The sequence below is a fragment of the Python bivittatus genome, unplaced genomic scaffold, assembly GCF_059951505.1.
Source record: "Python bivittatus isolate LINGU-HERP-01145 unplaced genomic scaffold, Pbiv_v1 ctg000410_np1212, whole genome shotgun sequence".
Taxonomy (NCBI): Eukaryota; Metazoa; Chordata; class Lepidosauria; order Squamata; family Pythonidae; genus Python; species Python bivittatus.
This window is the reverse complement of record NW_028277067.1, coordinates 12,714,817-12,834,897: the sequence shown is the minus strand read 5'-3', so window position 1 is coordinate 12,834,897 and position 120,081 is coordinate 12,714,817. Positions and strand designations below refer to the sequence as shown.

Here is a 120,081-nt window from a genome sequence, read left to right as displayed (position 1 = left end):
GATACGCATCATTATTCATTCATTGGTAGATGTACCAGGCCAAGCCAGTCTGTCATTAGACAGAGTGAAGCAGTTGCCTTGAGATTCTAGATTCCATCATGCTCACACTGTTTCCTCAGTCCCCTGACCATTCAATCCTCTTGGTGCTTCACCTAATCTGTCCAGAATTCTGTAATGTAAGTTATGGTCCTAGATATGGTGGAAAATTCCTTTTTGCTGTCTATGTTCAAGTAAGCTCAATTGCTGATCCAGCTCTTTCAAATATGGATGGCGTATACCATTTTACCCTTTGCCTCAGGCAAAGGTAAGAGAACAGGGTCTTTCAGTGACCTTGAACTAGCCTGCTAACATGCTAAACCATGGTTAATTAACATGAACAAGTGCCACCACTTTCGCTCCCTTTGCCTACCACATTACAAATAAGTTTTGATCTGACAGTGGTGCATAAACCTAGAAACAGCCACCATTCAGCCTTGTAAAATCTGACTTTGTAAGCAAGTTTGCAGTAAAGGTCACCAAGTCTACTTGGTACAATCCCCAAATGGCAGCTGTTCCAGGTTCCAATTACTAGGCAAGCATGAACTCTTGGTTAAATGCCATGGAAGGTACAATCAGAGATCATCTGAGATTTTGGCTTAGTGCATCACATCAACCCAATCATAGTACTGATGTAGGCATTGTCAGAAATTTTAATGACGGGCAGACCTGGTTAGTCAAAGCTGAATATTAAGTAGAAACCCAAGGCAGGTATTAGCGGTGGGAACTAGAGAGAATCGTGGTCCTGACAGGTGGCCCAAGTATCCTAGCTGCTGAGATAGGGTTGGCCTTGAGCTAGAATTACGATCCACTGGAAACAGGTTTCCTTCAGAATTGTTCTTAGGACAGCTTTAAGCATTGTTTATTGTCAAAAATGTGGATGTCAGTCTCTGTGTCCTCCAACATGTTTGTAGCACTGAATTAGTGTTGCCAATTCTTTTTCTTGAAAAGCTCAGCTGATAGATAAGAATAGCTATCTCTGTCCATTTTTGTTTGCTCTCATTTTCTCATCTTATTAATGGCAAATTTTGTTTGGCCTTATTTATCAAGTTGGCAGATGTTTGCATGAACACTTTTTCATGCCTACTTCTAATATACATTATAATTACCTTTTATGGTAGGTTTAAATGTTATGTGTGTCATTTTTCCATAGAGCTTTTAATGAACTTTTCATGTCACACATGTATTTTTTATAAAGGCTTTCTCCAGTAAATGCATCTTTAGACATATTTTTCCTAATGTGCATATTTTTGAGACATTAATTGTATTGCAGTTTTTTAAAGTGTGGGTTCTACAATGCATGCTTATTGCCAAGTCCAACATCAGTTTAGTCATCTAAACATTCTGGTAGATCTAACACCTCTTCCATCTCTATGAATGATTGAGAGCAGGGACTAAACAATCTTCATAATAGTAGGAAGAGCACTGAATTTGGCTGGTGCAGTAGAAAAATTTGATTTTTTTTTTTTAATAAGAACTTACCAAAATTTGCAAAATGCAAAGACCGAGAGATTTTTCCAATATACTAATGCAGGGAAAAATGAGCTGACATATTCATGCCTTCTTTCAAAGCAAGTTTGAGGAATGTGGAGGAAGATATGTTTAGAAACATGGATTCATACAGGTATTTTATCTAAGTGTCTGTGTTCCAGGCATGACACTTCCTTTAACTCAAACCTGCATTTTACTGCATTTTAACATGAGGACAATGCAAATGTAAATATTCACAATTATTTCTTATGTATAATTAATCACTACCTATACCCAGCCTCCACCCCCGTCCCCCCAAAAAAGAGTGGAGACTGAAAATCCTTCCCATGCTCTATCAGTTGTTCAGTTGCTTGGTGCTGGCAAGTTAGCATGACCATAGCAACAACAACCACACTTCAAAATGCTCATCACACCATGCCTTATTTATCTTCAATCAATAACCTTTCTATTTACATGCCTGAAACTGATTTCATTGCTTATACCAGTGTTGTGCATGGCTGGCTGGGGAAATCTGGGAGTTGAAGTCCACTCATCTTAAAGTGGCCAAGTTTGGACAACACTGGCTTATATGGTACCTATTCCTTGTTATTATCATATTTAATGCTCTTATTTTTAATTTATTATCTTTTAAATGATCGTTTTAACACAGTAACTTAAGACCATACAGTATAAGAGCAGAATGTACATCCAGATCAAGATAAGGTCGTAGACTTATAAATATAAATCTACTGTAACAACCATCACACTTCAAAGGTTTCATAAAAAGAACCCGAACTGACATAAATGGATTGATGACTCTTTTGCTTTGCTACCAAGCAATTTGCACATTAATTTTTTTTTCCAATATAGCAATTCTCCACACATTATTGTGCCAAGGTTCTAGTGAAATACTTTGTAATGATCCCTAGGAGCTAGGAATTATACTTTTAGTAATTTATCTGTATTTAAAAATATCCACTAAAATCAGTTGAGGGATTTAAGAATGTTTTGATTTCTTATAACATTTCTACAGATAGTTCAACCCAAAAGTGAACTACCATCTCATGAGAATATTTTTATACATACGTCCACATATAGATATATGATCCTAGAGTGTTACACCTTCCCCAATAAAGGACATTCGTATTTTCATAAATTTGAGAGCTTCAAATCGGGATGGTGCACCATGTATGGATCAATTTTAAGTTAATTTTGACCAGAATAGTTTAAAGTGATTTAGGTAACCATATTTGATTCCACAGATTTCTATATTTTAAGGATGGAATCCAATAAGGCACCTTAGAAAAAAGTAAGCTGGGGAGATCTACATTTTTATTTCAGCCATCCTATCAGTCAGAGTAAATTGTGAACTGACCACGTTCTTCAAATCCATCTTAATATTATACCATGTAGATTTAAAATTAGCAATAAATAATCTATTTAAAAATGTTCAAATAAAAATTGGGTTTTAAATATCATTTGACTTACAGTTAAAAAGAATAGTTCCATAATAGGACCTGCAATATTTCTTGTAGGTATAAAACTTGTTTGACATTTTTGAAAAAGTTTCTATAAAAGTACTTTTACTCTATCAGCTAACAACTTTGTAAAAAAAAAAAAGAAATCATAATCTTGATCTAATAATGCTATAGGTTTAAAGGACTCAATTACTTTTTTTACTCTGCCCTATTTGGTTTTACTTGGTTTTGTTTTCCAGAAAATATTGCAGGAATTGTTTTAAAAAATCTATTTGCATTATCTGATTAATATTTTACTGCTATTTAGCATTGAAATTGTACAACATATAAATAATTTTAACAAGATATTTAATCATCATCAACATATTATTTAAAAAAATAAAATGATATTTAAAACCCAATTTTTATTTGAACATTTTTTTAATTTAATGAAAAAAAAAGGTGGAACAGAAATGCTAACATATGAAAGTGAGAGTAAAAATTTACAAGCGCATCACACTTGCTTTTGCATGACATTATCAAGGACTGCAGTCTAAAATAAAAAATGCAAGAGCATTTTTAAGGAGAGTTTGGAGTTTTGAGGGGTGAAACGAATGCTTTAGGTCCCTACAAGTATAAGGCACTAGTTTTGCACTTTAAGCTCAGGGAGGGAGGGAGGGAGGGAAGGAAGGAAGGAAGGAAGGAAGGAAGGAAGGAAGGAAGGAAGGAAGGAAGGAAGGAAGGAAGGAGAGAGAGAGAAAGAGAGAAAGAGAGAAAGAGAGAAAGAGAGAAAGAGAGGAAGGAAAGGAAGGAAAGGAAGGAAGGAAGGAAGGAGAGAGAGAGAGAGAGAGAGAGAGAGAAAGAGAGGAAGGAAAGGAAGGAAGGAAGGAAGGAAGGAAGGAAGGAAGGAAGGAAGGAAGGAAGGAAGGGATAGTGAGTTGATAATTGTGGACTGTCCCAAAATAGAAGCTGGAGAGCCATATGTGACCTTTCAGGTTGTCCTAACTGGGCAGTTTTTTGTGGGTGTGTGATAAACACAAAAATATGTTTCATGAATTTTTGACATGAATCCTTTTATATGCAGACATACAGTGACCTCTTGTCTGTTCTCCATTCTCTGGACACATATACACATTCAAACATTCTGCTCTTAGATCTTCCTCCTTCCAAGCTTGTAATGCAACCCTTTCCAACATGCTGTATTGGAAGTTCTTTCAGAAAACATTCCCTGTGGAATCGGCTCCCTCAAAGTTCTCTTTTAGGTCTCTGTTAATGGGCCTTATGGCATCTTGGCAAGCAACAGTTCAATTTGGAGCTGGAAATAGCTTCTGAACCCTGTATGACTGATTGCTGGGTATCACCAGGCCAGCCACAATTAAGGGGAAAGAAAAAGGACGATTGTATGGTGGCCCAGTGGCAGGACCATAATAAACTGGGTGTTGCCTTCCATGTAGCCTGTGGTTGAACCTCCTGTTGAATGGAAGAGTCAGAAGAAATAAGCTGTCAGCATATAGAGGTGGAAGAGGAGAGGATTTCAGCTGATCTACTTTGATGCAGAGATTATGGGGATGTGCAAAATTTTTGAGCTGAAGCAAAGCTGAGAAGCAGACTCTGGCCTCACCCACATGTCCATTTAACAGTAGCTCAAAGATGCCTTACTAACAGTTCTTTAAAGACATGTCCTCATGATGCTACCTTTGTCTCATCCCCGACCTACAGCTTTTGATCCACTATTGAAGAGGTGTTCTGCATCTTCTTCTGACACAAGCCTTATTGAGTGCATGATTTCAGGTGCTTCAGCAGCAATTAGACTGGGATCTGCCCAGTTCCCATCGGCTCCTTTCAATGGCAGCATACACACTCTCCTTCCTTCCTGTTATTAGGCATTATTCTCCATGGCCACGCTGGTTTTGTGCTTCTGGACCAGTGTTTCTCAACTTTGGCAACTTTAAGACGCGTAGACTTCAACTCCCAGAATTCCCTGGGGAATTTTGGGAGTTGAAGTCCACCTGTCTTAAAGTTGCCAAGGTTGAGAAACACTGTTCTGGACTAACATATCTGGCTTCCACAGGCAGTGACCTGTGTAATGCCTGGCTGGCACTTTTTAAAATGTAAATCAGGTCATACATCAGCTCCTAAAACATGTATTCACTACTCTTCTGAAAACGCTAGATCTCTCTTTAAAAGAAAAAATCTCTCAAAAGCAGGAATGGAGGAGGAACCACAGCAAAATGGCTACAAAGATGAACAAACTGGCTTCTTGAATGGTGGCCTGGGGCATTTCTTTTGTTTCCAATATGATTGCTAAACTTTCAACATGGTTCTAGCTTTGGGGGTGGGGGGGAATGCCAGAACACTGATTCATAGACTTCTGTTGCCCCATCCTGCTCCACCACATCTCAGATAGTGCTTATTTTGCCTCCTGGCAGATGGGAGTAGGAATACGGGTGGGAGGGAAAATGGAGACGTCAATGGCCACCATTAACTTGCCGTATGTGGAAAGTGCAAGGAGAGCACCACCTCATTAGTAAGGCAAAATAAGGCCAGATTTGGGACAAATCAAAGTATACCACCATACTGTTGAACTGGAGGAAATCAGCTTAAAGCAGCTCTCCAACGTCTGGACTCCATCTTTACTGCCAGGGCTCAGTGCTAGAATGTTTGGAATCTATATATGTTTCCCACAGTGCTCTGGAGTGACATTGTGAAAGGGGCATTGTGGGAATTTAAGTGGTAGCTGGGCTTCATTGACCTACTGTTGCTCCGAGTGGGAGGGCAACTTAAGGGGTTGTCAATACCGAGAACTAGAATTCCATCAGGTTCCCAATGAGGTTGTATTCATATGCTGACCCAAGGCATATTCCATTTTCATCTAAAGCAGTAACTAGTCCAGTGTCTGATAGTTGTAATAAAACAATGCATAACTACAAGAAAACAATAAAAATCTGGCATCTATAAAACATCAATAATAAGAGGAAGCAATATAACATTTAATTAGGACACCGTAAAATTAAAGATGACAGTCGAAAAACAAGGCAAGAAGGGGGCCTGATGAATCTCCAGGAAGAGGACAGTCTAGTGTTAACGCTCTGCCGCTTGCCCCCTTTCGCTTAAGCTCACAGATGGATGGAAGAGAGATAGATTTATAGTTATATTACATTGGCTCATTCTTCTAATGGTTTCAGCTTCTTGCAGCGGATGGTTGTAAGCAGCTTACAAGCCATAGATTGTGTACCCATCATCCAACTCTTTATTCGTAATAGCTGTAATTTGGAAATTGTCTCGGAAACAAATGGATGCCCTTTGGAACTTTGGTCATGCAAGAGTGTAATGCTCAGGTTTTCTGACCCCCATCAGCCTCCTGCTAAGCGCATTCTGCTCCAATTGAAATTCCCAAACTAGACTCCACAGCAAGTCTTTTACATACTCCAAAGTAGAGATGGTTAACAGAATGGGTTACTACAGAGTAGGGGCACTCATAAAACAGCTTTCCTTATTCCTATCTCCACCTGTGCTTTACCAAACGGCACTGAGTCCAGAAAAGTCCCCAGTTGTGCATCTCAAAGAGGGATGGGACTGGAATCCAGGATCCAGAAAAAACTTCCCATTTCACAAGATCTACATCTCATCCAGATTACATCTCTTTTCAAACAGCATCCCGTCCTCATTCAGGATATCCACAGGTATAAAAAAGAAAGCTGTATTTTATCATTGAATGAGTCTGTCCCTTTCCCTGTTTCTCTTTTTTAATTTATTTATCCTGTTTCTACATCAGTCTGAGAAGGCTTCATTTTTCCCTTAAAGCTTCTATGAAAATATTTTAATTTAATTAAGTAATTAAATTACATATATTAAATTTGTATGCCTCCAGACTCTCAACAAGTCTGGGTGTTTTGTGAATTTCCCCCCCAAATTGTGCATTTCTGTATGTGATTTTGCCTAATGCATCAGTTTTTCATAATTTTCTGTATAGTTTATCAGAGCGTGTTTTTGTGTGCAGTTTCATTCAGCAGCATCCATAAGTCACGACGGTGTCAAAATGATAACATGGGTCATCATACAAATGGCACACTTCTATAATGATGCCAATAATGTCATGATGTCTGATGCAAGTATGTGAGTCACATCATTTGCATGATGATGCCATCACACAAGTGTTGTCCTTTGCCCCTCCTTGCCCATATCTTCATTTATGTAAGCTTTTTATTGGACACTTGTGCTACAAAATGTAGAGGTGTACAATTTCAATTATAACTGAGCTTCACTTTGTATGTACACTTGACTTTTGAATGGCAAAAACAGTGGATAGGGCCAACATAAAACTAAATTTGACTTACTTTAACCGAAATCCAATTTAAACATGAAGGATAAAGTTAATAAAATAGATGCAACATTCCCCATGTTTCTTCTGAATTCCTCTATATAATTACAGTTCACTGGCAAATTTTGAAATGCTCCAGGAACTGCACTGAGAACTTTCAGGATCTTAATGCAGTCCTGGGGATGCAGACTATGCAACCTTGGCTTGTCGACTGGACTGTCTCATGTTAGGCTTCTTTAAAATGCAAGTAAGTAAGTGCATATACACGCTCATCTCAATGACTACAGTGGTGACAAATGCAGATCGAAGCCAGCAGCATCAGGTAGATATGAAGAAGCCCAGGAGGTAAGATTAAAAGCCAGACAAGATGGAGTGCAACCCAACAGATCCTAGAATAGAATTTCAGAGAGTACTTTTGGGGCTCTGTTTCCTTTAGAAACGAAGCAGTACGGAGATAGACACCATTTGTTCAACCCTCAAGTCATTTGTTCTTGGTCTGGCAAAGGAAATCTATAGTTTTATTTGTCCTGTCTTCATTAGCTCCACAGTCTCATATAAGTGGCTGGATGTAAAAGTTAAGATTATCAATTCATCCATCAATCAGAATGTGGATGTGATATTCCAGCAGCCAAGTTCTCTTCTACAGGCCAAGGAACTACTCTGATATCCCTGATTCCAATGGGGGACAGTCAATGGACCACAACAAGCCACACCAAAATGTGCAACTTGGTAGATCCAGACAAGTGGCATGAGTAAGGGGACAATTATTAGATCACACATGTATTAAATCCTGGGTATTGAGTAAGGTTTTGCTGCTCAACTAATTTGGAAAGGATCCCAGGTCTTTCCTTCAGGACTGGAAAGGATCAGAGCACTTTTCTCAGTACCATATACTTTGGAAAAATGGGGAAACCGCTGGAAAAACTATATATCCCAATGAATTTCCTGCAATTTGTACCCTGGCCTAAGAAGATGAAGGAAGGGGAGGGGGGGGAGCTCTCTTCTTTTCCATGTGTATCATGCTGTTGCTTCCAGAAGTTGCCTTACAGCAAGGCAGAGTGGTGCCTCTCGAGTTCAGTTTGGTCTGCACTGACTGGCAGCAGCTCCAGGATTCTGAACAGGAAATGCCAGAGAGCAAACCTAGGACCTTTACCAAAGATGCCCTACTAATAAACTATGGCCATTTCCCACCTCTTTCCAAATAAGAAAAGGGGAGATGGAATGTGGTATGTTTGTGTGTGTGTGCATGCACGTATGCATCTCCAGAAGGGTTTGGGAATAGTGAACAGCAACAAGAATATGGTTTTTCATTTAAGGCAGAGGTTTACCAACCTATAAAGTCAAGGAAACGTCTCTGAAATGCTGTTGTACAAAGAATGGAGTCGTTCTCTAAACCTGGGCACTTAAGTTGCCAAAACTGGAAGACAGCATAACTGGCTGGCTAGAACTCTGAAAAACCATGCTGAAAGATTTTGTTGCAGGTCCCACTTCCTTAAATCTAAGCTTTATTACAATTAAGCTACATAATGGAGCTTAAGGAAGCTCTTGGGGAATTTCTCCTCCAGGCCCTTACTGTACCTAGACTCATTTCAAAAAAAGTAGTCACGTTGTGTGCCTATCTTTCTATAATATGCTCCCACTTTTATATAATGGCTATTCCTGTTAATGTTGTATTTTTCATAATCCTGTAAATCAAAGCATGTTTTACCCTATTTGAAGAGAAAGCCTTTAAAATGAGTTCTGTAAGAGACTCTTTTTATGTGGAGCTCACTATAAACAAAGTGATATTTTACCCCATCTTTCCATTTAAAAAAATATTCACAGGGCACATTTGATTAAAGCAGGCAGTATAAAATATAATTAAAATCAGTTCTCAATACTTAAACACTGAATAGCACTAATCACAGTAAAACCTCAAATTCAATAACTTCAGTTTTTAGAAAGTCAAAATGCATTAAATGTGCTGATGAATCATATTTTTTCACATAGCAAACAAAACTTAGTTGATGCTAGGGTGTATATATCTGGGAAGATAGTTATGCCACAGAATGTGTCTGCAAGAGAAGGTTTTTTGGGCTTTTCCAAAGCATATGGTTTTTTCACAGTAAGAATCTAGAAGTTAGGTTAGAAAGTTCTTCTCTGAGGAATCCACAATCAGAAGTGCCACCATATAAAATGCCCTATCATTGTCTGCCTGAACATTATAGCTGGAGGCCTTCAGAGAAGACTTTTCAAAAATTTATCATAAAAGCTAGGCTGACACATATAAAAGCTGGCTGTTGGCAGGTGCTTTTCTAATAATCACTATCACTGTTGATGTGCTTCTTAAGACTTCAGATTTTGAGTAGGAAAAGTAAAGTACATAAAACTATGTTAATTTTAACCTTTAAAAGTCCTATGTGGTTTGGCTCCTAGGTATCTTCAGGACTGCCTCCTCAAGGTGAAACTGACCGATCTGGTACACTCATCATAGAGGCAGAGGCTTAGGGTAACCTACATTCATGAGTTAGAAAGAGTAGGAAGATGTTTTTCTGTGGCAGCCTCCACCTTGTGGAACAGCCTCCCTTGAAGGAGCAGATGTGTGACAGGAGGTTTCTTGAGTTTACAGCTACTGCTGGAAGTGCAGGTAGGTGACTTAACCAAGGGAGCCTTCATTCAGCTTTGGCTGGTATACCAGTTGTGATCCTATTGGGAATGGGAGGCCCTGACAACATTGATTCACCTTCTTATCACCACCAGAACGGATTATTACAGTGCTCCCTTTGAAGACAACTTGGAAACTGAGTTGGCGCAGAATGCAGTAGTTTGCATGTTGGTGAAGGAGAATCACTTCATCCATGTAACATTGGTATGGGAAGCTGTAGGGGTTACTAACAGACTTCCAAGTACAATTCAAAATAACTGTGTTAAAGCCCTGCATGATTTGGTGTCTCAATATTTTGAGGATGGCCTCATCCAAGAGGAATTTACCTATTCATTGCAGTTGTCTCAAGTCGGGGGCTTGGGGCAGCCCACATTCATGAGGTAAAAGACTTAAAAGCCGTGCTCTTCCATTATGTCCCCCACCTTGGGAAAAGCCTTAGCCCTACCTTGAATACTTCAGGAAGACCTTGATGTCAAGACCCTTTCACAGGGCATTTGAAACATCATGTTTTTTTAAATCAATGGTTGAGTTGGCACTATGGCTTTCTAAGTTAGATAAAAAAGCTTTATTAGTTTTACATTTTTTTATTTTTTATTTTTGTAAAGCACCAGGAGTCAAACTGATGCCAGTTAATTAAATAAACAAGTAGGTGATGGTGATATTGATGGTGATAAAATCTTTTTTCTCCCAGTTAATGACATATACCATGAAATAATATTCAGCGGTCTATTGTTGGGGTAAGTAAAATGTTTTGAGCTCCAACCATTTCAGTTTTAGCTTCTTCTGTTCCAATTTCAAAACAAAGTAAAGGGCCATTTCGAGCAGTAGTATTTCAAATGTTCCATTGCAACCATTCTAAGATTGAAATAATACTTTTGTCTTTCAAGAGTTTTGTCTGAGGTTGGAATAAAACATGTCAAGCTTTGTTGTGAGATACAATTCAGCTGTACTGACAGAGTATTTTGAGGTGTGTTGTTTTGTTCCAAGCTCAAAACAAAATATTTCCTGTTAGTGTACTTCTCCAATCTAAGGTCAAGCTCCACATTGAACCTTCACAACTTCCAAGCAAGGAGCTTGAGTGTCTATTTGAGTATCGCTCCAGGCAAATGCTGCTGTCTGTCATACACCAATGGAAAGGGTATTCCATTTGTAACAAGAAAAAAAAAGAAAGAAAGAAAAAGTTGTAACAAGAAAGAGCAGTGAGAAATGACATTCAGGCCCTGTTCACAACAGAGCCTTTCCATTCTGAGCTCCAAATATTACTGCATCAGAATTTTTTAAATTTTTTTTATTATGGTCACTGACCAGAATTGCAAACAAAAAGACATGAAAAATAAAAATAAAGTAAAAACAAAACAGGATAAGAAGGCTATGACTGGTGGCAGGTTCAGCAGTGGGCAATCAAGGTATGCCTAATTTCACAAGCAGTATAACAAAATTTGGCTATGTTCAAGGAAACAAACTCATCCTGATCTGATAACAACTGTACATTAAAAAGATGAGAATTTCCTGGGTGTTTTACCACGTAAGGAGTTCTAAGGCAGAACCTTGAGTCCTTATAGAGCAGGGTTCCTCAACCTTGGCCACTTGAAGATGTGTGGACTTCAACTCCCAGAATTCCCCAGCCAGCATGGCTGGCTGGGGAATTCTGGGAATTGGTCCACACATCTTCAAGTGGCCAAGGTTGAGAAACACCGTTATAAAGGGTGCAGTGTAGCAGGACATAAGCTGTAGTTTCAACAGCCCCTTGTCCACAGGGGCACAGTCTCAGCTCATAGGGGACTTTTTTTGTATCAGCCCCCCAAACCTGCTATGGGGGGAGTGTTGAAACATGCTAAAGTTAGTGCTCTTTGGAATCTGGAAACAGTGACGGGATGTAAGTATCTCGCTTGTTTGCAAAAAGGGGCTTGACTGCTCCGAAAGGTTTGTATTTTTTTTCAGATAGGACTGGTAAGGTTTGAGTGTGGGGAAGACAGAATGAAATGCAGAATTTGGGCTCCTTCGTTCTACTCAGAAACCTAATTTTTGCAAAGATACGAAGGCTTTCCAAACGGCTATGGAATGAAGGGCTGAAGATATTTTTCCGTCACACTAAAGGCAAGGGAGGGAGAAGAAGAGAGTTGTTTTAATGCAACCCATGTGTTTACAGTGTTGAATCGAGCTAACAAATCCCAGATGCCCTTTATCTGCTCTAGTTTTCTCTACAGGAGGAAAAAGAAAAAAGGAAAAACACCATACATCCCAGTCAGAGCTGCCTTTCACAAATTTCATTTTACACACAGCCCATGTTGCTTCCTGCCTCTGCAACTGCTCAGACTTTTCCAGGATGGCTCATTGTCCACTGTCATTTGTGTAATTAGTGAACGTCAGGAGCAGGAGCAACTGATGGCCTGGCCATCTGAACTCCCCTGAATCTGCTGATTCACCATCTTGTGGCATTTTTGTACAGGTATCAAGTAATAAGCGAAGGAAACTAGCAAACTATACAAGTGAGGGCAGGTTACACATACCTCTTTTCCTTAAAGAACTGAAGAAATGGACGGTCCTCAACCCAATTCCCCAGTAGCTTGGATAAATTGGTTGGCAGGGCTTTGGAGAGGGAAATCCCATTCTTTCCACAAAGCACCACCTGGGACATAGCCCCACAAATTCAAAATCCTTCCCTCTCTATTATTTCCTAGACGAAACACCTTTCTCTATGCAGGGGGAAGTGAAAAGCAAGAATTTCCTTCCTTCTTCCAAGAAGAAGAAGAAGAAGAAGAAGAAGAAGAAGAAGAAGAAGAAGAAGAAGAAGAAGAAGAAGAAGAAGAAGAAGAAGAAGAAGAAGAAGAAGAAGAAGAAGAAGAAGAAGAGGAGGAGGAGGAGGAGGAGGAGGAGGAGGAGGAGGAGGAGGAGGAGGAGGAGGAGGAGGAGGAGGAAGAGGAGGAGGTGGTGGAGGGATTTCTCTGTACTGGAGAAGGTGGGGAGGTACCATCTCTACACCTTCACCGCCTTTCACATGCAGGAGGGTGGCAGGGCCAGGGTTTATGATTCCAATGGTCCTCACAATCACTTCCTTTCAAATCAGTCACACTCCTGCGTTTTGCTGCCTCATGGCTAATTCTAGAAATAAAAATTTAACCTGCGGCTTGTGTGGGGGCTGGCCACTAGAGTGGATTTGGAGGTAGAGCCAGAACATGAATGAACCATGGGACAGGGCCCACTGTTTTCATGGGAATTCTTCACTAAGTATATGGATACATTCATTCAGGTCAGTCAGCAACCATTGTGCCCCTTGTTGGCTGGTATCCCAAAGACTCCTGTCGCTGCTTTGTGTTATATAGCCTGTCATCACAAAATACATAATAAACAAAGTCTTATTCTTTCTCTGAGTTTCTTAGGTTTGGTTGAAATTAGTTGATTGGGACAGAGCCAGTTAAATGTTGTAAGATCAGAGGTATGTTCCTTGGTTAGTTTGGTGGATCTTGGATGGAGAATAGTAGCATCTGAGCAAAACCAACACATTTGTTTGTTAGGATTCATATGTGGACACATTTCTGGAAAAAAGATCCATTGGTGATGCATACAGAACATTGTTCAGACAACTAGTAGGCTATGCGGCATTTTGGATTCTATCTTGAAAAAACGATTCAGAGCCTCAGGAGCATGAATGCAGCACCTGTTTAACCCCTTAAAGCAGCCGTGCCTTTTCCTGGGATTGCAGGTGATCCTGGCATAGACTCGGTTGCTTTCGGGTGTTGCAGAGAAGTGCTACGTTTCCTTTGTGCTCCTACGTGTTTCAAAACACCCTTGAGAGCTCTTTTTGATATGCACTCAAACCTAATGTGTAGGGCAGGTAAACTTGTAAAGAAATACACTTTTTAAATGAGTTTGAACTGCCTCAATTAGCATGAATGAGTTTATCACCCTGGCTTCTGCTGACCAAACTCAGGGACTCCAGGAATGCAAAAAATTGAGTTTAATTACCTTTAATAGTCTGTTCCTTCTGCTCTTAGAATATGACAGTGTAAGGAAAGAAATAGGGAACAGATTTGGTTTGCTTTGTGGCAAAGACACTTAGAAATAATTGTGAATGGGCTGAAAAGATTAAATGCCTTTCTCTCTTTGGAAACTCAACATTAACAGCAATAATATTTGCACTAGAAAGCTGTCCAAAACTGTTTATCTTCTATATCCTTAAAATATAACCAGAAAGTAAGAAAGACAGAGGGAGAAAGTTTACAAAAACATAATCTCTCTCTCTCTCTCTCTCTCTCTCTCTCTCTCTCTCTTTCTCTTCCAAACAAAACTAAATTGAAATGGTGCCCATCCTCAGGAAAAATAGCAGGGAAACTGCATGACAATATAGTTTAAGAACAAAAAAATATGTTTGAGAAACAAGGGGGAAAGTTTTATCTTTTTATAGAAATCATATGCAGATAGCCTTCTATGGCAATCAAGAAACCCAGGTTTTGCTTGGATCTCATTTTTAAACTAACCATCTTGAACTGATCTTCCCAGATTAATATGCTAACTGAAATAAAGTAACTCTTCACTCTCCTCAAACTTTTGTCATTCTGAGCTCAAAAAATTGGTAAAATATTTGCTTGTTTGGACTTCTGTACTGCCACAATCATAAGACATTTGGTGGTATATAAAAAAAGAAATATAAATCCTCCACAGTAAAGTAAAACATCCATGGTATAATAACAATAATCCACCCAAATTCAATATAAAAATAGATTCATATATAAATGCAACTATTAGTTCAAAATATGTACAAAATGTGCATATCTGATTTAAAATTAACGTGAATGTGCATTTTTAGAAAAGTAGATTGATATGGAAACAGTACAAAACAGATGAATGAACCAACACATGCAGAAGAGATATAGATAGAAAAATTAACTATTTACTCTAATTAGAATGAGATTTTATATTATTTAGGAAGCTATTAGAGGCCTTTGATTAATTACACAGTCTGCAAGGAGTAAATGGTTGGTTTATTTTGATTAATAACCACGTATGAGTTAAAACAAGTGAGGAAACTCTGCCCATTTCACAATCCCACAGTGACATCTCTGAATATCAAGCAAGGTAAATCAAATTTGCACCCACAAACAAGTGTCCATGTCAGAATATGTATTCAAGGATAGGATAGGATAGGATAGGATAGGATAGGATAGGATAGGATAGGATAGGATAGGATAGGATAGGAGTATAAAACACACCATACCATAGTAATTATTTTCGCAAGATTTAGCAAATAAATGCCAGAAGATCCCATTTGCCAACATTTTTTTTTACAAATCTATAACCTTCTTCAATCTTAAAGGAAATCAACCCTGACTGCTCATTGGAAGGATTGATAATGAAGCTCAAGCTCAGATACTTTGGTCACCTAATGCGAAGAGAGGGCTCTTTGGAAAAGACCCTGATGCTGGGAAAGACTGAAGGCAAAACGAGAAGGGGACGGCAGAGGATGAGATGATTAGATAGCATCACTGAAGCAATGAGCATGAAACTGAGCAAACTCAGGGAGGCAGTGAAGGACAGGAAGGCCTGGTGCGATATGGTTCATGAGGTCACGAAGAGTCAGACACGACTTAACGACTGAACAACAACAAATAACCCTTCAGGCATTATTGTTATCCTTATATGAAATGGATACTGGAGAGAAGTACAATAGCTCTGTTCACTCTGTCCCAGTTGCACAGAGGTTTCTGTTCTGGTTGTCCTCCACATAAAGATGTGCATTTAGAAATAACATGGACACAGTAAATAAATAATGGACCAAACAGAGTACGGATTAAATACAAACAAATTGGTTCTCTCTCACCCCCCGAGAAACTAATTGTGTGTTTGTTAATTTCATGATTTGCATACCACCTACACACCAATGACTTTGGTTGGTTCATGAGAACAGAATACTTCACAAAACATAAAAATCAAAACTTCCCTAATAAAAAAAACAATATTGCATTTACTGACAAAATCCCCAAATAACTCCCCCCCAAAGGCAGCCTAAGACCACCACCAGCACCCAAAGAACCATCAGTACAAGATAATTCTTATGGCTTTACCGAAAGTCAGAAAGGTGGAGGACACACTAACCTCAGGGGTAAGCTGTTAAGCTGTTCTACAATGTGGGGGCCATCACTGAGAAAGTCTGCCTCCGGGCCCCTAGCCCTTTAACCTCTGGTTCATGTAGGTGCAATTAACAACTGGTAGTAAATTTATAACTCCAGAAAGAAAGCATTTTGTTGCCTGGTACATGATTAGTTACCATTAGGATTCTACTACCTTGACAACATTTAAAAATCATACAAGTTTAACAGCTGTTAGTTGCAACAGAATAATGGAACTTCCATGAGTTACAGGCAGAATATATGTTCATGAGAAAACTTCAAGATGTCTAGCAGAAGAGCCCAGCTGGATCAGGCTATAGGCCCATCTAGGATGCATTGGGAAGCTCATAGTCCTAGACTGGAGAGCGATGGCTCCCTTCCACTCTCACTTCCCAACAACCAGTATTTAAGGCATGCTGCCTAGCAGTAAAATAGTCACTGATAGTCTGATGCTCCATCAACCTTTTAAAACCACCCAAATTGGCTGCCATTACAACTGCTGGTGAATTCCGCCTTTTAACTATGCTCTGTGGTTCCTGTATCTCCCTACCTTTACTTTAAGTGGATGACCACAGGCTCTATCCTTGGGAGAGAGGGAGAAAAATTCACATGAATTGTGCCATGCACATCCATTATCCCTCTATTGTGTTTCCTCTTAGGCTCCTTCAAAGCTAAAAAGTGCCAACTGCCACAATTTCCTCGTAGGGGAACTGCTCCAGGCCTTTTTTGCACCTTTTCTAAGATGCAGGGATCAGAACTGTGCATAATACTCCATGTAGCCTCTCTATAAATTTCTATAAAGGCAGTTATATTGTTCATTATCTTCTTAATGATTCTAAGCATGGGATCTGTCTGCATGCTGGGTTGACGTAGTCATTGATCTGTCCACTGTGACTATAAGGTCCCTTTTCTGATCAATTACAGCCACCTCAGATCCCATTATTGTACAGGTAAAGTTTGGATTTTTGTGCCAACATGCATCCTTTGCACTGAACTGCTTTTGGCATTTCAATCCCCATCTACCCAGCTTGGAGATACCTTTTGGAACTGTTCACAATCCCTTTTTGATTTTTCCACCCTTAAAAAGTTGGTACCAAATATGCTCAATCCTAACTCTAGATCATTTACAGGCAAATTAAAAAGCACTGGTCCCCATACCAATCCCTCAATCTTCCTGCCAGGTACATCTTGCTGGTGTGGGAATTGCCCTTTTATTCCTACACCATTTCCTGTTTTTAACCAGTGCCAGTTCATGACCATGCCTGTCATCTTATCCTATAACAATTGAGTTTGCCCAGGAGCTTTGATAAGGGAGTTTTTTTGAAAAATCAAATATACAATATTCATTGGATCATTCTTGTCTACATGCTTGTTGGCACCCACTTTTTTTTTAATTAGAATTTTTCAGAACAATAAAAGTAGACTAAACTAAATGAAGATAAAAGAAAAGAAAAGAAAAGAATTTTACTTCCACCCTTCTTTCCATCAAGCAATTACCATCTTATTCTTCCTCTTCCTCTTCGACTCTTTGTATGGACTTTATGGACCCCACATCCACAAATCATCAATTCAGTCTTTTCTTCTTTCAACAAAAAGTCCATACAAGGCTTCCAGTCTTTAAAAAAGTCTTTTTCATTTTTTTCCTGGCACCCTCAAAAGTCTAGAAGAGGATCAAGACAAGACATATCTTTGCAAACACCATATTGTTCCTTGTCAGTGAGGTTTGTTCTACAAGTTTGCTCTTTCTCTGTTTAATAATACTTAGCCATTTCCACAGGAACAGATGTTAAACTATCTGGCCCAAAGCTTCTTTTATCACCCCTAAAACTTTTGTGAAAAATGGTGGTCACACTTGCTATTTTCTAGTCCTTGAGAAAAAATTAATATTTTGCAAAAAGATTAGCAATTCAATCTTTTAAGAACTTTTAGGTGGATAGATCTGGAGTCAGGGACTTATTTATTTTTATATATCACTTTAAATGATAGTGTCATCTCTCATTTCCTTAGTTTGTCACAGTTTATCTGATTTTCTTCCCAAAAAACCAGCTTGTTCCTGGGCATCTGTCCTATGATCTCAGCAGTGAAGACAGAGGCAAAGAATTCATTAGTTACTATGCTATTTCCCTATCCTTTTTTAACACAGTTTAATGCGGCCATTATTCAGAGATCCAGTGGTCTCTCTAACCGATTTCATATTCTGAATATATTTTTGAGAATTGTTTCTCACTTGTCCTAAAGTTCTTTGCCACATGATATGCTCTTTGGTGTATCTTTTTTGCATCTCTTATCAACTGCTTGTATATCGTTTGGAAAGAATCAATGTTCTTTGTTGTTGTTCGGGAAATACTATATTTTTGAAGGAAGCCTCCTTGCTTTTAATAATACAGTATCTCTGCCCTACTTGATAGTCACCTTGGTCTCTTCTGGACTTCAAGGTACTTTTCCTGATTGGAGATAGACATTCCAGCTGAGATTCTATTTTTGTAGAAGAGTATTTTTGAATATTCTTCAAGCATTGTAGACAGAATTTATCTTTTTCATTCTCCTTTAACTTTTCACCAGTCCCCTCATTTTTTGGAAGTGTCTTCTTCTGAAGTCAAACATGACCTTGTTGAACTTTTTTGACAACTGTCCATTTACATGTACTTGAGGGTTCTAAGATTACTATTCCCAGTTAGTTCAATGACCTTTATGTCTTGGGCAAAATTCTGGGAGTTACTTAAGATTACGTTCTGTACAATATTGCATCTCCCCTTGCTGGGTTTTTGTCTAGCGTACCTGGGCACAGTCATTTAGTGTATCTAGAATGTTGGTCTCTTTGCGATTTCCGGAATGTGCATTTTTCCACTACATGTGACACAACTGAGGTTACTCATTGCTGTTATTCTTTTTCAGATGGTTGTCTAACTTCATTTTCTATCTGTAGATAAGCTTTGGCTTCTTGGCCAGGAGGGGATAGTACACCTGTAGTACTAATTTGTTTTGGGGGATTGATATGAACACCCACAAGGTTTCAATGGAAAGGTTTGCTTCATTTATGATACTCTGCCCCCTTTTTTGACATACAGGCAACCCCATCTTCAGTATACCCTTTCCTTCTTTTCTGTAAAACCTATATGCATATATAACTATTGTATAGCCTACTGGTTCATTTTCATTCCACCAGATTTCTATAACACCCTTCAGAGACTGAGTGCCTTCTAAGAGATTTTCCCTTTCCTTTTTTCTTTGGTGATGTCCTCCTACCCTGAGAACCTCATGTTCTGTGTTTGCTGAGGCATCATAACTGGAGTGGGGTGCCACTATCTCATCCCCAAAGGCCTCTGTTGAAAAACTCTGCCTGTCTCACCTTCTCCAGTTTAGCTACATTGGGCTTTGGGGAATAAACCTGCTCCTTGGGAGCCAGGAGTTCAATGCCCCTTCTCACATTCAGGGCATTAGCTTAGTGGGAAACAGGCATATACATAATACTCAATATAATATGCTGGATAGATTCACCCACATTCCTGCTGACGTACTGTACCTACAGCTATGGATTTATTTTGATGGACAAGTGAGTTCCTTACAGTATCAGTAGGACAGATGATTGAGACCTCTACAACTATAGTTTTAGCGCAGTGCATCTGATTGCTGTAACAACCCATCCCTATGGATATATAGTAACTACTCACAAGGAACTCCCTCTGTCTTCAACACATATACAGTACAGTACATTTCTTAGCAGTAAATTCCAATGGACTTAGTGGGAGATATATTTGAGTAAATACACATTGGCTCAGATTGTCTTTAAAAAATGAATGAGATGATTGCACTTGGATCATACTGAAATCAGCAAAGCAGTTAGCCGGTATACCATTTTCCAACAATTTCACCTGGAACTAAATGGTACTAACTTAGATTGCAATTCTACCCCCAAGAATAAGGCCTGTCAAACTCAAAGAACTGTGCACTTAAGTTGGATCCAATGCATCATCTATATTCCCTCAATACACTTATGGAGAAGGTTGCCTAAATGATGTCTTGTCTTGTCTTGTCTTGTCTTGTCTTGTCTTGTCTTGTCTTGTCTTGTCTTGTCTTGTCTTGTCTGTCTGTCTTTTTCTTTCTTTCTTTCTTTCTTTCTTTCTTTCTTTCTTTCTTTCTTTCTTTCTTTCTTTCTTTCTTTCTTTCTTTCTTTCTTTCCTTGCAAAGCAAATTAATTCCCACAACTAAGAACAAGGAAATATCTTTCATCGTTTTTCTTCATGAGATGTCTATTGAAAACAGGATCTTAGAGGGCTTTATTGCTGAGAAAGGTGGTGACCAGTTGCTAAGACGTTAATTAAAATATACATTTACGATGAGATGTGAGACCTGAGGTTCCATACCCATTAAGACAAGACTTTGGGGCTGATTCCTAGGGCCCCACTCATTTGATTCCTAGGGCCCCACTCATTTAAAGAGGTCCCAAATAAAGTGCTGAGTCCTTATATTTTGAAGTAAGTGAAGGCATACATATTGCTGTCTACATATCACACACAGGCACACAAACACAATAAGGCTATTCAGTCCAGAGCATAAATGACCTAGCTGCACTGCTGGAGACCTCTGTTGCAGTCAAGCATTGTTGCATTGACTTCTTGTATGTATTTTCTCTCTCTCTCTCCAGCCAGCCTTTTTTCCCCTTAAAACAAGAGTGGCTATTATCTTGCCCCCTCCTTTCGCACTGTAGTCTTGTCTTCATTTTCTTCTTCTTTTCCGGCAAACCCAACACATTCCAGAGCCCAAACTGCTCGCTGCAAGTGATGAGGTGGCGTTCCTCCCCCCCCCCCTTTTCAGCCGGCCTCTTGTTCCCCTTTCTCTCTCTTTCTCTGTCTCGCTCTCTCTCCAAATATATATCATATATATATGATGGCATTCTTTTCTTTTTGGTCATGCTGCAAAAATTAAAGACACATCTACCCTGGAAAGCATCCAGATTTTTCAAGTTTCCAAAAAAGCAGTCCTGACTTGGGGGGGGGGGGGGGCGGTGTCTCCTGCAACGTGTCTGTGGTACGTTGATACAGTCTTGAAAGCCTGCCAGATATTTTGAGTCTGCATTGCTAAAGGGGAAAAAAAATAATTCAGTTGCTTTGGTGGAATTCTCTGGGTATTTAATTGCAGCCTGTTAATACACACACACACACACACACACACAGGCAGGCAGAGTGCCTGCATTAAAGCTCATGGGTTCTCTTTTGTATCATTTTTATGTTAAGATTCTTTTAAGATTCCAAAGAATACACTGGATTATAAAGTTTTAAAGAGTGAGGAGTATTACATGGGAGAAGGAATCAAAGGGGGCCCATTTTCACATCTTCTATGATCATTACCAGAACTGACTTGGTGGATGGCAAGGTCATTTGCTGGGACCCCAAAACCAGCCGAGGGCTCTCCATTCTAATACCACCTGCCATTTCCATACTGCACAAAATATCCAAGATAATAATATAAGACTTTTAAGTCTAAAATCAGCCTTAAAACATTTTCAATTCACATGCTTCAACTTTTCCAGATGAGGAGCCCTAGTGAGAATACCTTTTCGGAGAGGGACTTCAAAAGTTTGGAACTAGCATTGCTAGTTAATACGTCATCTGTGATCTTTTCCCTAGGAACACTGTGTCATTGTGTCTACCTAGCTTAGAAACAATAATGGTCAGCAGCTCTCTAGGATTTGAATCAGGCAACACACAGAACTGAACCTGGAATTTTTTGCATGTAGTACCTAGACTTGATCACTGAGTGCCACGATGCTCTCCCCAAAACCCTCCCTGTTCAATGTAAGAATTCTGGTAAGTTACAGAGATAGCAATTTGGCCCAGAATCATAGTGAGCTTTATGGGTGGTATACATGGAAGGGTTTTATTGGTTTTTGTACATTTTACCCTCACAATATCACTTTGAGATAGGCTTAATCTAAATGAAGACAACATATGTAGATTTTAGAGACTGAAAGCTGCATATGCGTATTGTCATGACTACTATGGGCACTTAGCAAGCCAATAGAAATCCGTAGAATCCAAGTTCGGCGTGGTTCTGCTGGAGAAAAGATAACTCATGTCTTTTCCCTTTTTTCATGAAAACCAGCATCACTGAGGGCAGGGGATAGAGGGAGGTTTCTTGTACAATAAAAAGTCAAGGGGACCATACAATTGCTGGGAATGTCCATAAATACACTTAGGAAATTATCCAGATCCATTGGGCACCTGAAGTAGACCACCTTAATTGGCCCATCTCCATTGCAGAGATCAAGTGAGGCAACAATAGACAAGTACACTAGAGAGTGATCTGACCATGGCAGTGTTCTCCATCAGAATGTCACTACACCATCACTCCAAGGTCTAGCATGTAGTACAACAATTGTTGTGCTCTATGCCAGAGATGATTTGGAACAAGCCCACACCAAGCCTCACCAGAATCCACACCCAAGGCATGGAGTGGAAGTTACCCAGTACTAAAACCGAAGTGACACTGGCACCGGTCAGGGTTGCTGCAAGGCAGCAGGGAAGACAATATCCAATCAGCAGTTCTAGCTTATCCCTCAGTCCTAACTGCACATACAGGCACTTTAAAAACTAACTATGTTCCTTGAAGGAGGGTAGGGTACAGAAGATCCAGCCAAATTAAAATGGAAATACACAATAACCCATCCAGACTATGGTCAACTAGTAGAGGTAACACCAAGTTCATTACTACCTAGTTTGAAATACAAGTTGTTCAGTTCACAATAAAAATCTTTATTATAAGTTGAAAATTATTAACCCAGTTTTTCTCTAGCTCTACTGTGCCATGTATATATGTATGTATGTATGTTTGAAGAACATTTCTTCAGTCCTTCTTATTCTTACCCAAATTCTCATTGGCCAAAATGAAACATGAAGCCAGACCACTTAATGAAGAGGTGAGTATATGGTGAAAGTTTGGTGAATAGCTTCTCCTTAACTGATTCTCTGACCTTTGGAGAAGATGCGTCTGAATTTCTAATGATTTTGCTCTTTTAAAGCCTACCCAGAAATTTCACATCAGCAGTATTATGCAGTGGCAGCCATTTCCCCCCAATTACACAAATATTTTGCACGTGGGAAGAAAACCCAGAAGAGAAGCATGAGAGACCTGAACAGGACATTCTGCCCATTGCTACCAAACTACCTGAAAATGTAGCAAAACTCCAACCACAAATCAGTCTTTTGATTTGATTTGATTTGATTTTAAAACTTATGTAGCCACTTATATTGTAACCACAACCCTGGGCAGCTCATAAAACTATGATGGTGTCTTCCAGCTATGTTGGACAACAATTTATATTGTACCAGCCATCACACCAGTGACAAGTGGGGAGAATGGAAGTTGTAGCCCAAGATATGCCAAAGGTATCAAATTGTAAAAGGCTATTCTTGAAAATCTACAAAGAAATATTTAAAATGTACTCTCATTAGTAATACGCCCTGAAATCAACTCTTCTACTAGAATTACACTTGGAGTTTGATCAAAATTTTAAAAGGCGTTCACAACATTTCTTTTTTTAGCGGCTTTATGATTTAAGTATTTCTTTGTGGCTTAAGCATTTATTTTATGCAGAAATGTATTCTTTAGAACAGATTTTAATGATTTTTTAAAATGTTAAATGTTATGGGCCATTCAGGTTACTGAGGCTCTGTTTTAGCCATGGTCTGAAATTGGATTGTAGTGAGTTATTGTACTCATTTTCGTGCTGTATTTTATTATTTTGTACTCTGCACTGAAAAATTATTATTTTGTATAGGCACTGAAAAATAAAACAGCTACTACTACTGCTGTTGCTATACTCAATTCACTCAAGGCACTCTAATGACCAATATCACTACTGAAGCTCCATGTTCTATAGAATCTCACTCAGCTTTTTGGTGTCCCTGATTTTTGGCCTATGTTTTTTCCAGAATTTGCCAGCTGAGCATTGGTGTCTGCAGGGCCGGGCAAGGGGAGGAGGGCAAGTGACAGAATGAGCATTGTGACATCGCAATGCTTGCACCATGACATCACAACACACATTACATCATTTTGGTATCATTGTGATTAGGAACAGCTGCCAATGCAGCTGAGATCAATTCATTAATTAATTCATTAAATGTACAGGCCACCTGACTTCCAGCAACTTTGGGGGACTTATCGTTCTGCCTGTCGAAGAGTGAATGAGTTTCAGACCATTCCAATATTTTTTGTCGAATGGACGTGACTGGCAGGCACTTATCATGTTTTAGAATGTTAGAAATCTGTGTCACAGACCATCTGAAATCCTAAATTCTAAAGGAACATTTCTTAAATCTATTTAGTTCTCCGCTCTTTCAGAGATACAGTTTGTTACGTGTTTATTTCTTTCATGGGAAGTTTACTCTCCTGATGTCTCTTATTCCAAAATGCTTTGTTGCAGGATGTCCCACATTTAGAAGCTTTCTGGCCCTCATTTTAGAGTCCAGGAGTTGAAAGGTATGGTTTACCATAGCTGGTAAAGATACACACACATTTAAACACACCCGTAATTGCAGCTTCTAAAAATTGTACAGTATCTTATGTGCTGTTGTCACAATGGTGCTTCTTTTTCCAACCAACGTGGCTCTTTGCGCTTTTGAACACTTATGGATCCTTGCCAACAATTTTTTTCCCCTTCTGTTACTTAAAAAAAGAAAGAAAGAAAAAAAAAGATGCCTTAAGGGTTTTGAAAGAAAACTGCAGAGGGTCTAACAATAAATCATAAAAAACCTATTCTTTAGATTTTTCTCGGTGGCTTTTGAAATACTTTTTGTTGCTGTTGTTACAAGGAATCTTTGCAATTTCCATTTAAATCTTTGCAGAAGAAGTGATCAATAAAATAATGGGATGGAGGGAGGAACTGAATTTTTCAACATTTCAGTCACATCCATACTAATAAAATAGTGGACTATGTCATGGGCAACATTTTTTTTCAATTGAAAAAAAAAGTTAACTTTTAAGTTACTGTTCTTTGAAATGTGTTTTATCATATTACATTCACATGCTGCAGTCCACCCTGACCTATACAAATTTTGACATTCTGACAGGCTTAATCCGTATAATATAGAGAAACAAAACAGATATGGAGATACCACTCCCATATGTAGATAGCTGTGATATTTAGAGGCTAAAGAACCAGAATATAATACCGAAGTGTTTCGGTTCGTTGTATTGATTTAAATGAAAGTTCCAGTCGAAGTGTTCTTAATATCGCAACCTTTCCCGGATTTAAGTCTTACTGATTTCTATGGAATTTCCAAGAAAATGCATTGAAGATCAGGTTCAAAAGTTTCTGCTGCAATCAGTAATAAGTAGAGTTATCTGGACTATGAGCCTTGTGTGTGGAACAATTCACATATGCAGTTCCCATGAATATGAATAAAGGAGAGGATAGAGAACCATTGGAGGGTCAAAGAACTCAATGCATATATTAAAGTCCTTGACCATAGAAGTGACTGCTGAATCACAGGAATATCTCATGACTTTGCTCTTCTACTTTTCTTTTTTATTATTAATTTTGAAATCTCTCCCTGCTTCTTTAGTTTTCCAAAGAGGAGAAACTGCAGTGGGGCATTTTAATCATATTTTTCATAGTTCCTACATCTATACCTATTTTTTAAATTAAATAAGTTGTTCAAAAATTTGAGAAGGAGAGAGAAGAGAGGGAAGGCAAAAATTTATCAAAACTTAAAGCAAATGGCAGCATAGAAAAATAAATGAATATTTAATTAAAGCTCCCATGATCTCTAACATTTTGCTTTGTTCATATTTTAAGAAGAAAAGCTATTTAGAAAGAAATGCATGCTTTGCTCTATATCACCCTCTGGTGCCCCACCTTCACAGATGCTTTATTAGATCATGCAGGAGTTGCAAATTCCACCGTACAATTTTCGTTACTGCATGCCTTTTGATATTTAATTTTTGCAACATTCTTCTTCCGAACCTTCTAGTGGCTCCTACTTTCCCAAGGAATCTGCTTTCCTTTTTCTCTTCATTTCCCCCATGTACATTCTCTCAGTTCATACCCCGCTATTGTCCTCCCTCTTCTTGAAAAGTGCAGTGCCAAGTGAGAAGTTCCACTGGTTTGGAGACTAACACGGTCCATTCTTTTGAGACTGGATAGAAAGGGGCTTGGCTTTGCTTCTCAACTTTTTGGGAGTGGGTGTGTGTGTGTGTGTCTGTGTGTCTGAGGGTAGGCTGCATTTTCTGATTGGCTAAGGGGCTGGCCCAAGATCCCCCCCTTCAACACTCAGGAGCAAGCGAAGAAGGGATCCACCTCTAGGACACTGGACCATATAAAAAGGGAACCTAAAAACTTGACAGAGTCAGTAGGAAGTTTCTGCTGGGGTCTGGAGTGGAACTAGATAAATCAGACCGTCCCTGTATGACTGGACACTAAAGCAGAACCAAGGATACAAAGAGTCTTCATGTCTAATATTTAGACATGTTCAGCTTTGTGGATTCCCGGTTACTGCTTTTGATAGCAGCAACTGTTCTACTCACCAAAGGCCAAGATGAACAAGACGGTAAGGACAGTCCTTTATTTTTATTTTTTTCGCTCTCTGAATATACTAAGTGGCAGTTTTTATCATATCCTGAGAAGGGAGTACATTTTCCTCTTATTCTTTAATTGCTTTGTGTTGAACATAAAACTGTCCCCCCCCCCCCGCCCAAATCATTTAAACTTAGCAAATGCAGAGCAAGGGTCAACCCTTCCTACCAAATAGTGCACCAAGCCTGGTGTGGCAAAGCAAGGAGAGATGTTAGCATTTGTCATCTGTTTTTGCTCTAATTGTAATTCCTGTTGCATGTGCTATGGTTTGAAAGATAGAGAAATACATCTACGCAAAGAAAGTACGTGTTATATAAATTCTTAGACTGCTGTTGTTGTTGTTATGGTTAAGAGGGAAAGGTCAATACATCTCCTTCACCTTCCTGAAACTTTTAGGGTTGTCCTGAATGCAGGGAAAGAACTTTTGGAAGGCTGGAAAGTAAAATCTTTACTCCACCTGATTTCTTTTATGTCCATGGTAGCGCGGCATTCAGTGGAGAACATGAACCACTCCTAAAAGCAAACTTAAGCAGCTGTGGATAGCCTTAGGCGTATTTTCTTTGGTCTCCCTCTTTCTCTTTTCTTTGCCTTGGGGAAAACAAGAAGTTGGACCAATTAGAAACTTTGCGCTGTCTTGCCAAGTTCAGTAAAGCAGAGGTTGGGAGGGGGAATGGGAGTGGGTTGTCACTGGGGAGGGACAGGAAAGGGGAATTCAGCAAATGATGGAAAAGTCATTGGGCGTTCTTGGAAAGCTAAGGCACATAGATTGTGAGGCGGAGGAAGTACAGCATGGTAAGCCTGTTGTACTGCCTTGTTGAAGAAGCCTGCAGAAGCCATCACAAAACTACTAAGAAAAATAAAGCTTCAAGATGATTCATAAGGAAAATGTTTCAGCAATCTATAAAGCACAAAAGTCTAGACATCATTTCATAGACAAAGCCTTTTGGATGATGAAGGGTTCAGAGGGAATCACTGCTTCTGGTCAACAATATCCAATGGTGACATCTAGTGGCCATGAAGAGATTCCCTTCTGTTTTTGCTACCAAGGCATTCTTAGGTAGCCTTCAGACAGGGTTGTGGGGGTGGCCTTGAAAGGAACCAACACCAATCAAAGTGAGACTCTTTCTGGGGTCAAGGATTAAATATACCTATTGAACACCGCCCCTGCCCACTTCAGAAAGAAAGAAAATTGACATATCACTAGCAGAGTGCATTGGTGACATCTGATCTCAAATGGGGGATGTTTTGCTGCCATCTTATGGATAATTTGCACTTTTATTGCAATGTTCAGGGAAGTTTCATTTTCCTAAATCTCTCTGGCTCTTTTTCTCCTCCTGCTTTTTTTTTTTTTTTAATTTCCCAGAATAACTACTTTCTCTCCTCTCGTTATTTCCCATCTACTGCTGCAAAGTGAAATAAATATCTTTCTGGTTTGGGCAGTTTAGTGTTGAAACTATACACTACTTTAAAAGAAAGTACTTGGTTTTAAAAGCACCTGGCTCTGTATCAAGAATTGTAATTATGGTATTCTTTTATTCCTTTTTTAAATGAAATGAATTAGAAAAATCCTCATTTTGGTTTTCTCCTTTGGCTACTCCTCTTGGCCTAGCTAAATCTGCTCCATTTAACATGCAGAGGGCTAACAAAAGATTTCATCCAAGGTCTGAGACCATCACACTTGCCTTTTGGAAATTGCCTTGCATGGTTCACACAGGCCATGCCTCCTTCCCTGAATTCCTGTGCCCTTGATTCAATTTCCCAAAAGCACACATTACTGATAATATACAATTTCTTCCCCTTCATGAATCCTCTTTTGCTTCAGATTCCTTTCTTTGCTTTTCCCTCTCTCTTTCTCCTCCTATCTCTTTCTTTTTTCAAAAGGTTATTAATTTATTTTTCCTTTCCTTGTGTTTGGTTTGGCTTCAGTGCCAGAATGTTGAGGTTACGAACTGGATGTAACAACTAGCTAGAGGTTTTGTTTAAATTCCAAAGCAACTGGAAAGAGTTACTGTGGAGAGCTCGTTTCCTGTGTCATAGAATTGTGCTTGATGAAAAGCAGATGAGGTTTTTAAAACCCTCACAGAGAATCAAGTCAAAACAGTGGAAGAAAGGAAAGCAAATGCTCAGAAAAGACACTGCAAAAATGCATGTGTTGTTCAGGTTGTACTGTTCTCAAAAAGTCTCCCATTTTGCTCCTGTATTTTCCCCCCTATTTTGCTGCCCTTGTTAGCTCTTGGCCCAAACAACAGCTCTTCACATCTGGACCTTGTTTCTTTCATTGTTGTCTTCTGCAGTCACACCTGAAAGCTGCACGTACAATGAAGTAACCTACAACAATGGAGAGGTTTGGAAACCTAATTCCTGCCGGATGTGCACGTGCGAAAATGGTTCTACCTTTTGCGAGGATACAATCTGTCCAGATACATCACACTGCCCCAATGTGAAGGTTCCTGATGGCGAATGTTGTCCAGTTTGTGCTGATTCCGGTATGAGCTAGTTTGTCTCTTTCCTGTCTACTCGCTCATCCCATCCCAATTGCCTACTTTCCCCCTCAGCCAGAACTCTCACTCAGACGTTCTCATATACTCTTGTAATTATCCATTATTAGTCTACTTTAGACAATCAGTTGAAACCATCCACCATTCACTTAAAGTACTTAAATTAACATCCAATTATGTATCCATTATTGTTATTTTCTCGTAAAAAAAAAATCATCAACATCTAATTTTAAAACTAATAAGCCATGCCCATATAGATCAATCACTTTCTAAACATTCAGTTCAGCAGTTTGTTCATTCATTCATTCAACAATTCATTTGCCACCTATATAGTGACTTAATACTGAATTTTCATTAGAAATATGAATGACAAATCATTGTTCTCACCCAAGGTCACTTTCTGTTCTCTATCATCTGGATTTAATATAAATATTTATGAAAATCACTTGCAAGCAGGGAGAAAGCTGGCAAAGGAGACAATAGCTATAGAGCCAAGGAAAGATTTGAGTGAAAACTAGGGAAGATGTTTTCAGGCTACAATATCAAAGCATTATTGGATAGCAAAATGGTGTATCATGGAAAGGAAATTGGGTAGTGCTGTATTTCTCTGAATTGCGGGCAATTTGAAATCTGATTGGTGTTAATAATCATATATGGCATTTTCTACTTAGGCCAATAATGATAAGTGTGTCAGTGTTCTGTTATCTTCTAAAATTAATTAGATTCATCCAGCAGAAGTCTGATCTATAAATAATCAATTAATCTGATAAGCATATTTCAGCCCATAAACTTCATTGAACTAAAAAACTCACGATAGGCCAGGAGAAATTTAGAAGCTTTAGAAAGACAAGGATACATTTTGGATGGTCACAGTTTCTGGTTCTTAATACTTTTTTACCTTTTGTATTCAAGATTCCCTTTCTGATTACTCAAAAGCCACTGGTGTAGAGGTAAATTATATTTTTGCAATCCAAACTTCAATTTTTTAACTATGTCATTTTTATTATTCATGCAATAACATGCAATATCACTTTTTTTTCTCTCTTACTTGGCAGGGTCCTAAAGGAGAACCAGGCCCCAAAGGAGATAGGGTAGGTATCTACAAATCTGGCTGATTGTAGTTCAAATTTAAAAATAAAAATATAAAAGCCGTGTTCAAAAGTATAGCAAAACATTTTGTAACGCTCTGATTAAATATGGAAGATACTTTTTTGGTAGATAATCCACCCTGTAATTGCTCTTTTAAATTACCACATACACACTTGCCATATTTTTATGATTTATATTACATACACATCCCTATTCTGCCCATAAAATATTCATGGTGATACTAATTTATGCTACGTTTGTTCCACTTCAATCAGTGGGAAGTATATTCCAATTTCATTGACTTGCTGCAACTTTCTAAAATAAAAATAAGATAAAATAGCCCCAGAATTCACTACACGGTAGTTCTAATATTTAGCTGTTGATTTTTTAAAAGATACATGGCCACTTCATCAGGGATCCACAATTACTTAAAACTTTAAAAAGTTTCTCATCCTAGTTTCAGTCTTTTTTTTTTTTTAATGTTTGTGGGAGATGTTGAAGTATCCCCCATCCAAATTTTGTGGAGCGGTAGGGAATTTTCAACTAGTTCTGGTCTTGAACACAGATCAGAATATACTATCATAATAGTAATATCTGACTTCTTGCTATCTTTATTTTCAGGGACTTCCAGGCCCCCCTGGCAGAGATGGCATTCCTGGACAGCCTGGACTCCCTGGACCTCCAGGCCCCCCTGGACCCCCTGGCCTTGGTGGAGTAAGCAGCATTAACTTGGTTATTCCATCAAGTTATGGACCGTACATTTTTAAGTACTTGCCCACATGTCCTCTTTTTCCTCTTTCCTCTGCTAGAACTTCGCTCCTCAGATGTCTTATGGTTATGATGAAAAATCTGGCGGTGCTGGTCTTGCTGTTCCTGGCCCAATGGTAAGTGCTGGTGTTCTTGAGGCTTTGGAGAAAATGCTCATTGATGGGGAAGGGATTGGTGAGGAAGAAAAAAAATAGGAAACCTGATAATAGATGCATACTTTAAGTCATACAATGTAAATAATTTGGGCCTCCTTGATTCAGTAATTATTAAGACCAAAAGGTGAATCCATATACAGGTGCCATCAGAAGAGTTCCAGTGAAGAAACAAAGGTTCACCTGTGGGATTTATTTTGTAGAAAAAGGTACTGCAGAAAAGCAGTGGAACTAGACAGGAAATCCAAATGGTAGATGCATTTAATTAAGGCCCGTGATGATAGTATGTGTGATTTATAATAAATCTTTATATAAATAGTGAAGTCAGTTTTAGTTATAAAAAGCAGATCCTTGCAATCAATGGGATTTAAGACCATAATGTTACAACAGCTTCTTAAAGATGATAATTACATTGTCATTTTAACTGGGTGGAGAGGTAAAGTTAGGGACAATAGCTTGAATTTAAGCTATGATTGTTCTAGCTACTTTTCTTTATTGCACATCCATTAATATAGTTTTAAGTGAGGCAGGAATGCACAGCCTACTTTTAGCTTCTGAAAAGAAGAAAAGCAATGTTCAGATGTTTTGCTTAAGGAGGAGTAACCCATTTTGCCCTATGGCTCACCTTAAGAAAAGCTGATGGCAATTCATCCATCACTAGACACCGCAAATTACATTTGACTGTTAATGTAGTGATTATAAAAACAGGCATTTTTTAAAATCAGTGTAGAGGCTGAAGTTGGGTCATGAGGTATGAAAAGATCATTTAGAAAAGACTGAAGAAAGGCAATTTAGGAAGTTACATACAAGGAAGTCCAGACCTCCTTAATAGGATAGATCTACTGTATATCAGGGTTCCTCAACCTCAGCAACTTTAAGATGGGTGGACTTCAACTCCCAGAATTCTGGGAGTTGAAGTCCACCCATCTTAAAGTTGCTGAGGTTGAGGAACCCTGCTGTATACAATTAATGAAGGCTTCAAAATGATCAAACAAGATCAAGGCAATAGAATGATTATATAGACCTCAGGAACAGAGATATCCACTGAGGTGAAGGAGAAATTGTACCAGTTCAATTTAACCTGACTCTTTAATCTTTCCTGGTGATTTTTAGGGTCCAGCTGGTCCCCGTGGTCTTCCTGGCCCCCCTGGTGCTCCTGTAAGTACTTCCTGCCTTCCTTCTTAAGAATGAACTTTCTGTAACAAGGATATGTGAATTTGGTGCTACATTCAAGGGAAACATTACAAAATCTGTTTATTCCTTCCTTTCTTTGTAAAGAGCAAGAGCTTTGTAAAAGTGAGAGCCATCATGTTGTAGACAAGAACTTTATGCCCTGCTCAGTTATTAATGAATATCTGGCACACTTATTCAGAATAAGTATAAAACTACTTAATTTGTATAGATTGCAGAATCCCACACAGAATCGGAGGATTCTTTAGTGCAGAGGTTTAGTCGCAAATCTTTCTGGAAGGCCTGATGTTATTCACAAAGTTTCAGACAATCCAGAGAGTTGAAAACAAGGAAAGCAGACCAAGTTATATCCATGTTCCTTTGTGATATTGGAGGTAGTCTCATTCCTTGTAAAAGTTTAAACTTAGGAACCCACAATATGCATTCATTCAGAGAAACAAATGTGAGACATTATTTGCTTCCCAGAACTCACTTATTGAAGATAAATAAATAAACAAAACTAAGGTTTTCTTAAATCCATTCCTTCTACTACTAAACGTAACCCCTAGTATGATAGGAGGATTTAATTCCTCTTTAGTCTGCTCTGCATTTACTCAGAGACACCGAATTTTGTTTCTTTTTATTTGTCACATGGTCGACCATTCAGTCCCAGTGATCTTTGGGTCAATATATCCCTAACAGAGATTTGCAGTCTGTATTAGAATAATGAAACTGGGAAATTCAGTAAATGAACCGTGTGGGCAAACAGTCAGCTTCACAGAGGAGAGGAATTATTTCATGCCAGGTAAACTGCAGAGCTAAAGATATGAAGGTGGGAGTCAGAAGTGGAAATGAAAGCTCCATGGCCAAAAGTGTTTATGGATCCTCAGTAATACAACCCAGAACAAAGAGGGGTACTAATTTGGAATTGCTTTCTTCTTAACACATATGTGCCTGTTTTAATCTTCCAGGGCCCCCAAGGTTTCCAAGGTCCCCCTGGTGAACCTGGAGAGCCTGGTTCTTCTGTAAGTATAGGTTGATATTCTTTTGCCTTTTTGGGTGGGTGGGAGAGCATTAGGATAGCCAACCAGAATAGTCTTCGGTCTTTCCCTTGGAGTTGTCCTTTTTTATTAACTAGGATAGTCTTTGAGCATAAACATGCTACAGATAGGCTCCTGTGCAAGTCTGTTCTTTAAAATATCAGCGAGGTCATCAATGGGAGCCGGGGTGTGTTAGTTCTAATTTTAATGCCTTTGTTTTTTCCTAATGAATTATCTAGGGTCCAATGGGTCCTCGTGGTCCAGCCGGTCCACCTGGCAAGAATGGAGATGATGTGAGTGATTGTATCATTCTTCAGCAAATGAAAAGGCCCTCTTTTTCCTCTAATAATCCAAAGATAGAATCAACACCTTCCAAGCGAATCTGATAAAGGTAGAGGCTGTAGAACAGGGTTCTTCAACCTTGGCGACTTGAAGATGGGTGGACCTCAACTCCCAGAATTCCCCAGCCAGCTGGCTGGGGAATTCTGGGAGTTGTAGACCACCCATCTTCAAGTTACCAAGGTTGAGGAACCCTGCTGTAGAATGTAGAATCTACAAGCTTGAGTGAACTGACTCATTATGGGCCCGTCCTGCATTGTCTTCTGAAAAAATGCATGTAGAGTCTAGCAGTGGAAACCAAGAGCAAAACTGAAAGTCAAGGGCTGGCTCCTCTTCCTGGAAACTTTCTCTTTATGGTCCTCTGTTGTGCACTGCGATAAATGGCAAATCTCCAAAAGATAGGTATGAAATTTCCCATCTCCTCGGTCTTGCTGTTTATCTTATATAAAAAAGATTGCATGTTAAACCATCCAAGGTGCCGTGTAAGATGCTAATTCTTCCATTGGTATTTGTTGGAGTTCGAGCAACTTATCCAAGCTAGACCTTCTTCGTTAGGGCCCACTATTTTTTCTTTCAACTTCCTGCTTTGCATTGTCAGCAGCAGAGATATCAGACTTCAAGCCATAACTTTTGATTGGTTTCTGCAAATCTTAAAGGTCTCTTTTGCAGATGAGAGAGTTTAGGTCTCTTTTCAAATAATGCTCCCTGATCTGTATTAGTTCTTAATTGTCATTGTTTTAGCACTGGCTTAGATTTTTTCTACCTTCTTTCTTCAAGGGTGAAGCTGGAAAACCAGGCCGTCCTGGTGAGCGTGGTCCTCCTGGCCCACAGGTAAGATGTCTGGTCTATATAAATAGTAGAGAATGATGGGATAGTTAGCCAGCAATTGTCTTGTTATGAAGAATCATGTTTTGTCCAACTGCTCAAACAAACACAAATCTATTTTTGATGATAGAAAGGGGAATAGAAATTTAATGATGGAGTGTGTGGGGGAAAAAAATGGAATCTCACATTTATGTATCAGGACAATTGAAATATTGGGTTAGAGAAGATAACCTCAGGTACTGAAATCTTTGTTTTGGTAGCAAGATTAGATTTCTTATTTAGAAATCAAACAACCCCCTTTTTCAATTCATCATCATAGATAATTTTCAGGGTAGGAGGCTAATCTGTGAAATAGTGACCTGGCTAAGGCCACATGGTGAAAGGTGAATTGCCATGATTCTTTTCTTCCTTTATTCTCAAGAATGTCTTGCTGACTTCTTTCAGGGTGCCCGTGGTCTTCCTGGTACTGCTGGCCTCCCAGGCATGAAGGGACACAGAGTAAGTATGCTTCAATCATTCAACATCCAACATAATTCAGAAATTTTACAATTCAGAGTGTGCCAAGGCTAGATAATTACTTAGATGATGTATATATGTCTTCTGAAGATTATTAGGAATTGCACTTTTCAGAATGTTGAGAGGGTTTGTGGTCCTTGCCAGAAATCTTCACTGCATAATTCCTGGCATTCATTATGACCACGAATATAGACCACATAGTCAAGTGGACCTTGGAACATACTGTAGCTCTTTCTTATGTCCTCTATTTTAAAAGGCATACAAAACACAAGTAGACAAGGCCATGAAACAGACTCTTTAAAACATCTAGCCAATTTCTAAAAATTGAACATTATATATGTTTTATGCTTCCAAGGAGATCATCCATCCTAGGACCTCACAATACCCAAAGTCATTTAGCATTTAGCCCCTGTAACTCTTTTAGATGATGATTCTAATGTAATACATATTTTTAAAGATTCTTCTTGTTTTCTAATGTCTCCCTTCTCCATCCATCTATTAATAATAAATAAATAAATATTAATCCTATCTTCTTTAGGGATTCAGTGGTCTTGATGGTGCTAAAGGTGATCCTGGTCCAGCAGGCCCTAAGGTAAGGGTTCATTTTAAGTACATGTCTTCATTTTATACAAAATTCCACCTCTCTTCATTTTAACAACTAGTCTTGACCTTTGTTCTTTTCTTTCCTTCTAGGGAGAGCCTGGCAGCCCTGGTGAGAATGGTGCTCCTGGACAAGTAGTGAGTATATATTTTCATCTTTCTTCTGTCCGTTGCTTTAAGAGATATAATCTGAATATCAATGGATTAATTTAGCTGGATAGTGGATTTGTTTCAATGACATTATAGACCAAAGCCATGGAAAAAGAACAGCCAGTACTGTGATATAATGCAAATTGTGTATATTGAATGTCTGAGGCAAAATCTGTAGGGAGTAGCCAGAACTTCTGTGTGAAACCCCAGAAAAGCTGATGACCCATTGTAGTACTGTAGAGAGGAAGGAAGATGATCTATCCAGAGATATGCAGGAATTGTTACCTAGGCAAAAGGAGCTGAAACTTTTTTTAAGTCCAGAACAATGGGATAACATTCAGAAATGGCTGAGGCAGGTGCCTCACTGGGGTATAAGGAGGAGAAGAGGGATAGCATAATCAGACTTGCAAGATTCAAGGTACATCCAATCTCAGTGAAAATAGTTTTAGCCTTCATGGGGAGTTGATTTCTGGGTATGGTCCACCTAGTGGGGCTGATATCCAGTTAGAGAGGCTCATAGTGGAATAGAAAGTATTATGGGAATTATGGGGCTACCTTATCTAAAGATGTCCAGTGCAGACTTCCTTTCACACTCTGGCCAAAGGGTACCAGACATGGAAAATACTTAAGATAATCTACTTTCACATCACTGTTAACCGGAGGCAAACTTGAAAGACAATGCAGAAGTCATTTCTGAATCCAACCTTAAATGAACCTCCTATACAAGGGAAAAACACTTGATATTAAGAATACAAAGGACTATGTCAAGTAGGAAGAATCCTAAATTCATAATAGAACTGAGTATTAGTAGTACCTGAATGGGGCAAATTTTAATAGATTCTACAGTGACATTTCATCTGCTTTTAAATACATTTACAAGCAGATCCAGAAGAACAGGAAAACATAGTGAGAAAAAAGGACCACATCATATATGTGGGAAAAGAGAGGTCTTAAAAGTCAGTGTTAAGTCAGGGACATAGGACAGTATAATCCCTATAGCTCTCTACAATCCCTATGGCAATCCTTTGTAAATGAGTGAACTTCTAAAATGTACTTAAGACATGACACTTTTGGAAGAATATGGTAGATGGTTTTGGAACAATACAATAAATGCTAAATTCAGTAAAAATTAATGGGAAGGATGAAGGCATAATAGTGGGACTCAGATCAAAGCACCCCTTAACTGACCTTCTTTCCTGTTTCTTCTAACTAGGGCCCACGTGGTCTTCCCGGTGAGAGAGGACGTCCTGGCCCCGCTGGTCCAGCTGTAAGTGCATTCCTCTGAACTTTTAGATTGCTACATGTTTGTAGTATTTTATGGACTCAGTTCAGGTACCATCTTTCATCCCTTATGTGGTTTTGTAAGTAATTTAAGTGCCCTTTCCCCTCTTGCATTACAGGGTGCTCGTGGTAATGATGGTGCTGCTGGAGCTGCCGGTCCTCCAGTGAGTATTCCTCTCATCTGGATCTCCTAGGGAGCCTTCCTATTGCATGATTGGAGACCCTTGTCTCACAGAGGGGAGGCCCTGTGACAAAGAATGCAAACTGTTTTGCCAAACTTTCTGTCCTGAAGGAAGATATTCCTCCCTTTCTTCTCTGTCGTTAACTAATCATGAGATGAAAGAGTTTGCCTTGAGTCTATTCTTCCTTTTCCTGTTCCTTTCAAAGTCCAAAGTTGATGCTGATTTGGCAGTATTGAGAAGCATTAACTTGGGACAGTATGCAAATGCTCTATAATCACCATGTAATCTCTCATCTTTCTTTTATAGGGCCCCACCGGTCCAGCTGGTCCCCCTGGTTTCCCTGGTGCCGCTGGTCCTAAGGTAAAGATCCCTGACTACCTTGACATTGCAATGTCATTGTGTGGTGAGAGTATTAAAATTCAGTAGTTCAATCTGACTGCTGCTTTCTTAGTTGTTTTTTTAAAAAAAGGAAAGAAAGAAATTAAGAAATAAAGGTTGGAGGAGTTGTCTCTCAGTTCTCTTTTCAGGTGAGGACAACCATAGTGCCATCTATAGCTGTTTCTTAGCATGTGGGCTACAAAGCATTCCTTGGAGGAAAAATTTATGGACAGAAATGATATGCCTGAACTTGAAAGAGTTCCTGCTTTAAACTCCTTCCATCCTGCCTAGCTTTGCTAAAATGCTGAGAAGGCCCAATTCCTCATTTAGGAATCAAGGGGCGGACACACTGGAAGTTAAACATCAGCCCAGGTTGTGTCCTGCAGGAAGGGTTTAGATTTAGAAAGGGATTCCCACGCTGGCCTAAGAAAATATAAGCCTTAGGGACCGGATGAGAAAAGGTGGCAGTATTATTTCTTACTTCAGTATTTGCCATAAGAAGGAAACAACCACATAGTTAAACTATCAAGCTTTAAATATTAGTGGAATAATGTAAAATGAAAGCATAAATGAAAAGCAGCAACAAGGGTTCAACGATATAAGAATGAAGCTTTAAGCTTTATATAGAGGCCCCAATTATGCAGACATGAGGTCTGATTAACCAGGATACAACATTTGTAATACAATTGATGAGAGGATAACATTGTCCTGGAAAGACTAAGCATGAGGCAGTGGGATTGACTAGGAAGAAAGATGTGATCAAGCCTGGGAGTCATACAGACGTATCAATCTTCACTCTCTTCTTGCACAGGGTGAAACTGGTCCCCAGGGTGCCCGTGGTGGTGAAGGGCCACAAGGTGCTCGTGGTGAGCCTGGCCCAGCTGGTCCTGCTGGTTCTGCTGGCCCTGCTGTAAGAATTGCCTTTTTTTTTTTCCTTTTCATGCTTCTGATTTTTAAAAAAACGTTTCAGGATTTTTGGATGTTGATGATGATGTCACTTCTTAATTTTAATAGAACTCTTGAATGCCTGTATTCACTTACTTATTGGACAGTGCTTCAGTATTCCCAGGATTAATGATTAAGATTGAAGATAGCTTATTACATAGTGTCCCAGGTGTCTAGTAGATAGAAGATACAAATTCAGTGAATTAATATAGTAATTATTTGTATTTTTTTCTCTGGCTTAGGGAAATCCTGGTTCTGATGGTCAACCTGGTGCCAAAGGTTCAACTGTAAGTATTTCTCTTCACAAGAACTCTCCTTATCCTCATCACTGTCTTCATTTGCCACTTATCTCACCAGCTCTACTTTCTCTTCTAGGGTTCTCCTGGTATTGCTGGTGCTCCTGGCTTCCCTGGTGCTCGTGGCCCAGCTGGACCTCAGGGTCCCAGTGGTGCTCCTGGTCCCAAGGGTAACAGTGTAAGTGCCATCCAACTGCTCTTCACCTTTAATCTTGTCATCTGTCAACTTTTCCCAACCTAGTGTCACCTGCCTATGTTAATTTATATATTGGCCAACAATTAGAATCATGTGCATTACAGTCCAACCTTCCTACAGGGCACTATGTTGGGCCATATGGATTTCAGATGTCTTTGTTTTTAAGGACATTGTACAGACTAAAATCTAGATCTCTCAGGTAGCTATCCTGTGATAAATGGGTGGTAGAACAGCATATTAACATAAATCCCAACTTCTTTAGTCAGAGATAGAGGATCCATTCTACCATATCATTACTCAATCAGGATATATATTTTTTAAATTTTCTGTTATATCCTCTTCATCATGAGCTTACTTAATATTACAGTATCTAACTTCATGTGATATTACCAGTTTGTCCAAAACTGAACCTTGACGAAGATAGAAAGGAATATAGCTTCTAAATTTTTTGCTGGACAAAACATCAGCTTTCTTGATTTGGCACCATATCACACCACTCTTTCAGCAAACATTGGTTTTTGACATTTTAAAATTTGCAGTATTTCAGAGTAGTCTGATCTGTTCACCAGATGGGATAGCAATAAAAACATGAAATACGATGGCATGGAAATGTGGGTTTTGAAGATAACCATTCCAGAATTATTGCCCAAAGTTTTAGTGTTCACAAATCCCACAGCTTCCCTTGTTCTCGTATGATGCTAGTATCAGTTGAAGCATGGTGAAAAGTACGTTCACAGATCTCTCTTCTGTTCCCCACTACCAAATCTTTATAAACATATCCCAACAGTTTCCAGCTGAATTTTTCCCTATATTGTATGGTTAATCAATACTTAATACATTCTTGTTCCCTTGCACGATATAAAATAAAACAAATTTACTGTTGAATTTTCTGCACTGAATGAGATATGTGACTGTATGTTTTTGTCTTTTCTTAATAACTTTAGGGTGAACCTGGTGCTCCTGGAAACAAAGGAGATGCTGGTGCTAAAGGTGAACCCGTAAGTATTTCTCCTAAATGCATTTGTAATTTTATTTTTTTCTCTGATTTTATTTGGCTCTCCCGCAAACTTATCTCTATCCTTCACTTTATCTTCTAGGGCCCCGTTGGTGTCCAAGGCCCCCCTGGTCCACCTGGTGAGGAAGGCAAGAGAGGATCCCGTGGTGAGCCTGGACCTGGTGGATTGCCTGGACCTGCTGGTGAACGTGTATGTAACAATTTTGTGGTTTAATCTTCTCTAAGCTTTGAGTACCAAGATCACATTTTGAATAAGACCAACATGTGCAGGATGATATATCTACTTTACAGGTCCACAGTATTTCATTACATTGGTTAAGAATTACTAAGCTAAATTACAGATGAAATTGAAGTAGGCCAGTTGGGAAGATTTAGCTAATTTTAATAAGTCAGAAGAAAGTTCTGGGGAAAAAACATCCATAAAACAGAATATGTTGCAACACTTCAAAGGAAACTAAATTTTAGGTGTAAGAGCATCAGGATCATTTATGAATAACTGTCTATTAAGTTATTCAAAACTTAATTACATTCATGCTCTCTTTACCTGATATTTTAAAAGCATGAGCGTTCACTATCTAACTGGTAAGGTGTTACTGTTTCCTCCCAATAAGTTGGGAGATATTCAGTTTTTTGTTCTGCACAGCAATGACTTTTTATAGCCTGTCCTCTATTTGCAGGACATAGGTGCTAATTTAAGGCAAGAGGCAAAATGACAAATGGGTGCTTTTGACTCTAGTCAGGGAGCTGAATTATAATTCTTGAGAGAAGGCCATCATCCTGAGCCTGAAATTAGCCTTCTCTGATGATTCTGCCTTTTAGCTTTGTGTCCTTTCTAGCAGATTGCTGATTGTTAGAGCTGTTGTGATTGTCTTTTACCAGTCACAGAAAAATAAATGACCCCATATCGGCACTTGGAAAGGAGAGATTGCTTTGTGGATTCCTTGGTAGCAATAATGGATATGTAACATTCACTTCTTTTTTTTTAATCCTGTGTCACAGGGTGCTCCTGGAAGCCGTGGTTTCCCTGGTGCTGATGGCATTGCTGGTCCCAAGGTGGGTTCTAGTCTCAGAGTTAATTGTTTTTATGAAATATGTAAAAAATACCACCCCACCCCATCCCACCCCAAACAGGCATCTCAACTATTGACTGAGCTGAAGGAGAAGCAGTTGGGTTGATTGGTGGGAGATGTTTCTTGAGTCAGAGCAGTAAATAAACATTTTAGAATGTGATACCTGCAAAAATAGCTAAACATTCCCTTGATCTCCTATGGGCTGTCCAGATTTAGATATACGACATGGCACTAAATATCAGCTTAAGAATGGTGGTATATTTTTCCATGTTCTGGAGATGACCTCTGACTATCAAAATACAACCTTTAATTTATTTCCCACCCTTCCAGGTTGTATAGGCTAGCAAAAGCGAAACCACATCTAAAACAGCAATAATTTTTTAAAAATACCAATATATAAGTATCCACATTCATGGCTGTCCCATATTACTCCCATTTTTGAGGCAATTTGCCCAAGATCATGTTCAGTGAGTTTGTGGCAAACTGAACCTCAGACATCTAGGTTTCTTATTACCTAGGAAGTAGGGAAAAAAATGAAAGTCTTCCTTGCCACAACCTTTTTATATCCTTTCAATGTTGCCTGAAGGAGTTGGACAGTACTGTGAGGATTTAAAGGAGCTAAGAGGGATGGCTAGTTCGTTCGTTCGTTCGTTCATTCATTCATTCATCAAATTTATATGGCTGCCCATCTCATGAAAAAGTGACTCTAGGTAGCGTATAACAAGAAGGTAAAAAAGTTAATATGTAAAAGACAATTATTATTAAAAAATGTTTAGAATAAAAAAAAACACAAGGCTAAAAGAGAACACCAGATGTTAACAACAATGGAACCACTTCAGTATCTCACCAGTCCCCTGAGACCCCCCAGGCCTGATGGCATAACCAGATTTTGAGGGACTTCTGGAAACTCAGTAGGGATGGGGCCAACCTCACTTAACTAACAGTAGGAAAGTTTATCCCTTTGAATGGTATTAGAACCTATTTTGCAAAGCCCTGTTTAGTCTTTAGTCTTAGTGGGACTGCTAGCACCTGCTATCACACCTAGTTCTTCTCTAATAGTCCTGGGCACTCTTTTATCTTTCCTGGGTGCCAGAGAATAATGTAAATAACATCCATGCTTTCCCATATATTTTGCTTCACTGAAATCTCCAGGGACTTTTTTGTGCCTTTTTCTAGTAATCAGATCTTGCCCAGAAGGCAATTTCAATCTCTCTTTTCATTTCTTTCATGCTTTCCCCTCCCTGACTATATCATTTTATTCTGTCCGATGTTTTGTCCCTTCCTCACATTAGAACTCCCCAAGTATTCATCAACTGAGTTTCAGTATGCCACAAACTCAGATGATTTCAAATTCATACGTGTTTCTTTGCCAAAACTATAGGCTGTATTACAATTCTTGTTCAAATGGAGCACTGGACTTTTTGTATAGTCTTGAGGCATGCTTTGGCTCAGATCCTGTTTTCATGAACAAGTATAATATCTGCAGCTGAAGCCGTCCATTACTACACAAGGCATATTCTTTCCTTCTTAGATATATTCTTCATAGTCCTAATATCACACAGAGGTCTCTTAAACTGCGGAGAAATGAAAGAAGGCTAGGATTTACCTGCTCTTAGTAGCTTTTCTTGATGCCTTTCCTTCTTCCAGGGACCTCCTGGTGAACGTGGATCTCCTGGTCCTGCTGGTCCTAAAGGATCTCCTGGTGAAGCTGGACGCCCCGGTGAGCCAGGTCTTCCTGGAGCCAAGGTAAGTGAATGGCAAGCTTTGGACAGAAGAAGGGAGCACAAATGGGAGGTATCCACAAACTGCCCCACTAGCTCCTAGTCAAGGGGGAATAGGGCACATTCTACCACACCTGTCCACACCTGTGCAGCATTTCATCCCTATAGAAGTGAAACACATTGATATATCACATGGTTTCCTTTTTATCATTTTAATCACTGTCATAAACAGTAATCCAGGATTTTACCATATGCAAAGTAATTCACATTCCCCAATTAACTGAATTAGCGGCAAGGTTGTTTTTAACCATCTCATTTCACTCATAAGATAATGAAGCAAAGAAATAAACAGGACTGGGTTGAAAGGAATTAAGTTTCTTGCAGCAAGTTTTATTGCTTTATTTTAGTTATGTTTCTGGGCATGGGATATGTGAACTAGAGCAAATGTTTTCACTCATAAAAATGAAGGCAATGCTAATCCAGAAAACACTGGTTCCTTTTGGATTGGTGTTATGATATAATCATGTAGCATGGTCTGATTGGTCATTTAGCGTTATGACATGAATGTATTTTCCAGGTGAGACTTCATTGGCTGGGAAAAAAAAAAGAAGGAAAATCAAGGCCCTAAAATAATCAGCAATAAAACAGCAATGGAAGGACACTGTAAATAGCATAGGCACACAAAAATCATCCTTTTTCACAACCCCCAGTTTTTCCCAGGACAGATAAACTTTAATGTAGAAAAGATCATGGAGTCAAAAAATACCAGCTGCAATCTGTACTTAGGATTTAGAAATCAAGTTTAAGTGTTCTATCAATGGTTTGCATGTGCACTTAGATTCTGTTGTGGCAAAAGAATTGCTCCCTAGCTCTCACTTCAAGACAAAACTGACTCGGTAACCTCTCTCTACTGCATATGGTCCCCATTTCTTTGGGAAATATTTTAGGATATCATTATCATCATCCCCTTGAAGGATATACCCTAACCCTAACCCTAATCAATTCCGTCCATGTATTAATCCATTCCCACTAGCATAAGACCCCAAAGCACCAATCAATTAGTGCTAAAAATACTAAGATAAACCAAAGATGCTTACTCACTTGGTGTTTTTTAAAATAGACTTTTCATCCTCTGATCAAAACATTACTCATTTGGCTGAACATGGATTAAATTTATTGATCATTCAAAAAGCCTGCACAATTGAAGGTGATGGAAAGGAAGAGTGAGACAAATATTATCAAAACAGGCTTTGAATACAAAAGCTGTGGAAGAAACCCTTAAAGTGCAGGGCATATTTCTTCCACAGAAGAAATGCCCACTCAGGAATTCTTAGAAAATACACCTTATGTAAAAGCTTGTGTGTTTTAAAACAGATAACGGGGATTGTAAAGTACTTAACAGGTACTTTTATTGCCTTAAACCATAAGAGATTTAGTCCAATTCGTGCAATTTAAGAGTTGTGCCTGCCCCCCCCCCCGTTTGTGGCATTACAGAAGCTTCTGTAGCATAAAGATCAGACTGTGCAATGTCATACATTGCAGAGGCAAAGACAAGATAGTCATAGTTTTCCCATCTTTCCTAATTCACAAATTTTCTTCTTTTTTTTTCCTTTCTAGGGTCTGACTGGTAGCCCTGGTAGCCCTGGTCCTGATGGCAAGACTGGCCCTGCTGTAAGTGATGAGAGAGCTCCTTGGGATCATGCTATCTTCTGCCAAAGACAGACCTCTTCTTTCTCAAAAATGGGACTATTGTTTCCTTTCCTTTATAGGGTCCCGCTGGTCAAGATGGTCGCCCTGGACCTGCAGGTCCACCTGGTGCAAGAGGTCAAGCTGGGGTGATGGGATTCCCTGGACCTAAAGGCTCTGCTGTAAGTAACACTTGGGGTCTGCTTCCTGAATCTCATGTTTCATGGGTGAAATACAAGGATGGCAACATCTACTTTTCTCCCTCAAATGATCAGCCTAGTTAGCACTCAAGTCATGAAAAAGCATTGACACCAGAACAGCAGCTTTTAAATCTTTAACGAGCAACTTTCTAAAAAGACTACCTGCAGGGCTACTTCTGAAACAAGGGCAGCTGATGGCTATATTATAGCTCCCTCTATTTGCCCTTCTGACTTCTTATTTCCAGGGTCATGTCACTGAGAATATTTTCCAGATGGTCACCATAAAAGTCAATTTCATTTCAGAATTGGTTGCACAAATAATATCCTTAATCCACATGTGTGTGCTATATTGACTCTATTGAACCGGTTTATCACTATTGATTAATTATGTGCCATCAAATCATTCTCGACTCTTAGTGACCACATAGATAGATTTTTTCCATGATTACCAGTTCTTCCTGTCATTTTCAGAACTCCCTATGTGATCAATTTTCTGAAAGGCCTTCATGGCTTTCTTTTTCTAATGATTGCAGCTTTACATTCAGCAATCAACTATCTAAATATGCATAGATTTAGTGAGAGCACAAGCACTCACTGCACTCAAATACACAGATTATTTCCATATTTATTTGGCTTAAGTTGGTTGTAAAATCACTCTAGACTGTGAATTGGAGAAAAGAAGAAGTTGATAAAACAGGTTGTTTTCCAAAATGAAATTGGAATACTAGAGATATTGAAGATTTTCTAAATAATAAAATATTTATTTTTTATCTATCGAAAATATCTAAATATGGTGTTTGTGTCAGCCCTTTGAGGTAGTCCAGACAAGAAGCACACCCAGGAGTACTAGCTCTATCCTTACTGTAAGATTACATTAACAGAATTTTGCAAGTTTCCCTCCTCACCTTTACAGTTCAAGAAACTAGGGAGGGTTCCTTCTGAGATGTTTGCCATGCCCCATTCCTTCTGCGGGCTCAGCTGCCTCTTATCTGACCATTGTCTAGGCTGCAGCTCTTCCTCCTGTCTCCCAGGGTCATTCCCACATATCAGTACAGTTTGTGTAAAAGACATTCAGTTGCCTTTCAGAAGCCTAGTATTCTGTACAGAATAATTTGTGACCCAATGCTATTTCTGAAAAGACAGAGATGCAGGCACTGAGATTTTCTCCATGAATGGACATATCTAATTATGGCCTGAAGCCCATTGATGCATATGCTTTCGTAATACACATTGGACCCAGGCATCCTAGATCTGCCCTAGCATGGGGAAATACTGAAGAGTGAAATGAAAGTCATTGATTCTCTCTCTGAAATAACTCCATTTTTTCCCCATCCTCTTCTAGGGTGAACCTGGCAAACCTGGTGAGAGAGGTGCTCCTGGACCCTCTGGTGCTGTTGTAAGTATTTTGTTCCTCACCCTCTATTATCCACTTTGGTGACCCGGATTGACATATGGATTTTTTTTTACATAATTTCTAGCAATATTTAGCTGCCCAGAGTCTTTTTATATAACATAAGTGGCCATGCACATATTTTAAATAAATAAATAAATATTTTGCCTTTGTCTGGGATTGTTACAGCAAGCTCTGTGTGCTGCTAGTTTTTCCCTAGCACAATGAACTAGGGTTTAGATAGGTGTGCTGAGTTTTCTAGAGTCAAGGTCCTTTCTTGGGGGTTCTTGGATCCACATAATGGAGAGAAAGACAAATATGGAGGTATATAGTCATATAAATAGTACTGGAAAAGTAGACAACAGGTGGTCCAAGGGAGACTTTTTCTTAGATTTATATCCTGCTTTTCATTCAGTAGCTCAAGAAGGTAGGAAGTGCTCTCTCTTCCTACATTTCCCCACAACAATTAAGTGGGGTAGTTTAGGCTTAGAGAGAGGGACTGGCTCAAAATCACTTAGTAAGTTCTGTGACTGAGGATGGGCTAGACCCTGGGACTTCCCCATTCCAGTCCATCACCTTCACTCCTACATAACAATACCCCAAATGAAATGGTCTTACATGCAGTGATAGAGAGGGTGACAGGAGTATTTTTAGGAAGGTAAATTATCTGATCACATGGTAGGACCTAGAAAAGGGCATTCAATGAAAAGGTTTTCAGTCAACAGATTTCTTATGCAAGATTTGTTTCTGCTTTTTCTAATGCTTACCCCTCCTTTGTTTCTCTTAGGGTGCTCCTGGTAAAGATGGTGAAGCTGGTGCTCAAGGTCCCCCAGGCCCAGCTGTAAGTAGGAACTTCTTCCTGATTTCTCCTTCTACAATATTATGAGCGTTCATCCCTTTTTGAATTCTATCAAGGCTTGAACTTTCCTACCTTTCTATTACAGGGTCCCGCTGGAGAAAGAGGTGAACAAGGTCCAGCTGGTGGTCCTGGCTTCCAGGTGAGAGGGGTCACTTAAAAAAAGAAATGTGCATATTCTGTCTGCCACAAAATACCAAATTTGGAACAGCGTGCACAAATGAAAGATTTAATACAATTACTTTTTTTCCTTTTGGATATTCAAATGATGTAGATTTATTTGCTTATTTTGTGGCAAGGTGTGGGGGGAACTGAACTAAAATACTCAACAACAACAAAAAAGCCCCCCCAAAAAACAATGAGGGCTATAAAAAAACTGCAAAGCAGTGTTTTTTCAGTTGGCTGGGGAGTTCTGGGAGTTGAAGTCCCCACATTTTAAAGTTGCCAAGTTGGAAAAACACTGCTGTAAAACATAAGCATGCAGAATTCATGACGTGCTAGTGCAATAAACTTGCTGTAGTCAGTCTCTTTAACAAGCTCTATTTGATCTCCATGCTTATCCAGTCCTATCAAAGCTAATATTTTCTTCACTTCTGATTTCTGTTTTCAGGGTCTTCCTGGCCCCGCTGGTGCCCCTGGTGAATCTGGAAAGCCTGGTGAACAAGTAAGTAATGTGTTCCTTTGTGCAGAAGTGTAAAGAAGGAATTATGGGTTCTGTAGATACTTTAAAAAGAAAAAAAGAAAAAACCCTTTAGGACCCTTGAATTGCAGATCTGTAGAACACCAAGTTGGGAAAAGCTAGTTTGGAGTCTGAACTCAGCACAAATATTCTCCTGAATAACCTTACTCTTCATGTAGATAATGTCTACCATTTTTCCCAGTTTGGCTTTTTGCCTTTCTTTTCCAAATGGATGCATGCACCATCCAACAACTGAAAGCATTTACTGATATATGGAAAATCAGGCCTCTCCTGCATTTTTCTGCTTTAGAATTCCCAATTTCCACACTTGAGATGAAGTTCCTCCTCTCTTTTAGTAGTTGCAGAGAATTGTAGTAGGTGGAGGTTTACCCTCCCTTCAGGGTAATATTATGACCAGTTTATGATTACATGATCCTTTGATGAAACAGTTATTTGATCAGACAAGCTTCTCTCTCGCTCTTTCTCGCTCTCTCGCTCTCATCTTCATCTGGTTTTTGCTAAGCAAACAAGACTTGTACTACATCCTTCCCTTCCCTTGCAAACACTTAGTAGTTTTCCAAGGATTGGAACAGATTGTCCTGGAAGGTGCTGGACTTTCTTTCATCCAGTGAGAGACATTGATGATAACAGATCTCACTTTTCAGGGGTACTGGACGATTACCTGTTAGAGGTGTTGTAATAGCAGATTCCTGCATTAACCTGGGACTAGACCTTCAAAATCACTTCCATTTCTATGAGTTTACCAGAAGTGACATGATCATAATTTCAAATGTAAATTAACACACCACACACAACTCCCCCCCCCCCCCCTCAGAGATTTCAGTGGGGCTGAAACTTCCTGAAACAAGAGATTAAACAATAAAGTTTCTGGAGAATTTCATCTTTGCATCATCAATCTGGCAGCAGAATACGCAGGGTTCAATTATTCTTTCTATTTTTCTGTAGAAGAAATTAGCAGCTTAGGAAACCCATCTTTAGAATCTATTCAGAGAACTATTTGTATTTCAAATAACACATTTTGGAGGAACTGTGCTGCAAAAATCTCTCCTTCCTGGATGATGATAATAGTCAGATATTTCTTTCTTCTAGGGCACACCTTTATAAAAGAGTTTTTACTTCCACTAAACAATCCTACCTTCTCATATGTGCTCTTCTATTTAAAGTTCTCTAGAATTTCACAATTGAAAGGAGCAAAAAACTATCTAGTCCTGCCCTTAGACATGAGTGTGAACAACCCATTTCTTGCTGAACAGTGGTTCCACCTATCCAGCCCATGTCAGATTAACTACATTACCTGAATGTATTCTCAGTGGCTCTATCTTTTAACAATTCCTGTTTCTCTCTACTCTGACAGGGTGTTCCTGGTGATGTTGGTGCTCCTGGTCCTGCTGGTGCAAGAGTAAGTAAAGATCTCCTCTCTAGGTTCCCATATGTCTTTGATTTGTCTAACTTGTCTTCGGTAACCAACTTGTAATCAACTCACTCTTTATTCCATGTAGGGCGAGAGAGGTTTCCCTGGTGAACGTGGTGCCCAAGGTCCTGCAGGTCCTTCTGGACCCCGTGGTGCTAATGGTGCTCCTGGTAATGATGGTGCTAAGGTAAGAGATTAATGAAGGTTATGATGAAAAGGCTGTCTTAAAGATAAATGAACACACCTTGGCCCTGGGATGATAAAACTACCTGCCCAAACCCTCTAAACTGCTGCTTTCCTAGGAACAATATCATTTTTCTTTTCCCCTAGTATGCCTTGTGGGCAACAGAAAGATTAAATGTTGTCTAAGAAATGTGTGTGGGAAAAAAATACAGAAAATTCAGAATAGAATTCTGAAGATCAAGGAAGAAATAGAATTTTTTTTTTTAAAAAAGGAAATTCAGAATAGATAGGCACCTCTTCCTGTACACTTGGCTCTGTTGCTGATCCTTGCCTCCTTTGTTTCCTTGGCTATACAACTCTAGGGTGATGCTGGTGCTCCTGGTGCTCCTGGTGGTCAAGGTCCTCCTGGTCTTCAGGGTATGCCTGGTGAACGTGGTGCTGCTGGTCTGCCTGGTGCCAAGGGAGACAGAGTAAGTAGATGATTGTTGAACAGTGTACCATCAAAATGACAATCACTATCTTACTATGCTTAAAAAGATGGAGAACAAGCAAAAGCATTCTGCCTTTTTCAAATAACATCTGCTCCTTTCCAAATATCATCTACTTTCCAACTTCATGCATTGCTTAAGCTTATCCAAGATTGTACACATACAGAGATAATCTTGACATAGATATTCACTACTGGTCTATGAGACCAGTCTGATTTAGGCTAGGTATAGTAAAATTTTGGGTGGGAATGAGGAATGACATTGGTAAATATATATATATATATTTAACTTCAGAAGAATTGGTGTTTAGCCCCAATGAGAAGATAAGGATCAGGTAATTATTAAGAACAATTGACAACAGTTCTTTAGTATCGCAGACTGATGCCTTTCTCAACCTTGAAACTTGGGATTCTTTTTACTGTAGATATAACAGAAGTTGAAATTACAGTCTTCTGCATCCATGTTTCTGGTCTATCCATAACTAACTTATGGTCCCTCCTAATGCCGCCATACCAATAAGCTGCTAGGAGAGTCATAACAGGCAAAGAAGAATTGAATTTTACATTACCCTCCACTAACTGGCATTCAGACTTTTTCCTCAATACAGCCCAAGCCAAATTAAGAGGTTGGTTTGCCAGCATTGTCTTCCAGTTTGGCCTGAGGCCTTGTAGTAAAAAGAAAAGAGGGCAATCCAGGATTATGACTTTGATGCTTAGCTTTCAAGATATATTAGAGAAAGTTCCTAACATCAGATCTGATATGAAGTCTACTTATTTCAAGATTTCAAATGTGAGAGATAACACATCATCAATTGAAGGATCCTCTTTCCAGTCCCTATGCCTTTCTGATCTTTTCAGTATTTATAGTCTTGTTTTGCCTCTCCTCTCCTCTAGGGTGACCCAGGTCCCAAAGGTGCTGATGGTGCTCCTGGCAAGGATGGAGTTAGAGGATTGACTGGACCCATTGGCCCACCTGGACCAGCTGGTGCTCCTGGTGACAAGGCAAGTGTTACATCAACTCTACCCCCTTGTTTTTTTCCAAAACTCCTACTGATTTCTAGTTGTTGGAAGCTGTGCCATGTGTTCACTCCAGGTGTACATTTCCTGGCAGTTAAATAGATTTGTGAATGAACTAGGAACTAGCTGCCATTTTCAGATCAGAGAAATCTTTACAAAAACGACTAGCTTCCCCCAGGGGATGGAAATGGAACACGCTCCCTGATAACGTGGGGTTGCAGAGTACCAAGTATCCCTTCTCAACTCTGTTCCTCCCAGCCAATTAAAGTGCTACATACATGGACTTTAGACTGTGTCATAGAATTAGTACATTATTCTCTCTCTTTTTTGTGAACAAAATGGCATAAATGAGAGAGATAAGCCAATAGGCAACTATCTACAGGACAAACTGCCTCAGAAGCTATCTGTAGCAAGCTATGGATTTTAAGAAAATCCTTTACTTAAATTTATATATAACATCTGATCCTAAGGATTGCTTTTCAAATGTTAGAAACTAAATCACTCAGTGGTTTCATTTACTTCAAGCAGAGGGATACAATTTGCATCTTTCATTTTAATATGCAGACCAGAACTCAGTTATTCTTTGGATATGAGACTTCTCCATATTTTGTGATTCAGTTCCTGGCTCATAAAAACATACTTTATGAAAAAATGCATCAATAATGAATCTATTTTACAAATGCATTCAAAATACATAGATTAAAAATGCCGTTTTATGTAGATTTTAAAAGAGAATATGCAAACAGGATAGATTATACTTCTAAATGAACACAGACTAAAACTGGCTAATCCACCCACCCACCCAAATAAGACATGACCAGTCTTCCCACCTCCCTTATCTCTCCCTTGAAACCTCTAACCATTGTCTTTAGCCAGTCTTGTTCACTCAGTTTAACAGTTACAAATAACAGAAAACCTGTATTTTTGTATTGGAACTCAATGAATCTCTGGTCCAAAGTGAAGGCAAATTGTCCATTTTCTAATCTGCATGTTGAATAGCAGCATGCATGTGACTGGGAAAAAAGCATTTGTGACTTACAAGTTTATCCAAGCAGGTGATAGTATCGAATAAGTCTTATCAAAAAGAAACCCTTCTTACGGCACATTATTAATGTATAGAAAGCTATTACAATGTCTGGTGTTTAACCTTCTCCTTTTTTCTTCCTCCCCCAGGGTGAAGCTGGTCCCGCTGGTCCTTCTGGCCCCACCGGTGCACGTGGTGCTCCCGTAAGTCATTTTCCTTCCTAGGTTTGTTCTTCATTCTGCCTTGAGAGAGCTAGCCCTGAAACGTAGTCTAGAAAGCTTTTAACTGAATCCTTTCTCTTTCTCTTTAACTTTGCATTTCTTTCATTCATCATGACACTTTGTGTCTCTCTCTTCTCCTTCCCAGGGAGATCGTGGTGAACCCGGCCCTGCTGGACCTGCTGGATTTGCTGGCCCCCCTGTAAGTATGATGGAAAACTTCTACCCCATTAGAATTATTTCATTCTCTTAAAGCTATAATGAGGTGAAAATGGTTCACTGGCTATGTTCACACAATATGCTTAACCTTAGAGGCCTAGCAGATATATTTGTACAACACACTAAGCCTGGAAAGCGTTTTGTAGCTTAGCTTGTTATGTGCATCCAGCCCATTAGATAAACGTATGGCTTGGTGTATCGTGTTAACCAAGAAGTTGGATTAATTCAGTAATCAGGTTACTGTGCTGTAGGAGCATAGCGAACAAGCAGTCAAGACTGACTGCCGAAAAATAGCCATAGCTTATCAGCAAATGATCTTTGAAAGGAAAAGAAAGTTGAACCTACCAAATCCAGAGTTAGGATCACATTCGATTTGTCCTTACCCATAACCTAATTACAATGATTAGGTATGAATGAATACACTATTGGTATGGTAACAAATCATTTTCCCAATACCTTTTGATACTGTGAATCACTTTGAAGCTCACACGAACCAACAGAGGTCCAGAAAGTAAGTCACTGTGTCTCAGCTGAATCCATGTTAGGAATATTTTTCAGTAGTAAATGATCTGGACTATAACAGAGAGTTGTCATAGAACCAGTTCAACTGAGATCCCAACTGCACCAGACAAATTGATTTTCATTGCAAATTCTTTAATTTGTACATCTGATTTTTTTTTTTTTTTTGGTTCTCCTACCAACTCTGTGAAGTTGACTGGAGAGGCAAATTATTATTGTCCCCAAGCATTCAGTGAACTAGTAGCTGAGGGGTGCAGATTGTAACCAGCAGTTCTGCTTATGGTAACAGAGATATAAATCTGCAAGCAAATTTCTCAAATCTTATCAAATCCCCATCCCAAGCCTTCTGCTTCACCTTTTCCTGGTTGATCACCCATGGAAGATCCAGAGAACCATACAACAAGAAATTAGAAATTGGTTCAAGGGTAGATATATTTGGAAAATGCACAGAAAGATAGAAATTAGATCTCATACAATCAATATACATTTATGTTTCTATTCCCATCTCTCTATTCCTCACCATCTGCTCTATTTCTACTGCAATAGGGTGCTGATGGACAACCAGGTGCTAAAGGTGAACCTGGTGATGCTGGTGCTAAAGGTGATGCTGGTCCTCCCGGCCCTGCTGGAGCTACTGGTCCTGCTGGCCCTGCTGTAAGCTGTCCCTCACTGCTTCCCAGTCTATTCCATGAAAATGTGCCCTTCTCACAGCCTTTCGTTTAATGCTAACCTCTCCCTGTTTATTGCAGGGTCCTATCGGTGCTCCTGGTCCCAAAGGTGCTCGTGGAAATGCTGGCCCCCCTGTGAGTATTGTTTTTCCTGTATTATTAAATCAGATGCTATATTTTAAAATGGTGGTTTGTTAAGGATTCAAATTACTGTCCCTGTTCTTTAAGAATGAACATTTGATCTGCAAAATTTCCTAACAGTTTATTAAAAAAACCCTAATTCCTAATTTCCTGATGTAGAAAATTAATAAAATTTTAGCACTTATTAAGTGCTGAACAGAATACAAAAGAGACAACTTTTTTCCAAGAATTTTTAATCCACATTAAATAGGCAAGACAGGACTTTAAATAAATATGGTTTATGTATATCGAGAAGGCACTGGCTAGTTGAGGGGGAAGTGAAGGACTGCCCATACTAAGAATGTCTCACTAGCCAGCCTAAAACCATGTATGACAGTGAAAGTATATTCTAGATCCTGTCACCAACACATTCTAGCAGATACTAACACTTCTTGATGGCAAATTGCCTAGATCATATACTCCTACTTGGTTGATATATTTGGGATTCCTAGCTGGCAGTTCAGAAAAAAACTTACTGCATCAGAAATAAAAGCATTTTCATGTTGATGAGAAGCAGTGGTATATCCAGACAAGGTGCTAAAAGGTCTGAGACAGCTTTTCATGCCAGCTTTCACATTTTGAGAGCTTCCTAACCAAGGCCAGATTCAAAATAAGATCAAACCCCTTTAAACAATTGCAAAACTTACTGGAACTTTATATATAATGAACTTGTGTTAGTCTTCTTTTGTAGGAACGAATAATTGAACCTTTAACTTAATTTAATAATGAAATCTTTCTTTAATTATTTTTACAGGGTGCTACTGGATTCCCTGGAGCTTCTGGAAGAGTTGGACCCCCTGGCCCATCTGTAAGTAACCTTACATGAATACACAGCTTGGCACTGTTGGCAGTAAATTGGGTTAGGGTAAGGGTTAGGGTTAGGGTTAGACATCAATGGGACAACTTTTTGAGACTTAAATCTATTAATTTCAATGAGTATGGAATCTAATGTTTCATTCTGAAGTGGAAGCTTTAAAATATTCTAATTACGGATAAGCTTTGCACCCAGTTTTTATAAATTGCTGACTGAAAAAGGTCAGCACAAAAATTAAAAAGTAACAGAATTCAAGTTACCTACTTCAATGTTATGGACATTTTGTGGACATTTCAATTCAGAAATACACAATAATGTCAAGGAATGGACAGGAAAGGTATGTCTGGATATATATATATATATATATATATATATATATATATATATATATTAATTTGTGCTCAGTTGTTACCGACTCTGCAGTGACTGCTTGGACGAGTCCTTTTGCAGTTTTCAAGGCAAGGTGTTTTGGAAGTGGTTTGCCAGAGCCTCCTTCCTAGAGCAGAGCCCAGCTGGCGAGTGCAGGAGGCGGGGTTTCCGTTGCTTCGCGCCCTTTTCGGGCACGCGGGGTTTTTTTTCGCGCTTACTGGCAACTGCTCCCCACTCCTTTTTGCAAGGTGCCACCAGCATTTTTCCTCCCACCGGAGTGAAAGTACCCATTTATCTACTCACGTGAATTTTCGAACTGTTGGCTTGACAGGAACTGGGGAGGAAACAGGAGCTCACCCTGCTAACGCGAAGGCTGGACTCAAACCGCTGAAGTGTCGACCATTTCTGGCCGGCAACTTTCAGCGTCATTAAGCCGCTGCGCCACCTCGTCCCCCTTTCTGGACATATATATACTACTGATATGAGGGATATACCTTATTTCCCAGGGAATTCTGGGAATTATAGTTAGAGAAGGCAGGCTAAGATCTCTAAGAGGAAAATACAAAATGCAGTCCTTAAATTTTATTGGATCAAAGCCTGACAATTGAAACCACTGGATTTTTTCAAAATACATCTTGTTCAGAATGTGGTTCATCAGTTCTGCTTAGAGCTGGCCTTTAGAAACATACAGCTAAAAAAAAAATCAACCAATGGGAGAGAAAATCTTGCTCACCTAGAGTGATCTGTCTGACCTGAAGCATAATTGCATCTCCTTGCAAGGCTGCTCCCTTAGCGAAGAGTTATGAAAAAAATAGTGTTGCATACAACTTGGCCTTCTGGCTGGATGTTGCAGTTCCTGATATGCTGTTACCTTCCTTTTCCCAAAGGGTAACATTGGTCTTCCCGGCCCACCCGGCCCTAGTGGAAAGGAAGGAGCCAAAGGACCCCGTGGTGAGACTGGACCTGCTGGGCGCCCTGGTGAAGCTGGACCTGCTGGCCCACCTGGACCTTCTGGTGAGAAGGGATCTCCTGGTGCTGACGGACCTGCTGTAAGTAAACCTAAAATTCACTTCTTTTAAATGAAGTGTTTGAATCAAACTGGATGTCTCTTCCTTGGGAAGTCTCCCTGTTACATCTAGCAATGACTCTTTGAAAGCAAATTTATCTCGCTTACACTGATATTTAAAGGTATCCCTTCCTGGTGGTAATGTTATATCACACCTTTTCATGCAACTACCACCTGTGACCATTTTCATGGCAATTGGTAGTATCTGTAGAGTTCTGCATCTTTTTCTGTGAAAAACGGCATCTTTTCATAAGAAACTACGTATCCCCTGGATCAGGCTTCCCCAACCTAGGCATCCCCTGGATGTGGAGATGTCCTAGAAATCTCAACAATGGCCCTGCTGCTAACCTGACTACTCTGCAAGTCAAAGTACACACAACTGGGGACCCCCAAGCGGAAGGAGTTATTCAACTTAGTTACATTTTAGTTATTCATTAAAAAAAAAAAGAAGTAGTTTCCCACCTTTGTACAGTTATATTTACTAGTGTATTTGTTTGCTTATAGTGGTTTGAATAAAAAGCATGAGATATGTAAAATCTCAGTAGTAAAGGAGTCTCTCTTGTACAGAGAATTTCACATCTAGCCATCAAGAGGATGGGGACTCCTTTTTAGGAAGGACATGGATCGGAAAAACTAGGAAAGAATGATATTACTTGCAATGTTAAAAAGTATCAGGGCATCTCCTAGTTTTCTCCTTCATGCAAGCCTTCCAAGATTCTTGTATCCCAGCTTGCTCCGGGTCATAGAAGGGACAACACACTGCTTTGCTACTTAGTTGTTGAGGTCTAGTTCCATCACCTTCCTTAAGCTGACGCGCAATGGCCATGTTAGCTGAAGGTGAGAGGAAGTACAGTCCGTAAAACATTGCAGAAAACAAGTCGGGGAAATCTGGTATAGCGTGCTACTGATTAGAAAGAAATCTGTTTGTCCAACTAGATCTGTGCTTTGTTTCTAAAATCTAGGTTATTTTGTTTTATAGGGTGCACCTGGTACTCCTGGCCCACAAGGTATTGCTGGACAACGTGGTGTAGTTGGTCTTCCTGGACAGAGAGGCGAGAGAGGTTTCCCTGGACTTCCTGGACCCTCTGTGAGTACTTCTCTTCAATTCAGTAATCTGAAGCTTTCAGGAATATAGTACGGATTCATTTTCATCCTGAGATTTATGAAGTAAACTTTGCCAAGAAAGAAGCAGAGTACTTAAAGAAGTACCTGGGGTACCTAGGAGGGTTCTCCCATACACAGGACTGCAAACCCAAGGGTAGGGGCAAAAGAAAAATTTAATTGGAATTTTCTTCAGACCAAAAAAATAAATATGGCAAAACTCAGTGCTGGGTTCCTTTTGTTTAGATTTTGTTTCTTTTATAATGCTGTGCTAAACATATTTGCATGGAAAGCACAATTGATATACCCAAGTGATTAGGATTGCAACTGAAGTCTCAAAGCAAGTTTTTTTTTCTTTTTAATGCAGCTGCTGCTGTTTATTTCTGTACATTCTCACAATGCACAATAGCGATGGGCCTGGTTTGCTTGTTTCCCCATTTGTGACAGTGCTGGTGTGCACTGCCGCAGAGATAAGTTTTGTTTTCTACCAGTGGGAGATTTTCTCGACACAGAGGTGGCACTAAAAATATGCACAGCCTTATATCTGACGGAGCAATTTTTTTTTTTTAGATTTTTTATCCCACCTTTATTATTTTTATAAATAACTCAAGGAGGCGAACATACCTAATACTCCTTCCTCCTCCTATTTGCCCCACAACAACCACCCTGTGAGGTGAGTTGGGCTGAGAGAGGGTGACTGGCCCAAAGTCACTCAGCCAGTTTTTCATGCCTAAGGCGGGAGTAGAACTCACCGCCACCTGTTTTCTAGCCTGGTGCCTTCACCACTAGACCAAACGCATTTCACACAGGGCAAAACATCATTCAGTGTTTTCACCAATCACAACTCTATACCTACTTGTTCGACCATGAAGTCCAGAGCACTGCAAAATTCTCAGTCTTTTCTTTCCCTCCGGTTGCAAGTTCAGTGACTTCTCAAATTTCAGAACATTTTCTCTCATAAGAGACCTGTTGCTGCTAACAAAACCCAGCATACTACAAACCCACAGACTGGCTGTTCGTCCAATCATGTATTTATCTCAGCCATGTTGCTAGGCCTTCAACATTAATTTGACAGATGCTCTGTGTTTTGAGGCCCTTGCTCCTTGTTGAGAGGCCAGTCTTTTCTGAGAAGTACACTTCACAAATGCCTGGAATTCCATTTTAAAGAATAAGTTGGAGTAACATAAAAGAACTGCTCAACTGCAGAAAGTACAGCTGGAATTAATTTGGGAGACATTTGCTTGCAACAATCCTGACTGTAAATCTCCCAATCAGTGTTGATTGTACTTTTTTTTTTCTCCTTACTGTCATGAATGTGGCTGGATTTAGGGTTTGAGCAAAGTGAGCATTCTTGCCTTGCATTAAGTCGAAGGACAAGCAACTTCCCCAGAGCTGGCTGTTCCATTAGGCAGTGTGCGACTGATATATCACATTTGATCAGATTTGGGATGTCATGAAAGGGCAGCAAATGCTTAACTATTTAACATACTAGAGAGAAAGGAAAGGTCCATGATCAAGTTGGCTGGCTGACTATGCATTTTGATCCAAACAAGACAGAACGCTGTTTGCAATTCCATCTCGGGCAGCAAGATGTCGTATCCACCCTCTGCATCTCATGCCTTGAATTCTGAACAGATCCTTTTACTCAGTATTTTCCCAGATATAGAGCACTAGAATACCATTCATAATCTATATAGATTTGCTTCCTCCTTTCTCTCTTTGGAACAGCAGTTCTTGTTAGTCATAGCATTGCATTCTCGTTTGCTGTCCACAGGGTGAGCCTGGCAAACAAGGTCCATCTGGCGCCTCTGGTGAACGCGGTCCTCCTGGCCCAATGGGACCACCTGGATTGGCTGGACCCCCTGGTGAAGCTGGACGTGAGGTGCGTCTTCATGTTTCCAAGAGAGTTTGATGCTTCTAACTCTCCTCATCGTTTTCATTCCTCTGTGGAACTTTAGTCTCATCAAACCTGCTACCATTACTTTCAAAACTAGAAGTCTGTAGCTTGGGAAAGGGACATCCTTTAGAAGTAGAATATATGCTCAGTGCCATGCAGGATGTCCCCAGTTCGATTCTTAATCTCTCTAGCTAAAAGAGTGGTAGGAAATTCATGAATGATCTGTATCTGAGACCGTAGAGAGCTTTAAAATATCAGACAGGTGGAGGCTAAATGGGCCAATGGTTTGATTCAGAACAAGGCAGCGTCAGGAAAAGACGATTAAGTGATTAGATATACGCAGGTCTTGAATTCAGTTTTTAGCATTCAAAACTCCTGTTCAAAAGACTTCTGTTGGAGACCTTGAAGGGATGCTGTCAATAAAAGTATCCTAAGGTTTGAGTTGGGATAGAGCCATTTCATACATTCATGCATTCTAATTAAGCAAATTGGTACGATTTGAATTAAATACTTCATTGGAGATCCTGGGATTCTTTGCTTAGGGTAGGATTCTAAATCCTCTATTGTGCTCAAGTTCAAGTTCTGACTTTCCATGATCTTGCCATCTTTCTTAATCCGTCTTCCTCGTTTGTTGGTTCATAGGGTTCTCCTGGTGCCGAAGGTGCTCCTGGACGTGATGGTGCTGCTGGTCCCAAGGTGAGTTATAGGTATTTGCATGAAACACATATCAAGTATCAAGAACTGGCTAATGCTACAAGATAATCATATTCAAATTATTTTGAAAAAGACTGACTTCACACTGATTCTGAGTTTTGATCCTCTTGTCTCCCTTTGCCTTTCCCAAATAGGGTGATCGTGGTGAAGCTGGCCCAGCTGGTGCTCCTGGTGCTCCTGGTGCCCCTGGTGCCCCTGGCCCTGTTGGTCCTGCTGGCAAGAGTGGAGATCGTGGTGAGACTGTAAGTAGCACTTTTTTTCATTCTTATGCCATGTTTTAAATGTAGCAAAAGAAACCTTTTTCCAAATGCCCAAGTCATTCCTTCCTGTTCCAAGCTTTGTGCTTCCATATGTGCAAGAGAACAATAATCCCAAACAATTGATTTCCAATTGATTTTCATGTTCCAAAGGTCAAGCTTACTTCTCTTGCTGACAAAATGTTATTGATTCTTCTCTAAATGTCCAGTTAGATTCATAGCTATGAAAGCAAAAGAGAAATTGAAGCCACTGTCTCATTAAAACAAAAAGATTTGCTCCTGGTAAAGTTCAAATATAATGCATGTTCCAGAATTCTTCTTGCTCGTCCTATAATCACAAAGAAACACTCCCAAAGAATGACTGATTTCCCAAGGAAATGAATGGCAAGTGGAGATTTTTAACTAATGATACGAACATTTTCTCCTCTTCTCTTCTCTAGGGTCCTGCTGGCCCTGCTGGCCCCGCTGGTCCTGCTGGTGCTCGTGGTCCTGCTGTAAGTTGGAGTTTTAAAATATTTCTTTTTCTTTAAAAAAAAAACAACTACATAATTTGAAGAGTACTATGATTATTATGTTAGATTTTTTTCCAGAGTCCTGCCATTGCACAGCACTTAATGAATGTAGTTGAATTTGCTATTGTCCACATATCTGCTATCTTTGCCTTATGCTAATAAGATAGCAACAAATACTTTCAGTAGCCAAAATGTCTACACAAAAATGCCATCAATATGTTTTATTTTGTTTGTTAAAAACTAATTTTTCAAGCTTTCTTATGGTCCATTTCCAGGGCGCACAAGGTGCTCGTGGTGACAAGGGTGAGGCTGGTGAACAAGGTGAAAGAGGCATGAAGGGTCACAGAGGATTCTCTGGCCTTCAGGGCCCCCCTGGTCCCCCTGTAAGTATCTGTAATTCTTTAGTTTTTGACCAAGAACAAGATTCAACTCTATGTTTATATCATCTTCTTTTCAAGTTTTAGTTAGTTAAAAAAAGGGGGAGGTGTTGTATATAATGGGGATATGAGCAAGTTCTATGTTAGTCCACGCCATTCAATGTCCGTGTCAATCCCATTGTTTAAAATTTCAGTTCTGAATTCATGAGTAATTTATTATGATGTAGACTCAAAAAAAAATCACAGATTTTGTATTTGTTTGTGCTCACGGTTTAGAAAAGGGTATGCCAATTCAAAGAATTTTCCTGAAGAGGCCAAAATCTTATTGAGTTTAGCTCAGTTCTGTAGTTTTGTAGAAAATGATTAAATAGAGCCTCTAATGTTCAAAATGATGTGCTTCTGAGTACAGACAACAGGAAAGGGCTGTACATTTTTCTGCTTTTGAAGTGAGTTCTCAAGTAAGCTGCATATTACAATTTGATTCTTTAAGGAAATGCTGCCTTTTAAAATCATTTTGATAAAAATTACTTCTACAAGCTGTCCTATAAGGACATCAGGTTTGGAATGATACCAGAGCCCTCACCAACTATTCTTGTTTCTTCTTCTTTATCAATTTGAAATCAAAACAATTAGAACTGTTTCTGAGACCAATATAGTGTAGTGAGCCTCAAAACTTCTTGCATATTGTATTTTCTGATCAACAGAAGAAGCAAGTTTGGGGCCACCCAATTGGCAGAGAACTACAGACTTTCAAAAACTTAAACATTTGGTTAATATGATTTCCCTTCATACAGAAAAGTATTCCTCTATAGTGTGGCATATTCAAACTTTTATTTAGGTGACCACAAAGACTGTATAGAGATAAATGGGCAAATAGATATGTATATACATCCATATATACTGCGTATGTATTGATTCCCTGTGAGAGAAGCTGTGTAATCTCAACATTTGCTAGACCATGAGAGATACCGTGGGCCTTTAAGAAGCCCAACATTCCATATTAAACATTATCAGGTACACTTCACTGATTTTTAGGCCGCTGTTAAAGTCAGGACTTCAGCTTTCTCACTTATCCTTGTACTAGGATTCCCAGATGTCTACCTAGATGACTTGGCAATTGACATTTTCTTTTCTTGTATAGGGTTCTCCTGGTGAGCAAGGTCCCTCTGGTGCTTCTGGCCCTGCTGGTCCAAGAGTAAGTATAATTATTTTATTCTGTAACATTATTTGGTATGTTATAACAGTCCAGGATGAATAAGGGAACTCTGAGAATAACTTGAAGTCTCTTGAATCTCATCAAGGAAAGAATGAATTATTGCAAGATGGGGAAACTCTAGTATAGCCATTTGAGGAAATGAGGCTGTAATTCTGTTCAGACAAATGTCAGAAATGTATTTCTACGTTGAACAGGATTCTAGTTCTCAGCAAACAAACAAGTATTATTTCAGAAGAAAAGAGATGCAACTTGTTATAAAATGAGACATGGATGTGTCAAGCTGGAATTTGATGTGCTATTATTTTAGCTTTTGTGCTTTTCCATCTTATGCCAAAAGCTCACTAATAATGTATTTTTCTCTTCTTGATAGGGTCCCCCTGGATCTTCTGGTTCCCCTGGCAAAGATGGTCTGAATGGTCTTCCTGGTCCCATTGGCCCACCTGGACCCCGTGGTCGTACTGGTGATGTTGGCCCTGCTGTATGTATCCATTTGATTCTCAAAATATCATAACTGACCTACAATGAGTTGAAGAGATCTTTATCTTTAATTCTTATTCTTCTCATATTCCTTCTGCAGGGTCCTCCTGGACCTCCTGGTCCACCTGGTCCCCCAGGCCCACCTAGCGGTGGCTTTGACTTCAGCTTCCTGCCCCAGCCTCCTCAGGAGAAAGCTCATGATGGTGGCCGCTACTACAGAGCTGATGATGCTAATGTAATGCGTGACCGTGACCTGGAAGTTGACACTACCCTCAAGAGCCTGTCTCTCCAGATTGAGAACATCCGTAGCCCTGAAGGAACCCGTAAGAATCCAGCCCGTACTTGCCGTGACCTGAAGATGTGCCATGGAGACTGGAAGAGTGGTAAGTGCAGGAAAAGTCAAATCTGAGCTTCTAGAGTGGTATTTACTGCTATGAATTATCCTTGTGTCTGAATACGTTGTGTTGTGCTGCCAGAACGGCTTTTCTTTCTTCTTGCATTGTTGATCTTTTCTTCTGGCATGCTTTCATGACTAGTTATTCACAACACAGTTATTAATTCAGCAGGGACCAGGAATAAATTATTATTCCTAATAAATCATTATTAATTTTAAATAAATTAGGACTAGAGCAGAATATTCAGGAGTTACACAGAAATATTAATTCTATTAAGATTTTCTTTCTGCAGAGTATGGTCTGCATTTGTTTTAGTGAGTTTTGTTTTCCAAGAGAGTTACAAAGAATTATCAATTCTTATCTATTTCTTGCCTGTTCCAACTCTTAAAAGAGAAGTAACTTAAGTTAGAGCGTTCTTTCTTCTGTTGATTGGTAAGCCTGAAAATGATGGATCTATCTTTTATTACACATGGTCATGCCCTTGCCTATACCCCTTAGACCCATTATTTTCATACATGTATATTTTCATGCATCATTTTCATACAAACATATTTCCCCCCACCCCCTGCATCAAATGTTGCATATATTTTTAGGAGCTTGGAGAGGCTACTTAGACAGTTTTTGAGAGTGTTTAATCTGTAAACAAATCCTTAAAGCCTCGTCGTTCAGTCCTAGTCAGCAAAAGTCCATTGAGGGTTACCAGAGATAACAACATATCTATTTTAACCTTGATCAAATAAACCAACATTATGTTCCTTCCTTTTACTTTTAACAATCTTGATCTTTAATTCCTACAAATACTGTCCTAAAACTTGATTTCTTTTCATTTTTTCTTTGTCCCTTCCCACAAAATCCTTCAAAACTTTAATAAGACTCTTTTGTAAATCCAGTATAGGAAAGTTATCCAGGTCACTCTCTTGGTTTGTTATTTGTATATCCCTTTTAATTATTAAATAAAATAATTAAATTATTATTTAATTAAATAAAATATCAGCCTGTTTCATGTGTATATCCAGTGTAGCATCTTTTTCAATATAATTCTTGTAGCCTGTCATTTTTAAATCCACTTTCAAATCAGTCTCAATCTTGTCTGGTAAAACTTGTTTCTTTCCATAACATCTTTTAAACACAAGCTATCTATAATGGCAAGCATTTTTAAAATTAACTTTTGGATTCATTGTTCACAAATATCCTTCAATATGTCCAGTGTTAAAGTATTTTGTTCCATTCTGTATTAGTGAGCCAAATTTAAGTATTCTTCTCCTTTAATTGTAATCTTTATTTCCTTCTGATTCCTTCTAGTGTCTAACCTTCAAAGTCCCACCCTATCATTTTTTTTAAGAATTCAAAACAACAGCATTTTCCCACAGGAAGGATTCTTATAATTAATTTCAAATTTGTATTTCAAATCCATCTGGACCCTTAGTTCATTTGTAACTTTCCAAAATCAATGTTCTAATCACCCTTTTACTGTTTATTCCAAAAGATTTTTTTTTTTAATCCTTAAACCTGTATTTAAAGCTTCTTTTGCTAAGGATTGAAGGAGACTCACCCGGTGCTCTAAAACCTGCCATTGTGAATGTTTCTAATGGCTAAATAGCATTTAAAAAGCAATTTCCAAAAGTGTTTAAGGAATGAAGCTTGGCGAACCTTATGTTCATATAGGCTACATTACGGCCGTGAGCTTGATTGAAATCCCTTGATTCCCAGCCGCTCAACTCACAAGCCAACCACAAATACCTCAGTTCCTCCAGTCTGCCCACAAGAAGCAGCTGTCTGGAATAAATGTGGGCAATCTCACAATCGCTCCTTTTTCTGGAGAGAGTTCATGAGCCAGAATTCACCGTCTGGCCGTCAGTCTCCAACTCAGTGCCATCCCCACTCCTTCAGGGACATCTAGTTCACCATGAATCCTCACCAGAAAGATTTTTTTTATTTTTTTCTCATAAATAGGCATGTATTGGATTGACCCCAACCAAGGCTGCAATCTTGATGCCATCAAAGTCTTCTGTAATATGGAGACTGGACAGAGTTGTGTCTACCCAACTCAAGCCACTATTCCTCGGAAGAACTGGTACATCAGCAAGAACCCCCAGGAGAAGAAACACGTCTGGTTTGGAGAGAGTATGGAAGGTGGCTTCCAGGTAAGGCAGGAAAGATTAAGCAACAAGTTGTTTCTGGATGTTACAGAGGGATTTCTACAGGAGATGAGGCAAATACTACTTTACTTTTTCTCTTGGTAGTTTGAATATGGTGGTGAGGGATGCAACCCCGCTGATGTTGCCATCCAACTGACCTTCTTGCGCCTGATGTCCACTGAGGCTTCCCAGAACATCACCTACCACTGCAAGAACAGTGTAGCTTACATGGACCAAAAGACCGGAAACCTGAAGAAGTCTCTGCTCCTCCAAGGTTCTAACGATGTTGAGATCAGATCAGAGGGCAACAGCCGCTTCACCTATGGAGCCAGTGAGGATGGCTGCACGGTGAGTCTTCCAGCCCTTTAGATGGGCAGCAGGCTTGCAGCAAAACACCTGCTTTTTAAAAATTGTCCTAGACTTAGACAGAAATACTTGTATGCATTATAGTGTTATATTACGGTATGTGGTCGGGGGGCAATTTTGTTTCTCTGCATCAAGTTACTAAAGCTTTTGCCATGCTCTGGATCTGGGATTAATACCCAAGAAGACCTTAGATTTAAAAGGCAGCAAATATGTAACAACCAAGTCAAAGACTGGAAGGAACACCTGAATACAATAAAATGTACAAGAAGGAAAAAGAATCCCATTGAGTGTTAGAGCCCTATGAACCATTAAGAGATCCTGTTCTGCAGCCAAGTGGCCTGTTCCTTGATATAGTAGTAGCACCTGTTAACTTTCTACTAGCTTCCAGTGTTGGGTTCAGGTTGAGGAACATAATCTCATGTAACTGAGGCTTCCAATTTTCAAGATACCTCCTTCATTTAGATCTCTGCAGAGCAGCAAAACGTCCACACTAATAGCTAAGTCTTGACCAAGATTCTTAGGGCTGAGAGCTGCTATGCACTTGAAAGTTAAGGAACAGAGCAAGATGAGAAGGCTGGATGATTCCCCTGACCATTCATGCAGATTTAAGAGATATGATTTTCAAAGCACCAGTTGTTTTAAGGCCCAGGAATGGGGAATCAGTATTAAAGAACACAGATCACTGACGTATGCCTCGATTACTATCATTTTTCTTATACCAAGAAACCTGAGAAAACATATACAGCATTTGTAATTTCCTCCCATTTTCATTTCCTTTACAGAGTCACACCAACACTTGGGGAAAGACAGTCATCGAATACAAGACAACAAAAACTTCCCGGTTGCCCATCATTGATGTGGCTCCCATGGACGTTGGTGCTCCAGACCAGGAATTCGGCTTTGACCTTGGACCAGTCTGCTACTTGTAAACCCCAAAGGAAACCTGACAGTTTAAAAAATAAAATAAAAAACAGCCAAAAAAGAAGGAAATTTCACATGGACTTGAATTTGTGTCTTTTTCTATCCATCATCTCTAAAACTATTTTCGTTTCCGTTAAAAAAAAAACAAAAAAAGCATTAAACCAAAAAAATAAAAATAAATGACTTTTGAAAAATAATTAAGGAAGTGCATCCACTTGCTTGACTTTTTTTTAATTAAAATCCCCGAAGACAGAATGGTTTGATTTTACCTTCTTCATTTTTAAAATCATGTAATATCTTGGGATCACTATTTGCACATTCCAAATAAATATATATATAGATACCATACAAAATGATAAAAATCAGCACAAACTAAGGAACACCTGAATATTAAGAACAACGCTTGGAAAAAAAAATCTGTTGTTTCCAAAGCAACAAGCAAGCAATGCTAAACTAGCACTACAGCCTGCTCATCACACCCTCCTAATTATTACAAATTCACCCTTTAACCTGGAGGTGAAAAAAAGACCCCAAAATTTCCCTATAGGCCATCTTTCTCTGCTGGCAATTTTACATTTTTATTTGTTTTTATACAGAGCAATACCACAGAAAAGATGATTCTTTCAGCCATTTTAATTGTACATTTTTTCCTGTTTTGTTCAGTCGGCAATAGAAAGGAATTTGATTATCCTTAAATATAGGTGTGGCAGTGAGTGGTTTTCAAAACAAATACCAATTTGGACAAGTGTTAACAGCAAATAATGCCTGGTGTGCCTGTGAAAAAGGTTGGAGGTTATTTTTTAAAAAGCAGAACAGGTAGGGTAAAATAGGTTTAAGAGTTACAAATATGTTGTCGGTGAACAAGTGAAGAAAAATAAATGGCCAATACAGAAAGCAGAGAAAATGTAATGTTAAATGTATATTATTGTTGTATGGACAGCTACCTCACAATTGTGATTTCCAAGTTCTTTGGGGTAGTTTTGGAGTTTTTTCAATGCCAGCACCAGGTTGTAGGGGAGCAGGGAACAAGGCAGGGTTCCAAGTTTAGCTAAAGGTGCTAACTCTGTTATTTTATTTTATTTTATTCTTTTAGTCTGCTTTGTTAATAATGTTCAGGTCCCATGGAATTCATTTTGAAGTGGTGAAACTATAACAAATCTTGCTCCAAGCAAATTCTGTTGCTAAGAGCGGCCGTTGGGTGCTATAGAAATGAAAGTATTAGAAGGGGAAAAAGTAAAACTAATGTCTTGCTGCCTAACGATACTTGTGAATTTTCAAAAGGTGCTAATTTTTTTAACAAGCAAAGAAATCCAGGATGACAAAAAAAAAAAATCAAACATTGCTACAAGGGATCAAGGTCTGAACAGCTTCTGTCGTTCTCTTGTAAAGCAGGTGGATTCCCTTTTGGCTTGCCTTTTTTCCCATTCATCCAGGTCCTCTCCACCACCATCCCTCTTCCTTCCCCCCCCCCTTCTTTTCCATCTTTTTTTCATCCTGCAAGCAAATTCTTGTGCTGAGTCTTTCTTGCTCTCCAATGGTCCTCACTCATTGCTAAAAATATATATCTTTTTCCCTTTCTTCTACCTCTTCTTTGTTCCTTAACCTCTGGTCACCTTAACTCTTCTTTTTTTCCTGTGGGTTCAAGTTCAAGCAAATCCATTCTTCTCTTTAACAAGAGGCAGATGTTCTAGGGAGTATGAGCGACCGAAGATTCTGTACCTATTTTGTATATGTATAATAATTTGAGATGTTTTTAATTATTTTGACTGCTGAAATAAAGCATGTGAAATGATCCAAATACACCAGTTGTTCTTCAGACTTTTCTGTCATGCAAGGCCAGGAGATGGTTGGGGTGCTGGCTGGTGGTGGGGATTGGGACCATAGTTTCTACACACTTTGGAAATGTCCACACTTACAAGCATAAAAGCTTTTAAATAAGGCTATCAGATCCTTCAAGTGGTCACCCAGATATTTTTCAGCTCATGTCTGGTAGACCTACCGTTGAAGAAATTTGCTATCCTTGCCTTCTTACAAGGAACCATGAGACTAGATTTGTAAGAATGCTGAGAATTTTTTGTTAGAGATCCTTCCTTTCCATGCTTCTCAGTAGAAGAAGCCGTGACAGTTAAACAAGATTATGCTTGCAGAGTAGATAAACTCTAGTCAGAGGAAAGGAATCCAAAAAGGCTTAATAGTTTTTCTTTATCATTATTTCTTTCCTACTTCCCCTATTGTTTCTCACTTTGCCTGCTCTGTCCTATTTCTTCTTATATGCCTGCTATTTTTTTCCCCACACTTCCCCCACCATTGCATCTAGAAGTTTTCACCATTCCCCTCACCCCACAGCACCCCTACCGTGGGGCTTGCCATTTCCCCCCCCAAACTGGCTGAGCTCCCGTCCCTTCTAACACCATTAAAAAACCACAGATATTAAGCAAAAATGGCTCCTTCGTGTTTTCCTCTTGCTTCCCCCCAAATAAAAATTCACTTACTATGTGTGTGTCACTGCCACTTCTCAAGGCCTAGCAGGGTAAGGGAAATTACTGGTCTCAATAGTTCATTTCCCCCTCTTTGTGAGTTGTGGGAGGTATGGGATTTTTCACCAGTATTTCATTTCAGCTTTGACGTTTTCCCCCTTCATGGATTTCCTCCTACTTTTCTTTGCCATAAAGTCTCTCTCTCTCTTGCTCTCTCGCTGAAAGGTTTGTTGGGGAAGGGGAACCCCAAATAGGTAAGATATTCATCTGACTACAACCACAGAAAAGGGCCAGGAGGAAGGATCAATGGATGCAAGATTAGGGGAAATAAGAAGGTGGTGAACTTACCAAAATGCTGGGATGGTACTCACATGATCCTGAAAACAAATCCAAGACTAAGCCCTGACACTTTTCGCCTTTGGATCCTGCCACATGGAATTAATGGTCAGCCTTTCCAGATTCCACAGCCTCCTTTCTCTTTGTCCCGTATCATGAGGTAAATATCCTTGTTTCAACACAAACTTGGGTAGCTTTTTCTTCATAGGTTCTTCCTCATGTTATTCTAGGATATTCATTCTCATCACCATCTTTCTCTCCTTTTTCATTTTATGTCCCCTACTTATTCGATTTTTTTATGGCATCTCCTTTCCTTCTAACATGCTCTCTTACAGCTCTTTTGGCTTTTCTGAGATCTTTGCAAATGGGGTTGAGCTTTCCTTCCTTCTGCTTACCTGGTATTCTGAACATGAAAAAAACCTTCCCCATCCAATGGGGCTTCCTCTTCCCCACGTGCCAAGAAAGTTGAACAATGTTCAATAGCCCTCATTCAGAAGCAAGCAAGGAGTGGGCTTCTTTGTATGAAAGGGTGCTTTATAAACAGAAGCTGGAGGCATCACACATAGTAAATATTTTGCCCCTACCGAAAGAAGCCTGGATAGAGAAATGCACAGCTGGCTCTCCAAAACTCATGAATATTGAGTTTATAACACATACCGTACACAATGAATAGAGAGGGCTCTGCATTTAGATCAAGGCCCAAATGCAAGGGACAAAACAACTGTTTCAACAATTTTTGCCCCTGATGCTGCCAATTCCTCCCATTCTTCAAGCCTTCCCATTCTTTGGTTCAAGCCATTTCATAGTGATATATATGGCAAAGCTTCATCTTGTCCCTCCTTCTATTGCCATTTGATAACCTTGTCTTGCTCTCATCACACATTTATTAATCTGGGTCTTTTTGTTCTCAGTAGCAGACCCTTGATTCTAGCCAGCATTCAAGATGAACCGGACTAGAAGTAGCCTATCAAAAAACACCCATAATCCAAGGAACTCGTTTCTGATAATAAAGGTGAACTAAAATCTTCAAATGGTGCTGTGTTAAAAATTTCTTCTTCATTTTTTCCAACCATTCTTTTCAATTTGATGGATGCATTTCAAAGGAGAAGAATAGTTCAATAAGATTTAATAAGATTCCCATTGGTAGGGCGTGAAGTACTTATACTTCTCATTGGCAGGAATTCTCAACTTTACATCTCCTGGCTTGTGAAATTTTCCTCTTCTGTCTCAAGTCAAGGAGCTGTAAGGCTTCTTCCCCTTAGTCTTCAGGAATGGGTAGCTCTCTCCCCCTACAGTCACTGTTTTTCCCTCCATTCCCTGCAAAAGAAAATACAGCAAGAAAACAAAGATGGAGAAAGAGAAGGTGTGGGCTGCTGAACCCATTTTCCTGCTACTCTATCGGCCAGTCTTACCTCATCCACCAAATTCTCAGGAGCAGTCATAAAGACATAAAGTAGCGTGAGAATGCAGTAGAACAAAAGAGAGACCAGACCAATGTCTTTGTAGAAGTGCCCTTAGTTATGAGGTGGCCACACTGGATGCCTGAGTGCTCTACCCTTCATTGTGTCATTATCTTGCTAGAGACCTGTATATGCTTCAATGAAATCATGGGAAACTTCTTTCCATGAGACTTTTTTCAGACTAAGGATGTTTCCCCATTTGCACCTATCCATGGTGCAAACATGCTCTGGCAACATCCTTTTTCTGCCATGTCCCCATGAAGTTGCCCATGAGTGAGACAAGGTTAAGTTCTCTTTAGCTGTTCTGATTTTAAAACAGAGTTTTCTCTCCCAAAGCTGGCAGCATTTCACATCAGCTGCAAAATGTGTAAAATCTATTATGCCCCACCATCCATTACACTGAAGGTGAAGTCAAGTGACCTATACTAGGCTGGAATCCAGGAGGAGCTTATTGGCCATTTCAGGTTGATGGGGCAACTCCACATCTCCAGTTCCTGGGCAGCTTTGTTTGTCACCATTGTGTTGTTGTTTCCATATGGAACTGACCACAAGGATGCATGAAATGTAAAGTGAAATGCCATAACAGTGAAATAGTGTGGCAGGCTGAAATATTGTAGCACTGATTCCTTCTTCCTTCATTTTTTTGATTTTTTTTTTTTTTTGCTGAGCATGTCCTAAATGGCCATTAAGATCAAAAGTGTAGATCATCATAAAGAAGTTGAGAAGCAGTTCAGTTCTCTTAAGATCAAAAGTGTATCCAAAGAGTTAAAGGTACAACACATTGGTGATGCAACTCCAAAGGTGTTGACTTTTTGCATTTTTTAATCTTGTTAATCACTAGTGACATTAGGAGAGGAGGTGTCTAGCAATGAATCCATCTTTACTCCTCTCTTTGTCTTTGTTCTGCTTTCCTCGGGTTGGATGATTAACATCCTTAGGCTCTCAGCCTCCTTTCTATAGAAGAATGGAGAAGCTTCTTCCTCCTTTTCTTTCTCATACCAAAAGGACAGAAAGCTCAGAGATACAGGTTTTCTACTGGAACATATAACTAACTTCTACTGGAACATGTAACAATAAGTACAATAAACTTTACTTATTCATTTAGACCTTAAGCATTGATCTCTAGATATTCTTAGTGGGCTTAGATCTATTCACATTCATGAGCTCTGTTAAATCCAGATCCCAGTGAATGAATCAGAAGCTTTTAACCGGAAAGGTTCAAGGAGCAACTTAGGAAGGTAAACTGTGTTAGAAGCTGAAGGATTCTGTGGGGGCGTGGGTGCACTTCTGAGAGCAGGAGTCTCATGCAGCAAGAATTAATGAAGCTGGTTTTATAACCCTAACAAAAAGGAGTGTTATTTACAGGAAATGGATAGGGATGGGCAAAGCCTAGCACCTAGTTAACTACATCCTACCAGGGGAAGAATCCAAGAGCATGTGCTCTGTGTAGGTATGCCTAGGAAGGAAAGAAGAAGGACATAGCCTAAGATTAGGAATCTCCTTGAGCCGCAGTTCCCAAACCACGCAACGTGGTGCTCCAGGGCACTGCACGATATTTGCTACTTGAGAAATGGAACTGTCAGTGAGTTCACAGCAGCACCCCGGGGCACCCCAGCACACAATTTGAGGACCACTAAGGATGCCATGACAAAATTACTGAGACACTAAAGGTGCTGCCCGGAGAGACAGTGCCCCTGTGACTCTGAGCACACAGAAACAACAGAGCATGTGCTTCTCCAGGGCTTGTATTACAGAGACATTTGTACTAGACTCATCTTACCATTACTGTATAAATACCCAGGGCGCACAGGACAATTCTGCACCTCCCTGCTGCTTTCAGATACCAGCCCTGCTACAACATATAATGTTGCCACATTCTGCGCAGCAGTGATTAAAATTCGTTAGACAATGACCTGTGCCATAAACTAATCTAAACAAGCATCTAGTTCATCATACTAGAGTGCTCTGTAATTTGACAAATATAGTCTGCCACATACTAACCTTTATGCCCCACTACACCCATCTAATGCTCCTACCCCTCCTTTTAGATTCTTTTAGACTCTTGTTTTTTATATACACTTTTTGTTTTAATACGTATATTTTTCTCTCTTCTATGTTTTCATAATTTTTCCTTTAGATCCTGTTTAGATACATAACTTTCTATTTTATATCTTCTAGCTTTTTATTATTATTTTCCTGATATATTTTCTGTGCTTTTTAAATTGACTGTACCCAACCCTTCTTATGCTAGTCTTTGACCATAATAAAGATTTGATCGACTAAGGGTGCTGAGAACTGAGAAAGTTTGGGAAACTCTGTCTTAGAGAAATAGTGGGCAGAAGGACAGACAAAGAAAGGACACAGAATCAGTCTTTCTATCTAAATCTATTGCCCCCTCGTGGTCAATAAGTTATATGGTGCTGAACAATCAGCTCATTGAATTTGGACTCCCAACAAAATGAACCTCATTTTAACTGAGGTTAGATATACAGCTTGGGCCAGGGTGTCCAAAGAGCAATCAGGGAACAGAAACATATATAGTGGACACAAAACCTTGCAAAAACTTGCCTGGGAACTGAGCAAAGCTGAGTCACAGCATGAGCCGCAGAGAGAAAGGACAAAAACTCCTCAAGAGGGTGGATGCGATTATGACGACTAAATACCAGATACAGACTGTGGAGGCTCTGTCACTAATATGAATGAGCTGAAAAGAAAGGTAGTGGGAGAGGGCAGATCAAAGAATGAGCCTACTCCCCAGGCTACACACAGGAATGGCGGGGACTGAACAATGACCATCAGAGCAGTTCTACAGAAAATCTCCATGAGAATAAGGTTTAAAAAACCAAACAACTAAAAAAGGAATCTTATTCGGAATGGAAAAGTTGCGGGGTTGCGCTTTAGAGAAGTTCACTGCACTTGCTGACCGTGTGTAACAGATGCATTTGTATTTCCTTATACTGAGGACCAACAATTTTCTTTTAATTTTTTTGCCCACAGATCATCAAAAGGATAGGAAATATTTCTGGATTTAGTAATTAGTGTATCATGTTGCCAACCCTCCTTGAGTTCATGAAGCCAAAGGAGAGCGAGATGCTGAATAGCATCTCTTTCTGCTTTGTTAATCTGTGAATGGCACGCAGCGGCATCAGAGAGCCCAAAAACATGGATGATGGCTATTGCTGCTGAATGTCTCCCATTTCTCTGAATTTCTTTTGCTATCAGTCTCCTCAGCCAGACTATCTGCCTGAGGGGGGGTATCAAAAAAGTCAGGATGGTGGCCATGGCAAAAGCAATCAAAACCCAACCTCTTTTTTACATGGGTTGCCTGCTCAGAATTTCTCCTTTATGTCTCTTTTTTGTATAGTAATTTTATTAAAAAGTACAACTAAAAAGATAAAAATGAATGCAAACTAAAAAAAATAAAAGAATAAAAGGAAGAAATAGTGCAGAAAAGAAAAAATAGAAAGAAAAATAAAAGAAGAAAGGAGAAAGATGACTATAGTAAAGAAAATAAAAGAAATATATATGATGTTTCTTTTAATATAATATAAATATTATATTAAACTTGTATTTAAACTTCTTTTGCTAAGGATTGAAGGAACTTACCCGGTGCTGTAAAACTTGTCGATGCAAAGGTTCCTAGCAGCTGAAAAGCAGTTAACAAGCAATTTCTGAAAGTGATTAGAAAAGGAAGGATGCAAATCCAGTGTCCTTCAAAGATGCCAACCACGGTTTGAGCAAAAAGATGGCTATTCCCTCATCTCCCAGAGCTCTAAACCTGCCATATACTGTTGTCTTGCAGTCTGCTCATGAGGAGCAACTGTCTGGAGCACTTGTGGGCAATCTCAAGTCCTCTCCTTGTCCACAGAGGAATTACGAAGAGCTGGTCTACTCGCCAACTCTTCATTCCGCTGTGGTCATCGGCTCATTTCTTCCCAAGACGACCACTGACCATTCCGCCTTGAGAAAGGTGGAAATGGAAGGGTGGAGGTATGTAAGGAGGAGACTGCCATGCCTGGACAGAAAATGAGTCTTTGGGAGCAAAAAATATGCTGTCTATTGGTGTGGTGTAGTGGTTAAGACAGTGTTTCTCAACCTCAGCAGGTTTAAAATGTGTGGACTTTGACTCCCAGAATTCCCCAGCCAGCATCACTGGATGGGGAATTCTGGGAGTTGAAGTCCACACATCTTAAACCTGCTGAGGTTGAGAAACACTGGGTTCAGGTGTTGAGAACTCGGAGACTCTGAGTTGAAATTTATCTGAAGGATCGCCTATCTCAAGTTGTCTCTGCCCATCTGGTTTGGTGGAGCAGGGTGGGTGCAGTCTGGAGCCTGTCAATTAAGCAATGTCATCTTGCGGGATCCAGGAGGTGTGCAATTCCTGCCCTTTGGAATGATCTCCCCTCAGAAGTTTGTGTGGCTCCTACCCTCATATCATTCAGGAACGTATTGAAGATCTGGTTGTTCTCCCAGGCCTTGGAGACACAGTGATTGTAGAGCCTTTTGCTTGTTTTGCTTTGGTCTTGTTTTGAATACATTGCTCTTCTAGTCAGCTGTAATTTTTATATGTGTTTATATATTTGGGGCAGGGGGAGGGTGTCCTAGTTGTAAGCAACCCAGAATCATTTGGGAATTGGGCTGCCTAAAAATAAAAATAAAATAAAATAAATAAAATAAAATAAAAAAGACTGCCCCTTTGGTCATACCACCTCAGTGGGTGACAGTGGACCAGTTATGATCTCTTAGCTAATCCATTCCACAGAATTGTGGTTGTGAGGAAAATCTGGAGGAAGGAGTGCTTTCTTTGGTACTTTGAGCTTCTGGAGAAAAGGCAGGATGATGGTTATGATGATAATGAAGTAACTGTCCCTTAATATTATTTATACAAATATTTCTATCCAGCCCTTCTAATGCATATGCATTACTGAGAGTGGCTTATACGATTTGTCTCATCATACGTGCAGTACATACGAGAAGGCAAGGTGTGTAAGCTACTCTCAAGTAATGCATAGACATTAGAAGAGCTAGGCAGAAATATGTATGGATATGCTCCTGGATATATATTAGGAGGGCCGCTAGTAATATTTATATAAATAAAATTGGATTTTTATACTGTTTTGTATATTTATATACTGTGTGTACACACACCACACACACGCGCACACGCACACACAAAATGGATTAAGAATCCACTGCTTTCTTCCCAAGGGGAATTAAGTCCAAATCATGCCAGACATCAGACTTCTTCCTGGATGAGGAAATGGACAGCACTTAACAATGATATAAATACGACTGCTAATTGTTACTGGAATATCACATCCACCCATATAGCCATTCTGTTTTGTCTCCCACTTCCCACTGAACAGTTGGATAAGAAGAACACTCAAATCAGCAGCTCAAATGGGGTTTCAAAGTTCTCCTTCTACAGTAATGTTTTTATGCCTAGCCAGCCACAGGCCCTCTGGTCTGGCCTCCTTCGCCATGACATCAGCAGATGTTTTTCCTCTAGTAGCACTGAGCAAACCGCTCTCTGGCCTGCAATCCAATGTGGGGGGAGAAACAGAAGCTGTGCTCCCACCCCACCCCTCACAGTGATGGTGGCTCTCCCCACCAATCCTCCTTCAGTAACTGCATCACCCTACAAACATCAAACAGGAGAGGTGGAGCCCGGATCCTCCAGCTCAGACTAGAGTGCTCCTGTCCTTTCAACATCCCAACAATTTTGCTACATGCTGTCAAATAGATAATGCTCCTTCCTTTGATTGTTATTCTTAAAAAAAAAACAAATATGAGAAAGTACTCTTGAGATTGCAACTTGCTGCACTATTTCCTATTTTTAAAGGGTCACATATATGTTTATAGCATTTATCAGTGGGTGCTCAAACATCCTGCATAAAATATAATAGACAACATACTGTATATTCACTTTTGCATTGGTAAAATGACAACCGTTCTGAACATTCAATGGCAAGTTGTTCCAGTGATGTCCTTGACATTAGCCCGTAAGCATGAATAAAACAGCTACTGTATATACACAGCTCTGAAATGAGCCAAGGGAACACATGCACACTGTGCTGAGTTGTGAACACTGAAGTGCAGCTGTTATCTTGACTACTCTATTTCCTGCTTAGGCAAACAGAGCAAACTTTTGCAGACCTCTGTACAGTATTTTCCCCATCAGGTGAAATAATATTTCAGTATATCTCCCAAATATGCAAATGCTCATAGAAAGGAGTGGGTAGTATATAGTAACAATATTTGTTGAAAGAAGTGAAGAGGACTGTGTGTAAGAGAGCATGCTTCTGCTCACTTTGTTCTATAGAAGACAGATTTGGGTATGTCAGGAGAAACACAAAAGCAAGCTGAATGCAGTGGGAATGGGTTACTTAAGAAATACCTGCTGTAAAACAAAGAGAGAGAGAGTCAAGGATGAGTGGATGATGAACAATCGTGAATTGCATATAAAAATGAGTAAGTATGAAAAAAATATGTTGGGGTGGTTTACTTATGTAGAGAGAATGAATCAGGATCAACTTGCAAAACAAATGAGCGAATGGGCTGAAGGGCAGTAGAAGAGTTAGAAAAAGCAACCAGGTAGGACTTGATTAGACTCTTGAAAAGAGAATGGAGAGAAGTTTCAAGAACAAAAGTACATGAATCAGTGTGATGTCATGGTGGAAATAAGGATGATATGTGTGCGTGCATTTATTTATTTAAAACATTTCTATACTAATTCCAAGTAAAAGATCTCAAAGTGGCTTCCAATTTGCAAAGTTTCCAAGCATAGAAAGAAAAAGAGAGCTACACACTAAATTTAGCTATATTTCCACTTATTTTCTTGTCTCATGTCTTTGTGTGTATGTGTGTGTGAGAGCTATTTCTTGCTTCTCTTCTGTATTTTGTACAAAGTTGTTTACCCTGAAAGGGAATAATGTGATGGGTATGTCTGTATGTGTGCATGTAAGTATTGTTTATAAAACAATCTAGGTTTTGCCAGTTTATTCACTGAGAAAAACAAAATACAGGAAGAAGAGTTGATCATTTATCATGCCAAGTTACAAGAGGAAGAGGGAGGGAAATTATTTATTCTATAATATCTAACACATGTTAACTGTGATAGCTTTTGGCAAAGACGTTTGGAAAATATAGTTCTGTGGCAAGGCTAGGCATCTCTAACACACAGTATTACTGTATTAGCTTGAATCTCCCATCCCTTGAATATGTAGCAACAAAAGTGCTCAAAACCCACCCTACAAACTTATACCAAGAATTACTGAATAAACACACATCCTTCATTTCCAAGCTTCACCGTTATCAACATAAAAAACTGCAAAAAAGGCAAAACTATCACACCAAGCTTTGTCAAAAGTTGACTCAATCTTGAGAAACATCTTTGGTGGAAAAACTCTTCTCAGTAAAAATGGGCACAGTCTGACCTGTCAGAAGAAAAAAAAAGTAGTTTAAAATGGGATTTGATAATATCAGGATTCCTCGTTTCATTTAGGGGACAGGGAGAGCAATAGAATTGCCACACAGAGGCTACACAAAGGGTTCCGGCTGTCTGGATTCTCAGCCTAAGAGCCTCACGGACAGGTGCACCCCTGTGTTATCTCAAATGACCAGAGCCATGGACAGGAAGATTCATAGGGAAGGTACCAACCTAATCACTTATTCACTGTTGAGCCAAGATGAGAGGCACCTGGGCACTGTCATAGTGCTTACTTTGCATGGGATTCGTTCTCTCACCCGTACGGACATTGAACATGGGCAAAGTGGAGAGGGGACGGGGCGCATCCCGAGTACCAGCCATCTGCCTCAGTTCCTCTGTGTTGTCATGGATTGTGTGATGATGCACCATCTGGATGCTGCAGAAGAAGAAAAAATGGAACAGAACTATTTTTTAGGAAAAGCAAATTACTTAATAAGTATTTATTTATTTATCAGTTTGACTTTTTATCTCACCATACACTCCACAACCTATAATAATTAATCATAGAGGATTTCCCCCTCCTGTCTTGAAAGGTCATCATCAATCTGCTTAAAAAATAATAGGATTTGTCCTTGTGGATGGAAGTAGAAATTGTGATCAATATAATTTTAAGAAGTCCCATTTTTGATCCTATTAGACATTGCCATAATCATCCTTTGGGAACCTTTCTTCCCTCTACTTTTGAAAATCTGCCTGTTGATTTTGCTGGAACATTCTAACCAGCAGCAGACTGTCAGTTGTTAGAAATAATTAGGAAACAAGAAAATGTAGGAGGATTGCTTTGTTGTACAGTTCATGCAATTATCTGTTCTTATTACATTTTGTACAGGCATTTGTATCTATCGTCCCATTTCTGAGCTGCAATAAGTAATGAAGAATGAATCATATCAGCTAAAGCAAATGAAGCCAGGACACTTTTCGGCACAACGGGATGAAGATGAGCAGGGCAGTGGTATAGGGAAATCTCCCCCTCACTTTCCAACGGGATGGCAAGTGCAGCCTAACTAGAGAAGGCTGTCTACTCCTCTTCCGATAACTCAGAGCTTGCCACAGCCCCCAAACCCATATTCCAAAGCACACATTTCACTGGCCAAGTTTGAACTTGGTTACTGAATTAACCCATTTTCTCTGTTTACATCAGTGTTGTCCAAGCTTGGCCACTTTAAGATGAGTGGACTTCAACTCCCAGAATTCCCCAGCCAGCCATGAGTTGAAGTCCACTCATCTTAAAGGGGCCAAGTTTGGACAACACTGGTTTACATAATACACTGGACGATAAAGAAACAGGCTTGGTTTGCACAATACATTAAGCCACAAAATCCAAGTCAAAATTAAAGCTAATCAAGTTTAGCAAGATTGGTCTTTCATAATTCTTAACAAAGCAAGTTGTGCCAACACAGTCTATTGCTGCAAAGCAGCAGTGACAGCTCTAGCAATGCAACTCTCTGAACTGATGGATCAGCTGATCTGGAAATGTTCTTCTTTTCCCTTCCTTCTTTCAAAAGCAAAAGAAGGCCAGCCAGCTTGTTCTGGAGGCCATTTTCCCTCCAGGGTGATGGAAGCCATAACTGAAACCCAAAACTGAGATGTCTCCTTTTGCTTTTGAGAGGAGGAGACAGGGCAGATGGGCCTTTCTGAACCAAGGAGACATGTTGGCTTCCCCCACCTGTCTTCCCCAATCATCTCTGGTTCCTTATGAGGACAGCTAGTGGGCAGGAAGGAGTATCAGGCAGTACAAGAAAGGAATTATCTGGCCCCAAAGACATCTAGCCCAACATCATCTAAATATTTCAATCGGCTGTTCAAGGGCCACGATTCACTTTCAAAGGGAGGAAGTGAGGGAGATGGGATGCGGGAGACAAAGCAATGGGGCAGGCAGTGGTGGATGGCTGGCTGCTGCAGGGGATCCCTGCACTGAAAATGGTTTGGCTAGATGATCTCCAAGGTCCCCTTCACATTCTGTGCATCAGGTAGTAGAAAATTAGAGAGATGGAGAGCTTTGGTTATAAAATGAGGATAAACTCATATATTCTTCCAAGGTTATTTTAAAATTGACTGAACAGCAGTTTAATGCTAATTCCATAGCCAGTCAGGTTAGTCAACCAACAGTAAAATAAGTTAGGGAAAGCATGCAGATCGTAGCTTCTAAATACTTTCCAACCTGCTTTACCAGCAGTGCCTATAAGAGGCACCTGTGTTTTCTTCTGTGTAATGAAGTAATGTGTTGTGTCTGGGTGTCTACTGTCCATTCTTGTGGGGTTTGTGTGTCTGTGTGTCCTGGAAAGGCTGGATTACAGAGGGACTTCGAATGGAGTATGTCAATCTGCTGCCCACTGCCTCTTCCATAGGGATTCATTGGTAGATTTTTGTCAGCCCTTTAAGGTAGACTTGATCAGGAAACTAATGTCATGAATGCTAATACTAGTTTTATTATAAGGTTACAGTAACAGAATCTTGCAAGTCTGAATGTGCTTCCCCCCTTCCCCCACCTTTATCTTCATGAGAACTAGGGAAGGTCTTATCTGAGATGCTTACTGGGATTACAGTTCTGCCCTGGACTCAGATTTCTTTTATCTGACCATTGTCTTGGTAGTGGCTCTTCCTTCTGTTCCTCAAGGTTATTCTTTTTTCCCATTATATATATTTTTCTGCAATGTTTTTTCCTCATCTCCCTGCCTGATCCAGCCCATTTTTAAACTTGATCTTTCTTTTATTGGCCTCCCCCACCGTGCCAGATTGGGTCCTGTTTGTTGTTTTCAAATACTTTTCTTACTGGGGGATGGGCAGATAGGCAGAGAGAGTCCTAGGCCCCTTCATGTAATTTCTTTCCTGTTTTTCATTGAGTTAGAAAGAATAAAGAGTTTGGTGACCCCTGGATGCTAATAGATCCATGGTGATACAAGGGCTAGAAATCGTTTTGCCACATGAATATTTTAAGTCTTTATACAACTATATGGAATTGTATTAAAGTGGGTATATTTAGGACAATGTTACCTAGCTTCATTAGGAGTGACTTTCCGGAAACTCAGATCGGGTCTTTTCAAGCTGTGCTACCTGATAGCAATTAACTCAACAATAGATGTGGAATTATCGACCGGTAAAGCGTGTGTCCCACCATGGAACTAAAACCGCACAGCAACCTGTCCACCACAAATTGGAAATAGCACACATGTAGACTGTGCACATTTTTACCCAAAATGAAGGTGCTGAATTCAAGACAAATCCTTCAAAAGGAGTTCCTCCATTACTTAGGATCAAAGCATCATCTCAACAAATCTGACTTTTCCATTTGAAAGATAATTTATTAAAATAAAAATCTTTGCGGTAAATATAAAATTTTTAAAAAGTGTCTCTTTCATGACCAATGGGATCTTACTTTTTTTTTTGTTTACTATTTACTATTTTACTATTTACTTTTACTATTTTTACTATTTACCTTTACTATTTACTTTTTACTTTTACTATTTTTACCATTTTTCCCTTTATTTTCTTTGGATGAATGCATTAAGTGAAGCTCTAATAAAACTAGATGGGATGTGAGTCATAAATGAATCTGACCTAAGCATCCCATTTTCCCAATCTACCCTGATCCTATTTCAGAAACATTACACTTTTTTCTCTAATTATTGAACACTGTGGTAATGTTGTCTAGGGAACACTCTCACTTATTTACTTAATGATTGTTTTTTATTTTTAAAAAACCTAGAAAGAAAAACACAACAACTAAGGAGGAGTATTCAAGGTTGTGATCTGTTCTCATGATATCATAGAACAGAAGTCGACATCATAGAGCACCCACTTGTGTTGTCTTGACAACCAGCTAGACCTAAACACTCAAAAAGTGCCTGTGAGATGGGCAGGCTTTATTTGCCTTGCAGCTGAGCACCACCAGCTTGAGATCCTCTATACTCTAAGACATATGACCATTTTTAAAAAAAATACATATACTAGATGTGCTTATCAAACTTGAAGAAAGACACTTAAGAAAAAGCATCTGTTTGTTCTAGAACCTCAAGTATCAAGGCAAGAATTGGGTGAGTGAATGAAAAAGTGAAGCTGTGAAAGTGAAAAAGTCCTCAGATCCAGGAAATCTGCAAATGTGTGCCCATTAAGTGACAGGCATGTATGGACAATAGAGGCCAGTAGAAGGAGGGTGGGAACTGATTCAAAACTCTGAGGGAAGGAAGTGAGAAAGACATTTTTCTCTTCCAAACAGAGTAAGACAGCTAACTGCTAAAATATCCCCCTGATCTGAAAGGAACAGAGAAGTAACAGAAGATCTCTTCTTGAGAAATGTGATGGAGCCAAACACATTTCCAGAGGCTCCCATAGTAGGTGCATCTGACTCATCTTCCAACAATGTGGCTGCAACTCCACAATCAGAAGAGGCAGAAGAGTGTCCAGTTTCCCAGAATACTCACAATTCTTCTGAGTCCTCTGCTGTACTGGATCCTTTGTTGCACAGTGGCAGAAATCATTCTAGAAAAAGAGTGACTCTGCCTTCTGAAAGAGCTGGTAGACAGTTAAATCCATCAAGAGCCATTGCACCCAAGCCACCCACTTCCAATCTTTCCTTGTTGATCTATACAGCTGTTGCCACCTGCCAGAAAAAGTCTGGTCTTTCCATGCAAGCTCTTAAAAAAATCGTAACAAGCATGGGCTATGACATGGCCAGAAAGAAGCACTATTTCCTGAGGTCTATCAAGAACATGGTGGCAAAAGGGCAACTCTGGCAAATAAAAGGGACTGGAGCGACAGGCTCGTTCAAGGTCAATCCTGACATTGGGAAGAAAAAGAGTCAACCAAAGATGAGAGGAAAAGGTCAGAAGGCCAAAGATACAATCAAGAAAAAAAGCAGATCTACCATGTCTAAGAATGGCCGAGAAACTGCCAAGAAGCAAATGAAGGCAGATGTCAAGAGAACCTGTAGAAGAGGCAAGATGTCATCTGTTCAGGCTGCCCAAAATCAGGTCAAAGTGTGAAGGGGGTCTGAGTTGTCTTCCAGAATGACATCTGCAGCTTTTTGACTAATAAAGCAATCCCTGTATTTAAAATTCACCAGCATCCACACCATTTCTTTAAAAAAGAAAATAGTATGTAGTTAAGGGCGGGTTAATAGAACTCCATATATGTGGCATGCAGGTGGTGAATGAGAAGGGGGAGATGAATTTTACATCAAAAAGTTCTTGTATTAGGTAAGTGTCAGAACTGTATCTAGTTCTTGCATATTTAACATGCGTTGCCAGCCATCTGTGAAATGGTAAACAACCTAGAAAACTTGCAACATCTTACCTTAAGTCTTCCTGCCCATCTGATTTTTCTAAAGATTCCTTGAAAACAAAATAACTAGGAAGATGGCACATTGCAAAGAAAGGGATCAGCCACTAGGATCTTCTTTATTTCCAAGAATGCCTCTTGGAAACGGGACAACGGGGACATAGACCCCGTTGACATTCATAGAAAGTAGATACATTAGATAGCTGCAGACCAAGCCTTTGGAAGTATGTCAACATACCTCCCACAAAACATAAAGCTAACTTGATTCAGTAGGGGCCATCTTGGGAGCTACAGTTAGGAACAGCCTTGCTGGTAGGCCTTTAGGTAAATGGTAATGTTGTGAATGGTCAGACCCACACTGGCAGCCATTTTTAAATAGCAAGCTTCCTTCGTAGCATTTCTTTTATGCGAATCTCCCCGCAGCATGCCGTCAACTTTCCAAATGTGCCTGCTAGCCAAAAAAATTCTGTGCTTGTCTTAAAATATTGTGTTAAATTATCTCTGTGATCTTCCAAATGATACACAACTCTTCTTCCAAAGGAGAAATAATATCACTCATATTTTGGGAACCAAAAACCAATCTGCTTTCTAGATCATTTATGTATACTGGATCTGTCTGCTTTGCCACATCCCAAAATAGTTGCCATTCAAATCTATTAGGCTACAGGCTATCATTTTCAGTCAACATGACCAAGCTGGTTGGAGACAACAGGTTATAATCCAGCTCATTGGGAAGGCACCCAAACTGAGGAAGGCTGTTCTATGCAAACCAAGCAGAATTATCAGAGGTGTACTTCATATAAAAACATGTATACTTACAGATTGTGTGTGATATGTCTGTGTGTGTGTTTAATATTTATATATTTTCTTTCAAAATATATATTTATTCCATCAGATTACATGTTTTGATATGCTTAAATGTATGATTGCCCCACAGCACTCAAAACAAAAATCATGTGGGCATGTCCATTCTGATAAGTACATCAGTCAAGTCTTTCCTAGCCTAAGTTCTCCCAAAATAGTGTGCTACAGTTCCCAGTCTTCCCTGACAAAAGGGATAAAGATTTCTGTCTGAAAAAGTATAGAACAGGTTGTGGTTCGGGTCTCCAGGCCCAATTGCCTCAGACACATCTAATATGGTAGTCGTCATAGAAGCTCATCACAGAAGCTCAGAATAAACAAGGAGCAACTGGTTTGTTACTTATAATGATGAATATGTAATGGCTATATTTCCTCCTTCCTCCCACTCTCCCTCCCTCCCTTCTCTGTCATCTATCTGTCTATCATTATCTGTACCTATCTATCATCTATCATGTTATCTATAACTATCTATCTATCTATCTATCTATCTATCTATCTATCTATCTATCTATCTACCTACCTACCTACCTACACACACACACACACACACACACTCATGAAAATAAAATCATTCTTACCATTTCTCCAAGTTTTCAATCCAACAGGATAAGCATGGCTTTCATTTCTACAGTATTTATAAACAGCACATCCATAATATAAAAGTAACACATATGGAGGGAAGTATACATTCAGAATTCCCTACAGATTTGTCCCATGACACCTTACTTAGTGTTACCCTCCCCATTTCAAATAACAGGCACAAAAATTAGACAGTTGAAATACGGCACTTTATTTTCTTTTTCCTTACACACAGCTTCAGCTATGGAAACCTCATGTCACCACTGACATTTCACTACCCAAGTTGGATGGATCAGACTTCTCAGGCTTGGCCTTCTTTTTCCTTGATCTCCTCCTCTTCCGCTTCCTTCGCTTGGCAGCTTTCTTTTTCTTAAGGACAGCTAATGCCTTTATCCTCCTCCTCCTCCTCCTCCTCCTCCTCCCCCTCCTTTTCCTCTTTCTTCTCTTCAGTACTTTCATCATCATTTTGCTAATTGCATAGGAGCCTGTCAGTCCATGGCCAGTCAACTTCCTCAACAATCCTTTGGCCACCAAGGCCCTCAAGACTCTCTTGAAATAGTTCTTCCGCTTCTCCAGGTTGTAGCCAGTGGCTGCGATGCTCTTCTTAAGGGCTTGGAGGGAGACACCGGTGCGTTTCTCAGTGGAAGCCACCACTTGGAAAATGAGCTTGGAGATACCACGTTTTGGCAGAAGGAATTTCCATGGAAAAGAAGGTTTGTCTCTTTCTTTTGCCTTGGAACTAGATGCAGGTTTCATCTGCAGGCCTGAACAAGAGGGCTGAGGTTCATTTGGAAGTAGCTTTGGGACAAAGAAGTTGGCAGATACTGGTTCAGGAATGCTTTCCTCTGAAGATTCTGCAGTATTCAAGGAAAAAGCCATCTGTTTTTCACTTATGGTACCCATTTTTCCTCAAGCTTGGCTTGGCCTGCTATTTCTTCAACATTACCTCACGCTTCAGGGTGGCTTGGCTCAGTTCCTGTCTTCCTACTAGTAGAGGTCTCTTCCTGAGTGTCACGTTAGTTTACTCTGATGGTTCTTCCAGGAGTCCTCAAGACTGACTGCCTTCCACAGAAAGCAAGATGTTGGATGGGATTCCTGTGCAAGGCCACCTCACTTTGCCACAGTTATGAGAGCAGAGGAGGAGGTGCTTGAACTACTGAAGAGTTGCCATGGGAACTGCTTGGTAGATTGTGGTATCACAGCTACTCTGTGATGCCTTCCTCTGTGTGTGTTATGCGTCCATGAGTGTATCTCTTGGTTAATGGTCTAGTCTTTAGATTGACTCTCAGGACCTATGACTCAGACCAGACCCTACGATTTAACTTTTTTAGGTTACCTCACTGTTAAGCAGCTATAACAGAAGATACAAATTCATGACGTTTAGTTGGAATGAAAGGAGATTTTGGAAATGCAAACACACTGGAGGTGGCAAGGGAGATGGATGGTGACATTTGCACAAAACCATCCTAGTACAGATAAAAGCAAAGACCATGGTTAGGAAGAAAGCAACTTACTCTGAGGTGCTCAGGTCCCTCTTGTGCCTACAATCCAAAGAAACAAGAGGGAATTATATTCAATTAGAAAAAAGAAACAAATTATTTTATTTCTCAGTAATACATTTTTTAGAACTGCAACCATCCCCTTATGGGAGTCAGTGTGGCCTAGTGGTTTAAGGCACCATGCTAGGAACCAGGAGACTGTGAGTTCTAGTCCTGCCTGAGGTACTAAAGCCAGCTGGGTGACCTTGAGCCAGTCACTCTCTCTCAGCCCTAGGAAGCAGGCATTGATAAACCACTTCCAAAAATCTTGCAAAGAAAACTGCAGGGACTTGTCCAGGCAGTCACTAGACATCCAAAATTACTTGAAAGCACAATCCACCCACCCCATCCTCATGTTCTCCAGCTTATTCCCTTATCCAATAATAGATCCACACCCTATTAAGTTATTGCCAGCCTTGTATGTTTTGAAAAATGCTCGTAGACTTAATTCCAGTCCATTAAATGTACAAATACAGTAAGATGCATGAATATAAAATGATTTAACTTAAGAAGGATATTTGGATGTTCATTGCCAAGGAAACTTGGTTAAAAGCAGTGCCAAATAGATAGATTATCATTTGTTCCCCCCCCCCACCCCCCACACACACACCAGTTCATATCCAACATGATGAAAAAGAGTTTGTTTGGGAAATTATTTCAAAAGAGAAAAGAATTTGAGAATTTTTCATGGGCACATTCTTAACACTCATTTAGCTGCAAAGGGGTTCAATTCTCTCTCCAGCAAACTTTAGTCTTTCTGGCTTTCTACGCATCAATTAAATCTCAGTGGAAGACACACTCCCCACTGGATCTCTTCAATATAAATGCTACTATCATTGTAAGGGGAATCATATGCTGGGTAAATTGTTGGAGAACTTCTTCCTCATAGAAATTCATCCACCCACTTTCTCTACCTGAAAATCTGGTGGTGAATTTTGAAAGTCCATTTATGTTGGTCTCCAGTTGAAATACCAGGGGTAACACCTTTGAAATCCTGGCAAGTGTTAGGCTTTAACCCAGGACCGTTTTTCCCTACTTCGAAAGCTGTTAGGCATATTTACTTATTAATAGATAGGCAGTTATTCTTTGAACCTGAATCGCATGAGAAGTTGACATAATTAAAATCTGAAAACAGTACGGAAGATGCTCTATTGGGATGACTGGGCTATTAACAAGGGATTAATATTTTAAATCAACTGATGTTGATTATTGTTTTATAGCTTTTGAAATATTGTCTTTTGAGCTTAATTTGCCTTTAACATACGCTTGGCAATATAGAACTGAAACGTGTATTAACTCAATAATATAGTCTGGATGCTTTAGCAGCCTCTGAGGCTCCTGCAATTTTAGCTTCTTGTAGAGATGCCACAATTGAACAGAAACTAACAATTCAGTTTTAGAAGGTATTAAATGAAAGGTGGTATTAGCTATATATTTGATCTATGGAAGGAAGAATTGGAATCCAATTTTGGAAAATCAATGTCTCCAGGTATTAAAAAAACATGAAATATACCTCATGGTTTAAAAATGAAAGCAATTCATCAGAAAATATTGTTTTGGGACTCTTGGACCCCTTAAAGAACATTTTAAAATAGATGGGCATTAGATTTCTTTTACATTTGCACTGTGAGAAATTTGAGGATTCTTTAACTTACATGATTTGGTCTTGTTCTGTTATAGCTTTGTTTTGGTTTCAAATTAATATGTATGATAATATAATTTTGGGAAGCAATATTATATTTAAGGATCTCAATATTCAGTTATATTCCTAAAATATGGAGTTTGTCGTCTTATGAAGAGCTTTGACTTTATTGAGCCTGGTGTACAGAAACAGGATACTTTTATGTAACTGAAAAGAAAGTCTGATTTTAAGGATAGGTCCATGATTTTAAGGGTCCATGATATTAGTTCATTGCTGACCATATGGATCTTTTACCTTTGTTGATTGTTTGTGGGTCTATATGTGTGTGTGTGTGTGTGTGAGAGAGAGACTGTTGTTTATTTATTATAATACAGGGTTTTTTCACTGTGTTCTCTGTGTTCATTATTCAATGAACACATTTTACTTTGTATTTCACAGATCTATTTTAAAAAGAAGAATGTTGGAAAAGACCACTGGGCTCTGTGCCTGCTATTTGCACTAAAAGGAATGTCACAATTAGTACAAATGGAAGCCTTCCTTCCAAAGAAAATAGACATTGGGGAGGAGGCAAACAGCTAAATCTTTTCACACAAAGCTTCAGTTCTGTGTTTGCATGAAATAAGTCCCATCAGCGGTCAGATGACACAATCACCAAAGGGTTTGCCTTTGTGCAAAGATCTGATACACCCCTGTTTTTTTAGCCAACGGGGAAAAGTCATTTCACAGCAGCACAGGCCTTGCCTGAACTGCCAAAGTCACATTATCTTTTGCTTCAATCAGTGATTGATGCTTTCACTGGAGGGAAACTGGCTTGCTCCAGTCATAATGTTTGTGTCTTCAGAAATGCTACCTTAATTAGATGAAGGAGCACAGAAGAAAAATAGTCACCATGCCCATATCACAAGTTTGGAAGGCAGTGAAGATTTGCCACCATGGTGACCCCATAAACAGCTAGCCATCTTAAAAGAATTTTTGTGAAAGACAAAAATATGTAATATATAGTAAGCATGCTCATTCCTATATCATCCTGGTGTAATCCAACAATGATTCACCTAGATAATTTCAGATAACCTTTAAATTGGATTTGGAAGGGTTGTGAATGGAACTTTCTTTTCACCTGGAAATGTTATCTACCTAGTCTATCTTGAGATTTCAATATATAAATTTTACTTTTATTTTTGCTTTGGGAACCATAAAAGAAAAAAAAGAAAATTAGAAAATATCAAACAAATCAACAGGATCTCTAAAGGGGCAGGGGTGCTTAGTTTGATGGAAGGGGCCTATGACTTATATCCATTCTTTGTTTTGTTTTATGCCAACACCATTTGTAGGAAATTATATTTCCACTTCTAAGTCATTTGCTTCCCAAGTTTAGAGATATAATTGCAGAAAACAAAAACAAATGTGGAAACACAAGCAGCTGGTAGGCTGCAAGTTGCCCATCCATCATGTGCAATTTGGAAAAGGGAGAATTTTAAAATATGTCTATTTACAACTGCTTAATTCCCTGGTAATACATGCATGTTGGATATGAGAGCAATCTGGCTGCAACATCATCCCGCTGATTACCAGGATTGATTCAGCTGATGTGACTGGCTAGGCAGATATCCCCTTCCTCCATGTACATCCTTCCCAAAGCTGTGCACTCAGGAGGAGAGGGCAACCATCCCAGACAGAAGGAATGGGATCATATGTTCAAGTTATTTTTATTTTTATACATAATTCAATTTGAGCAGAGGCTGGACTGACATTTATCTTTAATGTTTTAATATGGATCCTGATCAGAATGGAACATTGAGCTTGGTACCTTCTAATTCTATTATACTATGATTTTAAGTTCCTGGTTGTGCTCCTGGCAATTATTATTAGGCTGGTAGCCGGTAGCTGTAGCCTGGTATCCAATGGGGAGACCTGCCTTCTTCATGAATCACAACTGAATACAACCTACCATACTTATAAGGGAAAGGAGAATGAAGACTCTTCCCTATAAGGATGGATGGATGGATGGATGGATGGATGGATGGATGGATGGATGGAGAAATAAGGGGCAGTCTTCTGAGTCACTCTGATAGAAGTACCTTACATTCTTTTTTAATTCACATGTACCCAGCTATGATAACTTCATACAACCTCCCTGATGGATGCATGCCCAACTTACACGCCCTCCCGTCTACAGCACATGATGTAGGCCAAGATTAGAAAGAGGAGAAAGCCCAAGAGGAATGGAAGAAGAAAAGTAAGTAAGAAATCACTGAAAAACATCCTGTCAGGAGCATCGTCAGGAGGATTAAATTCAGTCCCCTCTTCAAGTACTCCATCTCCATAGACTGGTACCATTTCTGTGGCATTTATAGTTGTAAGGTCTATCTAAGGAATATAAGAAAGGAAAATGACAGGGGAGTGACAATTTGGAGAAAGCCATCCCAGGATTCCTGAACAGCTCTCCCTCTCCCTCCAACACACAACTTTCTCCAACATCTTCTCACCAGAGTAAGGTTACACCAATCAACTTGGAATCGAGGACTGAAGCTATCATAACAGGTAATGATAGGCTGTTGCTCAAGCCTGCATCGGTAAAGATTGTCAGGTGACTTTGCTTCTGTTAAGCACGTAGTGAATGGATCCTTGGACCCCACTTTGACGTAAACCCTGAGGGACCAAACATAGAACAAACTAATGATTACAGAACAGGGAGAGTGTAACCTTTTTTTTTTCAGCCTGAAATCCACACTTGGCCACTGAGTGGCATGCCAAGGACCACACTCCAATAAGTTGGCAAGACCGGAAAGAAGAAATGGGCAGAGTCAGGACAGAAATGAAATATAATTGAATTAAGTGTAACTGCAATAAAATGAAATTCATCATAGTTAGATTACCCTGTTATATTTAATAATTCCCCACCTCAACAGATACAATTCAATGGCAAATTTTAGAGGGGCCCCAGAGACTGCACCCAAGGTTTTTGAGAGGGGACACAGGTCGCCCTGAGGCTTCAGGCTGTGCACTCTTGCTGTAGAACCACAAAGATGAGAGAAACCTACAAAATGAAGTAAATGAAGTGCTTCCAATCAAATTTCTTAATTTTACTATCATCTTACCTCAATTCTTGAGCAATCACTACCCAGAACTTTGACAACCATACTTTGATTGTCACTTCCAGGGTCATGTTTCTTACCCTTCTTTTCTATTTTCAATTGGCAAAGGTACACGACCTCCTCGGTCTAACGCTGAGGTAATATTGATGACAGTCAAGCCTTCTTGTTCCCACATGCTATCCACAGCTTCTTGAAAGGATTCTTGGGCATCTTTTGGAAGCATTTCCTCCACATCCCAGTTTTTCACAAGGAAGTCAGCTTGGTATGGCATCTCTCCCTCTTCAGGTAAATGACAGAAAAAAAGGAGATGGGAAAAAGGAAGTAGAAACTACCCATCTCTGAGGGATCCATGTCATGCTTCTCAAGAAAAAGTTTAACCACTGCCTCCATTAAGCAAGCAGGCCACCTGCCCTCTTTCAAAGAGACATTAATACTGTAATGTTAACTAATGGACTTTTAATAACCTCACAGCTAGAAGTTAGAAGCCAAGTTAGATGAGTATCCAGAGAGCAATTGGTGGACTGTACTGTTCCAACAGAGTCTCCATGTTATTTGCCATCCTAAGCTGAAAGTGAACTATACAAGAGGAATTTCTAGACATTCCCATAATTGATTCTACAACAAACATATCATCAAGACTAGCTTGAATATGAGAGATTTTATCCACAAAAGCTAAAATGATTCTATAATAAAACTCTGAGAGGAGGAGGCAGGGATACAAACCAATCTCACAACCCAAAACAACTCAGCATTGGCTCGTGAATGCAACGTGTAGAAAGAGTCTGCTTCTTTGCTGCAGTATCACGATGACGTGAGCTTTCAAATGGGCTTCGCGATGTACCCAGTCATGTTTGGGTTGGGTGTTCCTCCACCTGGGCTATAGCAAACTGCCTTACCACTTCAGCTCCTGCAGCTGATCACCGCACCATGGAGCCAGCTTGAAAGCAAAGGCATCAATTCATACTGTGCAGGAGAAGGCAATGGTAAACCAACCACTCCTGTATTTTTATCAAGAAAACCACATGGATAGAAAAAAATGTATCTATGTGGTCACTAGGAGTTGAAAATGACTTGATGGCACATAATCAATCAATCAATCAATCAATTCTAATAAGCCCACTATCCAACGGATATGATTTATGACCACTAATCCAGTCTTAACCAGATAGTGATTTGTCAAGGTTAATGGGGAAACCTCAGGCCTCCCTACCCATGGAACACCATCTTAATTGGAACAAAATACCAAACTGGCAGGTGACCTGTGTCATATGTTGGCCTTATGACTGTTTGGGTTAGTAAACATAACTGCTATGAATTCCCAAGCTACTCCAGACAAACCAGCCCCAAAGTGACCTGTCCCAGGCCAAGCACACTCAAGCACACCGAGAGGTGGTTGCAAACTTTACTGATAAGTTTTGTGAAGTAAATAAACAAAGGAAATGTGAGTGCAAATGTGCACTTGTGCACACACACGCACGCACGCACACACACACAGACATACACACAGAGTAGAGAAACAAGTCCCCCAAAGTTCAGCAAGCTTGCCCTAAAAGAGTTCCAATCCAAAACAATGGCACAAGAGTGGTCAAGCAAAGTCCAAGGGGCCAAACGTTGTAGAAGGTTCGTCAGCCAGTCTAGGTTCAGAGTCAGTCAGGAGGTTTCAAATTGGGAGTCAAGGTACATGGAGTTTGGGTAAATGAATGGTTGTTGCCAACAGAAAGGCTTGAACTCACTGATTTTCTTAAATAGAAGCAGCCCCGATGTTGCTCATTTGGAAGGGTGAGGCTCTTTTCTTGCGAGAAGCCTTGCAGAGTGCCTTGCTCTGCTCTCCTCTCTGCACAGTGATCCTTTGCAGTGGGAGGCAGGGAAGCTCAGACTCCTCATCTTCATAGACTGGCAGCAAATGTGCCTCCTAGTTATCGGACAGCCCCATCTCTTCTTCCTGCAGCTCCTTGCAGAGTTGCAGAGTTCATCTGGCAACTCTGGGACTGGTTGCTAATTGTCAGTCTCCACATCTGAGTCTGAGCTCGCCATGACACTATCCCTCCCCTCAGGGGCCTCCTCCCCTGTAGTTTGAGTCCTGGGCTTCTCTCAGTATCGCTGACGAAAATGGCATGTGAGATGGGGAACATGAACATTACCCACATCTTCCCAGGAATGCTCCCCTGGTCCATACCCTTTCCAGTCCACTAAATACCAAAGGTGTCCCTGGCGAACAGGGACTCCTGCGAACACAGCGGTCCAGGATGTGGGCCACCTCATATTCAAGTTCCCCATGGATGTCAACTTGTGGTGGTGGAGGTGCCACAGACTGATGAGAGCATGCGGCACTGCCAGTACCAAGAGGGACCAATGAAATGCAGGATGTACACAAACGTTGGGAGGTAATTTAATCCAAAAGGCCACTGTATTGATGATAGTCTCTACAGGAAATGGTCCCAAGAAATGATGATCCAATTTCCACAATGGGCAAAGTGTGGAGAGAAGTTTGGTGGATTACCATATCAAATCTCTGATGGCTAAAGAAGGACCAGATTTACAGGGTTGATCCGCAAACCATTTGTAGCCTTTCCTTGCTTTTTCCAGTTGGTCTTGGAGGGCTTGATGGATTGCTCACAATTCTTGCAAGAACTGGCCAGTAGCTGGAACATGAGAACCTGGAGAATATCATGGGAAGAACCGAGGTTGATATCCATAATTGGCCAGAAAAGGTGTCATCTGGGTGGATGTTCATTGTTATATGCAAATTCTGCAAGGGCCAAGAGGTCTGTCCAGTTATGCTGCTGGAAATTAACATAGCAGTGCAGGTATCATTTCAGAATGACGTTAACCCGTTCAATCCCTCCATCCAATTCCAGATGGCAGATGACAGGTGGATCTGGACCTCCAAGTTCTTGAGGAGGGCCCACCAGAACTGAGCAGTGAACTATGAGCCCTGATCCAAACCTACCCACTAGGACAATCCATGAAGTTGAAAGATGTGGCATATGAATAACTGCAGTTTCCTGGGCAGTGGGTAAACTGGGGCACGCAATAATGATGGTGATATTTAATTTTCTGTAATTGCAACATAATCTCAGTTCACTTGACTTCTTTCTAATAAACAACACAGGTGCAGCCACTGGAGAAGAGGAGGGTCATATAAATCTCCTCTTCAAGTTTTTCTCAAGAAAGTCTCTGAGGGCTGCTAATTCTGATTCTTATAAGAGGTATATGTAGCCTACTAGAAGTTTGGCTGCAGGAACCAGACTGATAGACCAATTGTAGGGCCTGTGTGGTGGGAGTTGGTCTGCCTCTTTTTCACTGAAGACATCAGCACAGTCCATAAATGGATGAGGGAGGCTCTAGTTCACCAGCAACAAGGGTGTTCAGTATTTTGGGAACAAAAGACTTGCAACAAATGCTCCCAAATGTGATGGCACCTGAGGACCACACAATATGAGGATCATGGGCCTGAAGGCCCTCCAGCCCCAAAACAATAGGAAAATGGGATGCAGATGCCAGGTAGAATTCCAGCCATTCTATGTAACCGCCCACTTGACATTTGCACTGGGTCTGTTGCTGAGGCCACTGGTCCAGAGCATAGCAGCCAGCCATCGATTGTCTCTACTAACAGAGGAGGTACTATATTCCACTCTTTGGCAAATTTCTCATCCAAGAAATTTGCAGTGACCCCTGAGTCAATCATGGCAGGGACCTGTAAAGCTGGCCTTCCTGAGATCTTTAAAGAAACAATCACAACAAGGTGTTTGGCAGGAGTAACATGGGGTGCCTGGGTTTGGCCAGCCACCAAACTTGGCCCAGTCTAGCTGCCCTTTTAGACTGGGTTCAGTTGATTTCCCAACTGAGAAAGTCTGGCCTTCTTGAAAGGGCATGTGGCAACTAGGTGACCTTGACCTCCACAGTACAGGGCATAGAACCTCACACCAGCATCTCTCCTTTTCCGCCTGAGTGAGACAAGGCCAAGCACCCCCCACTTGCATGGGCTCCCCCGTAGAAAATTCCTTGGGTTTTTGAGACAGTGTGGGTAATGGTGCCATTGAGGAGTTTGTCCTTGCCTTCCGTCACTGAAGGCAGCCATCAATATGAAGGCACAAATGCTTAAGAGCCTGCAGGGTCTGTGGGCACTCAGTCCTGGCCAACTCCTCTAATATTTCCAAGGACAGACCTTCCTGGAACTGATCCACCAAGGCAGCGTCATTCCACGTCAAATCCGGAGCCAAAAGACGGAATTCACTAATATACTCGGTTACTGGCTGGCGATCCTGCTTCAGCTCCCTAATGAGTAGATTAGCAGTCTTCACAGGATTCTCATACATAGTTTGAAGCTGCTGGCTCAGTTCAATTCAGCAGTCATCCAGCAGGTGGCTCTGTTGTGCATCTGGCTGCAGAACTGGGAAGCAATCTCAAACCCTACTCAGAAGCAATCCGTAGGAAAGTCCTCAACAGGAAGGCTCATTTAAAGTTTGCACTGAGCAAAAAACACAGGAAACTGGGGCAGCAGTCCCATCAGATTTCTCCGGCACAAGGACTGGGCCTTTCCGGCATGGAGGCTGAGCAGCTGCGGCTGAAGTTTGCAAAGACTGAAGCTGATGCAGCTGGGCGGTAAGGAAGGCGACTTACTGGGAGAGCTGGGCGTTGTCAGTGAGAAGCTGCTCCATTTTCTCTGTGCTGGCCAAGCAAACAGCCACCTCCTTTTTTCCCCAAAAGGGTGGGCTGGCACAAACTGTCTTGTCCCAGGCCAAGCACCCAGAGAGGTGGTTGCAAACTTTACTGAATTTACTTTACTTTTTTGTAAAGTTCGTGAAGTAAATAAACAAAGGAAATATGAGTGCACACACACACACACACACATGCATAGTGTAGAGAGCACAACACAAGCGCCACCTCTTTTGTACATGCACACAATATTGTGACTTGTGTACAAAAGAGTCAGACCTTGCAACACAATGTTTTGATGCTTTTTTCATCATTTGCCACCAGTCTGAACTGGATTCTCACAAAGTCTCTTTAGCAAGATTTATTGAGACAAAGGGGATGGAGTTTGTAAGAATTCTAGCAAATGAACTAAAAATCAATATATCTCAAAATAGTTAGGGTGAACCATTCTTAATCTTCTTGCTAACTGCCTTTCTATGAATCAACAAACAGCAGGTCTCTTCACTCACACAGGAGTGTGCAGCTGGTTGTTTACAAAACTTCTCCTGAATCTTTATCAGTGTGAGAATGAACTATTACAACAAATATGATTCCCTGCCTCAGTAAGAGGTGAATTCTGTCAAAACTCTTCCAGCAGCATCCTAAATTCACAGAATACAGGAAGCCATAATACTTTTGTTTGGAGAAGCCAACCATTGCGACAAGCAAATCGTGTTTATAACACGTGAAAACACAGCCAACAATGGTTCATTCAATAAGCCATGGATGAAACTAACCATGATTTAGTGTTGTGTGACTCAAGGCAAATGGTAATCAGAAAACCAACATACCTCCAGGACTCATGGACCCAGAATTCAGATTTTGCCACTTTGCTGGCCTAGAGATTACATTTAGAGTTCAGTCACTCCAGAATTAGCCACCATCTACTTACCCCACAAGCACCAGTGCCACCTCTCCCATCAACCCAAACAAATGACTTCAGTGGATACAGGAAGTGACATACTGTGCCACATTCAGATCACACCCAGGTTAAAGCTACCAGGTCTGCATTGCAAAAATCCAGACAACCATGCCATGGCAGCAAAGAATTCAACTCTTCTGTATCTCTTTCCAGGGTCATCTAGAGGGTGTCCAGACCTTTGCAGTACAGATGTGGTAGCTCTAATCCAAGAGGCCATCTTCCCACTAAACTTAATAGAAAGGAGAAAAACAAGCATCTAGGCAGTGTATTTTTCACTGAATATGAAACATTTACCTGGAGATGAGGAAATGCGTATTTCCATGGTTTGCCTCACAGTCTCAAATGTGTATCTGTTATAGGCCATCACCTACAACAGAGAAGTGAAAGAGATTTGCTTACTGTACAGGTATTTGTTCTTCTCTCTCTTTTTGTATATCTACCTATTTCCTGGAAAGGTAATAAGAAAATCCCCCCCCCCTTTTCTAAAAGAACACGACCATTAAAGCCAGTGTATTGTCTCAGAACACAAATGCCAGTAGGCAATTGTTTCCTTCCATCAATTTGGAAGTGGCCCTTCAAATCTGGTGTGAGGCTTCCTGGTACAGCCAATCTGAATCTGCCAATATTTCAGAATCAGATCAAGCCCCTAGCAGTGCTTACAACCGAGAAGGCTAGCTTCTCACATCTGATTAACCAGATTTATTGAAAAGGAAAAAAAATGTTAGGATACAGAATCTTGAAAGCTTTAGCACCAGATTCATCAGTAAGTTTATCAGGATGGTGATTCTTTGATCTTCTTGCTGATAGCCTCTGAAATAGTGGGGAGGTTGGTATTTACCTCCCTGATATAGAAGGCATAAATAGACATTCTAGCCCTGTAATATTTTGCAAACTGTCATTCTCTTTCCAGATTCAGAGAAGTCCATGATGCAGAAATATTCCTGGTTAATAAGTTATGGTTGAGAGCAGTTTGATGCAGCGGTTAAGGCGAGAAACTGGGAGATTGTGAGTTCTAGTCCTGCCTTAGGCATGAAGCCAACTGGGTGATGACCAGTCACTCTCTCTCAGCCCTAGGAAGCAGGCAATGGCAAACCACTTCTGAAATCTTGCCAAGAAAACTGCAGGGACCAGTCCAGGCAGTCACCAGGAGTCAACAATGACTTGAAGGCAAAGGAGGAGGAGGAGGAGGAGGAGGAGGAGGAGGAGGAGGAGGAGGAGGACATGTAGTTATTTCAACATGTCACATGTAACATAATGCATACAATATTTGTGCTTTTCTGTATATCATCCCCAGCTCCAGTATGCTTTTCTGTATATCGTCCCCAGCTCCAGTACATATTCTCTACTTTTAAAGACATAATTTACATGTAAAAGATATCCTCTTTTGAGCTGAGCTCTTTATGGACACATCCATGCAGTTTTCTTGGCAATGGTAGATAAGGGGTTTGTGACTGCCATCCCAGTCAGGTTTATAACCTTTGTGTTCTTTTATTCCCTGGTAGTCTCCCATCCTAGTATTAACCAGCCCCAACCCCACTTAGCTTCCAAGTTCCAACACATTCAACTAAATACTAACACCTGCTGAGGCTTAATCTAAATTGGACTGTTCACAGAACAGATAGAAAGATTTTCACAGAATTCAGATATAAAGATTTTAAGCCCCTGCTGTAAAGGTAATGAAATGTAATGTTGAGAAAGTTTCACTTAAGACATAGGCAAACAGATATAACATTCTGAAATGCAGACACGCACCTCAATAGTCTGCTTGCCAACGTCCTTACTTGTGGCAGACCCATAGAGGTATCCTGTGTCAAAGGGGGTACGTTGAATGTAGCGTAGCCACCGGGGCAAATCAGGGTGATCCAGAAGATTGGCATGGAAAGTGATGGGAGGGTCAAACGAAGGTTCTTCTGAAAGATTTTAGATCCAGACCAAGTTAAATCTGGTCTTCTCCCAAGATAGAGGAGATAGTATCATGGAGCTTAGAACTCAAATGATACAATACTTGTACAAAATGAAGATTAGTTTTTTTCCCCAAATAATTTGCCTTTAAAGTTGGGATGTTGACTTAGACTAATAATTATAGTAACAGGGGCAGACCCCATGAATTTAACAAACTTAAATTCATGTTTGTTTCCTTTTGGATAAACAGAGTAAAATCTGTCTCTTCAGAATTAAGAATAGCATTAGGGTAACCCAGTGGGTTACATTACTAGCATGTTTACATTTCATCTGTTGTTGTTTTTTCCCCCTCTTCTATAATTTTCAGTCAGCCAATGGGGGGAAAAGTGGTTTCCTAGAATGACTGTGGGAAAAAGAGATGAAATTTTCAACAGACTACTAATTTTAGAAATTTCACCAAAACATTCTGTTTTGCATTAATCTTAGTGACAAGGTAGCTTAGAAGTATGTGCCCAGATGTTCTACAGCCTCCTTGGCTGTTCACACTTCAGTTAAATCCCAGTGGAAAGATCTTATGAGGGAATTCCTCTCTTGAGGCTTCAGATATGTGTTGACAGCTAGAAGGGTGCAAAGAAAATAAATATATAACAGGAAATAGTGACAAAGTATTCTCCTGCTTCTTACAACAAAGGAAGTTCTAAATCAGTGTTTCTCAACTTTGACAGCTTTAAGATGTGTGGACTTCAACTCCCAGAATTCCCTAGCCAGCCATGCTAGCTAGGGAATTCTGGAAGTTGAAGTCCACACATCTTAAAGTTGCCAAGTTTGAGAAAACTACTCTAAATCATGCAGGCCCCTTGCACCTCATTCACAGCCCTCCAGCACTCTGAGACTTTGCTGCTAAAATTTGGCAACAAAATGGCCTATCTAACAGGCCAGTTTTTCAGGGTTTTCTTTTTAAAAATAGTATGCTAATGGGACTGACAGGCAAACTGTTCACATTTCTACCCTAAAAGCTCATCAGATACCCCAAAATTGCTTCACCAAAATTATGCCATTGTACCACCAAATTTTGGCTCCTTGGTTTGGGGCTGTTTTTTTAGAGCTGAGTGGTCATTTTAAAGGTCAAACAGAAGTAATGTGCCCCAGTCCTTCCAATGACATCCCGTTATCATTCAAAGGCCTCCTACAGTCCTCTAGAAGGTCAAGAAACTGAATTATATTAAATGTATAATTCAAGCAACCTTTTGTTCATTAACAAAGTTACTTTTGTTACGCCCCTTCCTGGATCAGGAGGACCTCCGCATGGTCACTCATGCCCTGGTCACCTCCGGGTTGGATTACTGTAATGCGCTCTACATGGGGCTACCCTTGAAGAGTATCCGGAAGCTACAGCAGGTACAGAATGCGACAGTGCGGACAGTTCTCGAAGCCCCTAGGAGGGCACGTATAACACCACTGTTGCGTGAGCTGCATTGGTTACCAGTTTGTTTCCGGGTCCAATTCAAGGTGTTGGTCATCACCTTTAAAGCCCTTCATGGCACAGGACCAGGTTATCTGAGGAACCGCCTCGCCCCGGTCATTTCAGCCCGCCCCACTTGGTCCAGCAGAAGGGGCAGGTTGCAGACCCCACCAGTCAAGGAATTTCGATTGGTGGGGTCTAGGCAGAGAGCCTTTTCTGCTGCAGCTCCCGCCCTATGGAACATCCTGCCCCCTGAGATCCGATGTGCCCCCTCCCTCATGGGCTTCAGGAAAGGGATTAAATCCTGGCTCTGCCAGAAGGCCTGGGGGCTGGAGGGGGGCCCGCATCTGTGGAGATGGCTGGTGGGGTGATGGGTTTGTCCCCCCCCACCCAGCAACTTGCAGGTTTTTAGGGCTAAAAATTATAGGAGGTTTTTAGGGCATTTTTAATATATGTTTTTTTAATTATTTATAGATTTTATCCATGGTTGGAGGGACTTGTGCTTTTTCCTTTTTTATTATTGTGAGCCGCCCAGAGTCACCCGTTGGGGGAGATGGGCGGCATACAAGTTTGATAATAAATAAATAAATAAATAAATAAATAAATAAAAACATTTCAGAAACCATAGTTAATAATTTTTCCCTTAAGTTATCTAAATCATCATAATGTTAACAATTTCTAGTCAATACTGTATAAATACCACTGTACCTTGATAATATAATGTATTATTTGCATCTTATAATACAATAACACAATTAATTTGGAAAAAAAGAAGCAGCTGAAATACAGCCCCTGATCCCTCAATGTTTGCCCATCCCTGCTCTAAACCACTTCCAGAAGGACCTCCAAAGCACTCTGAGCTCCAGAAAAAACAGGAGACTTCTTCACCATAGAAAAAGTGGGAATGGCTCAGTTCAGCAGGCAGGGTACAGGTTCTGTCCCACTGTAGCCACCTTTGTGATTTGCTCATATGGCGATAGATGGGAAAACTCATGGAGGGACAGAAAGAAAGAGCAACAACAAAAGAAAATGTTTGAGATCCTTACCATGGTCATCCATGGAGAAAGGGAAAGTATCCTTAAAGTCCTCTCTTTCCAGCTCATGGATGAAAATGACTCCAACCACCGCATGGAGATTGAGAACAGGAAGACTGGCAGACAAGCCCCCAATGAAAATAACCCCTAGCAGTAAGTAAAGAAAGTAGCAGTTTAAGTCCAAAATCCCAGTCCTGCTGCTCCAAAGACAATATTTCTCTTTTCCCCAGCGCCCTTTGCTTTCAACAGACTAAGCATGAGCAAAATGTACATCCAGCCCAAGCGAGATTTCTGCATAACTGGAAACATTGCATGTTTGTACCCCAGCTAAAGATGAAACAGAAATTTGAAATTATCTGGCATGGAAATATATTAGATTAAACTGTAATGCAGAATGTGCTTTAAACACAGATGCACACACATTTTCTCTTTAATTCATGTTAAATTGCATTAAGCTATTTTCATGGTGATGACGATGTTCTTCTGCTGATTGGTTTTTATTTAATAGATTTCTGTAGGTTATTATACGCTTCCCTTCATTGGTTTTCTCATCGTTTTAACTTTTTGGATGATCACACGGAGAACCTCTTGAACAACGGTTACAAAATCACATTATAAAATATAATGTAAGCAGGACTGGAAATGCAGATTTTAAATGAGATTATGCACTATTTGACTCCAATGAACTTTGAGCAGTACTTATAACAGAGGAGTTATGATGAAGACTTGGAATATCAGCACACAGTCATATTTACACCCTTGTTTCCTTTTTAAAAAGAGCAGAGGGATCTTAATTTGCATCATTTGGGTAGGGCAGTTCTAACTCCTTCCTTGGAATATCTCAATTTTGGAGCCTCTAACATCTCAAAAGCCTGCTGGATTCATGCTGGGAAGTTAGAACAGAGACAGGAGAGGCATTTGTGCTGCTTCATCTTCTCACTGGATCTATTTTTTGATAGAATTCCCTTTCATTGCAATCAGTGAAGGTGGGTGGGGTATAAATAACCACAAAATGGTATAGATCAGTATTTCTCAACCTCAGCAATGTTAAGATGTGTGGACTTCAATTCCCAGAATTCCCCAGCCAGCCATTCTGGGAATTGAAGTCCACACATCTTAACATTGCTGAGGTTGAGAAACACCGGTATAGATTACATATGGGTTTAAGAGTATTCTGGAGGAATTGGAAAGCTTCTCAATCTTGTCATAGGCCTTCATGGTTCATCACTTCCAATGTGAATCTTTCCTCTAGTATTTGAGGCTGGAAGAACAGTAGGAGGAGGTTGTCAACATTTTGATTTCTCCTTCCAAGTCGCATTTCAGATCAAACCAAATCTTTATTACAGCCATAAGGCCAGCTATTAAATCACCACCCTTACTTCGACCTCAGAGCAAAATCCAAACATTCTAGGTTTCCTTGGATACCCTCCTATCATTCGTCTTTTATTCATTTGTTCCTAATTATTACTGCCATTGAATTTAATCCCTTGCATTTGGGGGTGGCTTTTTAATTGTTGTTCCAAATTGCTTTTGGAACCAATCTTGGGTGCCAAACAGAATATAAATATTTCAATTGATTGATTATGTGCCATCAAGACACTGTTGACTCTTAGCAACAGAGATAGATTTTCTCCATGATGATCTGCCCTTAACTTGGTTTTTCAGGTCTTCCAACAGTGTCCCCATCACTACTGTAAGTGAATTTATCCAATTTGCTGCTGGTTGTCCTCTTCTTCTTCTACTTCCTTCCACCTTTCCCAGCATTACAACCTTCTCCAGAGAGCTAGGTCTTCGCACAATGTGTCCAAAGTATGATAATTTGAGTTTGTTGTTTGTGCCTCAGATGAGAACTTTGGGTTGATTTGTTTGATGACCCATTTGTTTGGTGTTTTGGCAGTCCATGGAATTCTCAGAAATCTTCTACAACACTAAAGTTCAAAAGAGTCAATACTCTTCCTTTCCTGCTTCTTGAAAGTCCAATAAATATTTTAAATACATTGCCCAATCTTGCAATCCCTTTTATGCAGGCAAGGTAGGGTTTATACATTGAAAACCAACTTCTATATGTGCAGAGGTTCAACCAAACTGATTTTTTCTTCATTTACTTCACTTTATGTGCTTCTAATCTCTAGTTTTGATGGAGGAATGATGGTGTTCTATCTGTTCTCTATCCAATTGTTTTTGTGATATTCAAACAATGTTAATGTTACAGACTTTTCTCACCTTTGCTTGTTTTATTTCCTGAGGATTAGATCTTTTTACCTTACCATTGGGTAGAATTTATTATTTCCTCACATCAGCAAGGTCCATTTGCAACTTCATGAAGAAATTGCTGATATAGCTTAACACTTATTGAATAAGAAGTTCCTTTTCCCATTCTCTGAATATCTTGTCTATTACATCAATAAGGCCCCTGTCTCCCCCAAGAGGACAGATGAAAATACTGTTTCTGCAAAATTCTGCAAGCAGAATTCCTCCAATACTTTATAATTTCCTCATTCCCATTCATTCATTGGGATCCATACTGATGTCACTGGATGCTTCCAGGAGAAGGTTTTAACAATGAAAAGGCACTGAGCAACTTGTCTGCTCCTTAGCCACCATCTAGAAGTAGATTACAAACCATTTTTCACAATACTCATATTGTACACAATACAAATTAAACTTGTGTTCTACTAGTATTTGCATGAGCAAAAATAAATGTGAAAGGGAGAAAGTTATCACATTCTTCCTAGGAAAGCGTCCAAAGAACTCTAACAGAAGGAAGGAAGGAAGGAAGGAAGGAAGGAAGGAAGGAAGGAAGGAAGGAAGGAAGGAAGGAAGGAAGGAAGGAAGGAAGGAAGGAAGGGAGGGAGGAGGGAGGGAGGGAGAGATAAGGGTCCTCCCTTGTACAGGATCCAACCTTGGATGTCTTCCCCAAACCCATATGGAAGGTTCTTGCACTTTCAGCTTAGGAGCAATGTCAGTAGAAGCAGAATGAGACCAGATCAGGAGGCATGTCAGAGCTCAGTCAGAAGTTTGAGTCTGCAGGATCCAAAAGCCTCCTGGTCCCTAATCTTCCTGACCCAGAGGGAAGCGTACAGAAGATCAAATGGGAGGGGGAGGGAGAGGGAGGGCGAGATCCATTTCCTCTCGCCTTGCTTCCAATGAAAGGGAAATCTTCCAGGGGGAGGAGGGGGGAATCACTCTACTTTGCTAGTACAAGCAATATGAGATTTTAAGTAAAGCAGTTGCTTTACTTCTAGACGTCTCTTCTACAGAGAGCAGACTGCTTTGCTCAGTACATTTAGAGACTGCATTTTGTGACTTGGGGAACCTACTTTTTACAATATATTTTGCTCTGTGTGTGTGTGTGTGTGTGTGTGTGAAAAATCTATTTATCAACCCACACTGAACCAATGCAGTAGAATAGAGTCCGTAACCTTCAATGAACCTTCATCCTGTAATGGATTGATTTGGTTGAGATAGATAGGCAGATAGACAGATAGCCACACACACACATTTGTGTGTGATTCATAAAAGCTGCGGACAACTTAAAGTATAATAAATCTGTCTTTAAAGATGTCACACGTCTATTTTTTCATTTTATTATAACACAAAAGAGAGGCAATATGGCTAGAAACCAGGAGATCATGAGTTCTAGTCCTGCCTGAGGTGCGAAGCCAGCTGGGGGATTTGGGGCCAGTCACTCTCTCTCAGCCCTAGGAAGGGCGAACCACTTCCAAAATCTTGCCAAGAAAACTGCAGGGACTTGTCCAGTCAGTCACCAGGAATCAACACTAACTTGAAGGCACCAAAAAAAAAGCCCACCCCCCCCCCAAAAAAGCAAAACCAGGCTTATTTATTTATTTATTTATTTATTTATGGCACTTACAGTATACGGCCACCTATCTCATATAATGATCCTAGGCAGCTCACAGCAATCAATAAAAGCAGAGATAAAAAACAAAGCCACCCTCCCCAGCAGATGCCACACCCAACAGCCCCCCAGCTCAACCCCCATCCTAGCCCGATGCTTGGGGAAAGAGCCAGATCTTCAGGCTAAAAAGGTGTGGGTATACTTTACGCCAGGGGATAAGAACAACTTCATGTGGGAAAATTTAGATCAGGGTCATGAAACAGGGCAGGGGAAGGGCTTAACTATAAACATACACGCACATACACACACCAGCATGGCCTATTGAGGGACCATCTATTTCTGCCTCTCCAGTAAGGTCAAGCGGAGCGGGTGTGCTCCAGGACATTTTTCATTTAAACGTCATTTTGCAGGACCAGAGAAGCGTGTCTTCTCTGTTGCAGCGCCTGTCCTCTGGAGCAGTCTCTCCCAAGATCCGTACAGCTCCCACCCAGATAATATTCCCAAGGTCCTTGAAAGCCTGGCTCTCTTTCCTGGGCTTGGGGTAAGATGGGTGTCGAGCCCCTGTTGTCGTTTTTTCTTGTCCCGCATATGGGCTTTTCCCCCACCGGATGTACGTGATTTCTTCTCCTCTCTCTCTCTCTCTCTCTCTCATAATTTTAATAAAAGTTTTTAAAACTTTTAAAAAGTTTTTAAAAAGAAGATAAAAATGAATACAAACGAATAAGTAAGAAGAGAAAGAAAGAAATCAAAAAGAAAGCTAAAAATGCAAGAAAGAAAAAAGAAAAATAGAAAAGAAAGAAAAAAGATGCAAAGGAGTGGCTTCTGATCTAAATAAAGTTATTTTATTTATATATCACATTTATATAGCCGCCCATCTCACACAAAGCGACTCCGGGTGGCGTACAACAATTAACCAAGTTATCTTCTCTCCATTTCACTGTCATTGCTTTTTAAGTGTCAGCCACCCAGAGCCGCTTAGAATCCAGTGGCCTTTAAATCTAATCAAATAAACAAGCCAACGAATAAATAAATACTTGGATCAATTTCGGATCTCCTATCCATTGCTAAAAATAAAAACCTCTAGAAATAATGGATCCTGCTTTTTTTTTAAAAAAAAAGAATTCTACTTTTTCTCCTAGCAAAGATACCTTCCTGAATTTTGGCTCCGTGTCTTTTTGAAATAAGTTGTTTTTTTTTTCTTCCCATTTTGACCACAGCTCTGTGTAACTCAAAAGCCAGCACATTATACACCCATTGGATTTTTGGCCCCTAACAGATGCCACCACCCGTGCTACAATCTTCTGTTTTCTTCAGCAAACCGGGCAACAACCGCCTCTACACCAAACGACAAAAGGGACTGCAGCTCACTAAAATTAGAAGGTGCCTAACAGAGGCAGTGAAAAAGCAGATAAAGCTTGATCCCTATGAAATTTTGACATGCGTACAAATCCTGGGGACTGGGAAAGGTACAAAGGGGAAAGTTCATCCTGCGTGATTATTTCTCTCTTGAGTGGCATTCGGCAAGTCTGAAACGACTCTCGCTGCAACTTCCTTCTCAGATCTTTCCTCACAGCGTCTTGAAGCCTTAAAACCAGCCCCTGTGCAACTCTGCACCTTCGCACAGCAGGACAGAGTTGAGCCGCAGAGAGAACACCCAAGCACACCCAGCGCATTGCGCATTTCTATCCTGCCATATACAGTAGAAAACTAGGAACCAACTTGCCTGCGAGGAAACAGCTCCCAGTCAGGCACTGTCCTGCCATCTTGCAAGTGGAAAACTTTGATTGACAGGGGCAGGCTGGTGTGAAAGATGGGGGGAGGCAGTGTGCATGTGCTGTTGCCAGCAAAGGTTCAAAGAATGTATGCCAGCTGGGGCCCAAGCTTCGGGCCCCATACCTGCCACAAGGGGGCAGCATCAGCCTATTCCATAAACATACTCCATAGAGAAGCAGCTGGTCAAATTGTTAAGCATAAATTTGTCCTTCACTCTAAAATCTGCTTGCATTTAAATAGTGTGGGTGGAATAATACAGGGAGGCTGTGCAGTAGCTGTATTCAAACAACATCCTTAATCAGGTTAGGACATCTGCACAATATGCTAAATGTGGCTAGTGTTAATCATTGTTGGGGGAGGCGGGGGGGGCTTACTGTGTTGTGTAAACCAGTCCAAAGCCTCAAATCCAGAAGATGGGTTAATTCAATAACCAGGTTATGTGTGCTGTATGATGCCACCAAATAGCATTAGTACCAGGGGCAGCAGGGAATGAGAAGGATAGCCATAGAAAATGATAGTAACAAGAGAGTTCGTGGTGCATTAAAGACTAGAAAACTAAAGTAATGACAAGTAATAAATGGATGCATAAGATAACAATTAAATGTATAACTGAACAAAATACTAAATATTAGATGACATTAAATCATGATATACTATTGACAAAGTAGCACAACATATTAAGACCATGAGAAAGGGCGATGACTATGTCTAATAAAAAGCAAAACGTCGCCATGCCCCAGCAGAGGAATTCAATAGGAGACTCTAAGCGTGGAAAAGTTAGATTTAGATTTGATCATTTCTAAGGGCCTGTGATACTGAAAATTGAGACGTGGCAGAGTTCGCTTGTTTGGCTCAGCCCCATTGCTGGACCATGGGCCTTTGGACATATATACCCAGCCATGGTACAAGCATGCCCAGGCAACATCTTCTTACCCGGCACTGCCTTCTTCTAATCCCCAGCCCAGGACTGAGGCAGGCTTAAGTCACCCTTGGCTTTACCAGGGTGAAAGTGATGTTTTCCCCCTTGAGCTGGTAGCATCCAATGACAGTCACAAGGTATATAAAACCTGCTACGCTTTGCCACTTATTACATTGGAGATGAAGTGAGGTAACCAGTAGCAAGTGGGACTGGAATGGTTCTTAACTGGCCATGTCATACATGTGCCAGCTCCTGCCTTTCTTCTGGTCATTGGCCAATGTCATCCACAGGTAGCCACTCCTTGAGGGACGGGGTGGTGGTGGGAGGAATGATGATGCAGGCGTCATGATGTCATGATGCAACAACTGCATGATGAGTTGGCGTTTTGACTTCATCGTGCTCCACTGGCCTCATCTGCTGCCATTCTGCTGTGCTCTCCTTAAGCAGCTGGAGACATCATCACCATTCCAGGCCCATCAAAACTACCTCTTCACGCAAAACTGCTCAGCCACAGTATTGTCAGGGTGTTAAGCCCCTTCCCAATTTAGCACAGGGTTAAAATAGCAGGGAGGTTGAATCACGTAAGAGTGAAAAATATAGGATGAAAGAGTAAAACATTAGAACACCTAACCCTCTTGCTCCCATTGCCTCCTGGACACAGAGGACCCTGGAAATCAGCATTTTTATTTATTTATATTTATTTATTTATTTATTTATAAATCAAATTTACGTGCTGCCCATCTCACTATATAAGTGACTCTAGGCGGCTCACAAATAAAAACCATAACAGTAAAAAAAACTTAGAAAAAACAGAGTTAGAAGATGGATTTCTATATTTCTATATAAGGAAAAGAAAGGAAGGAGAGAGAAATCCTAAGTTAAAAAAATGCTGTTTGTGACTCAGCTCTCTTCAATCTTCTTCTTTTTTAAACATTATTCAGTGCCGTATATGTGGCCTTGAGCTCCTGAGGAAAGACAATTTATCAATCTAACAAATAATACTGTGCCCTATATATCCATGTAACTCTCACATTGGACTACAACAGAATGGCCTGCAGGATATTTATTTGTTAGACTGATACCCTGCCTTTCCTCAGGAGCTCAAGGCTGCATACAGGGCATTCCCTCCCCACTTTTCCCCAACAACCCTGCTGGGTTGAACAAGTACAACTGGCCCAAAATCACCCAGGGCGCTTATGTAGCTGAAGGAGGACTGGAACCTGGGTCTCCCTGATCTTGATCCAGCATCTTCATCGCTGGACTCTATTTGGTCTTTGACGGAGAGCAAGTGGCTGGCCCAGAGCCACTCAGGCTACTTCCATGCCTGAGGGCAGACTTGAACCTTAATAATTACACTACAGTGCCTCTATCAGCATCCTCCACCTTTTCAAAATTAAATAAATTGGCACAGATGGTTGTTTTAAGCTTTCTCTTACCTGTTTTTATTTTTCTCATTCTATATCCAAAACATTTGCCAGGTTTGCACAAAGTAGGTATACATAAACAGATGTGTTGGTGTTATACACACCCAGCCAGTGTGTTACGGCATTAGCTACAGAGGACTAGAGGCTAATCATTGATTTTAGTTAGTTTAGTTTAGTTCTAGTCCACTAAATCTTATGTCATACTACATTCATCATGACATCATCATGGCTATACAAAAACTATACAGTTACAAGTAATTCATGTCCGTTGTCCTGTTTTTGTGAAAAGTATGTTAATTATAAAGTTAATCAACAAAGCTAATGTTAGTTAAGGTTTAGCATGTGGCATAAAACAAGGACTAATCCAATTGTACATGTGGTCTTTATTTTTATTTAATTAAACAGCTTTCTTGAAATTATTAGCAGTACCAATGAAGCACCATGCACTCTTTGATGTAGCTAAAGGTCTGAAAGGAAATATAGAAATAAAAGCCATACTTTTATTTTACATTAAAATAAAACATTACAGAAAGTGGCATTATACATACTGGACAATGCTCATAATACTTACAGCTTAAAAATCCGAACATTTGTGCCAGATATTAATCCTGAAACTCCCTAGTACTTCTCCGAATATGAAATGCAACTCCATTGTTTCAACTACAGTGAGGAAGAGGATCGGAGATGTTAGGAACAGCTTGGAGAAAAATCTTCCCTCTGTCAAAGCTTTCCTTTCTGCAAGATTCTCCCAGAAAGCGTGCAAACGTACTTCCACTCTGCACATAATATAGTCACACTCCCTCTTATTGAAGCCAAAAAAGGGGATATTTTTAAAAAGAGAAAAAAGATAGGATTCCCCCCCCCAGGATTTTTTTCCCTTTTTATGTTGTTTTATTTATTGTATTATTATAAAACATAAGAGTACGTTATATTATTTGGGTACAGTGGTATTTATACAGTGTTGGCTGGAGATTATTAACACTGATGTTTAGATAAACCTTTAAAGATAAAGAAAAAAAGAAAGTTGATGTCAATGTTGACTATGATTTCTAAAATGTTAATGTTGTTAAGCATAATATTGCTTAAATGTTACATCTAAAGCTGGATGTGGCATTGATACGTAGTGCAAAATACATTAAATTATTTATTACATAATAAAGGTTTCTATCTTAAGATTAATACTAAATACTGAGGTCTCCACTGTATAGTTACTTATTATTGTTTATGTATATTAAAAAAAGAAAAGAAAAAAGAAAAAAGTTTAAAAAGCTATTTGGTTTCTAACTGCCCCCTTCTTGTGCCTCTACCAATTTGCGATGTTTATAAGCATTTAGGCCCCCTTAAAAACCATGCTGTAAGTGTTTATATTTGCCATTCTGCCTAATATATTGCATATATGGGAACTATTCTTTCCTGAATTTGGTTAAACGTCTGTTGTGAATATATACTGTTAATTTTGCTATTGCTGCATATTCTCCAAGTTTAAGTTCCCAATCAGGTATCTGCGGAATTATATCTTTCTTCCAATGTTTCTTCTCACTGCTGTGAACATGTATCTCAGTAAATTATGATATTTCTTACTGATATATTCTGGGATTATACCGAGTAAAAGAAGTCATGATTTCATTTTGAATTTAATTTCCAAAATTTTCTGCATTGAACTACAGCATGTATTTCTTTCCAGTACTTTTGAGGTTTTTTTACATGTCCATCACATGTGATAAAATGTTCCTTCTGTTTCATGCATTTCCAACATTTATTACTATAAGATTTATCTAACTTGGAGATTATTTGTGAAATTGTGTACCATCTGTAAAATCTTTTGTACTGATTTTGTTTTAGACTGCAGCTTGGAGTAAATTTTATGAATTTGATCCATAATTCTCCCCATAGTTATGTTGTAACTGTTTCTTTAAAATTTTGCATCCATTTTATCATACAGTTTTATTTGTTCTGTCTCTATGTTGTATCTAAGCAGAACTTTGTATATGAGCCCTAACAGATGGTACTGGTTTCGTATAAGTGTTTCAAATTCTGTCATTTTTCTTACTGTCCCTCCTCATTCTTAAGATCGGATTTTATCCTTTCAGCAGTTTGTAAACACATCAACCATGGTATATTCCAACCTTCACTGAATAATTCTTGCTGTGTCTTTAATCTATTCATTGAGTCTGAGTGCACCATGTCTGCATATAAGAGTTGTTTTTCTGGGAATGACAAAAGTTCATCGCCTCTCATTTCTCCCAGGAGAATCTGAAACTCCAATTTCAAGATGAGCACCAGTATCACACTTTCTAATCCACATTAAATGCCCATTATCTGTTATTGTTTGGGCCTTATAAAAGGCAGTATTCCAACCCTCTTATAAAATGCATGATCCTTCAGATTCAGAAGAATTAGGTTCTTGTCTCCATATTAAATCCAGAAGGTTTGGAATAGGACTCCAGAAGAATCCCAACTAACAGCTGGTTGCAAAGGTGAAACTTTGCAAAGGATCCAGAGCACAGAGCTTAGAAAACATTATGAAGTGGAAAAGTGGTCTAGCTTGGGCAGGCTAAGATGACGAATGGTCAGACGACTGTCCTCATTGTCAGACATTTTTTGTTCTTCCCCAGTTTGACACAATCTGGCCCAAAACAGACCATCTGGTGTGGATGACACTTGGACAATCTACTTGATGGCACCCCCACAGTACACATGCAGGTTGGAGGAACAAAATCAGCAGGACTAGGGAGAGAAGGAGAGACAAGAACTACACACAGACACACAGGGATCAATGGTGCTAACACATTAGTCCCTTGAGTGATGCAGGAGATAAGATCATTAAGGATTTTTCATGTGTTTTACCAACCAGTCTACAGACTGGGGTGGATTACAAAACTGTGAAGCAAACAAACAAACAAACACAGCTCATACCAAAGTGACATCTATGAGAACCAGATCTTCTGTGGAAGCTACTCATTTGGCTGAACTGTGTACAATTGTGGGTGCACCCCAACAGAGTACTTCAATTGTACAAGTCATAGAAGCCATATAGAAAAGAATAGCTGTGATAGCCACAGTCCTCCCAAACAATATGCAGAGAAGTAAGACCAATAGAGGAGAATATGTGTAGCTCAGGGTTGAAATGTAGAGCCCTTGGGGTTCTCTGAGCTTGGTTGCATTCTTGCAGATGTTTCATTACCTGACTAGGGAACAACTTCAGTGCTACAAGGGAGTGAGGATTGCTCTCTGTTTATATACAGTAGCTAGGGCAATATAAACAGAAAGCAAACCTCACTCCCTTTTAGCACTGAAGATATTACCTAGTCAGGTAATGAAACGTCTGCAAGAAAACAACCAAGCTTAGAGAAGTAAGAGGTACTGGGCTTTAGCATGTCCTCCATTCCTTCACACAGATCAAGTCTCTTTGACAAAATTAAGACATTTTAAGCAAGCACATACCTTGTATAAAGGGATTCTAGAGTCCCTAATGTCTGAACATGACTTTGAGGGGTAACACAATGGCTTCCATGCACCATTAGAGATGGTTAATGGAAAACCCAGCTGAACAAAAATAAAACCAGCGATGTTGAAAGCATAACAAGAGGCAGAGGAGCGACCTGAAACGATCTGGTTCCAATCTGGAACATCTGTGAGCAATCAAGACATCTGAGAAGGGATACCTGCAAGAACTGGTTTTGGTCTGTCTTCTGATATCTTAAACTAAGCATGCTTGAATAATGTAGATCACCAAGGATTACTCTTAAAACTTCTTGCAAAACAAATAGACTATCCTAGCTGAGAAAACATGCCTATTGCTTTCCATAAGGATAGATTTGAGTCTTGTAAACTTCTTGGAGGTCACCCCTTGGTTCAGGAAACAGTGGTATATGGCAACAAACCAGCCTCTCAGTGAAAAAAATACTAAGACCTACATCAGTGTTTCTCAACTTTGGCAACTTCAAGACAGGTGGGCTTCAAGTCCCAGAATTCCCCAGCCAGCCACATATTGTGGTTGGGGATCTGTCTCCCAATCAAACATACATTCCCCAGTCTGCTACAACTCTAGTCCTTTCATCACAGAGCACGGACAGAAATCAAACATGTCTAGCTCGCTAGCTATAAAGTACATCAAAAAAGAAAGAAATGAAGATATAAAGCCCCCGGTGGATCCAGTTGCTGACAACGGGCGTGGAGCTTTTTGCCACTTTGAGCAGGAAATCCCTTCAAATCTGTAACGAGGAGCCTTAAGCGGATTGCACATAGTTTAAAAAATTACCGGGTGGCGGAAATTCGTTGTCCTAGGAGGTGACCTTAAAAACATTAAAGGCAACCCCCGCGGGAATGAATGGCTGCTCGTGCTCCGTGTTTTCAGATAGCCAAAAAGACTACAGGAATGACGTGGATCTAAATAGCTGGGCAAAGGGGTTGCTAACCTAACACAAAGCCTGGTTCAACTCCCCCGCGCTGGCAACTACAGTTGTTGCAGCTGCGCGCGCACCCCCCCCTCCCCAGTATATATATCCACATACACGTACATAGCCGCGTCTCCTCTACGCTCTCCGTTACCAGGATCCCTCTATATTTAGGTCAGCGAGCTTCTCCTTCCCCCGACTCTTAAGGAGGAACGTCCCTATGCCCAAGGGCAGCAGGAGCGCCGTCCAAGACACGAATCCACCTTTACAGGAAGAGAGCAAGGGAGAAGGGAAGGCAGATTTCCTCTTGCTTTCCGGAAGCGAGTGAAGAGGTCCGACAGCGGAGCAAAAGAAGGGGGAGAAGAGGAGATGAGGCAGGTTCTTCTGGCGTCGTTAGGAGGACAGGCTATTCTGTTCTGCAAGATCTGCGACCGGCATAAGGACAGCGCAAAGCGAAGTAGTCATTTAGCAGCCCTGCGCTGCCGTGCTGGAGTGAGATGCAGGAAGAGACAAGTAGGCGGCCCTTAGCAGTGTTATTCAGAGCAGCCAGCGTGGTCCAGAGGATGGCAGAGATGTGGAAAGAAGGATGCAGAAATAGGAAGTGCCATGGCCAATTCTTTGGATCCAGTGGGACCAGTTCTCAGCACAATCAGGGCAGGCTGGGGGGCCTGGGAATCCCATATCAGCTGCCAGAGCACCCGTCCCTATTGGCTTCCCTTACTATGATGGTTTTACTGGGATGACGGAAGTTCTCATCTCATATAATGGTGTGAGTTAAGGGGGAGCAGCTCTACAGCATGGAAGACCAAGGAAATAAATTAGGCTGGGAAATTCTGGGAATTGCTGATCCAGTTTATCTAGAGGACACAAGGAGACAAATCTCCTCTTAAAACCATCACCACCAGGAGCTGCAATCGAACACGTCTGGAGAGCAATGGACTGGGAGGGGCTGAGCTGAAGGAAGGAAACTGAGCATCACAGTCCACCCCCCTCGTGCCCGCCCGATGGGTTGGGTTACAGTTTGCACTGTCTCCAGCTTTGTGACCAAAGATAGTCCTGTGTGAATTGCACTAGTCCATTCTTGAAATTCCCAATATCTCTGTAGCAGCATAGCTGAGACCATAGAGTGAATGTTTCGAGGTCTCAAGGTCCTTTCCCTAAACCTTCCTAGGCCTACATATCCTAGCTTCAGCTCCTGCCTTGGTGTAGCAGCTATATAGTTTGCACACCACCTAACTTCCTAGTATACTCCATCCTAACCCTGGTATGTGTGAGATAGGGGCTTCCACAGCCTGTGCTTCTAATGGCAAGTAAAAGGGGGGGGGAAACAGATTTAAAAAAGGCATTCTAAAGCACCACCTCCTCACCATGTAACATTGAGATGTATAGCTAGGGAAATCAGCTCCTCCCTTCTTTTGGGGGGTATAGATCAATCTCACAAGAGCTAAATAGAAACAGATTTTATTTTTAAAAGGAGAAGATAAAAGATAACAATCTGTTTTTAACTCTACATATTTACATGCAAAATAATCAAAGGTGGAGGAAATAAAAATATAGGGCTGTTAAAATCACAAACAGCAATTTAAAGGAACCTCCAATACAAACATATACAGACAATAGAAGGCGCTGAGCAAATCACAAGATGATGCTAGTTTGTTTCTATTTAGAGCTAATTTGGATTACAGGTTCCACATTACAGAAAAAGAAATAGTGATTGAGTTTGTATAGACAGTACTGTACATCCCAGAAACGATAAATTAGATTTAAACAGAAAAAGAAAATAAAATTTAGTGTAGTTCTTAGCTAATGGTTTCCTAATTCCTCTAAACTAGAGAACAGATCCTTAGAATACATATTATCCTGTATAATTTGTTACCTGGAGGCTGGAAAATCCTTCTTCCTTCACATTCCAACTTTAATCAGAAGTTGGGGAAAAATCTTAACTCCCCCACCTACCCCAGCACAAACCTTGTTTTTTTTAGAGTTCTGCCTGTGGTTTTCAAAGACAGAAGTTCTTCCTTTCTAGCAGAAATGGGGAGTTTGGGGCAATCTGACTTTGTACATGACCCAAGACATACAACATGTCTGAGATGAGGAAGTGTGGATGGAAACTGCAATGCATGTGCTTGTCAGTGAATGTGGAATGTGAGCTTACCTCAATCTTTTTTTTTTATAGTAATTGTTATTAAAGCTTAAAAATACAAAGATAAAAACTAATATAAACTAAGAAAAATATAAAAAGAAAAAGTGCAGAAAAAAAAGTTGAAAAAAGATATATAAAGGAATGACTTCCCCCTTCATCAGGACAAACAATTTCAGTAACTTATCATCTTCTCTAACATTTCATTAACGGATCTCTTCTTCCCATATCTCATCTCTTATCTATAAACAAATTATAAAGCCTCGTCATTCAATCCTAATCAGCAAAAGTCCATTAAGAGTTACCAGAAATAGCAACATATATATTTTAACTATAGTCAAATCAGTTTCATATTCCTTTCCTTTTAACACAATAACTTACCATTTTCTCTAAAAATACAGCTGTTCTTCCCACATCTCATCTCTTATCTATAAACAAATCTTTAAAGCCTCATCATTTGGACCTAGTCAAGAAAAATGCCTTAAGCGCTACCAGAAATAACAACATATTAATAATCTTGATCTTTAATCCTTTCAAGTAGTTTCCCACAAATTAATTTCTTATCATTTTCTCTGTCTCCTCTCAGAAACTCCTTCACAAGTTTAACACATACCAGAAATAACAACATCTATATTGTTGGAAAATGACTCTGGGTAATTTGCAGTTTAGTTCGTACCCAGCATACTCCTGGTTCATCCCTGCATCCAGATCAGGCCAAGCACTCACGCCATGCAGTTCAGCTAGCAAAAAAAAAAAAAAAATCAGCTTTATGTTCTCAGCAAACTTCAAACCAGTAAACTGGTAACATGGAATAAAAAGTAGACTGAGGCAGAGACAGAAGGACATGAACAACAGGCGAGAATTTTACATGATGTATCTGTATCTCTGTATATCAAAAAGGAACAGAACTTTCCAGCTGTGAGCCAATACTATGGATAATTCAAATGGATCATCCCAAAGGGAGTAGTTTTTGGTGATGCCAGCCTTAACCCTTTTTTTGCCCCATGTAACAGCAGCAGAATAGAGATGGAAAATCAGGCATCTTTCTCTATTCTGCACCAGTAAAGAATCAATTTGGTGGATAGAGAGGTGGATACGCTCTCCAAACGTATTATGTAAGCACAGCAATTAAGTTTTATTCACCTAGGTTTTGGGTTTAGCTTATTTTGTGAATCTAGCCATTAGGAAAATATGTTCTGGCAATCTGTGAGTGAATAAAAACCTCACTTTTGAGCATTTTACAAAGGGAGGGAAGGAAGGAAGGAAGCTAGTTTATAGTCAAATACTGGTCTGTTGTCATATCAGTTATTTTTTCATGACTACCCTGTCTTTCATTTTCTTTCTAGCCTACTCAATATCCAAAATTCTCTGGGGGCAAAGTGATCCTGGCCCCACAATAAAGCAAAATATGAAAACCTGACTGATTGGAAGCAGAGCAAATTCTTTCCTGTATAGGTAGAGAAAATACATCATGCTGCTTAAAAGAAAAAAGAAAAAGAAATAGGATGGCCTTGCTTTATGTGTGCACATAAAACGTGTGTCATTAGTATTTTAATTGTATCTCATAAAATACTTGAAGATTCCTCTGTCCCTGTTTTCTTTTCCCTGCTCTCCCTACTTTAAAAATAAATTAAGCTGGAGAAAGAGAAATCAGAAATGAAGCATCCCTTAAAGCAATTGATGTTGGAGGAAGAATTTGAGCAAGATGCAGACTGAGGCCTAACTGTTAGCCCCCCCCCACACCCGAAAATAGATGAGAAAATAAATTGGCATTGGCTATTATCTCCACAGGGTGCATGTGAATGACTGCAGGACTGAAAGCCCTGTATTACTGTTACTGCTGTTGTTTCATAAATATATTGCTGTAATGCAGAATATGAGATGTTGAAACAAACCGTTCCAGTCTCACTTTTCTGATGGGTTACGGTTATGTCTTGTTTTCAGCCACATAAACCCAAAAGTGAATTGTACAGAAAGCATAGGGGCCTGGATTTTAAGGAGTTTAAAAGAGATTCTCTAGTATTTAGGAAGTAAGGGAGAAACACACAAGCCTCTTTTGCAAAGGAAGACAACTTTTGAGAAACTAAAAGGCAGTCCTTTCATTTAGATCCAAATGGCTACTCGTAATCAAAGTAAGTATAAGTACTCTGAGCCCAATTTCCAAGAATTATAATTTTATTTAGGAAAAAAAGAAACTGATTTTCTTTTCTACTAGACTGAATGAGAATGTAAAGGAAGAGGAGGGGGAGGAGTTGATTGGAATAAGTCTGCAAGCATTAAATATCCACTACTAACTGCTATGACCAAAAAAAAAAGGACAAAATATGACTTGTGACATCAGATGCAACTACATATGTCACAGGGTATCTGTTGTGATGTCACAAGGTACATTTTGACATTTGTCCCTCCTTCCTCTCCCTGCTCTGCTGCGGATACCTATGAACACAAACTATGCACGGTATAGGGTTCATATGTGATGCTTTATCTACGTATACTGATCCCTTTTATTACCACAACTATGCAGGAAAACTGTCTAAAGAAATCTTCAGAGATGATCCAGCAGTTATATAAATGTTATCTGTGTGTGTGTGTGTGTGTGCGCGCACACACACACACGCTCTCTCTGCTGCCTAAAGGGGATACCGCTTAGGTGGTATATTAAAAATGGGTATTTGAATTTCAGAGCTTTGGGGGAAGGAAGGAGTTTGCATGAGCAGCAAAGCAGAAATTTCACTGATGAGTGGGCGCAAAATGCTGGCAGCTACAAGCAAGGGCTGAGAAAGAAGAAAAGTGAACATTTTTCCCATGCTTTCTAAATTGAGATACACTCAAAAGCCATTGGTCGAAAAGGAAAGACTTGAAAGGTGGAAGACAGGCCGAAAGTGAGATGACATCAACCCATCCGCGTTGAGCTCTTTTGCTCTCAGTCTGCTCTGCAATGGCAGCCTTGCAATTCCTTCTCCACCACCTTCACCCCCATTTGTTGAACCAGGCAAACTTGGAACTCTTCCACAGAACAGACCATTGTCTTCCAAGCACGAGTTAGTAAATAATGCTTTTAAGATTGTCTTTTGCCCTTCAGGTTGTGAGGAGTGGCTTTCTAGGCCAACAGAACATCAAATCCAGCAAGTTGGAGGAACAGCATTGTTAGGGGGCAATAACCATAAACTCACCTATGGATGGGGGTCCATCCAAGGTATATGTCAGTATTTGAATCAAGGGCAGAGATTGATTCTTTTTCAAAATAATAAAATGAGTTACATCAGTATTTGAGGTTTCCAGCACATGTCCATCTACTGTGCCTTTGAGTCAAATGGTGAAACAGATTACACTGTTGTAAGTTGCAGTCAGAAGAGAGTGATTCATAAACGTTCTGCCAGATCCTGTTGAGATCTTGAACCCAGGCAAGGTTGGCCAGCTGAGAACACCAGGAACACCAAGGCTCTAGACAGGACTGGGAAGTTGAAAAGCCTTCCTTTAAAAGGCAGGGGGAAGCCATTTCCTTCACGTTGCAAGAAAACTGTAGGCTTATGGCGTGAGGACCCCAATTTCCATACTTTGGAGTCCACAGAACCCTTTCTGATCATGCTGAGCTTCAGAGGTGATTTCCCACCATTTACAGATGGACACCGTAACAAAACTATTGTGTATATCCTGTAATAAATTTACCACATGAAAAAACAAAAAAGAAAACACCTCCTCAGAACTGGAAAAGGGGGAGGAGTCCTTCACATTTGCATCACCTGTCCATTTAGGAATGCTTTTCCAGCCACTGCACTGCAGCCCTCTGTTCCCTCCCAAAAACTAATTATGACCCCAAAGATATCCTGCACTCAATATGATGATGGGGTTTGAGTCACAGTGACTGATCAGAAAAGGAGCCCTAGGGCTTGTGGTATGTGGTTCAATGAAAATTTGCAGCAGCCGTTTTTTAAAGGAAAAGACCTGTGTCAGGGAAGGAATTGGAATAAAGATGACCCTCATGCACCAACATATGGAATGCTACGTACACTCCTGGCTACCCCACTTTCCAAAAGGGAATTGTTGAGCTGGAAAAGGAATAGGAAAGGGGCAATCCAAATGATCAAAGGGCTGGAGTAACACCCCCGCTAGCAAAAATGGCAATATATGTCCTTATTGTTTTAGTTTAGAAAAAAGGCAAATAAAGTGGCTACAATACCAGGATGTAAAATTCTACATAATGTGGAGAAATAGCGTAGAAGTGCTTGATTAGATTGCTTGTTCTTTTGTACATTTTTTGCTTCTCCCACCAGGCCACGCTAGTAAAGTAGGCTTTGCACAGGCAACATGTCCAAGAGATTTATGAAGACTAGGGACTATTAACTGAAAAAAGGGTTAGTTCAGGGTCTTCCAGATGCAACCCAATTCATTGCTCTGAGAGTTCTAATTCTGATGCTGTCAGTGGAACTATTCTGGGGTTATATTTCAAAAAGCCCCAGTGATTTAACAAAGCTCCAAAAACTAAAACGCATTCACCTCCCACTGCCTTGGCAAGCTCGCAGTTATCAGAACTGGTGATTCCTTTCCTCCCAAGTCTGCAGGGTTCAGAGCAGAATGAG

At 40.0% G+C, this 120,081-nt stretch overlaps 3 protein-coding genes across 3 annotated transcripts; 1 reads left to right on the top strand and 2 right to left on the bottom strand.

Annotated features, from left to right (window-relative positions):
• The first annotated feature begins 26,377 nt into the window (after window positions 1-26,377).
• COL1A1 (collagen type I alpha 1 chain) lies at window positions 26,378-66,414 on the top strand. Its single transcript, XM_007424846.4, has 51 exons — window positions 26,378-26,582; window positions 28,903-29,094; window positions 30,019-30,056; window positions 30,162-30,197; window positions 30,817-30,909; window positions 31,005-31,079; window positions 32,229-32,273; window positions 33,257-33,310; window positions 33,565-33,618; window positions 34,442-34,495; window positions 34,934-34,987; window positions 35,544-35,597; window positions 35,699-35,743; window positions 36,969-37,022; window positions 37,156-37,200; window positions 37,525-37,578; window positions 38,408-38,506; window positions 38,784-38,828; window positions 38,917-39,015; window positions 39,978-40,031; window positions 40,131-40,238; window positions 41,048-41,101; window positions 42,766-42,864; window positions 44,457-44,510; window positions 44,609-44,707; window positions 46,068-46,121; window positions 46,903-46,956; window positions 47,060-47,113; window positions 47,582-47,635; window positions 49,026-49,070; window positions 49,171-49,269; window positions 49,628-49,735; window positions 50,647-50,754; window positions 51,943-51,996; window positions 52,160-52,213; window positions 53,296-53,403; window positions 53,499-53,552; window positions 54,352-54,405; window positions 55,668-55,829; window positions 56,826-56,933; window positions 58,722-58,829; window positions 59,487-59,540; window positions 59,693-59,800; window positions 60,256-60,309; window positions 60,603-60,710; window positions 61,846-61,899; window positions 62,291-62,398; window positions 62,498-62,780; window positions 64,746-64,936; window positions 65,036-65,278; window positions 66,079-66,414. Exons 1-51 carry the CDS (start codon window positions 26,501-26,503, stop codon window positions 66,223-66,225), a joined length of 4,368 nt encoding a protein of 1,455 aa, XP_007424908.1. The 5' UTR covers window positions 26,378-26,500; the 3' UTR covers window positions 66,226-66,414.
• Window positions 66,415-77,472: 11,058 nt separating this feature from the next.
• SGCA (sarcoglycan alpha) lies at window positions 77,473-106,706 on the bottom strand. The gene is made up of 10 exons (XM_007424843.3): window positions 106,572-106,706; window positions 101,002-101,136; window positions 98,344-98,501; window positions 96,886-96,958; window positions 91,052-91,250; window positions 90,363-90,525; window positions 90,035-90,243; window positions 86,211-86,237; window positions 78,151-78,355; window positions 77,473-77,926 (listed from the first exon to the last, which is right to left on the bottom strand). Exons 1-9 carry the CDS (start codon window positions 106,609-106,611, stop codon window positions 78,163-78,165), a joined length of 1,197 nt encoding a protein of 398 aa, XP_007424905.1. The 5' UTR covers window positions 106,612-106,706; the 3' UTR covers window positions 77,473-77,926; window positions 78,151-78,162.
• On the bottom strand, window positions 79,596-86,204 carry LOC112540268 (histone H1.1-like). Its single transcript, XM_025164538.2, has one exon. It carries the CDS (start codon window positions 85,597-85,599, stop codon window positions 84,949-84,951), a length of 651 nt encoding a protein of 216 aa, XP_025020306.1. The 5' UTR covers window positions 85,600-86,204; the 3' UTR covers window positions 79,596-84,948.
• Window positions 106,707-120,081: the final 13,375 nt, after the last annotated feature.

Excerpts from the sequence above, each read along its gene's own strand:
- COL1A1 (XM_007424846.4), top strand. The coding sequence starts at position 26,501 with ATGTTCAGCTTTGTGGATTCCCGGTTACTGCTTTTGATAGCAGCAACT. Across the intron at positions 37,023-37,155 it reads CTGGCCCCGCTGGTCCAGCT|GGTGCTCGTGGTAATGATGG; the intron begins GTAAGTGCATTC and ends CTTGCATTACAG. Across the intron at positions 44,708-46,067 it reads CTGGACCTAAAGGCTCTGCT|GGTGAACCTGGCAAACCTGG; the intron begins GTAAGTAACACT and ends ATCCTCTTCTAG.
- LOC112540268 (XM_025164538.2), bottom strand. The coding sequence starts at position 85,599 with ATGGGTACCATAAGTGAAAAACAGATGGCTTTTTCCTTGAATACTGCA.
- SGCA (XM_007424843.3), bottom strand. The coding sequence starts at position 106,611 with ATGGCAGGACAGTGCCTGACTGGGAGCTGTTTCCTCGCAG. Across the intron at positions 91,251-96,885 it reads ACGCATTTCCTCATCTCCAG|AGGGAGAGATGCCATACCAA; the intron begins GTAAATGTTTCA and ends ATTTACCTGAAG. Across the intron at positions 86,238-90,034 it reads TGCTGTAGACGGGAGGGCGT|GCACAAGAGGGACCTGAGCA; the intron begins GTAAGTTGGGCA and ends TTTGGATTGTAG.